At 49.0% G+C, this 133,844-nt stretch overlaps 3 protein-coding genes and 1 non-coding gene across 5 annotated transcripts; all 4 read right to left on the bottom strand.

Moving 5' to 3' along the window:
* Window positions 1-924: 924 nt before the first annotated feature.
* On the bottom strand, window positions 925-19,272 carry LOC149334991 (uncharacterized). 2 transcript variants are annotated; one of them, XM_089553715.1, is made up of 4 exons: window positions 19,135-19,238; window positions 18,679-18,881; window positions 9,065-9,198; window positions 925-1,248 (listed from the first exon to the last, which is right to left on the bottom strand). In XM_089553715.1, the coding sequence occupies exons 3-4, from the start codon at window positions 9,158-9,160 to the stop codon at window positions 952-954; spliced, it is 393 nt and encodes a 130-aa protein (XP_089409841.1). In that variant the 5' UTR covers window positions 9,161-9,198; window positions 18,679-18,881; window positions 19,135-19,238; the 3' UTR covers window positions 925-951. The 2 variants fall into 2 exon arrangements, with proteins under 2 accessions (XP_089409841.1, XP_089409839.1); XM_089553713.1 differs by lacking the exon at window positions 18,679-18,881 and having other exon boundaries at window positions 19,135-19,272.
* A 15,780-nt stretch (window positions 19,273-35,052) lies between these two features.
* On the bottom strand, window positions 35,053-93,001 carry LOC149334990 (uncharacterized). Its single transcript, XM_089551684.1, has 6 exons — window positions 92,514-93,001; window positions 58,290-58,464; window positions 49,396-49,608; window positions 47,843-48,022; window positions 44,922-45,240; window positions 35,053-35,301 (listed from the first exon to the last, which is right to left on the bottom strand). The coding sequence occupies exons 2-6, from the start codon at window positions 58,445-58,447 to the stop codon at window positions 35,203-35,205; spliced, it is 969 nt and encodes a 322-aa protein (XP_089407810.1). The 5' UTR covers window positions 58,448-58,464; window positions 92,514-93,001; the 3' UTR covers window positions 35,053-35,202.
* On the bottom strand, window positions 92,933-121,719 carry LOC149334988 (endothelin-converting enzyme 1-like). The gene is made up of 5 exons (XM_089553694.1): window positions 121,439-121,719; window positions 119,033-119,255; window positions 113,462-113,700; window positions 102,635-104,186; window positions 92,933-93,040 (listed from the first exon to the last, which is right to left on the bottom strand). The coding sequence occupies exons 1-5, from the start codon at window positions 121,717-121,719 to the stop codon at window positions 92,933-92,935; spliced, it is 2,403 nt and encodes an 800-aa protein (XP_089409820.1).
* TRNAG-GCC (transfer RNA glycine (anticodon GCC)) lies at window positions 96,381-96,451 on the bottom strand. The gene has a single exon. It is a non-coding gene; the product is annotated as a tRNA-Gly (tRNA).
* Window positions 121,720-133,844: the final 12,125 nt, after the last annotated feature.

The following is a 133,844-nucleotide window of genomic DNA, read 5'->3' as shown; positions in this document are numbered from 1 at the left end:
TACAGAACTTGTATTACTGCATGTATGTCGTCCCGCGGCTTTCCCGCCTTCCGATGGCAGTGAACGAGTGCCTTCAAGCCATTAGCCGGTCGGTTACCTCAGGGATACTGTAATCTGCACTCACCATTTGCAACGAATACAGCCAGATGACCTCGAACCTTGTTAATTGACTAGGTCGGCGCACACGCACATCAAAAGCTGATCTAAGTGCCGCCTGCTATCAGAAGAAAAAGACTCCAAAGTCACCATCAAAGATTGCTTGCGATTGGATTGATTGGAGAAACTTTACTGATCTAAAAGATCAATGGGGCGGGATGCATGGCCCCCTAACGGAGGGCGACCTTTCCAACTCAGTCCCGCAAGCTTGGCTTGCGTGTTCTTTGTCAGGCTCCCTAGGGAGCCTAAGCCAGGCCTCCCGGGAGGGAGCCGTAGAAGGTCTTTTGGAGGTGGATTTTCCTTACAGCCCCATATGATGTGTTCGTCTCTTGCTATGTTACCGCAGTGTAAGCAGTTGGGATGATGGGTTGTGTGGTAATCTTAGACAGAAGAATGGGGGTCATGACTGTCCCAGTTTGGGCCCTACGTAGGTTTCTGGCCTGTTGTCTGGTAAGGTCCGGGTTAGGTGCAGGGTAAAGTATCCGCCTCACGGAGCTGATTGGTCATTTCTCGGTAAGTGAAAGTTTCGTTGATGTGGGACTCCGAGACACTCCCCGACCCTCCCGGTTTGCTAGAGCTCGGGCATATCGGTTCGCCTTCTCGTTTCCCCTCATATCCCTCGTGTGCAGGGACCCAAACAATTTCTACGCGGCTCATTCTTTGGCTGTGTTTGATTAGTCCTGCGGCTGCAGAGCAATCAGGCCTTTGTTATAATTTTGGATTGCAATCTTAGAGTCGCTAATTGATAGGCGGGAAACAGGTTGCAACAGTGCACGATAGATGGCGCCACTACCATTAGCACGTTTCTTTTTTCTTTTTCGCGAATCTGCGAAGACTTCTACGGGTGTGCCTTACCTCCGATGCGCGCCTGAACTGCGCCAGCAGGTCCCGCATGGTCTTCTCGAGGCCTGCCCTCGCCTCGGCGTCCAGCCTGTGGCGCTGTTCGAGGGCGATGTCCATCCGGCCGGCCTGCGCCATCAGCGCGGCGGGCATCAGACCGGGCACCACCAGGTAGCCCTGCTCCTCGTACTGGCGCCGCTGCTCGGACGTCAGCAGGGTCTTGCTGGCGGCCGCCGACGAACCGCCGTCGCCCTGCGTGCGGCAGTCATGCAGACAGAGAGGCGCCTTTTCGATGACATGGGCTACTTGTTCATCCATACTGCTGCCTTAAGCAGAGACATAGTAGGAGTGATTATTAAAGATACGACAGTAAAACACTTAATACGCAGCATGGTTATGCAACTACTTCATGAGGTAGTGCACGAAGTGCTCCGTGGGAAAGAGCTCTTTGTTAACGCGTGGCAAAGTCTACTAACATAGCGGAGGGGTGTGAATAAGATGATCTTCGACTGAAGTTCGCCTGGATGAGTTTTTGAAACAAAGCTCAGCCCAAACAGGCCGACTTCCGTTGTAGATGTTTTCGTTCAAATTGCTAACATTAAGCTGATAAACTAATTTCGAATTGTGACCTTTTCAACTATTACAGTTAGACCCCTGGTTGCATTTGGAAGTTTGTAGCCAGGTGTTAGCAATAGGCGTATCACTTTTTTAGAATTTCCAAAACCTGAATTCGCTCTGCTCTGTGGCTCTAGAAATTTCGGCCGCCGTGCGCTGTTCACGAAAAGCTCGCAGCGAAGTGACGTCCATCATTACGCGAGGCCGGAATACATGGAGCGTTTTTACCGCGGCGAGTCGTCGATTTTCGCCCGACGGCGCAGATTTGACGCCCGGCGTCGAGAAAAACGCCCGCCGCCGCCGAGCAGGACCGGCTAGATTTTGACGCGCGGCGTCCGGTGAGACCGGAAGCGGCGGCTGAAGCGAGCCAATAGCAGCGCAGAAAGCCCGCTCTTCCGGTCCTCTGCCTGCCGCCGCCAACATGGCCGCCATGGCCGTCGAGCTACGCCGTGTTTTTGGCACGGAAATGTTATTGTCGTGAAAATAAACGCTTCATCAGACTTGAAATGTCGCTTTTTTTGGAGAACATGGCCGAATCTTGGATCGGAATGCCTGCGCTCCCTCCCTGAAGCGAATGTGTCGAAGAAAACCGCAGCCGCTGGTGCCCGCGGCTGAGCGGGCGTCCAAAGATACGCGACGGCATGCATTCGAGCACGCAAATCTTTATAGATACTTAAGCGCGCGTGCTAATATTTGTACAATGGTGTCGAAGTGAAACTGTCCTGATTTTAACGGAATGGTCAGTGTCGCTGTCCTCACAGACCTCCTTGCACAGTGGTGTTTGCCACTTGTTGATCACATTTGCTTTCGCGTCGAGAGATACGCGGCGCCGCGCCGCCGCTTCAACGCTCCATGTATCTCCAGCCGGGCGTCGCGCCGCCGCGACGTTTTCTGCCTCGCGAATGTCGTCGAAAAAAAACGCCCCATGTATCCCGCCTTCACTCCGTGTCGCGCCTGCCAAGTGTTGCTTTTACTGGAAAATTCCCGCACGTGCGGAAGTGCTAACCGCTGCTCGCTACTCTAGCCCACACAGGGGAAAGAAGGTCACGTGACACGTCCACCACGCAGTGAGGTGTGAATGATTGAGCGCATTCTAAAATTTCTAACTGATATGACTCTTACTAACGGCCGGCTATAAATTTCCATTTGCAACCAGGCGCCTTTTAGTTAACAAGTGACTATTAGAAACGAGTTAGCCAGCTGACTGGTTAACATTATTCACCTGTTTTCTGATGTCCGCCACCACTAGTATTAGTACGTCGCAGAGGCCAATTCGGTGTCACAAAAAGACCTAATTCTAACAATTTTTGTTCACCTTCACTAAAACAAAGGTATAATTGGACGTGTTACATTCTTGCCAAGGGTTTTATCGTGAGCAGTTTCCGTTTTTGTGGCTACTTCTTGTATCGTTTTTCAGATTCCACGAAACACAGCGCGGCAAGTGCGGTTCCGGTATAAAAACGTTATTACGCTGGACGCCGCACCCCATATATACTTTCTTAATATAACTAGAAGTAAAGTTTACAAGAAGAACAAGAAAGGAGAGAAAGAAAGTGGGCGGCACTACACCTCACCCAGCATGGAGAGACACAGGAATACCGAGAAGACGAGGTTTCTTACTTTACTTGGCTATTGTTGGGCATGAAACGTGGATTCAGCCGTAAAACTCTTCTCGATGCTAACCTCGGACTCGAAGAAGTGCTGTGAAAGTTTTCATACCAGCCTAATACTGAACTTTCACTTGCGTTAAATCTCTTGAAGAAGTGAAAAAAAAAAAAAAATTGAGGGGACACTTACGCTCCGCCTTAAGAATATGATGCGATAGCTTTTGTGAGTGACAGTCCATATATGCGGAATTGGCCATTCTGAACTTTACGTTCACAGGCTCCTGAGAGTCCTCACACCATTCCTTGCACAATGATGCAGCGGTGAAGGGATACGTCCCTCTGCCCTGCGATGGCAGGTGCTGCCACCGGTGGGGCTCATTGTGAGACCCAAATTGCTCTCCCCGAGCAACCTCTCGCTATTAATCATTACTTTAGCTGCCACCTGCCATGGTGGTCAGTTTCCTCACAATCCAGTGGCCAGGTCTCCGTGACGCCACATGGTCACGTGACCTTGGCGGCCCACCTATGTTGCTTCTGCGGCTGGTGGTCACCTGGGGTGCACCCTAGGCCACCCTATTTTTCGTTCACAACGCCGGCAACGCCGACGCCGGATTACTTGGGTAACGGGGCCTCCAAGGCTATTGCGTTAAGACGCAGCATGGGAATAACTTAATCTTAGCACAAAGGAGGTCATCGCGGCGCAGCTGCCAATTTCGAGGTGCAATCCATGTTTTCGGCCAAACACTGACCAAGCCGAAATCGAAACCTCGCCTTCCCGGCATTCCCGCAGTGGATGAAATGCTCTTGAATAAACTCGCATAGATAGCGGCGCCAGCTTTCCCTCTAGTTAACTCTGACGGACTCTATGGCTGCATCGAAGCCAGCTTATCTGATTACTAGCATCTCGCTTTTGCGGAGATAGAAACACAGGAAAAAAAGTGTGTATATGGACATGCCAACAAAATTTCATCACAAACTGCTATCTGTCAAGGCGCACTGCACGCATTTGAATATCGAAGTAATAAGTAAAGCGCTAAACGGCTAGTACAGAAATATGAGAACCAAGCCGCTTCTCCTGCCCCGTTTCAAGTGATAAATGTTCGCAACCGACAGGGCTCGTTAGCACTAATATTTCCGTAAGAACTTCCGGGCAACTCAATTCTTCACACTTTACTATAGCTTAAATTATTTTCAGTCCATTAGGGTCAGCTAAGTATGACTGACGGCCACTGAAAGCTTGAAGGAAGGGAACTTTGCGCAAAGGCTTCAGAGTAGTTCTTGTCATTCTGTTAGAGCTGGCAAACTATGATGCGAGAGATTCGAAAATATTTCATCTAGCCGGAGTCAAACGTCCCTTGACAAAGCTTCGCACTCTTCGCTGCGTAACGCTGCCGTCTCGTCTCGCACTTCCCGTTCTGTTTTTCTTTCTCGCTGGAAATGGCGAATGCAGGAAGTGACCTTGGAGCGGTTTAATTTTAACAGCCATAAAAGGCGCACGCATGTTGTTTGCGCTAACAGAACACGATATCTTTGAGTGCGCGTGCTTTCTTGAAGACGGCATTCACTACCGGTTCTCAGGGTCGTCACAACTCTTCGCAGGCCGCCATTGCTCAGAGGGAGGAGGCTTGTCGCCTCGTGTTCACGGATGCTTGAGGCCGAAAAATGACGCGTTCGGCTACCGCGGGCTTTTTGTTTTCAGCCGGCGTTGGGTATGGTACGGTATGGTATGGTGTGGTGTCCATTGGTATGGTGTGGTTAATTTATTATGTTTTGATATGGTATTATGGTATGGTATGGTATGGTATGGTATGGTATGGTATGGTATGGTATGGTATGGTATGGTATGGTATGGTATGGGGTGGTACGATATTTTAAGGCATGGTATATGGCCTGGATTTGATTCCGCGACCTTGGGTTCAGCAGTCAAACGATATAGCCGCTACGCCACTGCGGCTGGCCCCAGGCGAAGTTTCGGTGATCTCATTAAAACTTCAGTGTGAAATGTACTGCCTAACACCGTAATTCAGTCAGTGTGTCGGGATTTCTTTTTCGTCTTTTCTTGTATTATATGAACCCGCTTTTTTCTATATGTGCAGTACGCGTCATACTTAGAGGGAATACGAAAAATGATTTAATCGGCTTGTAACGGGAAAAAAATAGGCTTGACCGTGAAGTAGGTGCGCGTTTCAGGCTGCTTGCTCCCCTCGACACCTCTGCGCATTTTTTTTTTTTTTTGTACGACCTATCTGTTCTCACTACCCTAGGACCCATTATAAGGTTTGGTTTGGCTTTGGGGGACTTAACGTCCCAAAGCGACTCAGTCTGTCGGGGCCCGTAGTGGAGGGTTGCGGATAATTTTGATCACCTGGGGTTCTTGAACGTGCACTGACATCGCACAGTACACGGGACTTTATAGCATTTCGCCCACATCGAAATGCGACCACCGCGGCCAGGATCGAACCGGCGTCTTTCGGGTCCACAGTTGAGTGCTCTAACCACTGAGCTACGGCGGCGGCTGCATGTGTACGTACTGACTAGTTGATTACCTCAGTATATTATGGGACGGAACCGCCGTGGTGGCTCAGTGGTTATGGCGCCGGGCTGCTGACCCGAAAGACGCGGGTTCGATGCCGGCCGCGGCGGTCGAATTTCGATGGAGGCGAAATTCTAGAGGCCCTTGTGCTGTGCCCTGTCAGTGCACGTTAAAGGTTTGGTTGGTTTATGGGGTTTAACGTCCCAAAGCAACTAAGGCTATGAGAGACGCCGTAGTGGAGGGCTCCGGAAATTTCGACCACCTGGGGTTCTTTAACGTGCACTGACATCGCACAGTACACGGGCCTCTAGAATTTCTCCTCCAAAGAAATTCTAGCCGCCGCGGCCGGGATCGAACCCCGCGTCTTTTGGGTCAGCAGCCGAGCACCTTAACCGCTGAGCCACCGCGGCGGCGCACGTTAAAGAACCGCAGGAGGTCGAAATTTCCGGAGCCCTTCACTACGGCGTCCCTCATAGCCTGAGTCACTTTGGGACGTTAAACCCACCAAACTAAACGAAACGGACACATGTACAGGCTCACGTTCACTGCGCAGTGTGCGAATACTTGTTTTCGCTGCAGTAATCCCCGAGTGCTCTCAATAAGCAGGCTAAGGAGGGCAAAAGGAAAATTTCCGCCCACAAATGCAGCGCGAGTTGCGTAGTCAAGCTGGTTCTGCCATTGTATGTTCTCTCTGCCTGTCTGCGGGTCGCGAGAAACACAATGAAATTGTGGCTTGCGCGTCACCCGCGCTGCTTCAGACAATGGAGGACGAGGTCCCGAGCCAGCGAAGTCCGCAAACCTTGAAAGTTTGCGCAGGACGGGTTCCTTCCTTTTTTTTTTTTTGCATTCATCTGAAGTGTCTTTCCCGCTTCCCCGTTCCTGCTGCGTTTTCTTCTGCTCCAGCAATCCGTGTATACGCGTACGTATGAACAGGGCGATGTTACGGGCTACCAATCTAAGCGAATGGCAGGAGTGCTTTAATACGGACACTTTCTAGTCTACTGGTGTCTAATCGAATGTGGATCTGGCGTTCATCGTCGTCATCATCATCAGCCTTACTACGCCCGATGAGGGCAAAGGCCTTTCCCATATATCTCCAATTAAGCCCATCCTTTGCTAACTGGGCCACGTTACACATACAGACTTCTTAATCTCATACACCCACCTAACTTTCTGTCGTCCGCTGCTACGCTTGCCTTCTCTCAGAATCCAGTCCGTTGCCCTTAACGAGCATCGCATATCTTGCCTATGCATTACATGCCCTGCCCAAGCCCTTTTCTTCCTCTCGATTTCGACTAGGACGTCATTAAACCGCATTTGTTCCCTTACCCACTCTACCCGTTTCCGATCTCTTAACGTTACACCTATCATTTTTGTTTCCATAGCTCGCTGCGTTGTCCTTAGCTTAAGCTGAACCTTTTTCGTTGGCCTTCACGTTTCTGCCCCGTAAGTGAGTACCGGTAAAATACTGCTGTTTTATACTTTTCTGTGGCGCCGGTACATGACCAATTTCAGTTGTGATCGAGCTCGACACCAATAGCGTTATCGAAGCGGGATCGCAATTTTCGATCCGGATCGAGGATCCGCAGCTGCTACGTTCCCGATCTGTAAACATTTGAATTAAGACTAATAAACATCCAGACTGCTTGCTTGCACATCATTTGGTAACGAGACGGTTATGTTTTAGTCAAAAGTGATTTTTTTTTTTACTTTCACTGGAATACATGATTATGTCTTCGCTATAAGCTCTAAAGCTACACGTGCATGCATTTCCATCTGGCCCGTAGCATGCCAACTCTTCGACCACTATCAAGTAGGAACGTGCTGCAGCATTCCGTTTTGAGCGCGCTCGAAATCATAGAAAATCGGTCTGAATGGGGAAAAGAAAATGTAGCGCACTCGTTTATGGGTAGTTGTACTGTCGGCTGCGAAGACGCCGCGGCAAGGAACGTAAAGGGGAAATTTTTCAATATTTTCAGTAAGCTGACGGGCACTGAAGTCTCAGTGCACGGAGCGAGTATTTCTCACTCGGCCTTATCAAAAGAAAGTAAAGTTGCAGTAACTTTTTCTCTCCTTTTCTCTTATGACAGACACCTGAGACCACGCCTTAGAGATAAAAAAGCGGGATGAAATGACTAAAAGGTCGGAAGCCTGATTCGTACTGTTGTCTTCGTTAAAGTGAGAAGTCTGTACGGCTTGTGGCAGCGGAACTGTCATCCGTTCGCTGCAAGCGGCCGCGTAACCAGTTTGCGTCACCTTGCGCTCAGAAGCAGAACGAGGATTGTTGAGTAGATGTGCTTTTGAATACCGTCGTCGTATGCTCAATGCGATTGTATTGCAATTGGCGACCGCTGTCCAAAAATGAGTGCGAAAATGAGATGTATTTACGTAGTTACGAACTGATTAATGAGATCTCGTAGAAGAAAGGATCATTGTTATAGTTTGCTAAAGACATCGTCCTCTACCTTCTACCGGCTTATTTTACTCTATTGTAGGGGCTATACGTTTGTCAGGGGATTAATTTCGCTCGCTTAGTACACTGATCGCCCTTTTCTACCTGTCTCACTAGTCCGGCTTCTGTACAAATACGGACTGCGAATGCTTGAGAACGTTATTTATACGTGGTCTGGTGCGATTTTAAGGTTGTCACTAAACTGCTCTAACATGGTTCATTTTCCGAAGCAGACTCTAAGGAATATACGAGCTTAGCTAACCGAAGTGGTCCTTTATCCGGCACCATCGCTTTTACCTTCATGCCAGTAACAGTTTATTAGTGTTTTGGGCGAAACTAAAGCGATAAGCTTCAACTCGCGCAGCCTGTGCATATAGTGTCAACGTGTACTTGCGCTCGTGTGTGTGTACGTGTTTCTCCCTCCGTCTTGTGTCATTCTGCGCAAAGTTGTTTTGAATATGCCTTGAGGATGATGTTAGGGGTAATTGCGATCGCAAGTGGCAACAAGACATTTCTACTTAACCATAAAAATTAGTTATTGTTATTGCATGCTGAATCCGACTTAGACAATGTAAGTGTTTACTTCACGAGTTGAAGTGAAAAATCGATTGTATCACTGTGCTTCGATAATAGCAGAGTCATTGGTGACCATTTCGACATCCTGTTGTGGCGCAAGTTAGCCTCATTCTTGTTCCGAAGGCGTGCACGAATCTGCTTTTGCACACATTTCACTAAAGTGCTACTGAAGGAAACAATCTTGAGAAATTTAATGACTTTAATAGTTACTATTTACTGATCGGTGCCCCGTGAGAAGACGCACAATGGTGCCCCTGGCGATGACGGTGACTTCAGCGTACTCACATCTTTTCGGAACGAGTTCATCCAGAGGCTGGTCCCCACTCCACCGGAGAAGTTAGCCTCGACGAAGCTTCGTAGCTTGTGTCCGTTGGCGCTCATGGTGCGCCCGAGGAAGCCGGAGACGCAGAGGGAAAGGGCTGCGGAGGAGAGGGACGAGGCCTTCGTCAGTGTGCCTGGCGCAAGCTTGATTTACACGGCGAGGGCCCTTTCCCTATGGGGTGCCCATTAGAAGGGCCGGGAGCTAGACAATGAGAGTACCGAGCATTTCGTGCCGGCTTTTTTTCGCCGTCCTGTTAGCCAACTTTGTAGGTGGCGTGTATAGGCCTGTACACGAGACTACACTGGCAATATGCAGGCGACAGTGTTTGCGATCGGCTGTCTCAAACCGTCGTCGCAGTGCACGTATGAAACGATGTCCCGGCCTCTGCTATCAAGCACGCAGTAGAGCGCGCAGCTGTTCTCTAAATCTGGTGTTGCTTCTGCTTTTCGTCTTTTTATCGTTGCATCGTTCCACTCACCTACAACACCATTTATGCAACTGACATACTTATAACAATGTATCAGGGCGTAACAGGTGCGTGTACAGTCTGTGCCAAAAGTAAAAATGCGGCCGTGACAACGGAGAAAAGCGGGTCGACGGCAGATCTGCGAGGCTCTGTTCGCCAGCTCCTCGTCAGCTGTGAGGCCAAACTGGGTAGCGTGAACCTGCGCCTTTCACTCACCTTCTTTGGATGATGGAAATTTACCTGACGGCATGAGAAGCGGTAAAGCCAGTCAGGTTATGGCAAAGATGGTACGAACGGATGAATAAATGAATGGATGAACTAACAAAGAAGAAATACATAAATGGCAAACATGCCTGTCCGTTTGTCACAACCGCCTCCGATTGCGGTGTCGCGAAACTGGCATCCTGTACGGCACTTTGACCGCTCATCGGTTGTCAGTTCTGCTATTTGCTTCAACTCCGGGCGCCTGTAGTATCCACTGGCCTTGTTCACCCGCGTAGGGCACTACCCTCCATTACGACCAAGAAATAAACCTTCCTCACGACAGCATTAGAGAAACTCTCAATACACTCACTGTTCCGGACAAATATCTCACCACCACGAAACTATGCATTCTTCGACGCGTACACCTAGATGCACTCCTCACCTGTGCCCGTTCTTATCTCTACCGTACCTGACACTCCCCCGCATGCCCGAATTGCCCCGAGCCCCGTGCTAATTTAGAACATTTTCTTTTCTCCGGCGCCGTTGCTATTCAGTCCCCTCCTTTTCCATACCCTTCTCCCCAACGTGGAGGGCTTGGCTAGCCTCGGAGCAGCTGATGGACCCGGCTTTGGTGACCCTGACCCAGGACATCCTCGACGCTTAATATTGCGCGGAAATAATGTTTCCTTCCCTCTCTCTCTTTCTTCATTTTAATGCCAGCGATCTTCGATCCCGGCCGTGGCGGCCGAATTTCGATGAAGGCGAAATTCTAGAGGCCCGAGTACTGTGCGATGTCAGTGCACGTTAAAGAACCCCAGGTGGTCGAAATTTCCGGAGCCCTCCACTACGGCGTCCCGCATAGCCTGAGTTGCTTTGGGACGTTAAACCGCAATAAACCAACCAACTTAAGGGCTGCGTGAAGAAACTCGCACGATCGTCGCCGGGTCCTGATGAAAGCGACCGCACCTTGGGTGCGGACATGTGATGGTGTACAGGCATACGAATGCGTTGCCCGGTAAGCCAGCGCTTCCTCGCTGCGAGGAATCGGCACACGACGCTTGCTTAGGCCTATGCGCGACGGAGCACGAATTTCCTGCCTCCGGACACGCGATGGCACGGACGCTGTGTCTTCGATTTGAACCGCCTCATCCCCCATGCGAGGTTATGCGTCAAAATTGGCCCCGCGTTTTCATTTGAAGCTTCTCGATATTCTTGTTACTTGCTGCCTTTCTGCCATCTACTACGTGAACTGAAGCGTTTTGCCTCTCACAGGCGAAGAAAACAACAACAAATCAGACCCTTATTTTGTATACCACAGGCTTTCACAGAGAGAGAGAGAGAGAGAGAGAAAGAAAGCAACGTTTAATGGGAGGAAAGGTGGAGAAGTCGGCCGCCGGTAATGTGGCCCTGGCTTGCTACTCCACATGGAAGAAATAGAGAGAGAGAGAGAGAAACAGTTTCATTGATGAAAACAAATTGAGTGTTCAGCATATCCTGCGCTTGGCTGACCAAAGCAAGCTCGTCTTCCAGCTGCGCCGACGAGAGACAGCAACTTCAGGAGGAGGTTGAAGGGAAGGGGATGTAGTGGATAGACAAGCGACAGAACAGGAGACGAGGTAGAGCTCTAGACAAGCATATAGGCCAGGACAGTTGACGTAGGAACGGTCAGGACGACGACGGAGATGGAATAGTAGGGAAGGTGTAATAAGAGTGTTTAGATTCTGCGAAGTAAATATGTGCTTGAGCAACTCAGAGATGTCGGGACGAGGTACAGTCTTTGTCAAAAGTAACCAGGCTGCATTGTTTGCTTCTAGCCCACACAGTAGAGCCCTTACAGCTTCCCTGAAGCTGAAATGGTCGTTAAAGGTAAGGACTGGGGGTCTCCTTACCTTCCAACACGTTTTGATCTTTAGTAAAGACACAAGCTACTATACAAGCTAGAAGCAAACCCTGCATGCAGCCTGGTTACTTTTGACAAAGACTGTACGTGTAGGTATGAATTTTTCAGGTGTGTGTTGTTTCTTAATTGGGAGTTTGTAGGCCAAGGATCGACGCTTAGGTGTAAAACCACTTCAATATGTGGCGGGGTCGAAATGCTTAGTATGGTGTGTGCTATGCCCACATACGAATGTAGAAATTTCCTTAGCTAGCAAAAACAAGGGCGTAAACGAAAGCAAGACACTTCCAGGCATTAGCCTTTCATCTGGGACAGCGACATCAGTATTACCTACCCCCCGCCCTCCCCTCCGCCCACACACCCAGCTCTAGGTAAATAAACGCAAGACAGCAACACCGAAGACATCCTTTTTTTTGTTTTTGAGTAGCAGTGATTATTCGTATGTAGCCAATCCGAAAAGAACTCGTAACCGCGAAATCAAATGAAAAAACAACGGAACATCATTAATTTGAACTTACGGTTTATCTGAACTGGCGCTTGGGTCCTGTCATCATCACGTGAATTAGCGTAGCCTGATCAGGCGTTCCTCACATTCCTAGAGTCGAACTACGCGTAATGGAAAATTAGTTCGGTTCCCTACGATTTCGGGTTACCGAAATTCGGCTTCAGCTTCCCAGTAATCCAGTCTCGACTTCTTGCAGGTCCCCTGTTTATGACTTCCGCACTGCGGCCGTATCCCTTAATAAGGTACGTGAAAAGCAACAAAATCATTCGAGTTTTCCTCGTGAGATCTAAATAAAGAAACCCGGCTTAATGACGTGCCGTATTCAAGACACGACCGAGCTACCAAATCTTCATTCATATCTGAGGCTAAGTTTCATTACCGCGGCGACGCACTCTTCAAAAACTGCACGCAAAGCCCATTTAGCTGTGTTTATGCCATTTAAACTTCCTTCTGCGCATTTTCACTGCGAGGCAATTACCTTGGGTCTGTGAGCTCTCTGTCGTTCAGCCTCAATACAAACGCCCATCCTTTTTTCAATATGTTGATGAGCAGACTTGTCCGCGACGCAGCTATAGTAGTTCCTATTCTACAGTCTTGATTGCAGTTGCATGTGTCTTCACTTAAGACTCTACAAAGTGGAGATGCATGCATCTTCATTGAAGACTGCACAACCGGGGTCGCTCAAAGCTTCAAGCCCCCTGCTGGAGTCTTCGAGTCCGGCCAAGCGGTTGAAATTGGGGCATGAAAAGATAGCCCATCGACATTCATTCCCCGGTGGACTACGGCAGCCGTGGACCTGGTATATTATCGCCTGTGAAATAAAGTTGCCAGGAAACATAAAATCCTTGCAGATTGACTGATGGCAATTCACGCACTCCAAGCAACACTTTCGGCGATCAGGCACGCTGTAGCTATGAGGCAAGGATTCCGCGCAGCAGTCCTGAAGAAGCGCTGCCTGTCTCGTGTAGTGATGTGCTTGGCATAAAGGAATTTAAATAGTAAAATCAATCTATAGACTCAATCATATAAATTTCGCCCACCTGGGGTTCTTTAATACGCTTGGCATATAGGAATTTAAGTAGTAGCCTTAATCATATGGAACTAGTGAAAACTGGTTCGATAAACTAGCAGGCTATGAGACGAAAGAAACAGATGGAGGAATTCATAATTCTTAAGATATCTGGCTGCACTTCAGGATTGAAGCCGATTAAGAGTAGCTGTTCAGATTATGCACCGAAATTATTGTCGATCAATAACGACAATGTAACGAAAATAGTGCCAACTGAAACAAATAAGAAAGGGAAGTGGAGACGATTATGTCGTGAATAAAAGTGTAACTTTTGTGATGCAAGGCGACTATCCGCTGTGACTACTGGAATGGTGACTATCTGCTGCTGTTTTTAGGTTTTGCGAAAACTTTAATTCTGCATTCATGGTTGATAAATAACAACGCTGAGATAAAAAAAGAAATACGTCAACGGATGGGAACTAAGAGCCGAACACGTGCTTTGTGAGTTTCGCGTTCACAGCAAGCGTTTGATCATGATTAGTTATGGTTTGCGATGGTTTAACGTCCCAAAGCGACGCAGGCGAAGAGAGACGCCGTAGTGGAGGGCTCTGGAAATTTCGACCACCTGGGGTTCTTTAATACGCTTGGCATATAGGAATTTAAGTAGTAGCCTTAATCATATGGAACTAGTGAAAACTGGTTCGATAAACTAGCAGGCTATGCGACGAAAGAAACAGATGGAGGAATTCATAATTCTTAAGATATCTGGCTGCACTTCAGGATTGAAGCCGATTAAGAGTAGCTGTTCAGATTATGCACCGAAATTATTGTCGATCAATAACGACAATGTAACGAAAATAGTGCCAACTGAAACAAATAAGAAAGGGAAGTGGAGACGATTATGTCGTGAATAAAAGTGTAACTTTTGTGATGCAAGGCGACTATCCGCTGTGACTACTGGAATGGTGACTATCTGCTGCTGTTTTTAGGTTTTGCGAAAACTTTAATTCTGCATTCATGGTTGATAAATAACAACGCTGAGATAAAAAAAGAAATACGTCAACGGATGGGAACTAAGAGCCGAACGCGTGCTTTGTGAGTTTCGCGTTCACAGCAAGCGTTTGATCATGATTAGTTGTGGTTTGCGATGGTTTAACGGCCCAAAGTGACGCAGGCGAAGAGAGACGCCGTAGTGGAGGGCTCTGGAAATTTCGACCACCTGGGGTTCTTTAACGTGCACTAAACTACATCGCACAGTACACGGGCTTCTAGAATTTCGCCTTCATCCAAATTCGACCGCCGCGGCAGGGAGCGAACCCGCGTCTTTCGGGTCAGCAGCCGAGCGCCACTGAGCCACCGCGGCGGCTCATTATTAGCGCAAACACTGTCGAGTGAAGTGTGCTTTTATGTGGGGATAGACGTTTAAGCGTGCAGCCTGCTTGTATGCTGATTACCTATGCATGGCAAACGATTGCTAATGCTCACTCATATGTTTTCGTAATGTAACAACACTGGCTCAGAGGCCAGTATGTTGTGACTTAATACAACACTTGGCCGAAATTACGTTTGGCGGTTTAGCCTCAACTTCCTGTTCGGTCACTTTTGCTGCTATTGGAACACAGAGAATGAGGTTGAGACCACAGAAGAAAGAGGTGGCCTATAGCTTGAAGCATGTAGTTGTAATTTGGAATAGTACAGTGCAGTAGAGCAAGTAAATTTTCAATAAAATAATAAACACGTTAAACGGCTTCAGTTGCCTGAGGCATCCATTTACTCAAACCTCGTACTCTATATCGGCTAGGCTGCTATAGCTACGTCAGCAGTCTAAGTATTACCTATTCAGTGTAATTGATAAACAAACGCAACACGCAGTTCTTTACCTCTGCGGGACTGGTATGAGATAATTTTGATCTCTTATGTTCTAGCTTATAGCTTGCGATTTGTCTTGAAGAACTGTCTTTATTAGCTTCCAGTTTATTCGTAAATTTGCAAGCATGTATGTCTCCTTATTTTTATCACGGACGATATTTTTTTACTGTTTACATAGGACCACAGCTGAATTAGACGCGTGAAAGTATTAAACTATTCCGAAGCAATACAAGCCTGTCATAAAATGCCGTAGTAAGCGAAAGTTGAAGATAGCCAGTAAAGGAATACAACTAGTTACAGTAGGTGAAAGAAATGAGGGAAAAGCTAAAAAAGTCAGTACAACTGTCAGCGCACCCGAAGCAAGCGATTGAACCTAACATTTTTTTTTTTTCAAAATCTTGTTCTTACAGCTTTCGACAGAGTATGATTTAGGGGTTCTGTCATTCAGTGCGAAGGGAAAAAAATATTTCTGGCATTTTCGTTGCTCAACCGTCTTCCTCGCCTCAGTCATTTAAATTATCCCCTCGCAATCTACTTGTACGCTCGCAAGACGACACGCTTACTTCCGTAAACTAGATTCCGTACTACGATGACGCAATTCAGGGTCGGCACGCAAAAAAAAAAAAAACGTGAAAGCTCGCTGTTCTAGCGTTTAGATTCCGCGAGCCTGTTTGACCGACCGCGGCGATACGGCTGATTCCGCCGCGCGTGTGGTGTCGATCTTTATCTCGCTTCTTATCCACGCTCCCTGTCTCTTTGTCGCTCCTTCCATCCGGTCGCGTGGCTGTAGGTCAATAGCAGCACTATGTTCCAGTTAGCGCTATGTGTTTCGCGTGTCCTTCTTTTGTTTTGCTTATTAATTGTGACATTGGACATCAACACACTTCCAGTGTCATCTTTGATGAGTAGACAGCGGTTGATTAGCCGTACATAGAGCGCCGAGTCTCTGGCATTCGTGACCGCATAGTCACCTTTTCAGTGACTCTATAGGCGTCAGTTGTTTCTTGCGTCAGCTGGACAACGCTCCCTTTTTGGCCAGAAACCGAATGCGGGAGTTTTCGATTGCCACTTACTACACCATTCACTTTCGTTCAAATTTAAGCGGCGCTAACATTTAGGACGAATACAGAGAGGACATGACAGGACAGCGCCCGTCCTGTCATGGCATCTGTGTGTTCGTCCTAAAGGTTAGCGCTGCTTAAATTTGAACGAAAGAAAATGCATAACCCACTAGCCCCGCAACGTGTTTTACTAACTACACCATCCACGCCTGAGCCAATCCCTGCGTACCTATCAAATATAAAGCGCTGTAGGAGCACTTTCGCAGCTCGCATATGGTTAAGTAACCGTGCCCCGAAGCGTATGCATCCGTCGCAATAAGTTTATGGAGTTCGCCTTCGGCGAACAAACTTCTTTTTTTTTTTCTGCATTCAGTGTGCATTTCCCGTGAATTGTTCGTGCACTGTGCAGCTCACTGAGTAAGAATTCATTTCGGTGTGCCTTTTGCAGGCTGCTTGTAAAGACAGCGATGAACCTAAGATTTTTTTTCTAATGTTATATTATGTCAACTTTTAACCGCAGTTGTGCGCCGCACCACTACGCATGGTTCACCGCAAGCTACAAGCTCGCAGTTAGTGGACAATTACTGAAACAGGGGAGCTGCTTTGACACGACCGTGGGGAACAGCGCGCCGGCACAAGGACGAGGGAAGAACAATCTACACATAGCGCTTGTTCTTGTGCTGGTGTGCTGCTTCGCCTAGTTACGTCGAAAAAACTCGCCCATCAGTTTGTATTGAGCAGCTTTATTTATTGTACAAGATCCAGAGCTATGTCTGCATGGTGTGTTCTCCCTTCGTCCTCGTGCGCTGTTTCGACTAGTTGTCGCAATTACTGTGGGCCATTCGTTGGCAGCGGTGCATGTCAATGAAATTGATTCAGTTTTATGCTGGTATAGGCTGCTCCGTTTGCTGCTAGCGAACTATATTTTGTGCAGACGGGCGCTGGAAGCGCATGATGCTGTACACGGGTTGTGTTCCTGCAAAATATACTGCGTTCTAAAGAAACGAGGTTTGTGTCCAAGTGTATGACGCCGAACACAAAGCCGCCGTGAAAATATAAAGCGTACTCTGTTTAGCGATGATTATATACGATGATCTGTACATTATCTGTGCATTATCAAATGTTTAGGGGAAACCCCCAATGTGGAGTAGATTTGTAATAAGGGAGTAATTACTCACTGGCATCCACCCGAGCGCAGCCATACGGCTACAAAGGAAAGCTATACAGCTTTCTCAGAAACTTCGCAGTTAAAGAAAAATTCCTCCTGGTCCGGGATTCGAACCCGGGACCACCACTTCACCGGTGGTAGAGCGACTGCTCCGGTGAAGCGGTGGTCCTGGGTTCGAACCCCGGAGCAGGACGAATTTTTCTTTAACTGCGAGGTTTCTGAGAAAGCTGTATAGCTTTCCTTTGTAGCCGTATGGCTGCGCTCGGGTGGATGTCAATGAGTAATTACTCCCTTATTATTATCTGTGCATGTTTATCATAATCACCACGCCTTGAAAGCAAACCCTGCGGCAAGAAGAATTTTGACCAAGGCTGTGTGCGTGCGGGCTTGGGATTCAAGAAGCAACTTTTAAATGACTCTGCAGCTTAAATATAGGGAAATGTGAGTTGGTTTTCGGCGGGTTGCTAATGGTTCAGAACACTGATCCGGGCTGACTGTGGAACATGGAAGTCTCGAATTACTTTCTTTTTGTGTGTGTGTGTGTGTGTGCAGCACGCCTACTCATATAGTCAAGCGCCATTTTATTCTGGCCGCGTTCTGAATTATTACTGTCAGGCGCAGGCAGAAGGGGACAACTTTTTCAGAGGACCATACATCGGGGATTCTATCGCACATCACTGTTTAGTTCACGTGGGTGACAACTCAAAGCTCTACTTTCTCCAGCAACGCTTCCAAGGAGAATTCCTTGCCCGTTGCCCCCCCCCCCCCGGCCCCCCCAAAAAAAAACAGACGAAAAGGAAACCTAAATGATTACACTTACCAAATTTCTCTCTCCGCCTCCCTCACTGTCGTATCATGCCCGTTTTCTTTTTGAAAGAACAGTATTCATACCTTGTGCCATTAGGCTGTTGAAAGGTCGGCTAAATCAGTGCAGTACTAAATACAAGTTCACAATCCTCTAGTGAGTTCGACACAACCTTCTGCATGGGGTGCGCATACTTTAGCCTGAGTTTGCAGCCTCCTAGTCATTAAACGAGCATCGAAAGAATTAAGCCAGCGAAACTCTTTAGAAAATCCGAAATATCGCTCCTATAGGCCTCCTAGTCATTAAACGAGCATCGAAAGAATTAAGCCAGCGAAACTCTTTTATAGACATTTGCAGTAAGGGCTCCCTGGGCGCTGCCATATTGTTCACTGGACTGTCGTGAGCACCCCTCGCTAGCACGGTGGAAGCGGCGGCGGAACCGGTTTCCGACAGTCCAGAGAGGAGGCTTTTCGACAACTCCCTCGCCCGGTGCAAAGGTCTATAGGCTTTTTACAGTCCTTCGCTGACACTCTATCGAAAGTTGGCAAACATTTCAGAGTTTGTATGAAAACCGGTCGTAGAGCAGCACTCACCTGGTATCTCCGCTGTTCTCGTCCTTATCGTATGGCGTATCAGCTCCCGAGAAAAACACAAACCAATGCTTCGATATCGCCGCTCACATATCCCAGCGTTCGGCAGATGACGCAGCAGAACCAGGTGTAGGGTACAGACACGCGCTCAGGACGGAGTCCCCAGCGTCAGTGACTGACGTTAGCCTTGTCTTTCTCCTTCGCTCCTCAAGAGAGCGTTCAAGCAGAGAGAATTCCCTCTACGAGCTCATACGTACTCGGGTTCGTCGGCCCCCGCCATCTCTCTCTCTCCCCCTCCTTCGCAAGACAGGGCGAGGGAGACAACGAACACAGAAAGAGCCGAACAAGCGGCAGTGCCCAAGGGGCCCAGAAGAAAGCGAAAGCCTTCTCCTCCCACCCGGCAGAAGGAACTGGAGGGTTGCGCGGACGCTGAGAGGCGGCGAAAGGTGACCCACTTACCTGGAGCCGAATCCGGGCCGCCGCTTCCTCGGCTGCTGCGGCGCTTCCCGCTTCAGACGCCGGCCCAAAGACGACGACTACGCCGGTCTTTGATATGCGTGCGCGATCCTGAGTGTGTTTGTTTCGATTCTTTGGTAGTGGAGAGAGTGTCTGTGAGTGCGCTGTGTTAGTGAGTGAGTGAGCGTGTGGATGTATGTGTGTGAGAGAGAGAGAGGGGGGGGGAAGAGCGTGTGTACGTGTACGCGTGATTGCCGAGTGTGGATGCAAAGACGCCTTTAGCGATATCCACGTCGTCTGAAAGTGCGGACGCTCGTACTAATAATATTTACTCTCTCGACTTTCTTCTTAGTTTTTTTTTTGTACGACAACGGTCTTCCTTCTTGGAGAGAGAGACACGCCACTCGAGCGTCCTTGAAAGTTTCTGCGCTCTTTCAAGTAGAGGACGTGAATACGCGCCTCTTAAAGCGGGCGCAGGTCTTTTAAGAGCTCGGCAAAATAAGCCGCCGACTGCTTGCTGGATTGCCATAGTACGGGCTGAATGCTCATGCATTATATTCTGCATCTTGAATATTTCTTTAGAGAGATATCTGCACGAAGTACTTCGTCCGCGCTGAATGACGTCATCGGGGCTGCCGTCCAAGAGAGACGTAGCCAGAAACGATCGCATTCTCCTGCTGGTTAGTGTCTAATTATTCATTACAGCAACGTTTAGAAGGAGATAGAGAGAAGGGGAGATCCAGCACTAAGACACTTTATGCACGTACCTATATGCAAGCGCACCATGCACACACTGTATTGCTAACGGGAAGGCTCTGGCCATTTTCCTCATGCCCTGATGCGAGGAGGTATCCACAAATAGCTCGACACGTGCGCTTTGTCCGAGATAACCTCTCTTATTCCCTCCCTCTCCTTCGCACCTTTCGCGTTGTTACTAATAATGGAGGCGCCTTAACTTTTCTCTCTCAAAATGTGAGGGTAAAGAAAACAACGGCTTCCTGCATGCCGCGTGACCCTTCCACGAAGTTACTGTACGTATGTGTAGGCTGGCACAAGAACCACCGATAACATATGGCCAACGCGTCGCTACAAGAGGGCGAACACGTGAGAGAGTAACACATTTATTTATTTAGGAGCTCCAAATCCGGGGCACTGGATTACCCGCCTTGCTTGCCCTGTTCCCCGCCGCGGTGGCTTACTGGTTAGAGCGCTCGGCTACTGAGCAGAGTTCTCGGACTCGAACCCGACTGCGGCGGCCACATTTCGGTGGAGGTGAAACGAAAAGGCGCCCGTTAGCTGTGCGATGTCAGTGCACGTTAAAGATCCCCAGGTGGTCGAAATTATTGCGGAGCCCTCTACTACGGCACCTATTTCTCTCTCTCTTCTTTCACTCCCACCTTCCTCCCTTCACTTGCGGCGCGGTTCAGGTGTCCGCCGAAATGTGAGACAGATACTGTGCCATTTCTTTTCCTCGAAATCCAGTTTTCATTTTTTTTTGTACTGCTGCAGAGTAGTCTCATGTGGGATTTAGCTTCTTTCTCTATGTAGCCACCGAATGTATGTAGCGTAGGAAAATGTTTTTTTTTGTAATTTGTGGTCTCAATGTATGGGATAAAAATAGTGTAATTGCTTTATCGCTGGAAGAAAGAAATGTTTGGAAAACAGAAGAAAAAACAACCACATGCCGCCAATGGGATCTGAACTCACGGGCTCTGAATTTTGCGTTTGGTGCTCTACTAAGTGATCTACGGCGGCGGCTGTCCAATCTTCTGCTTTTGGGGCTATTTGTTTTCGTGTAACCTGACCTTGAGAGTGTTCACCAGCGCCACCCTCATCCATAGCGGCGGATGTAGTACGTCCTGTATTACTGCGACCGTCACTTGGAACGTTATCGAACGGGGAGGGCGGAAGCTGTGCGATAAACCCTCTTATGCTTACTGTGGCATCAAGTCGGCCAGAACCGAGGCCCTCGTTAAGCTATTGTGCAAGCAAACGAAGGAAAATGAGGGGATAGTTATGACATAAATAAATATATGTATTATGAACGAAGCCAACAGTCACTGAAACTAAGTAGCGTAGGGGAATGTTCCTCTCTCTATTTATAATTTATGGGCTCAGTCATTGAGATATAATACTGTACGGTTAAAACCCGATCTAACATAATGCAATTTTAAGAAGTTCCCGGTATAACGAGCAAATTTTGATTCCCTGTCAAATACCGATATGGTTTAATGTTCTCATCTACCTAAAATAAGCAACAATCTTGAAACCCGATATTACAAAGTTTTTCCGGGAAGAACTTAGTGAAAGAGTAAAAATTTCGCGATTTCTTATTTATTTTTCCCACAGCGTCTTGCAGCCTGTTGGTATATCGTGCCAGCAGTAACATCTATGCGCTCTAGCCATGGCCCTAGATTTGTTTTGAAGGGACTAGGTGATGTGCCGCTGCGCGGAACAACGGATTCGGCAGTCGGCTTCGCTTCTCACCTTGGCTTCAGCCCTTGGGCGCGGCCGGGCAGCCACCAAACCACGTGACGTGAAGTCACGTCACGTGGTGACGCGACGTCACCAAACCACGTGAAAAGAAGAAAAAAGAGAAAGAAGAAAAACAAAAAAAGAGAAAAAAAGAAAGAAAACAAAAAGAAATAAAAATAAAACAGAAAAAAAAGGTTCCGAAGGGGGCGCGCCTATCCATCCATACGTCACGGAGGAAAAGCTGCTGAGAAAATCGAGTGCCGCCAAGCAATACCTCGCGCAAAAAGACCGCGCAATATGCAACGCATTCTTCGCTTAACCAAGCTAAGCCTGGGCATCATTATTTTTTTCCTTTTGAGGTTTTTTTGGAGGGTCACATCACCGTGACCACCCGTTCTAAAGGGTTGGCAACATGGACATCATAATCATCATCATCATCAATACAAGCGATTGGAGCCGCCTTCGTTCGTGCGCGCGGGCGCTGCCTTCAAAGTGGTCTAGGAGTCCTAATATAGAGAGACGTGATAATTAACGGGACCACAGGGTGTAGCGATCTGCATGAACACTCTGTTCTTGCTCTATTGCTATTAGTACACACCTTGTACGCAAGGAAGTAAAGCTCGCGCCGCCTATCTATTACGTATCAGAGATCACAGTACATACAGAACATATTATGCGCACATGTAGTGCCACCATTTCCTTTCTCAATTTCACACTGCCTCCGCCTCTCTCCTGGATTGCTTGGCTTCGTTCGGAATCCGCTATGCCAGCGTCCCTTTCCAGGGCGCGTCAGTTTCGGGCACGGGCTCAATTTAGCACTACCCTTGCGGAAAGCAGCGTTTCCTCGTCGTTGAGACATGGCACTGTCTAGTACCGTTCTCAGACATGGAAGTCTCAATCAATGTTTAGAGGTTCTCACAGGGCGGTTCACTGCTTGAGCCCTGAAGTGGCGTCTTCCGATCGAACAGTGAGTGTCACCGCCGACGGACCAAACCGGAGGCTCGCGCTACTTCTGTCCGGGCGGCAGACAGTACGGTGTGCGGATGAGATTTGGATGTTTGCGGGGATAAGGTGGCCGCGCTGGCACAGGGCATGGTTATTTGGGAGAATAACGAAGTGTCCTTTGTGCCGCAGTGGACGCAGTTTGCCTGATGGTGATGATGAACATTGGCCTGAAATAAAGATTTCCTGCTTCTTAGAACCGAGTCTCACCAGTAAAATCTTCCTTCGTACTCCGTTAAGGCACTCTGTTTGAGCGTGATTTCTGGAATAAAAAGTGAGGGAGCCCCGCTCTACGCCAAAGTCGCCCTCTTAGCCAATGGCTCTGTCTCTTCCTGGCCGAGTAAGGCTGGCGACCACGATGGCGCCAGCGGAGGATATCGTATCTTTGGTCACGTGCCACGCGTGACCGAGCCTGCAGTGAGCCGCAGTAGTTGTTGTTGTTGGTTCTTGAGGACATGAAATGACGCAGTAGTTTTCTCACATTTCAGTGGAAACCTGAACCGCGCCATGAGGGAAGGGAGGAAGGTGGGAGTGAAAGAAATAAGAGAGGAAGAGGTCAACCGTATGCAAATTCCGATTCAAGAACAATGGAGCGACCCTGCAGACGCGTGACTTAACTGTGTCGTCACGGCGTGTTAATGGTTGCCTGATTTGGCGTCATGCGGAACGCTGGTGCCTTTCTCGGAGGCGCGCCATCTTTCGACTTTTTGAGTAGCATGTTCTAAGACGAGGGTCGTGAGAAGAGATTGGCTGCAGACGTCTGCAGCCTTCACAGTGCTTCTGGCAGAATGTGAAGCGAAGGATAGAGCGGCAGCTGCAAAGAATGAAAGACAGCGAAAAGCAAATGACAAGGTGAAGAACCATATTTAAAGCGATATCGCAAGAGTAGAACTTGCTGTCACGCTTGCGTGTTGGTGTAATTATTCAGACATGGTAAAGTCGCGCGAAACGAATATATGTATGATACGGGACAAGAGCACTCGTCTCGTATCCTGTCTTAGCAACCCTTAGAAGGGAGCCTGTGAGAGTGGGGAAAGGGGAAAGCGGGAATGTAAGAGACAGGTGGACACTCCTGGTCGGGCTTTTTGGCCAGGAGCCCGTGGACCATGGCGACCTCTGTGGGCCAGGTCACCATCCGGAGTTGAACCTTCGGCTGTGAACTGTGCAGCACGGCCTGTCCTCTCTCCTGGTCATCGAGTCTCAGAGAAAGGGGAAGTTGGACTTTTAAGGAAAGCCCTGAGGATGTGATAAACATCTGGCTTAGGGTGTTGGCATTATTTTCAGGCCGGGTGGCAGTCCCCGGGATGCATGAGGGAACGCAGGAAGGGGTTAGGAGAAGTGTCTGTTGGAATCCGTCCCCAAACGACTTGCTCGAATTTACTGAATGATTTATGGGGAGCAGTGTAAACTGTATGTGTTCTTTTCCTGCACCTTTACCATGTCTGAAGTAGTGCAATATTCGTTCGGAACACGGATAAGGAGAGCGGCGCGACATTACTGTACTAAATATGGCCAACTTTTATCAAGCCCTTCGATCACTGTGTCAACATAAGTGTACATAACTTGTTTTGCGACGTTTTCGGTTACTTATCGGATACAATGTACCGCGGGAACGCCTACATTTCGAACCCTTCGCAGTAACCCACACCGAAGTACATCTTAAAGCTGGCGTGGAAAATGAACACGAAAAAGTTCTTTGAAGGTGCACGTCTCTGCGTTTCCCGTAATCGCTAGTGTGGCTTTTGCTTGTTTTGCCATCGTCCGCGCTTTAAAAGTCCTGAAAGAAGCTGAATGGTTGACAGTAACTTCCGACAGAAGTGAATCAAAAGAGATATAATTGAGACTTTAATGGCAACGCAGAGTCACAGTGCGGACATAGAAGGATGCGAAAGAAGTTGCGTTCTTATGCAACTTCTTTAGATAGAGCAGAAATTCTTTTTCTCTGTATTCTGGCGCATGTCTGGTAAAAATCTAGAAATTTGAAAAATCATTCTTTCCAAGGAGTAAACTAGCCCAAAAGTCAACTAGTCCCTTGTCCAGATGCATAATAGACTGCATAATATGCATTATGCATAATAGATGCATAATGCATAAGATGCATAATAGACTACGCACACCCATCACTCACTGCGCTATAATGCGTTGCCTGATCATTCCGTGACTAAGGAGTTCTACGCGGCTGCTGTTATGTCTTACCTTGGAAGGGCTCCGTGAAGACGTTGTTCGCGCTTCTTAATTTTGGCTAAGTTTTTGCTTACCAGGCTTTGTGGAGGTGTAAGGCAGGCCAAATGGCTAGTTCAATACACGTGGTCTGAGTGCCGGAGCATTGCGACAGGAGGCCACGGAGATAGAAGGCAGGAGACTTTGCAAGAAAACCCGCAGAGACAAAAAACGCGGAGCTCAACTATATGCAGGTGTTGTGTCTTCCTTTCTTTTCTTCTTGGGGAACGGGGAGTGTGCGTTTTCCCCGAACGGCGCCATTTACACGCGCCTGTGTTTCTCGTCGCCCGTGTGCCCTCCTTTCCGTTTGTGTGTGTGTGTGTGTGTTTTTCCTTACGCCCGTGTGCGCGACGGGGGGCCAAAGGGGACCGGACAGTGCGGGGACGCTCCCTGTTTGAGCGCCGGTGGCTGGCCCAGGATCGGGTTTCATCGGCGGCGCCTGCGAGGCGGGTTTGGGCGCGAAACGGCCTGGCCAGGAAAGAACGGCCGGGCCCCCTCGGCAAGACAGTGGCTTCGTCGACGGCAAGAAAGACGTTTGTGTTGTGTGCTCCGTCCGACCACTCATTTGTGTATATGTCCGTAAAGTTAATTACAATTTTCCTTGTTTGTTTGCCAAAGAATTCGTCTCCGTGTCTTCACTGTCATCAATATTCACCGTCGCAACATTCGAGTCATTTCATATTTCGCAACACATGCTGCCGAAACCCGGGAACTGCGATCTCCAGGACTCGGAGAATCTCGGAAAGCTGGAACCAGGCTGCGACGGTAACGGAAAAAGTGAGTGACGCCACGGTCCCCATTCGACGCAAGCATGCAGAGGACGAAAGAAAAGAGAACTGCGCGTCGCCAGCAAAACACCAAGCTCATCAACGAGGCCAAGGCAGCTCTGGCAACGACAGACACCGGAACGCTGTGCTCCCTCATTGAACGACTTTCGGCTAACAACGACGAACTTCTGAAGTTGAACGCCGAATTGGAGGCAGCCGTTGCGGATGAAGACTTCGCTTCCGAGTTTGAGACTGTCATGCGGTACGAGGATGCAGCCAGGGGCATGCTTGGACAGCTCAAAGCCAAAGAAGCCGAACTGCTGAGAGCTCCGCGCCTATTGACAACAGCGACGGCAGAGCAACAACGGGGAAGCCAACATGGCGGCGGCGAAGCCACTCACCGCAGTGCAGTCAAGCTGCCCACCCTTCAGCTGCAGACATTCAACGGTGAGCTTCGACAGTGGCGTGGCTTTTGGGAGCAGTTCAGAGAAGCCGTTGACAAGAATGGAGACCTCACCAAAGGGGAAAAGTTTCACTACTTGAGGAGCCTTCTGAGCGGAGCGGCGGCATCATCGATAGCCGGATTACAGGCGACAGGAGAATGCTACGACGATGCAGTGACCATTCTTTCCAAGCGCTTTGACGACACCCGACAGATTATTCAGGAGCACCTCGCCCAGCTGAGATCCCTACCGTCCGTAACATCATCGGACGACGTGCGAGGCCTGCGGAAGCTCCTGGATCACGTTCAATGCCATGTGCGCGGACTGAATGGGCTTAAGGTGAGCTCAACCACCTACTCTACCATGATGGCAGACATTCTCCTGAATGCCCTACCTGCTAGCATCGTCGTTGACTATTATAAACGGCTGGCCAATACTCCGGACTTGTCACATATAGCGACGCTCAGAACGGTGAGGCTACATCTGCCACGGGCCCTACAGACGGTGAGCTGGAGAATCTTCTGAAATTTTTGACAGTCGAAGTTGAAAGCAGAGAAAAGATCGGAATTGGCAGTACTAGAGAGAACAAGCGAGACAGACAGGAACGCGAAAGGAAGCAGTTGTCTCTCCCTCCGACGTCTGCTGTACTGCACGCAACTTCGCAAGTAAGAGAACAGTGCTTTTTCTGCGGCTCACTTACTCACAACGCAGCGGATTGCGACAGTGAAATGAATCGGGAAGAAAGATTGCGAAGACTGAAAGATGACAACCGCTGCTTCCGATGTACTTTGAGAGGACATCGTTCGAAAGATTGCCGCCGCCGACTGAAATGCGGAAAGTGTAGCGGTAGACATGTGCTATCAGTATGCGACCCAAACTGGAAACCGAAAAAACTAGAAGAGACCCCAAGATTGGATATTAGCAGCTTGCATGCAAGCAGCCGTAATTCCCTCAACAATGAAATTCTTCTACAAACCTGCCGGATTTGGGCTATTGGAGAAGGGCGGCGCGGTTACATTCGAGGCATCGTGGATGGGGGCAGTAATCGCACTTTTATCCGTGAGGACATCTCTAAATTTCTAGGCCTCAAAGAAAGTGGAAAGACCGCTCTCCAGCTGAGTACGTTCGGGACAGCCACATCAGCAACAGAAAAACGGCGTCTTGTCGAAGTGCGTCTTCGCAGCCAGTACGATGACAAGGAATACATTATAGAGGCCATTGAGGTTCCTTTCATCTGCAACGACATAGTCCAGGTGCCTGTCGAAAACGACTTTGTCAGAGCAATAGAAGAGACAGGACGGCCCATAGCGGACAAGCTTTTGTTGCCAGGCGTGCCAGCGGTACCCGGAATTGGACTTCTCATTGGCGCTGAACACCTGTGGAAATTTATGACGGGCGAAATTCAACGTTCCCAGCAAAACGCTGGCTTGGTTGCCCTGGGGTCGGTCTTCGGTTGGATGTTTCAGGGTACGATATCAGTGCATACCTCAGTTGACAATTCAGCCAACCTTTGTGTCTTGAGGGTAAGCACAGTCCTTGAAAGCACTGAAAGACTTGTAAAAGGCTTCTGGGATCTGGAAAGCATTAGCATTATAGACCACTCCGGAGGGCCGAATGAGGAAGCGGAAGCGATTGTTCATCAGTTTGAAAGAAACATCAGTATGAGGAACGGCCGCTACGAAGTTGCCCTTCCTTGGAAAGAAAACAGTGGACATCTTTGTGGCAACCGCTCCCAAGCACTAAAGCGACTGAAAAGCCTGGGGAAAAGAATTCAGCGCACTCCGGAATTCGGCGTGGACTACGAAAGTACAATGCGGAGCTACATAGATATGGGCTACGCCGAGCGTGTAACACCTGACGAACAAGCCACTGATCCGGTTTATTACATGCCACACCACGCTGTTTTACGCAGCGACTCAAGAACGACCAAGCTACGCATAGTCTTTGACGCCTCCTCACATGAGAAAGGGTTTTCCTCCCTGAACGAACATTTGGAGAAAGGGCCCTGTCTTCTTGCGGATCTAGTCAAGTTGCTGATCTGTTTTCGACTGTATCCGATCGCTTTGACAGCTGACATTGAAAGGGCATTCTTGCAAATCAGTGTCCGAGAAGAGGACAGAGACTCCCTCCGTTTTCTCTGGTTTAAGGGCTTGCCGACAAACGAGGAACCTGATCCTGAAGTAGAAGAGTGGCGAATGAGGCGTGTGCCGTTCGGCACCAAGGCTAGCCCTTTCCTGCTAAATGCAACTCTGCAGTATCACCTTAAGAAAGTTGAGGAGCCAAAGCAAAAGGTAGCTGCGCTTCTGGCGGAGTCATTCTACGTCGACGATCTGTTGGTTGGGGCAGACAATGAAAAGGAGGCGGAGGAGATTTTCGCGCAGGCAAACGATGTACTTGGAGCTTGCGGAATGAGTCTGCGAAAGTGGTCGTCGAACTCTAGGCGCTTGCAAGCTCTATTTGCGTCGCAAGAGGCACTGAATGACTCATCTGGAACAGTAAAAATTCTTGGGCTTCTTTGGAATCCTGCAAACGACACAATCACTGTGGCCACCAAGTCTCTCTCAAGCGTCTTGGACAGAGAGAACAACTGCAAAAGACATGTTCTACAAACCATCGCCCGAATATTTGATCCCCTTGGGCTGCTCGTACCATTTACCATACAAGCCAAAGCACTATTTCAGGAATTGTGGCAACGACATATTGGTTGGGATGACAAATTGCCCAGTGATATAGCAAGGAAGTGGGAAGGCTGGAAGTCGGAGCTGATAGACCTTTGTTCACTGACCGTACCTCGAAGTGTTGCTCCAGTAGTTCAGCCGCAGACTGTACAGTTACACATCTTCTGCGACGCCAGTCAGCGAGCGTACGGGACCTGCGCCTACCTACGACTAGAGGACTGCAGCGGATGCGTTCACACGAAACTTCTCTTTGCGAAAGCGAGAGTTTCACCATTGAAAGCTATGACCCTTCCCCGACTTGAACTGATGGGTGCACTGCTAGGTGCTAGAATAGCAAAGTTTCTGGAAGGTTGCTTAATGATGCATGCCGGCCGGCTGAAAATGACTTTCTGGACGGACTCCAGCATAACCCTTCATTGGTTGAAAGGAAACCCTTTGCAGTGGAACCAGTTTGTGAGAAACAGAGTGACTGAGGTTCAAACCTGCACGGAAAAAGACCAATGGAGGCATTGCCCCGGTTCACAGAACCCCGCAGATCGTGTGACACGCGGAGTCACTCTACAGAGTCTTCAAGGAGACCGATTATGGTGGTTTGGACCGTCATGGCTTTCAGAGACGGAGGATTCCTGGCCAGCTCTAAATGAGATTTACGTCCCAACGGCTGAGGAAAGTTCTGAGGAAAGGAAAGAAGTAAAGGTGTTGCAAGTAAGGACATTTATGCCCATCTTAGGCTTGGCTCACCACAGTAGTTTTTTCCGAGTTTTACGGATAACTGCCTGGGTTTTCAGATTCATAAGTGCTTGCCGGAGTCCGTCAGGCAAAGTTGCTTCTTGTCTAGCCGCGGAAGAGATAGAAAGGGCCGAATCATACTGGTTGAAAGCCGTTCAGGAAGAGGCATACACAGATGACATATCCCGTCTTGGCCAAGGACTCCCAGTGAAGTCTCATTCAAGCTTACAGAAGCTACAGCCCATTTTGGACACAGAGGGAATGCTACGAGTGGGAGGTCGGCTGCAATTCTCAGATGAAAATGAAGAGGTGAAGCACCCAATGCTCCTCCCTCCCAGCCATCCGTTCACGGAGCTCGTTATTCGAGACGCTCATTTACGAACTTTACACGGTGGCGCTAGAGACACCCTCACCGAAGTGAGAGAAAGGTTTTGGATCCCACGAGGATTTCAACAAGTAAAAAGGGTTGTAAACAAATGCAACATCTGCCTAAAAGGTCGCGCAAAGCCTGGAGAGGCTCCGACAGCGCCTTTGCCACCAGAAAGAGTTTGCCGTTCTGAACCGTTCCAGGTGGTTGGCATTGACTTCGCCGGGCCTCTCTTCACTAAGGACAAGGATACGGTCTCCAAATCTTACATTGCTCTCTTCACTTGCGCAGTTACTAGAGCAGTTCATCTCGAGCTTGTCTCCAACCTATCGTCCGAAATGTTGTTGTTGGCTTTCCGACGATTTACCGCCCGACGAGGACTGCCATCAGTTATATACACTGACAACGCCAAAACCTTTCAGAGCGCCTGTAAAGAAATTGCAGCGTTGAGAGACCCCTTGTTTGACGGAACTTTCCATGAGCACTGTGCCAAGACACGCATCAAATGGAAATTCATTGTGGAAAGAGCAGCATGGTGGGGTGGATTCTGGGAGAGGATGGTGAGGACTGTGAAGGTTTATCTCCGTAAAATCCTACGCCAGGCAAGACTCACCTTCGAACAGCTTACCACCGTACTGCAGGAGGTGGAAAGCATCGTTAACTCCCGCCCCCTAACCTACATTTCTGCATCGCCAGAAGATCCTGAAATTCTAACTCCGGCGCATTTTCTAACAGGAAAGAGATTGACGTCGTTGCCGTCTCCGTGTAGTGACGTCAGTTCTTCAACGCAAGCTGTGACACGAAGATGGATGCACCATAAGCGACTGCTGGAGCAATTTTGGAGGCGATGGCGGAAGGAATATCTTTTGACGCTACGGTCGGCGCACACTTGCGACAAACAGCAGGCTCGAAAGACCTCGGTCGGAGACTTAGTTCTCATCCACGAGGAAAAGGCGCCGCGACAAATGTGGAAGATGGGGAGGATCGTTGAAGTGATCCACGGAAGAGATAACCACATTCGAGCGTGTGTTGTAAAGCAGCCCAACGGATCCACACTGCGAAGGCCGGTACAGCTTCTCTATCCCCTCGAGCTGTGTTCGTAGCGCTCCCACTGCTGGGGCCGGGAGGTTGTTGTGTCTTCCTTTTTTTTCTTCTTGGGGAACGGGGAGTGTGCGTTTTCCCCGAACGGCGCCATTTACACGCGCCTGTGTTTCTCGTCGCCCGTGTGCCCTCCTTTCCGTTTGTGTGTGTGTGTGTGTGTTTTTCCTTACGCCCGTGTGCGCGACGGGGGGCCAAAGGGGACCGGACAGTGCGGGGACGCTCCCTGTTTGAGCGCCGGTGGCTGGCCCAGGATCGGGTTTCATCGGCGGCGCCTGCGAGGCGGGTTTGGGCGCGAAACGGCCTGGCCAGGAAAGAACGGCCGGGCCCCCTCGGCAAGACAGTGGCTTCGTCGACGGCAAGAAAGAAAGACGTTTGTGTTGTGTGCTCCGTCCGACCACTCCTTTGTGTATATGTCCGTAAAGTTAATTACAGTTTTCCTTGTTTGTTTGCCAAAGAATTCGTCTCCGTGTCTTCACTGTCATAAATATTCACCGTCGCAACATTCGAGTCATTTCATATTTCGCAACAGCAGGTAACAGGCTGAACCTGGCGCGTACTGCCTTCGCTTTATACAGGGGTTTCCGCGGGAGTTAAAATGGGGGGGGGGGGGTGTCTAAATTTTTAGGGGGGAGGGAAAGGGGCTGAGGGTGGAGGAGAAGTGGCAGTCATTTTTGATAGTCTTCGGAGTAAAAAAAAACCAAGATTATTACGAATTAAGGCGGTGCCTTGCGAAAAAAAATTGGCTGTGGCTTAGCTAAGGTCAAGCCTGGATAAGCGAAAAGCTCTCGCTGCTTTTCAGCCAACTCCCAAGCTACCACTTCTGGTTCGGTGTTTCTGCGCCGTCCGACTGTTGCTTCTTCTTCCATGGCGAGTGTCTGCGCCTGTTCTATGGGCATGCACGCCTTATATACCGCTCCTTTCAAATGAGCACTGCGCACGGCTGCGGCGAAAGGTCAAACGGTGGCGAGGATGGCCGCCTCTTCTATGGCTGCCGCCGCGGCTCACGCGTTTTCGCAACGCCTTGCGAAAGAACCTTCTCCTCTTGGGACGGCGGCGGCGACCGCGCGGCAGCGGCGAAGGGTAAAACGGTGGCGAGGAGAAGAAGCGGCGACGCTCAGACGACGGAGTCAGCGCGCGGCGGTGACGACGGCTGCGGCAGCAGCGGCCACCTGCGCTCCGCGTGACGTCGCTCGGTTTCGCGCATGCGCAGCTGTGGCTAAAATTGATCACGGCGCACGCCATACCCGGTGTTGACGAGCCTGGTGAAGCTTTTCGCTTTCAAACAAGGGAGTGTTTAGGGAAATCACTGCTTTGAACATGGACTATCCGGAGGGCAGGCTGTGATGACGCCGCAGGGTCATTTGACCTTGGTGGCCCACCTGCCTCCTAGGTTTCTTTCGTTGCTCTCTGGGCACCACCTGCCAGAGCCATGCTCGAGATTTTTCGCTCACAACGCCGACGCCGGATCTTCTGGTGAATGGGCCCTTATCCCAGCTCCCTATGTCACGTGACCTTACGGCATCATCACAACCTGCGCACTGGATTGTGATCAAACTGCCCACCGTGGCAGGTGGCAGTTCAAACAATGGTTGGTCTCGAGAGGTTTTTCGGGAAGATCAACCTTGGTCGGCAAACTCCACCTGTGGCAGCACCTGCCATCACAGGGCAGTGGTACGTCCATATCAGTGGTACGTCCTCGGCAGTCCACGTACCACCGCGCCAGCAGTGGTACGTGGACACCCAGCGGTCTATGAATGTAACATAGAGAATTGCCGATTCCGTATCTATGGGCATAACCCATTAACGCTATCACATCATACTTAAGTGTCCCCTTATTTTTTTCGAATGAAAGGGTAGCTTTTTTTTTAACAGAGTGCTGAAATTCGGAGGGCCACTGTGAGGAGCAAGCATTTCGACGTACTTGCTTAAGGATTATTAAAAAAAATGATTGCCGCTGCTGATTTTCTTTCTTCAGAATGAAAAAAAAATTCTTGGACTCTTTACCTTCACGCGCAGTGAAAGAGAGACAACTAAAGCTTCACCACCCCCTCCCTATTAACCTCTTCTTCGCCCCTGCAAGGGCCTATACTCCCACTTGGGCGAATAGCAGGATCACATAACTGGTCAGCATTTTCAACGAAAAAAACATCGAAATCTTGATCAGATTCAGCAGTGAGGGGAGATGTCACTAAGCAGTTGCACTGGCACTGAAACTGAAACGCATTTTTTTTTGAAGGACACAGGTGTCATCGGAAAAATAAATGCAGCCTCCGCAAGGATTGAATCTAGAAAACAGATCTGGTGCATTCCGCTGATTCCACTCAATTATTTATCAGCGCACGCGAGCAGTAGTTTTAGCACAGCGGTGGAAAGGAGAGTGGGAGAATCAAAAATGTCCAGCTTGGAGTCACATGACTCCATACGTCGCATGCACTAGATCACGTGATCCAGGTCGGCGTGAATCAAAAGAACCGCGTGGTTTCCTGGAGTGGTAGAGCTGTGACTTCATCGCCAGAGGTGGAAAGGGCGGAGGAAGAATGCGGGAGTTTTTCATCAGAGGCAACACCTAAATAACAAAAGAACGCACAGAACGTGAAAGGATGTAAGCTTTAATGTTCAACACATATATTAATAATATTATGTTAACGATACACAACTCTTTTTCGGTATTCATAACGACACACTTTCCGGCACCAAATCCGCGTAAAAAAGACGCGAAATTAAGGCACTGAGAAGTTCTCTTGCTCCCTGAACAGTCTCGCGGATGGGTGCCCGGTCGATGTCACAAATCAGAGGCTCTCCGCACAGAGACACCTGTTTATCTGACAAGTGTTGCGTCACTCCTTGTAAAGCCAGGCGACCGCCTTGAGCAGTTGCTGTCTAACACAAGCTTCTCTCCTTTGGTCTGGCCCAAGGGATACACGGCATTCGCTTTAGCCTGACCACTTCGGAAGTGCTAAAGACGTAGTCAAGGGCTCTATGCACAATGTGGCAGCCTCTGAAAGCAGCAGGTTAACAGAGAACTGCTGATAACACCGTTAAGAGCAGTCGTCCGGAATGATAACAGTGAGGAATCTGCATATGAACCCTCTTCAGCAGTCAGGATGGACGCCATGTTCCAAACCAAAGTATGAGTTAAACATGACGCTGTGCTCTGTACATTGGTTTAAAAATGGAAAACGGGGGGGGGGGGGGGGGGGGGGGGGGGCACGGCTGGTCGGTGTCACTATGAAACAGTTTTCCGGCTTTTTTTCGGCAGCCTGCTGGAGCCTTGCGAATTATATACTGCATAGACTCCTTGGCAGATAAGGTCGACTGCATTCGTTAATGCCGGAAAGGAGAGCTCTTCGCCCTTCGGCTGTCTGCAAGCGACTTTGTCAAGATTTTTACGACATATTTGCCATGATTGTCACGTAGCATCAGCCAAACTTTCCTCTCGACAAATAACTCGTTTGCTATTGCTACCGCATCGCACTATGATGCGGGCCTATTATACTCTCAGTCAACAGCCAGCCAAGGGGAGAAAATCTGTCGTAAATGCTCGCATTAAATACTGTACAATCACTCCCATTAGCGTTCAAATAAGGTCGTGTTGATAGGCAGTATGACCTGTGGTAAAACGTACACTATCAGAAGTGACGTGTATAATAAACGGGGGAGGGTATAACCACGGAATATTCCGCAGGACCTCCATATACAAAGGGCAGTGATAATAAGAACTCTTGACCTCCAGAGGAAGCACCGAATCCGGTGTCCAACCAACTTTCAAAACCAGTTTGAGCAGCAAAACGCGCACTAACGTAGCGCACTACACAACATAGAGTTCGTGATCTGGGCATGAGCGGCCACACTTAATGACAAGGGAATGTGTAATCCTTGCGATGCCTTTTTTTTTGTCCTTACGCACAACCAGTGGCGTGACCTGCGTTGCAGCGTGCTATCATTTAGGACGCACCTATGTAATAATGTCGCAAGAAATGTCCTTTTCACGCTCAGCTGGAAAGAGAAAAAGCCGAAATGTCAAACTATCACATCGTGTACGCAAGCCGCGATTCCATCCGCGGCATCAGTGAATACGCTGCAGCCGAGAAAGTACGTCGTCAAAAGAAAACAAAAATACAGAAATATAAGGCGCGGTGCCAACCAGTCGTCGCTTTGAACTGTATACCACCACTTTGGTACGACACCGGAGGCACACTCGGTGAAGTCCGCTACACGATGAACCGGGTGTCCCTGAAATTCTTCTCCCTGTTGGCCTGCCTGCGTTGTCGTGTGCTGGAGGCTCGCGCCTAGGTGACCGTGACTCCGAGGATTATGCCCAGGATCACGCCTATCGTGACCACCGCCAAGATGATCCACAGCACAATGAGGTGACCCTTGCAGCAAACCTGGCGTAAAGGGAAAAAAAAGAAACAACACATAACAATCACTCTTTGGGGACCACTCTAAAAGTTAGGCGTCACGATTCCTTCTACTTTGGATTCCCGCAAGTGAAATGTTTCGTATGACGATTCCGCGCGTGTCAGTGCGGCTCATATAAAAGCGAAACGAAACAATCGAAGTCTGTGCGGACTATACGTACTACGCACACAGGAAAGTAAGAATTCATACGGACTCCGCATGACTTCACGCACATCATCGTATTCCGCGTGAGAAACCTCATCCAGTACACATGTATAAACCTGATTATTCTCATGCAAAGAAAGGCCATTCGTATTATTTCATCTGGAAATTACCTAGCGTACACACCGCCGATATTTATTTTACACAATGTTCCACCAGTAAGCAGTATGCGAGATTATTACATCCTACATCGTATGAAATTTGTTACCTCGCACGCTAGTAAATTTCTCCTTTAACTTGTATCGTTAAAGCGATAGGCGGACCTACCCAGATACACGCGTAAAGGCTCATAAAATAAGGGAAGCGAATTTTATCAAGTTCTGGATTCGTAATACATTGAATTCAAATCAATGGTGAAGCGAAAATACCGGTCTTAAAAGGATTGTCTTGCGATTTAAGGCATTCTATGATAACTGCATGATAATTAATGACCAATTTAGTAACAATAGTTAAGCAATTAGCATAATTTCAAACCACAGAAATAAATAACACCGAGTAGGAAATTGGTGGAGCCTGGGGAATAGAACCAGGGCAGCGCCATCTTGAATTCTGAAGTGTCTAGGTGGCTTTGACCAGGGTCTCCGGAGTGCGAGACGAGCACGCTAACCACTCTGTCATGACAGCTCGACGGTTTTAACTGAACAAAGGCGCGTCTAGTGATTGCGGTGATTTCGTTCACTCCCATCTTCCTCCCTTCCCGTTACGGCGAGGTTCAGGTGTCCACCGAGACATGCGAGACAGATGCATTTCCTTTCCTCAAAAACCATTTTACCGACGAGCAAGGCGTACAGCCGAACGGGCGATGGCGTTCTGTGGCAGCGCGGCGGAATGGTCACGTGACCAAATATGGTGGCGCCCATGCTCCCGCGCTGTAAGGCGTCTATAAATGCGCGCTTGCATGCCTGGCATGAGGTTCTGACGAAGCGCGGCTACGGCCGCTTATCTGTTTTTTCAGCCAGCGTCCGCTTCGGCGGACGCGGTTGTTGCTGCGACGCGCGTCTTTTCTTTCCTTTTGCTCTTTCCTCGATCTTTTAACTCTCCTCTATCTGCACGTGGCAGCGGTGGTGGCTCGGCTGGAGCCAGTTGGCAGGCCGTGCACTTTCCTTTTCATGATTCTTTCAGTCGCAACAACAACCTTGGCGTGAATGCTGGTGACGAATCTGTCTTTTCTCTTCTTTTTGTCTTTCTTCTGATCTTTTAACTCTCCTCTATCTGCACGTGGCAGCGGTGGTGGCTCGGCTGGAGCCAGTTGGCAGGCCCGTGCAATTTCCTTTTCGTCCTTCTCTCAGTCGCAACAACAACAGCGTGAATGCTTTGCTGTGCAGTCCTCTAAGGAGAAGTGGCAGCGACAGGAAGAAGCGAGAAAGCGACAACGTGCCCACGAGACGACAGAACGGCGTGAAGAACGTCTTGCAAAGCGTCATGCTAAGGATGCAGCTCGGCGACAACGTTCTACCTCGAAGAGTGGTTCCACGTCATCGGATAGTGATTGTGAGGGCCGGGCCCTTCAGGCACGGTCCAGGCAATACCTCTGTATATAGTACAAATAAATGTTTTACACCACCACCACCACGTCATCGGTCACAGATGAATCTCAACACCTGACTGCTCAGGAACGCCGCAATGGTACCAGGCGAAGGCAACGCACCGAAGAATCGCCAGAAGAACGTGCGCACCATTGCTAACGCAATTTAGCCGGTTTAACGAGAGCTAAACCACTGCCAATATTTTTTTTGATGAAATGATTGAGCTATATGGTGTACCTTCCACGGCACATAAAAAATCTCTGCCTCTCCCGTAACCGAGAGTAGAGTAAGCATGAAATGTTTACGGGCCTAATGTCATCTCGGTGGACACCCGAACCGCACCGTACAGGAAGGGAGGAACGCCACCACCCGTTCAGCGCGATGCCTTGCCATTTGGTTTTTTGAGGAAAGGAAATGGCGCAGTAATTCTCTGCCATCTCGGTGGACACCCGAACCGCACCGTAAAGCAAGGGAGGAACGCCACCACCCGTTCGGCGCGATGCCTTGCCCTTTGAACGCAGCGCTTCTCCCCCGGGCCCCTGTGCACCTGCGCAGCTTTGCTTCGATGCGCGAAGCCCCTAAGAGATCACGTACGACAACGAAGTGTACGTGGCATTTATGTGCTTTTTGCAGGCGTTATTAGAAATCGGAAATTATAATTCCGTGCATTATCAAACGCACAGCGCGACTGATATCTTGATAAACATTGAGAAGGCACTGGCAGCAGTTATTTTTTGTGACTCGTTTGGAGACCAACCGTTGCTTGCATGCCGGTCGCGTAGGAGGGCTTAGAGAGTCTCGTTAAATCTCGTTAAGTCTCGTACGGTGCCCGGATGTTCTCGTTTCAGAGCCCGGATGACTGGAATTCAGTGCCCGGATGACTCGATTTCAGTGCCCGGATGACTCGATTTCAGTGCCCGGATGACTCGATTTCAGTGCCCGGATGACTCGATTTCAGTGCCCGGATGACTCGATTTCAGTGCCCGGATGAGTGGATTTCAGTGCCCGGATGATGGCTCTCGGTCTCGGCGTGACGTCACCACACTGCCGACAACGGGGGCTAAAAGCATTTCATGCTTAATACCATGGTTACAAATACCCTCACCCTCCAGAAGCACCACCGACAAGCAGCCATCCCACCTCCACCCTCCGCAAGGCCTCCAGGGACTAGAAGCCCACGCAGCAGCGGAGGAACGATAAAGCGGAGGTGAAATCGCATTATAGGACGCAGCGGGAAGGCCACCAGACACCTCCCAACCTCTACCCTCACCCACAATCACCCTCGACCCACCTCCCGCCCACCGAGTAAAAGCAATTATTACTGCAAAGGCACCGAAAAAACATCGAGGGTATAAATCCAACTGTTTTCACTCATTTCTCGCATCACTTTTCATAATCGCCCCAGTCAATTTTTTATTGCGAAAGCAATACTACGCTCATGAAAGGCCTTTCGCGTAGCGGCGGCCGGTAGCCACGTTTGACCTTTAGAATGACCTCTGACGTCATACCAGGGTGAGAGATGGGCTACCAAGTCGAGTCGTCGCGTAGCGGCGGCCGGTAGCCATGCGTGACCTGTAGACGCGGCGCACTGCGTTCCTTCTTTAAACGCGGCTCGCCGCGTTCCTTCCGTTAGAGGCGCTGCGCTCGCTTTCGCAACCTACCAGGCTTAACCAAAGCGAAGCCCCCGCCAATTTTTTTTTTCTGTGAGTGAAGGAAAGGTCCAGCAATTTTCACCATCATATTCTTGGTGGACGGCTAAACTACACCGCGGGGGAAGATGTGTGCTTTAAGCCGGAGTACCCGGGTTCGAACCTGATGGCCGCAGCCGCACTTCGATGGAGGCGACCTCCACTACGGCACCTCTTCCTTCCTTTCTTCTACCAGTCCCTCGTTTATCCCTTTCCTTCCGGCGTGGTACAGGTGTCCACCGAGATATGTAACAAAAATACTGCGCCATTTTCCTTTCCCAAAAAACAATTTTAATTTTCGAGTGCAAAATGCGACCCTGTGCTGTTGTTGTTGTGACTGAGAGAATGATGAAAAGGAAATTGCACGGGCCTGCCTACTGGCTCAAGCCGAGCCACCACCGCTGCCACGTGCAGATGGAGGAGAGTTGAAAGATCAGACGAAAGAGAAAAAGGAAAGAAAAGACGCGCTTCGCAGCAACAACTGCGTCCGCCGGAACGGACGCTGCTCAAAAAACAGATAAGCGGCCGAAGCCGCGCTCGCTGAAGCGAGAATAGATACAGTGCTGCGACCCTGTGCTGTGCGGTGGCTGTGCACGTTAAAGATCCCCAGGGTGGCGAAATTATTCCGGGGCCCTCCACTATGGAACCTCTTCTCTTTCCTATTTCGCTCCATTCTTCCTCCCTTTCCTCACGGCCCGGTTGAGGTGTCCACCGAGTCGTGACACAGTTACCGAGCCTTTCATTTCCTGACAAAGAATAGTGTGTGCTGTGCCATTTCAGTGCATCTGACCTCTTTCTCACTTCCTTCTTTCCCTCCCCTTCATGCCTCCCTTCACGGCGCCGCGGCAGGGCACCACTTTGTTTCTTTTTTCACTCCTACTTTCCTCGATCCCCTCACGGCGCCGTTGAGGTGTCTACGGAGAAGTGTGAGAGTTCCTACACCATTTCCTGTTCCTCAAAACCAATTTATTTTTCAGCAGTGAATTTGGATGAGCCAGCATCTTTCCCTGTCTTCAAAGCGTTCTCCTCCGACGCTTATGTACCAAAGAGGGTGGAAACAGAGACCACGGCGCTCTTAGTCGAAGCTTTCAGCGAAAAGACCTGTCGGGAAGTACTTGGCTGTATTTTTTATTCACACTGAGCAATAAATTTATGCACGTCGTGGATAAAAACCTGAAAGTGCGGCTTTATTGCTGTCGACTCTAAACAGAAGGAACCACTGAGATGTGCAAAATACGAAGCTGATACACTTACGCGTGTTCTGCGGAATACCGTCGAGTTGCCAGAAAGGATTTGCTGCGAGTTGATACCTCTGGAAACCGGGAGTTTATGTGTTTTCATTGTTGCGAAAAGAAAAACCGTAATAATATGGGTGATCCCGTAAATGCCATTCTTGCTTAGTGACTTTATCCGGACTGTCGTCGATTCAGCTGCGGAGATTCTGCAGAGTTCGTGTCAGTACATCAGACACACAAACCTCCAGAGGCTGCTATACCCTGGGCTCCCTCGGAATCACAATACCGGCCGAATACAAACCTACCTCCCCATCCCTCGACCCCTTCACCGGGAGCTGCTGATCAAGCCGCTCCCGAGAAATATGCACCTATCCCACCATAAGCAGCGCCGCAGAGCCCATGCGAAGGCACTCCACCGATATTACGGCTCCGAGCCGGACGCCGTATGGGTCGACGCTGCTTGCACGATGAAGCGACCGCAGATCAGGCCGCCCGCGCACTCTCTCCTCGGGCTATCTCCCTGTCCTAGGAAGCTTACTCCCAATCAGACAATCTGGCGCTTACATTCAAACACATCACCGATTACTATGTACAAGGAGGAGCACCGGCGCTACCCGGCCCCTTGTAAGGAACTGGGTCACGCTGACGAGCGCCTCCTCGTCAAAATTCTCACAAACTCTGTACTGTGCCCGGCGGTGCTTAAGAATTTCAACACATCCTTTGATGGAGCACGCCAGTTCTGTGGGGAGGTTGCTGACACCTTGCACAGGATTTGGGGGTGCCAATAAAACCCATCCATCGTTCCCAACCCCAACCCCAACCCCACCAGACAGGACAGGGCAGGGAGGCGGCCCTGCTCGGCTGTCAAGACCTCAAGACCCAAAAGGCCTGGGTTCAACGGACGCGGGCGGCGTTGCTTGCCAATGGGTCCCCGGAATAGGAGCTCCACATAGTATTGTGAGGGGAAAGGGCCATTAGGACCCTACGCCAATCACCTCTCTGTAACAATTTAATATAGTCGAGAGTTCGACATAACATCGTCTGGTCATGTGGAGGTGTAAAGAAAAATATAGGGTCACTGACCAAGTCAAAGTTTAATCAAACACACTGGCGTTTCGGATGCCCTACGGCTTCCTTGTTCACAATGGGGAAACCAGGCAAAAAACATGCGTTTTTGTCTTCTTCAAAATGCGTCGTAAAGATCTTGCGCAATCAGACGGTAGATTCCCTTGCATCCGATTTAGTGTGCCGGGAGTGGACTGAATCATCAAGGACTCTAGATACAAGCGTCTAGAAGCGATACGTTCTCTGGCAAGCACACGTGCCCCGTCCCAGTTGATGACGTGTCCATTTTCTTGCACGTGTTCGGCCAGGGCGTTAGCAGCACTGCGTCCTTTCGCCACGTCACTTTTGTGCTGCTATATCCGTTTGCACCAGTTTCCGGATTCCCCGATATAATTGCCGTCGCATTCTGCGCACGGAATCTTGTACACGACCCCAGGATATCTGTCAAGGGGAAGCGGGTCTTTCACATTGACGAGCTCGTGTCTAAGCTTGCTTGTTGGAACGTGGACAACTTGCACGCCATACTTTCGAAATACCCAACCACCACCACCACCGCAGCTGTGATGGACTCCTCCTCATCCGCCTTCATCACGCTCTTTCTGCCCCTAAACGCCTCCCCAGAGGCTGCAGAGAAAGCTGCCATTGCAATTTTCATCACCTGCACGAAAGCCAGATGCATGTCACATTCTAAAACTGCGATTCTAAGTTCTGCGCGAGGCCGAGCCCTGCTTTTGGCATACTGGGCTCGCCTGTTGCACCTCCACCCCGTCAAGTGGAGCTGATATGGGTGCGTGCGCACTCCGGGAATCCCGGAGACGAGGCCGCCAACCTCTTAGATCTTTACACAGGGCTCAGGCCGCCTCAGATCGGGGATTCACGAGGGAGTGCATGCTCTCATTCAGCGAGCTGACGCGGGCCTACAGAGCCTCTACCCCTACCGCCCCACACCTCCCTAAAGATACCGAACACGCAACAATGTGGCGTAGACTACAGATGCAACGACTACCCTCACCACTTATCCTAGCCCACTGTCATCCCTCCTTCCCTACTCCTGCCTGCACCCTATGCCCAGAACCGTTCGCCTCTTCCCTCCACATCCTTTCGCTCTGCCCGGTGGACCCTCCCCCGCGGCGCCTAGAGAACCTCAAGACCTGGGAGGACTGGGGGACCCTGCTGAGGCTCGGAGGACCTGGCCATGCAGACCATCGGCGCCCGCCGTGCCTCTAGTGTTATGAACCATTGGAACAGAAACAACTGAGTGCAATGGTGTCGTATTAAAGTAATAAAGTTCTTTCTCTCTGGCACTGCAAAACGATGTTTTAAAGGCTTTGCTTTTGCCGTTAAAAATGTATTTGGTATATTCACTGAACTTCAGTCATGTTAATTATAGCGCAGGAGCTGTAATGTGGCATATGTTTCCAAGAAAACACTACCGATGACAGAACTGCTTTAATCTTGTTTGTGTGAAAATTTTCGTGATGCTTCTAACCGTTCGAAAGATTCGCATTCAGATCCAAACGCGTTTGAAGCGTGGTTTGAAAAAAAAAAACGCCGGGGAGCTTTAAAAAATTTTCTGGAAAGGTGATCCGCAGTGCTTACGTGCGGCGTAAATTTTATCGCTGCCACTGATGAGGTTTTTTAACTCGTTTCTGAGGAAAGGAGAGGGCGCAGTAACTGCTTCTCATCTCAGTGGACACTTCAACCACGTCGTGGGCGACGGGATAAACGAGGGAGTGGGGGAAAAGGTGCCCTAGTGGAGGGCTCCGGAATAATTTTGACCACCTGGGGATCTTTAACGAGATGAAAAACTGTAGCGCTCAAGAGGACACAACGAAGACGACAACACATACGCATGTGTTGTCGTCTTCGTTGTGTCCTTCTCTTGAGCGCTACAGTTTTTTCATCATGAGCAACCAACTCGGCCAAGCATCCACCCTGATCTTTAACGTGCGCCGACATCGCACAGCACACGGGCGCCTTTTGCGTTTCGCCTCCATCAAAACGAGTGCTGTGAGATGTCGGTGCACGTTCTATCGCCGCAGTACTGTTCTCGCTTCGGCGAGCGCGGCTTCCGCCGCTTATCTGTTTTTTGAGCAGCGTCCGCTCCGGCGGACGCAGTTGTTGCTGCGACGCGCGTCTTTTCTTTCCTTTTTCTCCTTCCTCTGATCTTTTAACTCTCCTCTATCTGCACGTGGCAACGGTGGTGGCTCGGCTCAAGGCAGTAGGCAGGTCCGTGCAATTTCCTTTTCATCCTTCTCTCAGTCACAACAACAACAACAACAGTAACGCGAGCTCACACAACCGAACGTGCGAGAACGAAACTAAACCGCGAGAGAGCGCACGGGCACTGCTCTACTACACCCTAAACGCGTAAGCGCCTGTATGGGAGTATAAATAGAGTAAAGTTGTCTTCTAGCGAACTCCGTTTCATAAAAGGGGAATGCCCCAGAGGACAGTCTACTCCCTTTTTGCTCCTTTCTGTTTAGCAACTGCGCGAGCCGGCTCCAAAGATTTTCTTTCCGTCTTTCACTTTTGGCTTTCTCATACAGCCTAAAGGGCCACTCTAATACACAAAAATGATGCAGTATGTAAGTGGTCGTCGTGAATGCACGGCTGGAGTGCTCGCGTGCCGCAGCTTCATCGCCCCTCTATCCTGTGAAAGCCATGTTGGAATCGAGGGGTATGGGAGTACTGCGTTTGTTCAGATTCTTCGCCAAGACTTTCAGGGCAAATTATCGGCTGAGTCGTGGTACTATAGTTGGACACAACTTAAGTGTTCAATGAACTCCACCCAAATTCAGGACCGGCACACAGAATTCCTCCACGTCAGAAAAGTAGTCCATTGTTAAAACTTCTATTGTCACCTAAACAAGAAGCTAATCACAAGAAAAGGATATAAGCTCTAGAATCTTGATACCTAGCTTGTTTAATAAAGTCGAACATTAAAAAGCCGATTTCGGCCGTGGCTACTGTTGTGATTGAATAGCGGAGTAACACAGGACGCCGAGGGCCGTGGCTCAGTGTTAGCAACTGCTGTTTTATTTTTAAGTTGTTTTCTACTGTTTCCGCAGAGTCGCGCATACTTTTGAAGCAGCGGCGCGGGAATAGAGGGGAAGGGCCTAGCGCTAAGCTACTAAGATCCGCCTTCATTGGCCACAGTTCAATAACAGACATACGTTCACACTGTCAGTTCTAGCTCTCAAGAAGACGCCAAAATTGCTGCCTTTGATGCTTCCTACAACCATGGCCAGTGACGTGTACGTAAAGCCTCATGGAAATCAATGAGGTTGTACATGACTCGCGCAGATTTTTTCTTACTTGGCGCAGAACGTTTTCATCATCGAAACTGGTGCTATATCGTTCAACTACCCTCTAGGCGTCACAGTAAAGCCTCTCTCAATACTATATGACAGCCTCAAGATGCTGCCTCTCATTCCGGATCCCGCCCAAGTGACACTGGTTGCCGGTTCGGGGGCTGGGTTGAACAGGTCAGCATCAAGAAGCCTCAGTCCGTTATAAAAACCAGCTGCCTGTTTGCAATGTCCAAGCGCATGCTAAATATTTAACACTTATAGGGACTCCTGGAGATCCATCAGTAAGGGAGACTGTAAGATAGACATCAGTGTGCAAAACGAAGTATTCTGTGGACATGTGTGCGCATTAGAAGGGAAGCCCCATGGACACCTATGTATTCTAACTATGCTATTTTGACTACTCCCTCCAGTTCCATCTCCATGACATTGTAGTTGCTTGTACTCTATCAAATGACTTTGTAGTTACCTGTACCCTATCGATACTCCGGGCATCAGGGAAGGGCTATGGGTTTGCACTATACGGGCACCACGGAGCGTATGCCCCCTGGCCCACGCACCTGGTCCACGGAGTAGTAGTCCTGCTCCATCTTGGGCGCCTGAAGGACGGGGGTCTTGGAGCGGTACGGGTCCCTGGTGGGCAGCGGCTCGGCCGGGTACACGTAGGGCCGCGGCCGCATCATGGGCGGCATGAGGTGCGGAGGCGGCAGAAACGGCGGCGGGCCCATGGGCAGCGGTGGGGGCGGGGGCCCGGGGGCCAGCATGGCTGGCGGAGGGGGAGGGGGCCCGTTCAGCACGCTCATGGAGCCGTGCACCGACTTGCGCTCCAGCGCCGTCAGCGGATAGAAGCCGGGCCTCACGTCGAACATGGAGCCGAACCTGCAGTGCCACGGCCAAGAGGGAAAGTTAGACTATCGCATTCTTCACTGGACGAACTTGCGGCAGGTATTATTTTAACAGCCAGAGACGTGCGATCACTTGGATGTACACATTGTAATATATTATCTAACGGACTTATTGATAATAGTTTGTGCTGTCAAGTTATGCTGTTAGTAGCCTTACAGTACCGCATCCCCGTTCCTTGAGTGCCACAACTTTCCAGCCGAACGGGATCATGTAGCCGCAGGTGACGTACCCTCCAATGCGTCCTCCGTTACGCAAAATCCGGTGCACAAATTTGTGCAGCAAACTGTGCTTTGATGCATCTGTTAAAAGTTATGCTTGGGTGGAAACAGCTTCAGATGCCACCCTGCCCGGCATTTCTGCTTGGAAAGTGCACACGTAAATACGGTACATACTGCCCGAATGTATAAATCGGTTGAGACATGAATGGGAGGCGGGCAGACGACATGGCGAATTTCATCCTGCTGCTTAATTACCGACCGCCACAAGAGACAGCCCCGCCGAACTCTCTCCCAGAGCGATGAGCACGAGGAGCTTCCATGTATCAGGCCGCTTGAGTGTTGCTCATTCACGTGGCGTCTGTATTAGGGATGGCTTTTCGGATCCGCATTACTTAACACGCAGCCATAACTTGGGAGAACAACAGCTGAGTATGATAGACGTTAAAATGAGGTTGAATACCGTTTAGGTTGGGCCGGTCGATAGCACTTACTATGAATTAGCGTTGCAAAAAAGTTAAATGAAAAAAAAACACATGAACTATATGAACCGTTCTTATAGGAACAGACACTGGAAAGGAAATACAGGCAAGAGCTCATGAATTGGCTCTCATGCGTCCTTTCACGTTTGCCGTTGAGTACCGGTCAGATGCAAAGCTTTAATGCCACAGTACTGCATATTGGGCGAGTTGGTTAACATACATCTTGCAAAAGTTTAGCGCGAAAAACACGGACAGAAAGAGTAGACGCTCGTGTCGTCTACTCTTTCTGTCCGTGTTTTTCGGGCTAAAATTTTGCAAGATTTAATGCCACATAGACAACGTGAAACTCGGCTAAGTGCGGCAACACTTTGAACTCTATGTGCGAAAAGTTAGCTGCACACCATTATGAAACTGAGCAGAAAAGCAGAACAGTAGCCAGCATGAGGGAAGAGTTATATAATCCAGCACAGTGCAACATGGCTTTTGGATCGACCACATTTGGAACATAAGGCACATTAACGCTTAAGACATCAACATATATCTGTATGTAGGCTTTCCTAAGGTGCACTGTTTAACTGGAGTTTAGCGCTGGTGGTGCAGAGTTCATAAATTGGGCGGTTCGACTGTTTCTCTAGAAGTCGACTCTGAGATGAAGGTTCCTTTGCTCTCATACTCAGTGTAGGAAAGGGCAAGAACGTCACTGAGATGATCCATGGACAGTTATGACTGACATCTCTGCAATTATCACACTTTGACAGACTTTCGCCAGCAGTTCAATGCAGAATATTGAAATAGCTTCATCTTCACCGTCGTCTTCACCGTAAGAAGTTTTCGCTGGGGCAATATATTGCACCTAGCTCATTTTTGTTCGTTCCTCAGTGTTATGAGGACTAAAGGCTGCAGTAAAAATTATAGAGTCAATGATTATATCTAGACGAGTTAGTGAAGCTCCAGGGGGAACGCACCTCAAGCACGACAGTGACGCAGTGTACCGCGCTTTTTCCTAGTACGCTCCTTTTCAAGGGAGGGAATAAAAGCATGAACAGAAAGCCGCAAGGCAAACATGCTCTCTCAAGCCATCATTCCTTATACGGTTCAGTTCTATTAAATCGCCTGAAGACTACTTCGGCTTCACACTCGAGCAACGTATTCGTTACAGCGGCACTGGTGCGAAAAGGCTGACTGAAAAACCGTGAGTACAGCGGCGCCACCACATATGAAGTTAGCATAGCTGGAACTTTGCTTTTTAAAAATTTTCAAGCCAATATTGCGCTACATGAACGGTAGGCAAGCCGTGTGATGAGAGCTGGTTGTGGGCATGTAGCAATCTGGACAAAAGTCAACTTCCCGTGACAACTGGCGCAAAAGTATCTCCACCGTACAGTTTGGCTACCGTTCCTGTCACTCCCGGCATTGGCCTCGGAATTTTGCTAAAGCAATGAGTTTTCGGAAAGTGAGGTAAACAAGCAAAACCGAGACGCGACTCCTGTGCCGTGCTTGAAGGTGTAATGAAAATGCAGCGACAAATGAGGACAACAGTAGAACACAAAGGAGTGGACACAGGCTCTGATCCTGTCCTGTGTGTTTTACTTTTGTCCTCGTTCGTCGCGGCGTTTTCGTTACATCTTCAAGCATGAACCAAGTAGCCCAAGCAAGAGTTTTACTTCCTGTTTCAATTCGAATGTGTCCATGGAACTCTTTCTCGCGCAACCGTTAACGCGTATAGGAAGAGCATACAGGATCGAGGCGCGCTATGTCCTTCCCGGTTGTTACCACGCGGTATCTGTTTTCTACCAGCCTCATGTTCCCCATAGTTACGCGTCCCACACCAAAATGTCCCGTACGCCTGTTTTCTAGGCGCCTTTACTCTCAACTTGCCTCCTCATGGAGGCCTGTGCCGACATGGGTGGCGGTGGCGGCATGCCCTGCTGCGGCGTGCCCGGAGGGGGTGGGTGCCCGTGCCCCGGAGGGTAGAAGGCGGCTGGGCCGTGGCCGTGGACGGGACAGGGCTCGCCGTCCCACGTGGCCAGGGCCAGGGCTGGAACACTGCGTGTTGACCTGCGAGCCCAAGCAGAAGATTTTCCATCTAATCCCTTCTTTTCTCTTTTCCAGGAAAGGATTGCAAAAGCAATGCTTCCGACCTTCTTCGAGAGCATGCACAGAACACGGCGATGATTACCGTCTCACCCAGACCGCCGCGGTGGTTCTGTGGTTATGGTGTTCGGCTGCTGACCCGAAACACGCGGGTTCGATCCCGGCCGCGGCGGTCGAATTTTAATGCAGGCGAAATTCTAGAGGCCCGAATACTGTGCGATGTCAGTGCACGTTAAATAACCCCAGGGGGTCGAAAATTCCGGAGCCCTTCACTTTGGCGTCCCTCATAGCCTGAGCCGCCTTGGAATGTTAAGCCCCCATAAACCAAACCAAACCATTTCACGCAGGTCACTCCACGTACAGACGACGCCCGTCGAACCTTGGTCGCACTCGTGGTCCGCATAGCAGCGCTGATGGACCTTGCTGCATACAGTGAGCCTCACAGTCTTAGAGCATATAAGAGAAAGCAGAGCGGTTTGTTTTACTGAAATAAAAGTGAGGAATCCTCATCGTAGGTGGCTAGCACTGTTGGGACGTGGCTGCGGTTTGTTCCAGCTTACATAGTCCAAGACGACAGAGAAAATGTCTCCAGTTTTGTAAGTAGTTATCTGTGGATTAAGCGTGCTTCAGCACCGCACTCTACTTGCTCCACTTCACTTCTGCTGCACTTTCATTGTGGGTTGTCGACAATGGTACTATCGCAGCTTGTGCGCTTACTTGCACAAAACCGGCTACAACTCTTGCCTCTGACCCGTTCTTTTACATTTTATCTTCCTCTTATTTCCTGTCCATTACGCAACTACGTATTCTTCGGCGCATGCGCCTAAAAGCGCTCCTTACTCCTGCCCGTTCTTATGCCTACCGTATCGGACACTCCCCCGCTTGCACGAATAGTCTCGAACCCTATGTTAATTCGGAACATTGCCTTTTCTCCTGCCCCGTTGCCATTCAGTCCCCTCATTTTCCATACCCTTCTCCCCCAACGTGGCGGGCTTGGCCGTCACTACTGGCTTGGCTAGCCTCGGACCAGCTGACGGACCAGTTGGCTTTTGTGACCCTGGTCCAAGGCATCCTCGACGCTTAATATTGCGTTGTAATAAAGTTTTCTGTCTCTATTTCCTGCAATTCGTTTATTATCTCTATTTACATGCTTTAAGGTCATGTCCCGTACCGCCTGAAGAGGGAAAAAGAGCTGGGTCTGCATTCCCTCGAGGCAGGTCGTTTAACTGGCACTGACTGACAATGGTGACAAACTTGTGTCGCTGGCTCGCGTTCAGTGGAACACATTTTTCAACTGGGCATGCCTAGTGATGTCCGCTGGCAAGGGGTGAACATACCTCAGAGTCCCGCGGAAGTCGTGTCCCCCGGCCGCAACCCAGTGCTTGTTGCCGTGTCCTCCGCCGGGTCTCCGCACCAGCGAGCGGGCCATCTCCTCGCGGTCGTCCGAAGAACTGCTGGTCTCCTCCGACGGCGACGACGGGCGCCGCGGGGCCTGGTGGTGGTGCTGGTGCTGCTGGTGGTGGTGGCTGTGCTGCGGCTGCTGGTGCCGGCTGGACGTAAAAGTGAACAGCGGGGCGCAAATTAGAGAAGAAAGCTGAGCTAGTCGGTGCTTAGTAAATACCTGAGACATGGTTAGTAGCGCGAAAAAAAAAAAAGTCTCAACAGACGGCGAGAAGGGCCGCCGCGGTGGCTCAGTGGTTATGGTGCTCGGCTGCTGACCCAAAAGACGCGGGTTCGATCCCGGCCGCGGCGGCTAGAATTTCTTTGGAGGAGAAATTCTAGAGGCCCGTGTACTGTGCGATGTCAGTGCACGTTAAAGAACCCCAGGTGGTCAAAATTTCCGGAGCCCTCCACTACGGCGTCTCTCATAGCTTTAGTCGCTTTGGGACGTTCAACCCCATAAACCAAACCAACCAACCAGACGGCGAGGAGCAACAGATGGGACACAGTGCTAGATATTCACACAGATATTGACTCACTGATGCTATACACTTTGAAGAATGGACACATGGGCCAGTTTGTGTGTTGAAATACATATTTGAAAAAAAAAGGTAAAGGGGCGACGAATGTCTATCATCTAGAAAGATGGATGTAATAAGGGAGTAATCACTCATTGACTTCCACCCAAGTGCAGCCATACGGCTACAAAGGAAAGCTATGCAGCTTTCTCAGAAACTTCACAGTTAAAGAAAAATTTCGTCCTGGTCCGGGGTCCGAACCCGGGACCTCCGCTTCACCGGAGCAGGACGAATTTTTCTTTAACTGCGAAGTTTCTGAGAAAGATGTATAGCTTTCCTTTGTAGCCGTAAGGCTGCGCTCGGGTGGACGTCAATGAGTAATTACTCCCTTATTACAAAGCTACTCCACCTTGGGGGATTCCCCTAAACATTTGACCAGAAAGATGGATGCCACTACGATGCCACTTGGATACCACTAGGACACTACGATGCACGTTCACGAAGTAATGTGTGTTGTAAAGAAAGTGATGTAAAACCTCACTACTGTTCATAAAATAAGACTCTAAACCCATTCGGTGAGAGCACCAAGTAACAGAGCCCCGCACTGCAATCGTTGTATCGTCAGCAGCCAGGGGTCCTGCGGGCATTTCGGCTCCTATACGTCAGCCTTAAGAACACCGGCCTTCCTAATCAACTGTGGAGCCGTTTTATCCCGACATGGCAACTATATGAGTAGTTACTACGCCTATGCTCTTTACTTCTAGCCGCCTCTTTGCGCGATGTACTTTTACGCCTCTTCAAAGGCGGGATAATTCGAAAGGCCATGAACGTTTGACGCACGATGATGATGATGTCCTCAGGTTTAATGGCACATACTCACGACGGGGGATTGGCCAGGGTGTATTTGACCTGCCTGCTTCTTCGCCTTCCTTCTACAGCCTATCCCTACTTCTCTCCGAAGCTCCCAAAAGGCACTAAGAGTCTCCCATCAATCGAAGCGGACTTGAAGCGCGAATAGGGGCTACACTCTGCCGCGAGGTAACAGGAACACTAATAAACACCTTGCACACACAATGCACATATGAGAACGGCTTGGACACCCTTTCTGCCCCATTATGAAGGCCGTCCACCGAATACACTTCTGGTGCGAAAGTGTCCAAAGACAAGACCCCTAATATGCAACATGTTTCAGCATATTCCCTTAAACACGCACCTTACCTCTTCGGAGAAATGGCCGGCACCGCCAACAGAGGAACCCCTGCACATCTTACTGCCGCTTCTAATGCAACCCACTCATGGCGTACTGGGAAAGGAGGGACAGAAACTTGCCTTGAGTGCCGGAGTGGGCGAAGGAAAGAAAATTCCTTCTTCCTCTCTAAATAAACACCTGCTCTCTAAACCTCCCCCCTAAGGAATATTCAATGGGGTGTCATGTGATGGGCCCTAGGTTTCGTGTGCACAATGACATTGTATATGCTCGTGAGGAGTGATGCGCCGTTTTCGACTCAGAAGATGCTACTGTTGCGTGTGAAAGGTACACGGAAGACTTCCGATATTAAAAATAAAAGGCCAGCACACGGCGGAACTGATCCGATCGGTTATATCCGGCTTCCGTGTTCGCCCTCCCTGAGCGCGATATCAGCTGGCGCTTTCTCCCGCTTTCACGGCGATTCTTCACCGCAGCGGCGCCCCCGTCACTGAAAGCGCATCCGCGGAGCGAGTCTTGACAAACGTGACGTCGCTTCAAAACGCACGCCACGGGCTGCCGGTCAGAGAGTATTGTTCTTTCGCTACGGCGGCCAACTTCCTTTTTCCTTCTAGTCGTAGTGTAACGACGGGAATGCTGGGAAATCACACTCTGCGTCAGGTGCATTCATTCTGCATGCCGGTCATCACAATCATCATCGTCAGCAGCAGCAGCCGGACTACGTCGCCTGCGGCACAACGGCTTCATCTCTCAACGCTTTCTGATCATCCGAGTGATCATCCAGCCGTCTTCCTAATTTAGACTCTGCGCTTCACTTTCGGTCACCTTTGAATTTTTTCTGTGATACCATCGGTTATCTGTTTCGCAGCAATAAATGACATAGCGGTACTCCTTGACCGCGAAGTTTTGTGAAAGGTAAAGCCGGGGATGTACTACCAGAATTATTTTTATCGATTCCCGCTTTAGCCTGTTTGCACTCCTCAAGACCGTAGTTGATGCCAGAAGCGGTAAATTTTACAGTCAGTCATTAGCTGAGACGTCCTCCGCTAGACATTCAGTCCTGTATTTGAACTCATCGCTGTTCCCCTCAGGTCCTCGCATTGACAGAATCGATTAGTCGGTCAAGATGTCGCACGAAGCCTTTCATGAAAACATGGCTGCAACAGCGCTTTAGTGTCGAGTCCTTTGCGTCTACCTTCGGGCCACGCGTAGCTCACATCGAGCCGGATGCAATCGCATACTTTTTCCGTACCCTTCGTTGTTCTCTGAAAGTTCAGTCAGAGTTTACAATGCTATTACAGCCTACTGATTACTTCTTTTTTTTTCTTACGGTGTAGGCATCGTCCAGGTTGTCAAATGCAATAGCGACTATTGTCACTGGGCGAAAAAAATAAATAAATCAGGTTGAAAGACTGTAAACTAATTTCTTTCTTCAGTGCTGTGTAATGTAATGAAATAATTATCTGTTTTTTTTTTTCGAATTTACTAATTATACTTTCCTGGTCTAATGATTTAGTAATGTAATGAATGTTATTTGAATGTGATGTCACTCTCAATCTCGTCAGCAGAGCAGCTACTAGGTGCGGCCACGGACATTTACGTGAAAAACACACACAATACATGGTACAGGACGAGCGCAACGCTGACAATACTGGAAAATCAATTGTGAGTGTTGCCTTCGCCCTGTGGCCTGCATCGTGTGTTTTTTCGCGCAACTTTAACACGCCTCAATCATCAATCACACCAACTAGCCCGAATACACGTCCGACACAAGAACATCTTTTCTTCAAAGCGATGATAAGTGTTCGATGCCCACACTGAAGCTGAACAGCTTCTGCGATGCAATGAATTAATGAATAGGGAATGCTTGCTTGTTTCAGCTTTCGCCAGTGTATTTATGTGTATCCGGAAACTAAAAAAATAATACTTTTCGGAAGTAACTGTAATGTAATATCTTTACAGTTTGTAAATTTGGTAACATAATCACATTTTGAGATATTTAGAGAAGTACTTAGTAATCTAATATGATAGCTTTACAAATTCCTTCTGCCATGCAGGCTTCAAAGCACCCTTACAAAACATGACCCTAGAGCTACAGGACGAATTAGCAAAGCTGTTTGGTCTTGAAAACGGTTCGCGATTTACCGGCACTTCGGCCTCTCGCGTCGTCATTGACTCTAGTCAGTCCTGAGGAAGCGCAAAGCTCAAGGGATGCTGAATCACTAATACTGATTAGGTATTGGTCGCGCGACGTTTCACGGTGTAGGCGAAACGAAAATACGATTGTTTCGCGACATGGTTCGTTAAGGATTAGCGCATTTTGCGCGCCAAAGCACTGAAGAAATGCTTTGTGCTGAAGAAATGATAATAAAAAGAATAAAAAGAATTGAATTGAATTGAATTGAATTGAACGCTGTAGAATGTATTAGTTATATGAGGCACGCTGCAGTGGACGGATGCCGTAATTTTGACCACCTGGGGTTCAGAAAGGTGCACCTAAAACGCTGCACAGAGCAACCGCTGCGACAGAGAATCGACCCCGCGACTTCGTACTTCTTCACCGAGCACTGCTGCCACAGTTACAGCGGTGGGACTTCTGTGGCGCGAAACTACATCATGCACTACTGACAAGTTCCACTCAATACATGGTTGACACTCGCTAAGGATTCAGCGCAGTGTTGTGACCTCTCTGCATACCTGCATAAGCTTCAGCTACATCGGCATTCAAAGTTATGCTGGGGGTTCCTCCCGATGCGTAACCGGAGAACTCATGCGCAGCCTTTGTGATGTGCTAACCTCTGGCTGCGCTACCGCGGCGCGCAGCGGAGTTCATGTAGCCCCGATGCACCCCTAAGCCCCTGAGGATTGAGGACGATTCCGCTCCCCCGTTGAGATAATTGGAGCGTTGGCGATGCAAAACGAGCCACATTGCTCGACCCAAAAGTAAAACCGATGGCCTGCATATTTTTTTTACAATAGCTGTGCGGTATACTTGACCTGTTTCTTATCTCAACTTGAGATTACCCCTCTTGTCTTTCTATTCATTTGGAGTCTATTACGCAGGGTTATCCTATACCGGCGTGCCCTTGCGCGCAGCCTCGACTCCCGACGCACGGATTACACGAGGCAGCTCTCTCGAGCGGTGCTCCTTCTTCGAGCCGAAGCGCACTGTTCGCGATGCCGGGAAACAATCGATGCGCGGCTTCTGATCGGATTGGGGTCTCCGCTTGGCCGCGTCTTCTTGAGCGGCCAAGGAGAGATTTCTCCTCCGCGCCGGAGAGGGCAGAAGGACCGCGGCTTCTTAGAAAGGCCGAGCCCCACGCATTGTTGGGACGCCGAAAGAGAGGACGGAGAAGAAGAGAGAGGCCGCTGTAATGACGGGGATGGCGCGGTATTGTGCCGGGGCGGCATTCCTTCGGCGTGCCACGCTGCGAACCGGTTGAAGGGGTGAAATAACCGCGAAGGCGGACGATATGTGTTCGTGCCAGAGAGCGGACACAATAGTGGCATAGAATCGCTGCTTGCTTTGAGTACAGTACACCCAGTGGTTTGGTTGCCGACAGAAACAGGTGGAGGACGTTGCCTTACATCTCTTGTATGTATGACGGCGTACTTTCACACATTCGCGAAAAAAAAAAGCGCACTGGGTTATTTTTTATATGTGTCAGGTCTCCAGCAATATTGGCGCAGTGCTGGCTAAAAAAGAAGGCAACACCTTATTTGAATTGAACTAATGTTGCACTAGCTTGACAACAGCGGTCAGCTCTCGAGGTCCACTAAGTAGTAGTTTTACAGTCGAAGACTCTGTCAACCGAGGCAGCTTTTCAGCATCGTTCCGCAGGTACCGACGGCTGTATCGGTATTGAAGGCTTTATGAATGCGGTACCTGAGTGAAGTGGGCGAATCATTCACCATTGTTTGCGCAGTCATTTCATTATCGCTCCTAGCTTCCTGTCTTCGCTAGTTGATCATGCCCACAAGGTTGGTTCTATCCACTGTTGCACAAACACCGTCTTCAATCTTTTTATCACTCAAGCGTATATTGATTAGAACCACCTTCCCGAACGCATCGCTTGCGCTCTTTTTGGCCACTTTTTTTTTTTCAGTAGCTTTAGTTGTGGAACGTGACTTGAATTTTAAAGAAATAGTTTTCCTTGTTCTTTCCATTTATATCATGTATTGTTCTACCTTCTTACTGCATTTTGTTCGGCTAGCAGTTTCTTATTGTTTCCTCATACACTTATTTTCATGCATAGTCTTTGATGTATTTAAAACTTTTTTGTTTTAACCCACTCCCCTCTTGTAAAGCAACGGCGCTTGAGAGTAGAATAAATAAACAAATAAATAAACAATTAAATTAACAATTATGGAGAGCATGGAGAGAACAAATGGATGGAGACATGATGAGTAAAATTCTGAACTAACGGGACGCTTTTATAGCTGGAAGTGGCAAGCAACTAAACAAATCGCCAACAATGGAGGCAGACTCTGGAAGCTCGAACTGTCGCGTTTGGTATCTACTACACCACATGATCTTCAGCAGTAGCTGTCCTTCCCTTCCAGGTGTTCTCATATATGACCGCACAGCCGAGCACTGAACGCATTAACCAGTGCGACGTACTTCTTACAGTAACAGCGCATATGAAGTGCCCTATCTGGCAGCAGCTCTTATGTTTGTTTGTTTTTTAATTCTATACAGGCCGGAATGAAACGTGAATAGCACCTCTGAACAAACTCGTGTACATTCAACGTCAGCATGCAACTAGCCTGATTTATGCTTCTGGGCAAATGATCGGCTAAGTACATATTCATAAACCGGTTGTAAAGGAATTATCGCTGCAAAGTATAAAAGTACGGCATATCGCTATTCATTCCGGCCTGACTGCACGTAAAGACGGCTTCTGTAAGGTGACCGAGTGCCTGAGAGGCCTGATGCAGTCGGTTCCGGAGCTCTTTTGACCATGACGGCAGACACAGCAAGTCCTATCAGGTCGCAATAGTGCATGTTCCTTTTACAAGGGTCATCCAAAAATTAAGATCTCCGCTTCTTTTATAAATCGGAAGAAACGTTTCTTTTAAGCAATTTACAAATCACTTAAAAGCCAGACCATTCTTCTACTTTTTTACGTAATCGCAGTTGCGATCTATGCATTTTTGCAGGCGCTGGGGCAGTTTTTGTATGCCCATGTCACACCAGCTCGCCGCAATGCCGTTGAGGAAGCGTTTGATCGCATTTTTCACTTCGTCGTCATCGGTGAAGCGCCTTTCAGCGAGGTGTTCTTTTAGTTTTGGAAACAAGTGGTAGTCACTTGGTGCCAAGTGCTGACTGTAGGGTAGGTGGCTGATGAGGTCCCATCCAAACTGTTGCAGGAGAGCGGCGGTTTGGCAGGCAACGTGGGGGCGAGCGTTGTTGTGGAGAAGACTCATGCCCTTGCTCAGCACCCCTCTTTTGCTATTTTGGATCGCCCGTCTGAGTTTCTTAAGGGTCTCACATTATCTTTCCGCGTTTACTGTGGTGCCAGGAGGCATGAATTCTACCAACAATACCTCTTTTCGATCCCAAAACACAGTTGCCATGACTTTGTCGGCAGACTGTGTTCGCTTGTATTTTCGCCGCTTGGGAGAAGAGGAGTGCGGCCACTCACGTGATTCTTGTGTGGTCTCAGGTGTCAAATGGAATGCCCAGGTTTCGTCACCCGTAATAATGGAATTCAAAAAGGTCTCCTTTTCACCTCCATAACGCCGAAGAAATTCGCGGGAGGAGTGAACGCGTTACCCGTGGTGGTCGTCTGTGAGCATTCGCGGAACTCACCTTGCGCACACCTTCTGATATTTAAACTTTGCTCTCAAAATCTTATGAATAGTTCCTCTAGACACGCGAGGAACCAAAATGTAGAGTTCATTGAGTGTGATCCTTCGATCTTGCCGCATCTATTCTTTGACCTTCGCGACTCTCTCATCAGAAATTGACGGTCTCCCACTTCTTTCTTCGTCGTGAATTGCCGTGAGACAAGCTGGGAACTCCCTACACCACTTGCCGGCGTTTTTAACATCGATTCACGACTCTCCGTACACATCCCTCAACTGGCGATGAATTTCGATTGGCGTAACGCCCTTTGCGTTCAAAAATCAAATAACTGCGCGATCTTCGCACTTGGCGGTAGCGACAAACGGGAGCTCCATTTCAAATGGCTGCCGTGCCAAGACTGACAATCCCTTTAACGCTGAGTCATGGCTTGTGTGGAAGACGGGGAACAATGAACACAGCAGTGTGGCGAGCAGCCACGGAAATAGTTTCCCTGCAGCCGCAGCCCTTTGGAGACCTTACTTTTGGGATTACTCTCGTATTACTGAATTACCCTGCACGTGAAATACCAGTAGCTCAACCTCTGCTGGTTTGATCGGGTACCTCTGTGACCGGCTGTAGCCGTTCCGCAAGGCGCCTTGCTGCTGCTGAGCAGCCTGACCACAGCAATTGACATGAGTCATCTTTTCTGGCCACACCGGCGACATGTTCCTTTTATTACTGTACATCGCTGTACATGCAAGAAAGGTCGTCTACCTCCGCTGCGTTTGTTGTGAAATCCGGTAAATGCTCGGCAGGCTTGTTCTAGCTCTTCTACCAGGCGGGCTACGAGCATGTAAAAAACGCGTCACACAAGACCTCGGCTGCAGTGTGTTCCCGTTAATACTGCACACCGCTGTACACACTGAACAGGAGGAGTAGTATCTCTGATTCGTTCGTTCGAATACCGGCTGCACCCGGACCGTCTGAGCTAGCCTTTCTGCCAGGCATCTTGGGACCTTATATAGAACACCCTATCAGGCCTCGGTTAATAATTCTGTTCAATGCAAAACATCGCTGTGCGATGAAAACAGAAAGTAGAACACTCTAAACATGAATACGCCTAGATGGGAGTAAAAAAGGAGAAGGCTGTCGTTCAGCGCACTCTTTTACAAAAAAAGAGTGCGCTATAGAGGGCGGATTAGTCCTTTTTTTGCTCCCTTCCGTTTAGAGTGCTCCTGGGCTCTGTCCGTTGCGGAGACCGGTAATAGTACCACGCACCTGGGCGGCCTGTTGTAGCTGTTCTGCCAGGCGGACTGCTGGTGTCCGTTGCTCAGCACTGCTCCGTTGGGCTGGCGGCGCCCGCTGGACGATGTGTGGGGGCCATCCTCGTGCGAGGAGCGCTGCTGCTGCTGCGGACGCCGCGGCTCTGACAACATCCCAGGGCCAGGGTCACCTGCGGCGGAAGGGAGGGGGGGCACGAATGAGGGCCGCTCCGGTTGTTGCTCGCAGCTCCAGCCGCGTTGTTGTGAAAGCGAAGGTTCGCGGCAGACAACGATGGCCTAAGAAATCTGCGAGCACGTACTGGACACGAAGCGTCCCACACCAGTGGAGGCAAGAACTAAACGAGAACGCTACTTTTCCCTGACTATAACTTTTGATGTACTAAAAGTTGTTGAAACGTTAATTCAATGACCGGAACAAACGTATAGCAGGCTGTTATCAAGCTCTATGTCGAGCTTGCCATAGGTGACAGTCAACAATACTGCTTGAGGTTATGAGATTAATCCTCGAAAGGGCCGCGGCGGTCGAATTTCGATGGGGGCGAAATTCTATAGGCCCGTGTACTGCGCGATGTCAGTGCACGTTAAAGAACCCCAGGTGGTCGAAATTTCCGGAGCCCTCCACTAAGGCATCTCTCATAGCCTTAGTCGCTTTGGGACGTTAAACACCCATAAACCACTAATCTTCGAAATATGTATCAGGTACCCTTATCATTAATATAAAATTATTGTTTCCATTTTTGGCTCATTATACGTTGACACCCTTTAATTTCTCTTGCAGAACTTTGAGGCGTCGTCGAAGCCACAGAGCTGGCATCAGTGAATCATATGACAACTTCATTCAGCGTTTTGCACGGGTCAGCGGCATGTGCAATGCAAGGGTTATGATATCGTTAGCCCTCAGTTCCCCTGTATACAGGGAATAAGCCATCAAAGACGCCACATTGTAAGAATCGCGAACCGATCAAAACAAGACATAGACCAATCACAGCTAATCCTATGAAAACTACAGCTAATCACAGGTCTGCTTTGTATTCCACGGAATTTTTCAGGTTCCCTGATCCAGACTGCACTGCTGCAAGATTGAAAAAGGGCAGCGCAGGAAGCACACAGACAGAGACGAGGCGACACGAGCGGCGCTGATCCGTGTCGCCTCGTCTCTGTCCCTCCTGCGCTGCTTTTTATTTTTTTTTTCAAAATTATGTACCAATACGCCCAGTTTGCCATCTTACTGCTACTACATCTGTTAACATGCAGATACGCGCCCGAGAAACAACAGCATCTCTCCACGAAGACAAGAAGAACACACCATTCACAAGCCTGAGGGCCATTTGCACACGTTGAAGCCAAACAGTGCGAACCCGTGCTGGCACATAGTTTTCTATTCGGTTATCACACCTAACTGAAAAACGGCACACTGTAACCTAACGGAAGGCTAAGAGTGGTCGTTTGGTCCGTGTTTCTTCAGTCCCGTTTATTCGGCTGATATTTAGCTGTAAAATGAACCTGCTAGTCCATAATACCGTCCTGTACATGTGCAAATGCGGACAAAAGTAAATGTGCCCTTCTAATCGCATTCACGCGTTGCCTAAAGACAGTTGAGAGGTACGGCTTATGCAGGCTGGTAGTGTTCGGTGATGTGGTTCCTCAAGGGCGCGCAACATTCCTTGACTTCCGGTAGGAAAGGCGTGGCTTCACTCTGAACAGAACGGCGTGTTCCATGAACGCATATGTGCGTACCTGTGCAGCAATGTGTACCGGTAGCTGCAGCATAAAAGGGAATGACCATGAATAAATTATTTATTTCACGGCTGAAGTTGAAAATACCTGGTGAATAATACTCGTCCAGAGGTAAAACTTGCCGCTCATACTTGCTTGCCGCTCATACTTGCGGAGCAACCATTGCTTCAATGAAAATTTTTGTCCTGTTTCATGTTTCCGTTACCTGTACCTGCATTTCGACTTCCGTACTGCCTACAGACTAGGGCTTATCAATTATGAAATACCGACCGGCCCATCGCTCTGTACTCCGCTACTGTCTCTGCATTGTCAGTAAGACCGCAAATGAAAAGGCACAGTACAGCGCTACCAAAAAACACGAGGGAAAACTCAATCAGGCGAGGGTCGGCAGGCAACCTTGCCTTCTTACCATCTCTCGTATTCTCGACGGTGCATTTATTTCATCGCTCTTAACCTCCAGTCAGATCAACTTCTCGTTCTGCTTTCAGTAGAACACCAGATTTTCATCTACTGCATAGCCTAATCAAATAAGACAAGATTTTGGTTAAGCGACCCTCCGCATGACCTCGGGAGACTTAAGGCTGGTCTAATTCGTTACAAACTCACGGATACCTTAGACTGGTATCGAAACCAACCGGCCTTGTTTGTCGCCCCACAGTTGCCAACAGTGCAAGCTTGTTTCGGGGATAGGATACTAGTATTTATTTGAATCAATTCTATGCGACCGCACTAGCGCACGCTGGCGTTCTCGCTGTATCACATCCAGCTCCACAGTAACGCTGCGAGATGTGGCACACTCTAAGCAGAAAGGATTAAAATGGGAATAAGCCGTCCTCTAACGCACTCTCTTTTACAAAAGGGGCAGCGCCATAGGACGGTTTACTCCCCGTTCACTGCCATATAGGCGTATTCGTGTTTAGAGTGTATTTCTTTGCTCCGACGTAACACCACTGACCTCACAGCAGAAGAGTGGCTTAGTACATCGAGCTTCGGCGCACAACTCCATCAGAATATGGGCGCTATAAAGCTGCCGGGGCGTTTCGCGGTCCGGAGCCCTTCGCTAGGCCGGTCTTGCAGGCGTCGCACAACCGGCATTTACGTGACAGCAGCTGTATCTATAATGCACGGCAGAGCTTCTCACCACGGGATTTCTCTTTCGTTTAGTTTTTTTCTATTCAACCCAAGCGAAGTGTCACCGTGACGAAACCAGAACAATTTCGTCAGTAGAAAGCTCGCTCGGCCGCGCCACTTCCGTGTGGCGGCGCTGTGGTGTTTCGCACTTGTAAACCGTGAGCGGTTCTTCTTTCGCAATGGGACTGCATACCCGCGCGGGGAAGAAGCGAAAGCCGCGAAGGCGACTGAGACGGTACCGCTGTGTTAGACACACGCCGCAGCGCGCGTGCGTTACGAATCTGCGCACGCTGATGCCACGGACACGTATTACGTGCATCTCTCCGCATCCGCGCGTGCCGCCAAGGGTGCTGCGGTGTCGTTGATGGTTCTCTGATGGAGAGACGCCTTAGTGAGCGCGTACTGCTCTGCTAGACTAAAGATGCGTTTCATAAAAGCTAACATTGCCTTTGTATTAATGCGAAAGCTTTACATGGCTCATCAGCAACGAAAAGCGCCGGTGCTCACCAAGACAAGTGGTACCGAAACCTCATGACGTCACCGTGGTCTCGCATGCCGTCAGCAGTGGACAGCATGATAGTGCCACGTATCATTGTAATGTCCGTTCGTTCGCGCAAGGCCGCAAAGAAAGGGGTGTTATCATTTTTGTTTGTGGCGAGAGAAGCGACCGGACTAATCTCGATTGATCACAGCCATGAAGAGCTGCATCTACGTGTTTCCAGATTAATCTAGATGATCTCGACCTGTTATCTCGAAGTTTCCTTGCCCAAGGCTTTATATTGAGCGATGCCGCGAGCGGCAGGCATTCGTAGCCCGACGACTGACGAGCACGTTTGTTGCTTACGCCGCCGCCGAGTGATTCAGTGCTTTTGCGGGCGCAAGTCAGCCCAAATAAAGAGCTTCGTTTCCAAGACTGGTTGGTGTCTGCCTGACCGCTGGACTGCCGTCACTACAACGTGACATCTGGTGGAGGTGCTGGGTAGCCTTCCAGGTACCGGACAACCCCTGCAAGTCGTGACGCCAGTCCTTTGAGTTATTCACCGGAAGACCTGACTTGAGTCTACCACGCAGCCTCTGGAGCCTCGAGCCATGACTTACGCCGCAGCAGTGCGCCGTCCTGTACCTCGACGACGGGACCCAAGCCCCTATCGCCATTAGCCAGCTGCGCTGGAGCGCCGCCCTCTCGCCCCAACTAGCCCGTCCTACGAGCGTCTCACACGGCCTAGGAAATGCGACGAGTGGAGAACTTCCGACCAGCGCCGCCCACTATGCTTCCACAGCGGAGATGCCCGTCACATTCTCCGGTACTGCCCATACAGGAGAATGGGCATCCGAGGGTTCTCTTACAACGCCCCACGACCCCGACCCGGCCAGCGACCAGCCGAAATCGAGGAGTTTTTTCGTCGGGAAGAATACCCATCGTCGACCCGCCTATCACGTTCTCTGTCCCTATCGCCACCGCGCTAAGTATCTCCTACCCGAGGCTACGCAGTGCGTGGACGCTTCCCCAGCCCCCGAAGGTTAAACTGAATAAAGCAGCCTCTGGAGGTGAGGTTGCTTCTGAGCGCAAGAACTAAGATCCTCCATCGACGAAAACAGAAGACCATGCCCCCTACGACGACGACGAACCCTACGACAACGACGAACCCTACGACAACGACGACCCCTACGACGACGACGACCCCTACGACGACGACGACCCCTACGACGACGACGACCCCTACGAAGATGACGACCCCTACGAAGATGACGACCCCTACGAAGACGACGACCCCTAAGTAAAGATCAGGTTCTTCTTCTTCTTCTTTGCACCAGGGGTGCCCGTCAGAGACGGTCTTGTGTTCAGTTGAGACGCAGGGGTAAGGCGAACACTTCAAATTTTATGTACAGTATTTACAATAGATACAACACAACAAAAAGGTGGATCTGGCTAATACTAGGGGAGACCCTTACTCGGCGTTGCCGAAGATGCGTTGCATCTCACCTTAGCCCAGAACCCCGCTTCCGGCTCCGGGGCCCAGTTTTAAAGCCCTAAAGGCCCGGCCCACATTCCGTAGCTTCCAATCATGTTGCGCTCTTAACATGATTGGTCCATCCAGGGCATGGCCAGCCCTCCAGCTTCCGTAAGGTAGAGCACTCTCTCCACCACAAAATAAAAACAAACACAAATATACAATCGTGCCAGCACGTGCGCGAATCGGTACCGCGGGGCGGGGGACACCCGTACTTCCTGGCGCGTTCGCGAGCGGCCGCGTTCCGAGAAAGGAGACGCTTCGCTTTGAGCGCTCCCAGCCGCGTTCCGATGACCCCGCGTACACTGACGATCCCTTACACCCTACGACGACGACGATCCCTACGACGACGACGATCCCTACGACGACGACGACTACTACGACGACAAATACGACGACGAAAACTACGGCAACACCGACGACGACACGGCCTGACTTGAAGCTTTTACCGCTGCCCTTAAACCTTATTATGAACGCTAAAGGACTCGAAGTTAGCATTCTACGTGTTTATTTTCATTTTAAAGCATCGAGGCGATGCTTCTTTGAGAGGGTGTAATGCCACGTATCATTGTAATGTCCGTTCGTTCGCGCAAGGCCGCAAAGAAAGGGGTGTTATCATTTTTGTTTGTGGCGAGAGAAGCGACCGGACTAATCTCGATTGATCACAGCCATGAAGAGCTGCATCTACGTGTTTCCAGATTAATCTAGATGATCTCGACCTGTTATCTCGAAGTTTCCTTGCCGGCTTTATATTGAGCGATGCCGCGAGCGGCAGGCATTCGTAGCCCGACGACTGACGAGCACGTTTGTTGCTTACGCCGCCGCCGGTGGTGGTGAAAAACATTTATGGGAAATTAAGTTTTTTACAGAAAGATGATTGGGGTAGGACCCTATTGGCCCTTTCCCCTTACAATACTGGGTGGAGCCCCTATTCCGGTGCCCCATTGGCAAGCAACGCCGCCCGCGTCCGTTGAACCAAAGCCTGTTGGCTTTTTAGGTCTTGACAGCCGAGCAGGGCCGCCTCCCAGTCCTCTCTGGTGGGGTTGAGGTTGGGGGGGATAGATGGGTTTGACTGACACGCCCAAACCATGTGGAAGGTGTCAGCCACCTCCCCACAGAACTGGCACGCGCCATCAAAGGATGTATTGAAATGTTTAAGCACCGCCGGGCACAGCACAGTGTTAGTAAGAATTTTGATGAGGAGGCGCTCGTCAGCGCGATCCAGACCCTTACAAGGGGCCGGGTAGCGCCGGTGCTCCTCCTTGTAGTAATCGCTGATTTGTTTGAATGTAAGGGCCAGATTGTCTGATTGGGAGTACCCTTCTAAGGACAGGGAGATAGCCCGGGGAGAGAGTGCGCGGGCGGCCTGATCGGCCTGTTCGTTTCCCTGGAGTCCCTGGTGACCGGGGGCCCAAATCAGGTTGCGTGGAGTTGGATCTTCGCATCGACAGCTATATTCCAGTATGCGCCAGGCAAGCGGGGGAGCCCATCCCAACTCGTAGTTCCGACAGGCCCCTCGCGAGTCGGTGATGATGTGTTTTGACTTGGGATTCGTGAGAGCCAGAGCAATGGCAATCTCCTCCGCGTGTGTTGCGTTGTAGGCTTTGAAAGTGAGCCCGTTAACTGTGTTTGTGTTGTGTACGACTGCGGCCGTGTACCACCCCCCGTGGTGTGGGCCGGTAACGTCCACGTAATACACGTGTTCTTGGTTACCATAGTATCGCGCCAACGCTTCCGCGCGCGCCTGGCGACGACCGCTATGGTCTTCTCTGGACATGTTGCGGGGAAGGGGTCGGACCCGGAGGGCGCGTCTCCAGGGTTCTGGCACTCTCTCCCTTTCCTCAATGTGGTAGTCATGTTTGATGTGTAGCCGGTCCAAGAGGCGGCGACCGGACGTGGTCTGTGAAAGACGCGTGTATTGGTTGACTAAGTGGGCTTCTCGAAGCTCCCTAAATGTGTTCACCACGCCCAAAGCCAGAAGCCTCTGGTTGGACGTGGTGACCGGGAGATCGAGAGACCGCTTGATGACTTTCCGCAGGATGACCTCTAGTTGGTCATCATCGTGTTTGCGCAGGTGCAAGTAGGGAGTTGAGTAGAGGATTCTACTCGTTACGAAAGCATGGGCAAGCCGCAGTGCATCCTTGCTTCGTAATCCGCCCCGCTTGTTGGAGACCCGGCGGACCATGCGGCCCACCTGGTCTCCCACCGTGCGAAGTTTGGCTAGGGTGGTGTCGACTCTGCGTTGGTGGTGTATGAAGAGGCCAAGGACGCGGATCTCCTTGGCCTCCCGGATCGGTCCCGAGGGGAGACTGATGCAAAGCGGAGTTGTGTCCCGAGGGGAGGGACGTAAGTGCACAAATTCTGATTTAGCTGGGGCGCACTGGAGTCCGCAGTAGGCCGCGTAGTCGTCGACTAGGGTTGCCGCTGCTTGCAGGCAGGACTCCATGTGGCCCAGGTTACCTTGCGTGGCCCAGATTGTAATGTCATCCGCATAAAGAGCGTGATGTATCCCGGGCAGAGAAGACAATTTGGAGGGAAGACGAAGCATTGCCAAATTGAAGAGCAGGGGAGACAGGACCGCGCCTTGAGGTGTTCCCCTCGAGCCGATGGTGTATGGCCCGTGTTCCGCATCTTGTATGCGTATATAGGCTTGACGGTCTGTAAGAAATTGTCTTATGTAATGGAATGTTTTTTGGCCACAGTTGGTGTTACTGAGGTGGTCCAGGATTACTTCATGTTTGACGTTGTCGAATGCGCCTTTAAGATCCAAGGCCAGGACCACCTTGTCGTTGTGGGGACATTCTACAGGATCTAAAATGTCGTGGTGGAGCTGCAGAAGTATATCCTGTGCTGACTTGCGAGGACGAAAACCGAACATAGTGTCCGCGAAAATGTGCTGTGTTTCGACGCCGCCGCCGAGTGATTCAGTGCTTTTGCGGGCGCAAGTCAGCCCAAATAAAGAGCTTCGTTTCCAAGACTGGTTGGTGTCTCCCTGACCGCTGGACTGCCGTCACTACAACGTGGCAATAGTACTTAGGGATCATAGGCAACCCGCAGAGACTTTGGAAGTAGTAGTTAGTGATAGAAATAGTTTTAGAACGACAACGGACGTTACTAAATAACGACGAGGGTCATTGATGACAATGGCAATGATAAAGGCATTTAGGGTGCAGGACTTCAAGGTCGATGTCTTCTGGGTAAGTGCCTTTAGCTCAAACGTTTTTAGAGTAAAGGCCTTACGGTAAAGGCCTTTAGGGTAAATTCCTTCCGGGTAAAGGCGCTTATGTTGAAGGTTTTAGGTGAAATGTCTCTATGGTAAAGGCTTTTAGGTCAAAAGATGTTTTCGCATTCACAGCACTTAAGAACTTAAGTGCCCTCCGTAACTATTTTTTTTTTCAAAACAAGAACATATTGGTTCAGAAAGGAATGCGTCTATCCATGTCAGCAGGCGTTCCAAAGTCTTTAGATTGCTATAACATTAGACACTTTTAGTTGGCCGTACGTAACGGGCTTACGTACGCAACGCTCACTACGTTGCGTACGGTACGAATGGCGCGTCCATCACACTTTTAGTTAGCCGTACGTTAGCGTCCTTCCGAGTGGACGTACCAAACGCATCCTAAAATTCTCCGCTGTGCTTCTCCGCGCCATCTGGCGCAAGAAATAAGAAATGATGCTTGAAAAGTTCTTGACATCAGCCAAGCCATGCCTGTCGCCAATCCTCCTCCAGCCGTTCTCGCTGTTTTGTTGGCTTCAGGTTGTGATTCTTCTGTGCTCCGCGATTACCACAGCAGCTATCGAAATGACGAGAAGCATTTAATTACTAGTAACGAAGCTGGCTGCATCGCGAGTCTTTTTTTTTTTGTTCCAAGAAAAACTATACAAGCAGAAGAAAATGAAATAATTGACTAAAAGCCAGAGAAGTGCTCCGCCAGGTGTCGTTGCTACGAGGTAAACACGGTTAGGCCTACAGCTTGAAAATTGCCAAATTATTTGAAAAACAGGGGCTAGTTATCGCTTATACTTCTGCGTGTGGGCGAGAGTGTGCAAAATAAAAGCGAACCGCTACCATTTGAGCGAGCTATCCCGTAGGAGAATGCAGCGGCGACATGTATTTATTTCGAAGCGGGCGAGCTGGGCGCCGCCATCTTGTCAACGCAACCCGTAACGTGCCCGTAGCGTACGCACGCAACGACACGATGCGTGCGTACGTACGCAAGCGGCCCGGCGGTACGGAACGTTCTGCGCATGCGCACTCGTGACCCGCAACGTTCCTGCGTACGTAACGCCGTTCCGTACGGCCAACTAAAAGTGTCTATTCATGGCAGTGCAAAACACCTGACCGCGATGGTAATGAGGAAAAAACTAACTCTGATTACAGTGCTGACTCGCACTCGTGAGTTGTACTTCCTTATAGAGAATGGCCTGCCCTTATTTTTTTCTTTTTAATAGTATTAAATACATAAAAAGTGCAATTAGGACTGATTGTCTCTGTTACACGGAGGTGGCCCTATTCATGCAAGTCTGAAGACCGACAAGCCGCGTAAAGAGGAACTGTACAGAGTCGATCACACTTGTCTAGAGCGCTCGAGCGGTGCCGTCCGGTGGAAATAATGCTAAATTCTGAAGAAGGCATTGACTTTCACTGATAATACTTGAGCTGGGCAGAAGCCTAACAGACATGTGCACCACACAAGCACCACACAGCTTACCCCCGTCAAAGCAGCTGCGATAAACTTAACTTCATTTGCTCCCCAGCACACCGCTTGAGCGCTCTAGGCAAGTACGATCGACTCTGTACGCTACAAATCAAACTTCGCAAAACCGCAATACACTTCTCCTCTCACGGCAATCACGCCGTCCTCGTGTAGAAGGGATGGCGAATCATTGATTATGACGACGATGAAAATAGATAAGATAAGGACTGAAACAGAAATGAGAAAGGTACAAAGGTGGTTCTTCATCGTCAGAGCATCGGCGCGCTGTACTTAAAGGTGCCCTGATGAGGAATCTGAACTTGTCTTTTTGCCGCGGGAACTCGATCTACGCGTTCCGAGCTTTCTTAGAAACCTCTATTTATTGCCCTGCGTGGCCGATTTCCCTAATTAAATCGAATTAACTGCCGGCTCCCGCCTTTTTTTTTAATTCTCCCCCGTACGATGGGCGGAGTCGACCAACGCGTGGAGTGACGTTCAGCCAGTCCCCTGGCGGCTTGCCGCTCTGCCATCGGCGGAGTAATACGTAGTAGTCCGTAGTAGCAAATAGTCCGCGCGTATTTTTATTTCTGCGGGCTTATTTTGTGGCTATATTATCTGCGAATCAAACTATTTATTCATGGAAACCTAAAAAGAAAATAAAGCGAAAGCAAAGCCTCCACGGAGCTGGCTGAAAGGCACTTCACGCGTTGGTCGACTCCGCCCACCATACGGGGGAGAATTCAAAAAATAAAGGCGGGAGCCGGACGTTAATTCGATTTAATTAGGGAAATCGGCCAAACAGGGCAATAAGTCGCTATTTCTGAGAATGATAGGAACTTGTAGATCGAGTTCCCGCGGCAAAAAGACAAGTTCAGAATCCTCTTCAGTGCACCTTTAAGCACTAGGACAGGCTCAAGTGCAGCGCTCCGATAATTTCAAGATTGAATAAGAGACGACTAGGAGGGGAAAGCGAAAAAAAAAAGAAACAGTTCAATCGAAATTGCACGAATTGCCAGAAACAACGTAAAAATACTGCGCCACTCAACCTCGATAATGCCAGCCTGCCAACCTATAGTTACCGCATCTCTTTCGTGTCAGTACGCGTTAGTGCGCTATGCGGAAAAAGAAAGGAAAGAATTGGGGATGGAGGGCTTTGATATCCGTTAGCTGGCAGGCGGAATAACCAGTTCCGCCCATGTACTCTAGTTGTCAAGTTTAGACCCCATTCGGTTTGCTTCTAATATGTGTAGCGAGGTTCTTGAGCATCGGTAGAAGTCCTAGCTTTTAGAGAGGTAGGGACTAAAGTTCCCCTCACCATCAGAAAATTTGGAACCCTGGCATTTTATAACAAGTCAGAGGTTCCAAAAGCAAAACCCCCTGGGTACTAAACTTTTGACAAAAGGTGTGCCTAATTGGGCACGAAGTCCCGTGCTACCAGAAAGAAAGCTCGGAAGAACATTTATTAGCTTTTATGGAATCCTCACTAAAATAGCGAGAGACTGTCTTCAACTTTTCAAAAAATTCAGGCATGCGCGGCTGGAAACAGCTTTGCTTCCTTTCGACGGCCTGATTTGTATATGCAGTAAATTTTCCTTCGCCTTGAGCGTGTGAGTAGCTTCCCAAGCGAGAGCAATGGCATGTGTAAGCTTCGAAGTCAAACCCAAGTTATCTCGTCAGCATTATTGTTAGTGGCTAGTTATTAATAAAAATAACAAAGAAAGGAAAAGATGTTGCCAGCCACGGCATCTGCCATCGAAACCTGAAGCACCTGAGCTGCGGCTAGCGGAATTAAAAGGACAGGGAGAGGGACAGAGGGAGGGAAGGAAAGGGGGAAGCGATAGGAAGAAAGGATAAGGGTATGGCGGCAATATGCACTATATACAAATAAAAAATAAGCAAAACAGCAGCTAAAACAAGGATGCAAAAATGACCTATTGTAAACTGCTTGTAAAACGCTCGAGGCGAATTTTTCCATTCGGTTAACAGATACACTAGCCTCCCAAGTCAGGAAGTTAGGCAAGCAGACTGCACGTCTTCGCTGGTCTTGAAGGCACCGCAGCAGACGTCGCAATGAGAAAATAAAAAAGCGAGACGGCGTGCCAAGTGCAAGCGAGGCGTCACGCGAAACGGTCGCGCGTGCGACAACTAGGGACCGTTATATAACAGGCGCAAAGCGGTGCGCGTGCTGTCTTCAGTGACGTCACTGCTCGTCACGCTCTCTTCACGCGCGGTTGCGGCGATCGGCGGCGGCCCCCGCGTGTCGCCCTGCTTGACTCGTGACAGAGAAGCGTGTCAAACGGCGCTCCCCTCTTGGGACATGGTGCCTTATCGTCTCCATCACGGACCTCCTGTGTGCTCTGTAATAGCTCCAACCCGGAAGCGTTTAGTGGCGCCACCACCCGCTTCGCAGGCTGCCTCTGCTCTCTTAGAGCGCTGCAATATCTCAGCTGTGGATTTGTTCTCCCAAACAAGTCACTCACCAGGGAACAAGGATCACTGCCTCTGAGGAGCGCCGATGAGAACCTTACATACAAGCAATTGGCACCACAAAATGTATCGTTACCTGCGGAGCAAACCCCCAAGATGCCAATTTTGCACTGGGGTGCCTTCTTCCTCTGATAATTTGCAGTCTGCAGTCTGACCTTGTCAAGGTATGTGCGTGGTGCGACAAATGGAAGATGACTCTCAGCACAACTAAATGTTATCGCTAAATGTTACTCACGCACAACTAAATGTTTTTTTTTCTCTTGTGAATGAACGCACAGGTCTATCTTTATGTTCAATTACATTACATTGTTTACGTTTAAAAAAGGGGAGGGAAAGGAAAAAAAGAAAAAAAAAATGTTTTCCCAGGCGTCCAAAACCAGTGCTTTATTGACTCTTATTTAGGCTTATTTTATTTTGTGATGCGATATAGTGCTGTTTTTTTGTTTTTTTCTCTATTTTTTTTCTCTTTGCAACAAAAATGCGACTGCTTATTGCCCCACTCTGCTGCTGTATATACACTGTAAGGGGGCGGAGGATTTTTCAAGCCGCAAATGTACGGCTTTTCCCTCCGCCTCCTTCCACTTCATTGTGGAGAATAAAACTTGTATGTATGTATGTATGTATCTCATGCAGTTCACAAACAAAAAAAAGAAGATATGGGGCAACTGTAATCTAAATCATTCTGTTGTACAGACGAAGGACAGCGTAAAGTATCTCGGTATCACGTTTACAGCGAGTTTGGATTGGACCGCACACGTCGACGCGATAACGCCAAAGCTTCCCGCTTTCTCAACCTTTTTCAAAGAAACTTTAAACATTCAACCCCATGCCCAAAAGAAACATTGTACATTACGAATGTCAGACCAATTCTCGAATATGAATGCGTATGTTGGGACCCGTTCACAAATATTTTAAAAGACGAGCTAGAGCGAGTTCAGATGCGGGCACCAAGGTTCGTAACTGAGAATTATAATTTTAAGGTTAGAAGTTCTAAACTTATTAAGATTAAGAAGTTTGCGGGGATACGGTGGCCACAGCTGGCAGAGGCCTTTGCCCAGCAGTGGGCGTAGTCAGGCTGATGGTGATGACGACGATGATGCGCACGATGTCACATGGAGTCCGTATGAATTTCTACTCTTCCGGAAGCGCTGCTTGCCTAGCGATTTCGCATTGAGTCCGTACTTTCTGCATCATCTCCGAATAGGTAGGTAGGTAAAAACTTTACTGATGAACCAAGTAAGGGAAGGAAGTAGGGGACGTTTGGTTGGCTTGGTTCTTAATCCCGGTTGGCGTCCATCAGTCCATGACTTCTGGCGTCCTTCTCCGCCCATTCCACCAGCGAATAAGTCATACGCAAAGCATGCGGTTTTATGGCAGTTGTCATATGGAGGACGTGAACAGTGTTCCGAGGAATGAAAAACACGTAACTGACAAACTCAGGAAAACAGAACCTCTGCCTGCCTTCGCACTTGTTTAGTTGACTGCAACAAAAACCTTAGCTGACCGGCTGATTATAATCAAACATAAAACCAACATTGCCGCTACTCATACACGAACAAAGAACCCGGGAAGTAGTATGTGGTGGTGCCTGGACTATATAAGGAAGTTATCTTATTCTGTTAAAGCTTGCTCAACTTTAACGCTCTTTACTTCGTCATGTTGCCACTATGTACCTCTGCCCCAAGGGATCAATCAAAGCTGCGCCGCAAAATTGAGCACAAATCGTTTCTTTCAGGAACAGAGAGCAAACTTTTTTCTATGTATGTATTTGAAGAAAAAGAAGAAAAAAGCTTTATAAAGAAGAGCTGTGTGAAGCTCTGCATCACGATCTCTGTCCCGCAAACAAAAGCTTTAGTGTAGCTTCATCAGTTGTTTTATGCGTGCTGTCAAGACTGACAGAGCTGCTGAAGTAGTAAGAGCCAGTCACCCAGGGCCGAGGTAAGGGTGTGTTTGTGGTCGCTGATTTTTGCGGTAAGCTTTTTGAACAATAGGCTATTCTCCAGAATATGCGTGTGATGCGAAATATCCCTAAAGAAACGCACATGTGGCAACACTACGGGGGCTGCCCAAATACGAGGAATGCCGAGGTAACGCTAAACCATTAATGCATGCAAACCTTCTTTGGTATACTTGACCGGGGCTACGGCCAGCAGCTAACCGTCATCTGCGTAGGCAGGACCGCCACCCAAGTAGTCCGATTCACATAAGCGCCTAAACGCGCAGGCTTCCTTATCGAGCCCTGCTAGAATTGATTGAGGCAAATAGCTTGCACCTTTTTCTTCAGTGACGCCAAGGAGCGAGCTTGGGCGTTAAAAAAAAAAGAAAAAAGAAAAAAGCGTAAGACGACGTGCGAGCTTCTGTCTCGTTTCCTGAATGAAAAGAATGGCTGCGTCCACGGCGATGTATTTTTAAATCATCTACTTTCAGGATTCGTTTCCTTCAAGGAGTGCGCTTCGCTAAGGGGGGAAACAAAGCGACGGCGAAGACCTCCAGGTGTGGGGCAACACAGGTTTTCGCGTTAGAGCTTTTCATGCGTTGCCTGCGGTGGGTGCTCTCCACATCTACGTCTCAGTCACGCCTTCGCAGATCACCCGAGGTGGTCACGCGGGAAAAAAGAAAGAACAAACGGAGTAACCCCGCTAGCGCGCTCGCCACACAGATGGCCGCTGGTGTTGCCTTTTCCGGGTGGAACGTGCCGAGCGGACCGCCATTAGTGGTAACAGTGGCGCCTGGCGTTGCGCGGATGTCTGAAAGTGCGAGAGAGAGAGATCAAAAGGGAACTAAAAATAACAGAGAACAAACTCACAGTGAAACCGCGACCTTCTCCACGTGCTACGCGAGGTCACGGAGTCAGCGTAGAAACCACCGTCTTCCTCGGGCAGGCCATCAGGAAACCACAGCTTCGAAGACATCTCTGCCCAGCGCACCGGTCACTTCCTGTGCTGCTGCTCTATATAGTTCACTTATCCCAGAAGAATAACGACCACCGGTTCAAGCCTGCGTACGGCGTCTCTCTTTTCGGAATGGGAGCACAGGGCTTGTATTTCAACGTAGCCCTTGTTTGAAGACGCTGCTCGTCAGGCGAAAGCTAGCAGCCTGGACACCTAGGCCAGTATGCTCTGGTTTCCGGTATCTTGGCACTGACAAATGGATTTCAAATGCGCACACCGTGGGCTGTCGCAGTGCTATGCCCGCAAGCCACTAGCACTCCGGACAGATAGATTGCGATGCTTGTTTGTAGTCGTTCCTGATTAGAGGATGCCAGCGTACAACATAATCTGAGCAAGGGCCTAGAAATTAAACAAGCAAAAATTTTGCCCGAGGAAATAATCTTGGCGTCAAAGTTTCTAAAAGCTTTCTGCCCGCGCTAATCCAAGACCGCGTGTGACTCGTCTGCGGTCTGTTCTTGAATTGCGGTCTCGATCAACAACTGCACCGAGTCTGTCACAGTCAAAGCCACACGCATCTGCAGTCAGCACCAGAGGATACGCACGCAAAACTCTCATAAGGAAGCTATGCTTCTAGGCCTCTTCTGAACAGCTCGGACTTCCCGCCGTCACTGCGCCTTCCGTCTGGCGTGCAGATCGACATGTTAGACAACGTCAAAGCGACTGGCGATTGTCCAATCTTCCAGAGCACCATGGGTTTGGGGAGAATAAATATTAGGAAAGAAAGCTCTCAGTCAGGGAACCACAGCTCTGGGACCTTATGTTCAAGGCTTTCCCACCTTCGGTTCCTTTGTCATTCGGAACATGAACCAGATTCAAAGCTGCAGCGACAAATCTTCTTTCAAGGGAAACGCTTCAAGACGAAGTCGAGCACGGGCAGCATGTTCCTTGAGGTAAACTTTGCACAGTCTCGCAGGCACTTCACGGTTCTCTTCTTCATTGTTGGTCAATTGGTTGAAAGCAACGACGCTTGAAGTGCACCAGATGTTGGTTCGACTTGCACAAGGTCCAGGAACAAAGAAGCTCGATGATGTACACACGTAAAGTTCTGTAATTACGTATACGAGGAAACGCACTTGAAAACACGAGTTACATGAACGCGCACGGGGTGTCGGGGTCACTTCCGTTCACGAATTCCGAGAGCCCTCCACCGACCTTCCTCGTCACTGCTGCCAGACACAACACTGTCACCGTCCGAGCGCGACCGCAAGCACCGGCACACCGTACGGACTCTCCTGGTCGAGGAAGGACGGTGCCCCAAGAGTGTCTTCTCGCGTGCGGAGGAGTCCGCCAACTCGTCAGAGTGCGGCCAATGCGGCGCTTAGCGGGACGCGCTCACTCGCTCGGCGCCCTTTTGAAACGGTGCCCCGCCGGACTCGAAGACAAAGCGGCGACCTTCTTTGTTTGGCGCGCGCTGTGGCGACAATGAGAGCACCCGCTTCGCGCTCCAGACAGGTCGCTGCTGTTCCGGCTCTCCTTTCAGTGCGACTCGCCCCCTGCTGAGACGCCACTGCCTCTGTCCCGGAGACGCGCCGTGCTCGTCTCGGCTCAGCAGAAGCCGCCGCAGCTTTCTTTCTTGCACGGCTTGGCTCCCTTCGGCTTTCTTCGCTGGCCCCCCTGTGGCTTGGCCTGGTCAGGAGTACGCGCTGACCATTGGACGGCACGAGTTCCGGGCGGGCAGTGACCGGGCGGCGGACGTGATACTTAGTGAGTAAAGAATCCCTTGAAGAGGCTAGGCGGGTTGACCCCGGTGCAGGAGAAAGAGGGGCTTTGAGCAGTTTGCATATGTGTGCGTGAGTAAATGTTGCGAGTGCTTTGTTTAAACGTTGAGTCTGCATCGTTGAGTCTGCATATCGCAGCTTTCTGACCAGAAAACAACAAAGCAACAAAAGGAAAGGAGATGGTAGAACACGGTGGCTGCGGCAGCTTATAATATAGTTGAAGGCGCGTCATGGCACGTCTGTTGTCTGGGTATGACTTTTTATGACGCTTCCGAGTGCGCCTCGGTGCTAGAAAGCATTTCATGAATTAGATCTACCGTGGAACGCACGCGTATGACATCAAGACATTGCTATCAGGGGCAGGAGTCACCTGCACCGCGCAAAGTGTGTTGTTGACTGCCTGCGACTACATGTGCCTCACTGCTATGTGAGCCTTCGTTATGGTTTTTTTTTTTTTTTGTAAATGCGCTATTTTCTCCTACGGATTGTTATATAACCGGACACTCCAATTCAACGTTCTTGGACCATCCAAGTGCGCAAAATCAATAAGCAGAGTTGCTTCCTTCGGCATATGTCATTCATCAATCGACACACTAAATTTGTTCGTTCCAAGCATTGCAAGCTTATGCAACAGGAGCGGCACTGGTGTTTTCGACGAGTTACTCGCACGACTCGCTTTTTAATGCGAAAGCACTACTTCACGAGGCCAAACCGGCTCACCGAGTTTGTGTGAAGCGCGACCTTGAGGGTGAACTTAGCGAAACCACATATAAATAAATGAATACTGACGCGACTGGGGTTCGAACCCGCGGCAGCGTGAACAGATCAGCTTCGCTGGCCACTGCACGAGGGCGCTATGCTACCGCCGCAGCTAAACACGCGTCGCGTTAAAATGCAACACACTCTCGCGCTGTGCATTGCACATCGTAGACTTCATCGACCAATACTACTGGAATGAGGATGATCATGCGCCGACGCCAACGACGACGAAGCGCTTAAGCAATACTTCAAAGCAATACTTCTTCAGCAATTAAAATAAAAGTTGATAGTTCAGCGCCTCATTCCGTCGTCGTATACTTCTTGTTCTTGTGCCTCGTCTTTAGTGCGCTGGTAGCATGGAAGCTCTTGAGGCGGCCGGCTGACGCTTGTGCTGAGAACTGCTCCTTGTGGCCCTCCCTCTCGCCTCGCTGCCTCGTCGATTAACAGTCATCGCCGCCAGCGCTTCCCACGTCCCAATAAGCCACACTTCACTACTATCAAACTAATATCGTCGCCAGACGTGCCGACGACCCAGGAAAGCAGGACCATGAGCCAACCAAGCTAAACACATGCTTTCGCACGTCTACTAGGTTTAGCGACGTTAAAGCGCTACCACATTTTTTTCCAGTGGGAGATTTTCCAGATCTCGCAAGGGTTTACATCAACTCTCTTATTTCATGGCTGGAAGCTTGGAATGACGAAGAAGGGCAATGCATTCGAGTGCGTAGGGATTCGCCGTCTGTGTCGTATTTACTGCAAATCGGAAGAACTGCGTCTTATTTAACGGAAGGTTCCCGGTTTGCATAGGACGAAATTAAGCAAGCGGAGCCTCGCTTGCCAAGTTTTGGCAGTAATGACTTCTAGCACCAATTAAATTCAACCTGATGACATTCGAACGCTGGTGTAATTACAACAGTTTACAACATAGTTACAACTGTGTTTACAGCAGAGTTAATCAAGAACACACGCAGAAAAGTTCGCGGCAATCTCATAGGCTCTGAGGGATACTTCCCGGGATAACTTCCAGCTCTTTCCGTTTTACCCCGATGCACGTACAAACCTTACTACTGCGCATATGGAGCTTCTTTTCAGGTCCCAAGTTTATCACGAGCGGAGGAAGTTGCAATAGCTCTCGCTGCCGCCGATCTAAAATCGAGAACGGTTATCACAGACTCTCGCCGGGCCTGTGAACGGTATCTTGCAGGCGAAATATCACCTCTTGCCTCCCAAATTCTAAGACGCGCTCCCGCCGATCCAACTCACACAAAAGTGATGTGGGCTCCTGGCCACCAGGGTCTACGAGGCAATGAGGCCGCTGATACGGCCGCCCGAGCGCTCACACACCGGGCTTCTCATCCTAGCTCTCCTGGCTCAAAAGCTCACAAACCGCTTCTGCGCTTCCGCGAAATCTTAATTCATTACTGCGACAGCCACCGCCTCTACCCGACACCTTCCAAGGGGCTAAGTAAGGCGGAGGAGCTATGCGGCGCCTGCAGACAGAAACTCTTCTCTGTACTGCCATCGCCAAACACTTTGATCCGAACATAGATGGGCCCTGCCCGTACTGTGGAGAGATCTGCGACATCTTTCACATGGTGCGGGCATGTGCTCAGAATCCTCACCTTCCCCTTCCCCCACCCCCACCCGAGAGGCATGGGAGACTGCCCTTCTCAACTGCTCCACACTGGAGTCCCAAAGGGCTTTAGTAAAGCGGGCGCGAGACGGGGCCTCGTCGCGCGGTGTCCCGGACTGAGGACACCGACCATGTAGCGTGGTTCTCTGACCCCCAAACTCTCATTGAGCATTAAAGTTTTTCACCACCACCACCTAACCCCGTCTAAATGCCTCCATAGCCGCAAGGAATGCAAGATGCGACCTCGTGCCAGCCAAGAGCGGGACCCGCCTCAGCCTCTGAGCCACCACAACGCAGGTCACAATGTGCCGAAGTTCCTGTATAATTTCACACCGACGACCTCTCATCCCGCTCTTGACTGCAGGGGCATCACAGACATCAGTTGGGAGCCGTCATTTCGAGGCGAGTGTACGGCGGAAAGTACGGGATACACAAACAACGCGCGCAGCGGTTATGATACGAAAGCTGAGTTTACGGCGCGTCCTGCGGGACCAACTGGGCGTCTCGTGGCGCGCACTTGAGAAAATCGCGCGGCGGAAGCGGGCCGGGCGGATGCGAGCGATGGCACGGTGCCGCATTTTTCCGGGTCGCCGCGCACGCGCGCGCATGCCCTCGTGAGAAACAAGGCAAGCGTGAGATGAGGAGGCTGCAGCCGGACAGAGACAAAGGCCATCATCGCACACCTCCTTCCTTCCTTTCTTCTTCTTTTCCTCTCTTCTTTCTTTTTCTTCCTTCCTTCGAGGGCGGAGGGACATGGTGCACTGCGTCTCGTGTTCCTCGCATTGTTGGCGCTCGTTCTAAGGGCCCGGATCGGGTAAGGTGTGGGAATATAGCGCGGACCACTTTGCATTCTGGGTCAATCCCTCGCTGACTCAGATTCCTCTTTTGTCTCCAATGCCGCGGTGGCTCGGGCGACCATGGACGAGGCTCTGCTTCCGGCGGTATAGCTCAGGGGCTGTGGCCTTCTTGAGCCATGCAAAAGGTCACAGACTCAATTCCCCCATCCCAGGCATCCCGCGGCCTAATTCCGATATTCAGACTAAAATCGCGAAAAGAAATCACGTGTACTGTAATTTCGGTTTCCGATTTCCTTTTAGGCCAACTATGTGCTCCGAGGTGCGCCATATGTAGGATCTTTTCCGTGGAGGGGTATGAAATATGCTTTTTAAGTGCCTAGCTAAGCGGCTAGTAAGCGCCTAGAGGCATAATTTATCCATCGACATCGACATGTACAGCAATCGAATGGACGAAACACACATCAATTATACACAAACAAAAAAAAATAAAATAATCAAGGTATTAGCTAACGACGCCCACGCATATGAGGTGCAGTGGGTGTTGTCGATTGCGTTTTGCGGCCCAACGCGGGCACCGTGGGATGCGCAGCCGTTCTGTGCGTATGGGCGTTTGCTCAAATTAGCCCCGCCCACCAGATTCAGGGCGCCTTGAACTCGTTCCTGATCTGTGTTTTCTGTTTATCATTTTCCTTTCACCCAATAGCCGCAGCCTAAACTCATGGATACCACTGCAGGCTATCAGGAGTGTAGTGGACCCAAATAAATGACCTCACCCGATTAGAGCAAGGAGGCTTTTACCGCAATTTACACTGGCGCTTACTGCAGTCGTTTGAACTTTGGTTAAATTACAGCTTGCATCAAGTGTGCTGTCCTCTCAGGGTGCACTACCACGACGTCCCCGAAACCGAAACGCGGTTTGGACTACTGATCGCTGTAATACTTCCTAGACTTCTTCCCTCGACTTCCTGACTTCCTTTGGAGCTAACAAATGACAACTAAAGCCGCCTACGCCTCCACCCTTTCCTCACCGCTGCCACAACTTCATATCGTTATGAGTGCGACTTCCAGGCCCAGCTGGACATCATGTCCTCATCGGCCTCGTGGTGAACTCGGGAGTCATCAGTGAAACAACATTCTGAAAAATTCACACTACATGTATGTCTACCTCGGAAAACCCCTCGCATACAACAATCGGTGTAAATAACTGCAAACATTTTTAATCGTAATAACTGCTCAACCATCGCTGGAAAATTGTTGAGCCCGCCGTGGCTGTCGCTCAATGGAAGCGAAGTTTGGTTACTGAGCGCTCGAGGTCGCGGGTTCGATCCCGGCCGTGGAGGGCGCATTTTGATGGAAGCGAATCACAAATGTGCCGCATACTGGGAATTTGGTGCACGATGAACTGAGTGCGGTCGAAATTGATCTAGAGCCTTCGAACCCGCAGCACCTCAGAGCTCGCATTCATGCTTTTGCAGATTAAAAAAAAAAAAGGCATATTGCAGATAAATACGCGAAACACTGAGCGCGCAGTTTCTGCTGAAATTCTTTGCCACCGGCTGTCAAGAGACGCCCTCGTTGTTGTTGTTGGCCTAGGCTCCCTTGAAACGGTGCATACCAACGACACGGGATTGGACAATGTTTAGTGAAGACCCAAGCCAGAGACGAAATACCGATGCTCAGTTAGAACTAACGGCACAGGATAGGTGGTTGAGGAAGCTGGAAAGGAGTGTAATAATGTTGCTCGTGATTTTAAATTGTTATGAATCAATGAGAATTGGGGAAATAAATAAAAAGTTTTGAAAACCACATCGAGGATATGTGCCTCTTCTTTGTCTATACTTCGTTTCTTTTTAACTTCATATTCTTTCAAACTTACAAGCTATGCTCCCACCTACGCAGCTACGTATGCATAGTACGCTTTATGTGGCCGTGTATACAACGTAGGCTTACACAGACTTAAGGGTGGTATTTGCTGGCTCACAAGGTTATCACTGCAGCGCAGAAGCAAAAATGTGCCCCACGAGGTTGGTGAGAATCCGGCTTGTGCGCCCTAGATTTCGTTTCAACATTAAAAACGATCAATCAAGCACAGGGCAGCGGCTCGCTCCAGTTTGCACGACGCTTGTTGCACTCAACTATATGTCAACTTCTGCCACTGGAGCGGAAGCTACGAAGAAACTGACCTTAATCACCTTCCAACTATGCGACTTCTTCGGTGCACCTTTACGCTGATGACTGAGCTATTTACTGGGAATGAATGAATGAATGAATGAATGAATGAATGAATGAATGAATGAATGAATGAATGAATGAATGAATGAATGAATGAATGAATGAATGAATGAATGAATGAATGAATGGAAACGTTTGAGTCGAGCGAAGCCTTCTCTGGTGATTTGGTGGAGTCCCTAGTCCAGGGCCCCTACGGAGACTTCCTGGTCCACCAGCCGCGAAGTTTTTAACCAAAATGACGCGAAAATTCTACAATCCGACACGGATAACATAGGTGCTTAATGTTGCACTGATGTAGACCGTAACCTTGTTATAACTGAATTTATAGTTGCTGAACTTTGGCCATTTATACTACTTTTTGGATGAGTCTGTAGACAACTCGCTAGTTCTCTTTTGATTTGCATTCAAATGCTCGTCGCGTATTTATTTTCTTTGCCTGTAATTACAGAGGGCAAAATGCTTGTCTATAGAACACGTTCTGGGCGTGTTTCGGGCTCTACACGCAATATCTAGCGATAAAATTTGGTTAAAAATGTAACCATGTGCAGTTAAACTCAAAGGATTTCATTGCAATCTTTTGCCTTCCTCGTCGCAGCGGCTACGGGAGCTGCGGAACACTCAGTTCGGTCGTTCTAGACATGTGGTTTGCCCTCTGTACGTTGTTCCAACCGGACTACCTTCTGCAATGCCTTAAGCGATTGAGGGTACTGTCAATAAATAAATAAACTATAGGCACCTCTAGAAGCTGTCGCCTCGCGTTCGTAGCTCGCACTGCGCTGCAACAAGTTGTGAGACGGAGCATACCGGGGCCCATTGGAAGCCGGACAACCGAACAAGCACTGCTTTGCCGGTGGGCGACGCGATCGCCCTTGGCCCGTTCGTGGTCGCCTCGGCCGCCGTCTACGCCGTGGGCGTGGCGGGGCCGTGCACGATGTTCACGCGTGTCGAGGGCGTGCCTGACTCTGCCGGACACCCGAGTCGATTGCCGAGCGCGTCTCGTCGGAGCGAAGGCACGACGGCCGAGAAGGACGGCCGAATGGGACCCGTGCATGCACCGTTGGCCGTCACAGTGGCGGGGAGCGGGCGACCTTTAAACCGGCTTCCCAGACAAGACACCTGTTCCTTCGAATGGGACTCCGCTAGGGTGATTGCAGGAAGAAAGAGAGAAAAGGAAGAGTGAGGTAAATTGCGTGTCTCGCCATCCACGATTGAGCTGCAACTCGGACAACCTGCATTCCATGGACGTGCAACAGGCAGCCTGCAACCAAGAGCTCAAAGGGCCGTGGAGAGTGAGAGAGAGATGATGGACGCCGTCTGCAGGGTTAAGAAAAAGGATTGTTCGGAGAATGCAGCTTGTTTAAAGCAATTTCTAACTCAAATAAAGAACAACAAACTGAGCTATGCAACGACACCTGGAACGAAGTGTACAAAAGAGCCACTTGTGAAAGCGCAGGTTGTTATATTCGGTCGCTGTTTTCTTTGGCCACGGTGATTGCTTCTACTCGGCGGCTCTGACTGACAAGATCTCGTTCCGTTGTCAAACACACGGCGCTGCTTGATTTCCGAAAAATTTCAGTTAGAGTTTGATCAGTAAAACTTTAGTTATAATTTAGAGGCACACAAGAAGAGAACAAAGACCATGCAGCTTAGGACAAGCAGCACGTGAGCAAAGCTGCCAGCAGACAGCATATCGAAACACGAGAGTACTTGGATTCGTAACATGAAAACTACATGCCAAAGTAAAAGCAGCAGCACCTGTTACAGGGATCAGTAAATTAGGTGGATAGGTGCGGAAAGCCCATGTAGAGGAAAAAGAGACAAATCCTGTTTCCAGCTCACACTGACGACGACCGCGGAGTTTTCGTCGCAGCGAAGCGTGTAGAGGAGACATCTCCCTTCGGGCGGAGATTCAAATCCAAGATACAAGTCGCTGCACAAGTTTCGTCCTTGGTTTCCGTAGTTACCTCGCATGACCTAGCAGCCGTCGTTTCTGTTTTACTTACCATCGCTTCCTTTCTGTTCTCTTTGTGCACGGCAGTGATTTAATCGGGTCTCCTTCGTGCCCTCAAGACAGAACTCCATCAGGTTCTCGACAACACTCCTGGAACCCGTATGTTCCCGCCTCCTCCTGTATCTGATAACCGTATGGCATTCTTCGCTTGTCCGTATCGAGTAGTGATACCTCCCCGGCACAATCCTGTTTGCTAATGCTAACGTTACCGTTTACTGCTGCATGCCAACTTGCTCAATCATCCACTCCTGCGCGTCATCCCATAGCCCAAACTACCCAGAAAAGGTACAGTCGGGGACAAAACTCCCTGAACGTCGCGTTCTGTAAGCGAAGCCCATAGCTCTATTATTATACCCCCGGCTGGAGACCAAACTTGTGGAGGTCAAAGAACAAAATTTGGACATTCACTTCCGCAAGTGTGGTCTACAATCGCCTGCTTGTAGTAGAGGTATCGGCTTCATTTGTGGAACACTGCCGCCGCGGTTGCTCAGTGGATATGGTGCTCGGCTGCTGGCCCGAAAGACGCGGGTTCGATCCCGGCCGCGGCGGCTGAATTTCTTTGGAGGAGAAATTCGAGGCCCGTGTACTGTGCGATGTCAGTGCACGTTAAAGAACCCCAGGTGGTCGAAATTTCCGGAGCCCTCCACTACGGCGTCTCTCATAGCCTTAGTCGCTTTGGGACGTTAAACCCCATAAACCAAACCAATCATTTGTGGAACACATGAGCCAGAAACATTTGTCCTCGAATGTACGTTCACATATCTTATCCAGTCCATTAAGTAGCAACCCTAAACAAGCATTAGTGCGTGTGTCTCCAAGCACAAGCCACATGGCTCTGAGTACAGCGGTTTCCCGAAGGCCAACAGCTGTAGAGAAGGTAACTGGGTTCCTTACCACTAAGGTAATCGCACGTCTTGGCCGCAAACTGGGCGTTGAATTGAAAACCAAATGCAGCGCGCTGCTTCGTAAAAGTAGTGCTGGTCTGTAAAACAGATGGTTGCGCATTCTGGTCACCGTGACAATGCAAGTTGACGGACGAGTTTGTCTCGTATTCTGATCGAACAGCGCAGAAGAAGGACACATACGAAGGGAGAAAGAAAGGACACAACACTGCGTCGTGTCTCTCTGCCTTCGTCTGTGCTCTGCTTCCACGCTGTCCAGTCACAGTCGTCAACGGTGCCTGCAAAGGCCAATTTTTCTTCAATACTACACGCGCCAGCAGACCCGCGCGCCCAGCCTGCAATGCTCGCAGTGACAATCACCAAGCCCCACTGAGGCACGCGCAATCGCTCGGAATTATCGAGTCATTACGCGGAAAAGTTCACCGCGCTCGCACCACGATTAACGCCTGTAATTGAAGGGCGTCGCCACTCAGCTGGGCGGACGCGGCGAAAGGCGCCGTTGGAGGCTATTATTCCGCCCTTCAATGGGTGCACTGGCTTGGAGAGAATACCGTGCACGAACTAACCCCTGCACACTCACGTCTGTGCGTCGGCGCTTTCGTTGAGCGTGTGGAAGGTAATCTCGTAATCTGACAACCGTTACCAGGGGATAGTTAAACTTGAAAGCTGAAACACGCTTAAGTGCTTCCCGGTTGCAGTGGCTCAGTGCTTTGGCGTTCAGCTGCTGATCCCAAGGTCGCCGGTTCGATCCCGGCAGCAGTGACCCTATTTCAATGTAGGCGAAATAAGCCCGTGTGCTGTGCAATATCAACTCACGTAATTAAGCCCTTAGCTAGCGGTCGGGTTGAGGGGAGCCGCCTCAATACGCTAGCCAACGTTTCGGCAAGAAGACTTTTCGTCTGGGGCAGTTTGCAAGCCCTCTTGTCGAAACGTCAGCTAGAGGACTGGGGCTTCTCCTCCCGACCTTTGTTCATTTTGCGATAATGTGTTAGGAATCCCATCTTCCTGCCCTGTCTCTAAAAAAAAAAAAACAAAGAAAACTTTCATAAATACGCGCAAGCAGAAATTTGGGACTACGTCGGAGAAGCTCTGAAAAGTTCGAGCTTCTTCTTCATCATCATCATCAGCCTGACTACACCCACTGCAGGGTGAAGGCCTCTCCCATGTCTCTCCCACTAACCCTGTCCTTTGTCAGTTGCCGCCACTGTATCCCCGCAAACTTCTTAATCTCATCCGCCCACCTAGCTTTCTGCCGTCCCCTGCTACGCTTGCCTTCTCTTGGAATCCACTCCGTTACCCTTAAGGACCAGCGGTTATCTTGCCTTCGCATTACATGCCCTGCCCACTTCTTCCTCTTGATTTCAACTAAGATGTCATTAACCCGCGTTTGTTCCCATTGACCCGCATTTGTTCCCCCGCCCCCACTGCCCGCTTCCGGTCCCTCCTATCATTTTTCTTTCCATTGCTCGCGGCGTTGTCCTTAAGCTAAACCCTTTTCGTTAGCCTCCGGCTTCGCGCACATATGCATAAATGCACTAGTGGTCAGTAATTATCTGCAATACTTCAGTATCTCGGGGGCACTGACCTCGGACACTACTGCTTTGCATGTACTACAGGTACCCGGAATCAGCAGGCCTGCTCGGCCAATTATGGCTGCCTAATTAAAACATTTCTGAGTTCCTCATGTATTTGAATAGGAAAAAGTGTTTCTCTTATCAGATGACCTCGATGCTTCAAGCAAATACGCTGGATGCGGATAAAGAGCGGAGAAAACAAAGGAAGCGTCTGAGGAGAAAAAAAAATGGAATCTCGGACGACCGCGTGCATGGCTGTCAGACGGTGAGGCGAAATATGCTCTGGCGGAGCTGCCGCGAATATCAAAGGAGAGCGGGCACGCTATGTGAAGTAGGGCGTAGGTATTTATTAACCAGGAAAAAAAAAAACTTGGGCGCCAGTTCAGTTGTGGAGCGTAATTGGGGCGAAGAAGACGATCGCAGGCGAAATCTCGCCCGCTGCTAGATGCGTTGATAGCCGCGGGGCACAATGACTGCCCCCCGCAACGCCCACTCAACCTACCCGCCGCCATGGCTGGGTTAATTGCGTCGCAAACGTGGGCGGTCTCGTTCACTTTTCTTCACTGGCATTCTGTCGTGGCGGCTGCAGGACACTCGAAAACAAACATCTAAAAGTCGATGATATCGGCCCAATTTCAGTGACGCGTATACTGTGTAGCTCATTCTGTCTTCTTGAAACAAGAACAAAACAACTGGGGGCGCCTTTCTGGAAAGAGTCGGCGTCAAGCGTAGCGAAAAACATGATCGAGAGCAAACCTTACATTGCATTTAGTTTGGCTAATAGGCGTGTCGACATCTAAAGCACAATAATTGGTTACGTTCAGAACGCGCCAGTGGAGCTATTTTCCTGCACTCATTGCGGAGTATTCAGATGAAAAATTCTTTCATGAATGATTAATACAGCGAACGCTGTGACCCTATCCTGCTTGGGTAGCGCTGCTGCCTGCAGTATTTGTAAAATAATAAAAAAAAATACACATAGCGGTGCACGGAGAACTAGCGTATCTCCTGTCCGCCTGCCTTTTCGCACTCCGGACCTTTTTTTATCACCCGGTAGCATAACTGAAATTATAATCAGTCACGCCACTAGAGGTTGGAGAAGTAAATAAAGCATTAACAAACAGGACCTTTGGTTACCTGAGTGACTACAGGTGGCGACAACAAACGCATACTGTGGGTGGTTATAGGCTCTTGTGGAGTCGGTTGTTGTTGTTGTTGTTGTCCTCAAGAAGACAATGACACGTACCCACTGAGGGGGATTGGCCAAAACAGGCGGCGACTGACAGGTGATCAAAACGTTAAGGGTGACGATGATGATGGTGGTCATCATCATAGTGTGCAATATTGTAATCATGGGAATTGACGCATAATACGAAATGTTAGATTTAACTTCTCGAGAGTGCACGTGAGCTGTGAGGGACGCCGTGTGGAGGGCTGTGAATTAATTTCGGGCGTTTTAATTGCCTTAACGTGCACTGCCATCGCCTACATAACAGGCATGTTAGCATTTCGCCTCCGCCTAAAGGCGTCCGCCGCTACTGGGATTCGTTCCCGCGTACTTTCAGATTTTGCTTTTCATATTGTTCGTGCACGTACATTGCTCACAGACTAAGAGCTATTTTTGGTCACCGATTGTTTTTTTCTCGAACGAAATTATGAGCGAAACGAAATTGCCACGGATTACTTTTCTTTGCGCCCCCTTTTGTATATTATAGCTGTTTGTGAAATAAACCTCAGTTGAAGTCCGGCGTTCGTCCTGTCTCGTCTGCCTTCGTCCCTGTCTTTTTAGCCACTGGAATGTCTCACAATAGAAATTATGAGCAAGCGAGAGTTCCCACTGTTTTTTTTTTTTTTGACGAAACTAAAATGATGCATGAAACTTCACAGGGAAGCTGGAACGGCTACATGACAAGCTCCAGTGATTCTAAATAGAGCACGTGCAGGAAAACCAGACAAGTATAGACAAGGAAAGACGTGTACATAGTAACAGGACAAGCGCTTGTCCTGTTCAACGCATGCATATTTCTGTGCGTCCGTCTAGTTACCCTGTAGCTATTCCTTCTCGAATGCGAAGCAAGTGACCCGCATCGGCAGTAAATATAGCGTATCAAACTAGGCTGCGCTAAGTTATGCCGGGTTAACGACTCGCCTCGCTGAAGCTAAACTGGTAATTAACTTCAATTGTTTTTTGTTTCCTACATGAGAACAGTAGATACTCGTTTCGGTTTAACTGGGCCCTACAGCTGCGCAGAAAAATGTGCGAATCTTATCGTGCTGATCACTTCATCCTGATTGAACCGATCACTGTAATCGCTAGCCGGGTGCGAGAAACACGATTTGTCTCTCTAGCTTCCGCATACAAATCAGAACCCAAATTGCTTATAGAACCTCGAACAAGATACAGCAGTCACTTTCCTTGGCTTATATTCATTTCTTTGCAACATACGCGATGCGACTACTAGAATATCCCAGCGATAGCAAGGGCGTGGTGTCGGCTGAGCAACAGACGAAACAAGGAACAAAAGCAATAAAACGGAGTAAATATAAAATGAATACATTAGCCCGGCCTAGATTCCAGACGTTAACTGTGACAAATTGCAGTGGCATATCCGGCCAGACAGAATTGTTAGGCATGCATGTCCCTGAATGGTCGCAACAGATGGATTCCGCCCGTACGAGGCGTGGTCCATGCGAAGCCTGCCAAAGCCTTCCCAGTGCATGAGTTTTCTTTTTGATTCAACAGGAATATTACGCCCTCTTTAGCTGTCTATGGCGCTCCCTTAGTTGGAAGTGATGAATCGGACGGTTTCCCTATTCGCCCAAACACCTGCCGAGACGCGAAGACAGCTTAGCTAAACATGAAGCTGCTGGAAAGGGCATTAGCAAAGGCCTCGAATGCGTTGAGCTGGTAGAAGTGTTAATTAAAGTTACGTCACTGCATGCTACGTTGTGCTGAAAAGGCATGGGCGTGTAATGGAGGCTTATCACTTGCAAAACGACGTCGCCCAACACGCGAGTTTCTATTCGGTGTTCTTTATTAAGAATGATTAAAGAAATAAGCCTGGACGAATAAATACGCTGAAGTGCTTTAGAGAATCATGGGAGTTCCAATCAGTGAGACGAAAGCAGACACTTTATGACAAAAGGAATAACTTGGTGGTAGGGAGACAGGGCAGGCGGACGTGTTTCTTGCAAACACGAAGTGAACAGGGGAGGGAAGACTCAAGGAGCTGGCCAACGTTTCGATAAGAGGACTTGTCTTCTTGTCGAAACGTTGGCAAGCTCGCTGAGGTTCCCCCCTCCCCTGTTCACTTTGTTTTTGAATAGCTAGGACATACACGGGTCGCCTCTTTGCGGCGTCACAGCAGCCATCATGGCACGTTCCTTGCCCGAAGAGCAAGGACGACATACCGCATTCGCAGTGCAGGCACCAACTGCCGACAAACGACACAACGCACAGACCGAGGAAGCCAGCACTTTTGAGAACATCTGCCGCGTCGGAGGAACTTCTGTGACAGTTGCGCGGCGGAAAATTTATCGCCTCTGCCAGTACATGTCAATACAATGGCCGCTACTTAGTGGTGAGTGTAAGGTCTCCCCAATATATACGGTTCTAAAACGAAGAAATTTGATGCAGCGTCACTTAGACGGAATACACTATTGTCGCACATACCGACTTTGTTAAAAGTAACCAGGCTTGTCTCTCAATCGTTTATTGGAGCAGTTATGCCACCCCTCAAGATATAAATCTCAGTAAGGAAACGAGAGCCCTTGTCATCTGTCGAGACCTTTTAATCCTTAGGGCCATAAGGGTTTCACTATACGAGTGAAAAGCAAACCATGAATCCTGGTTACTTATAGTAAAAATAGTGCCCTCATTCGACTGAGCACGTTTATATTAATGAACGAAGACTGCTTGTGACGTCCAAAACAAGCTAAAAGTGAACACATTGGCCTTCAATGGTAGAACAGAGCGCAAGTCATATTCAAGACATATGGGCAAAGAGTGTTACAAGGTCTCGGCAATTCTATTAACAAGAGCGGCCGCACCAATCCTCCAGAAGCTGGAAACAAACGAACGGAATGACGTGGTATGAAGAGGCAAACACGCTACCTGTTGATTCTTTTGTAGTCGTCGTATATCTGAGACAGTGCGAGCAAGGCCACTTCGAACAGCTGCTCTTAGCGCACGCACATGTAAGACACACTGGGCCATTGGAAACCACTGAACGACAAGATGCTCTACGAAACTGCCCTTGTGCATAGCGACAAACCCCACACTCGGCAGATCCGGCGAATTTCCTTAACCTTCGCCTGTTGGCATTGAGGAAAGTAGCACATAGAACGCTCACTATGCAGATGTCGACAAAGAGGACTTCCTTGTGCATAAGTGCCAACCTTTGGAACCTCCTGTAGAGCTGCTTGCTGCTACGGTCATTACGACTTTGGAGTCAATGGCTTTCCTACGAAGGATCTATGCAGTGTCGCATGGCTCCCTGGAAGCGAGGCGCTTGGTGTATTACCAAGAGGAAATAATTCTCGGTCGCGGCGAAGCCTGGAAATGGTAGCCGCTTAGCATTCATTCTGAAATTGGCAGCGCTGCGGCCGTGTCCTGGAATGACCCATTCGGTGACCACTCCGGGACTTTGGCAATGGCCCCGCAAAATGGACGTGCATCTGCTATCTGCATGCATAACAGATTCCTTCCTAGAAGCATCCAGTTGGCAGCGCTTAGTTCAGACCACGCGCAGTGTCGTATCTTTGCAGCGGTGATACAGATGTAGCCTTGAAGTATTACGAGTACAGCCTATGATAGATTTACTTTAAATGCAACCAACTAAAGCGGTTTTTGCTTACCCCGTGGACAGAGACCGAGTCTTCTTTTAGCGCGCGGTAGTATGCACGTTATAATCGGGTTAATACTGATTCGTTCTAATACGTCGTATTTGCCCTTGTTCAATATAGCTAAAGACAGTTACGGGCGCATCATTTGGTTAGGTGTGAACTCGTCTGTGCATCAGCTGCAATTTTACTGCTTGTCACATACAAAGCACACGAGGGCAGAAAGCAGAGCAGACGGATGTTGCTTGTGCTTTGCAAGGATAACCCGTCCTCTGGTGTCACTCTCCCACGTCAGGGCTGTTTCGTTTGGAGGAGAATCTAGGCAATGTTCTTGCAAAAATCAAACTCTAAGACCGCACATTTATTATATGAACAGCGACGGACATCTCCCTGAAGGTTTTTTTTTTTTTTTTCAGAATGACAAGACATAGGGCGTACCAGCAGATTCAACAAGGTGTCGATTTCGGCTAGTTCGGTATGATCGATTAATGTGAACTCGCTTTTAGCAGACTAGCTTATCCGACGATCTCGTCTTGTTTACAACGCGAATATTCTATGCCTATCAGTTCGGACCAATCAAGGCTCATGAAATGACCGGATGTGGAGCCGCAAACCAACAATCTGAAGTCACTGTCCCCGTGAGAACACTTAACAAGAGCCCCGGGATGTACATTGTTATCGGTTAAAACAGAAGGCACCTATAGCCGTGTCCGCCAGTGAAAACGAAAGAAAACATATTACTCTCGGGGCTGTCTGACAGCGTTGAGAGTCTCGCTACAGCTTTGGGCGTATCCCAGGTTCGTGGCGTCTCAACTGAAGACCTTTTTCCTCGAAGTTATTCTTATTACTCCTTTGTTGAATTAGGAGGAAACTCTGGACACTTATCCGAGCGGCGAAACAACGGCGCACATTTGCGCAGTGTGAAATTACGTCGGGAATACCGAACGTGGCTTCGGTGTTGATATGATCGAATTGATGGTCTCCTAATCCAGAGCACGTGGAAAGCGATTGCTCACGAATTACTGTGAGCTCTCCGCGAATCCGGTTGCGGCGTGATGTTATCTCGTTGGCAGTCGGAGTCGTAAACGCCGGCCGTCGCAGCAGCTAAGCGTCGCTTGAATAATTCAAATGGCAAGGCTACGCGCAAAGACCTCAGCGGGTCATGTTCCGAGCGTTTTAAGAAGCTACTTAAGATCGCCTCATGTTGAGACGCACCAGATATCTTTTTAGCATGTTGTAACCCTTTCCTTAACTTATAAATACCGTCTCTACAACTATAGTCAGAAGCGCGAAGTGATGATTTCGAGCGCTTTGACTTCACAGGTGCTCGCTTAAAACCGAGCTGAACAATATCATAGAATTTACCAGCGGCTCCTGAGAGTACATTGTTACTGGGAAATTCCCAAGCTAAACTTTAGTTCTGCCGCTTACTGCCCTTACACCCCATACTAATAACGGACGCCAATTGATGAAATGCTATATTTCAGCCGCCGCGGTGGCTCATTGGTTATGGTTCTCGGCGGTTGAATTTCTTTGGAGGAGAAATTCTAGAGGTCCGTGTACTGTGCGATGTCAGTGCACGGTAAAGAACCCCAGTTGGTCGAAATTTCCGGAGCCCTCCACTACGGCGTCTCTCATAGCGTTAGTCGCTTTTCGACGTTAAAACCCTTAAACCAAACCAAACAGAAATACTATATTTCATCGCCTCTGAACTCATCTTACAAAGCGTTTAACCCGTATATACGCTCTTGTCATCTTTAAAATATCATCATCCGTTACTTGAATGCACGTTTACAAGCATACGTTTTCAGTGCCTCACCGGGCTTCCAGTACGCCACGATGATTCAAGTCTCACAGCACTGCTTGAACGCAGTTGCGGCCGGACGCGAAATGGTCAGGAAATAAAAGAAGAAAGCACTGTTGAGTCTCGTTAGAGTCGTACTGTCAAGCATCGCATTGACTAACATTGGAATCGCATACAGAATAAATGATAGATCACCATTCGAATGCAAGTTTTTCAGAGAAGTGAATCGATGCGGTAGAAATTACTGGAACATTGCAGTGTTTTTTTAAGAGCCTTTAATTACCCATTTGTGCATTTTTCCGCAAGGAGTAATTACTTCGCTAGTGATGCCTAAACGCTAAACAAACTTGTATGTCTCGTGCACTTCACGTGAACTGTCCGGACCACTCCAGGCTTGCCAAATACTAAGTGTTACCATAACTTTCTTATTTTTGTCTAACACATTTCACTCTTGCAAGATCGCTCAGCATTATAGTAGAAATCACCAATTCTTGCCCGTTCCGTCACCGTGTTTCTATTCCGTTTCTTCCTAACCGCTTTCTTCTCTGCACATTTATTCCGTTTACCCCGCCCAACGAAACTTTCCTTCTTTTAGCGTCTCCATTTCTCTCCTACCTTCCTCGTAACACCGCGACGCCACTCCTCGTCCGACCGGCAACATGGCTGACGGCATCGCTAACTACGTAAACAGGTATGCTCGCGACAGCTGCCGCGACCTCGCGGCATTCTAGAACAGGCCCCAAACAGAGCGTGGTACGCGGGCCTCGCCTTGCGTCACTGCGGGGGGACGAAAGCGAGGACGACGCTGCGGGAGCCGCAACCAACTTCCGTGCAGGGAAGAAAAAAGAAACCAAAACAGAGAGCCACAAGCTGTCTAGTCCGCTCCGCACTTCCTTCCGGACCACCCACGGGGAAGAAGATTCGTTCCTCACCTGCGTTCTCCGGTCCTCTTCACGAAAGAAGCAAAACGAACACGCCGCACTGTCCAAGGACCGATGACGGCAGCACCGGGTCCGGCCTCCTGAGATTGAATCCAAGCCTGTCCGGATACCGTTCGACCGTCTCACAGCGGAGGAGCACTCGTTGGAGCCGGCGGGGAGCACATTCCACGGGACGAAAGCACCGGCGGGAGCGCCCGCCGAACACCGGATGGATGTCTTTAGTAATCCGCTGACGACGCTCTTCCCCGCAATCCTCTGGTGACCGCGGTGGCCCCGACGGCGGCTGACACTACTCGTCGCCCTCGCTGCTGCTGGCTTCGTGGACGGCGACACCTGAGCCAACAACGGATCCGACGCACCACGAATCCGCAACGCACGCACGCACGCACACACGCACTGCGACGCGAGCGCTAGACGCAGCAGCGCGCCAGGTCCAGCGTGGCGCTGCGGCTGGTTTGTCGGTCGGCCTCTCTCCGCGCCTTCTTCGGCGCTCCTTGTTGCACCGTGCGACGCGGCGTCTGCGGGCACGTACGAGGGAGAGGGAGAGAGAAAAACCGGGCAACTAGCGAGAAGGTTCTCTACGACCAGAAGAATGACGTCTTCTCTCCTCCTTACCTGCTCACTCACCACTACCTTGCCTTCTTGTGTGGAATCGGCAGTGCGTGCAAGGAGTCCTGCCTCCGGCGCATGCGCCGTTACGTCTCTCCCAGAAGGCAGGTATTGCGGGAGAGTATCCCTGCTTCTTCTTCTTCTGGTCAAGCCGGTGTGGCAGCGGCGATGCTGCTGACTCGACGCCGACGTACACGCCAAGGCGCGCCGAACGTACGCACACCCATCCCCTCCGCTTGCCCTCCCCACCCAGTGCCAACTCCCGCTTCGCCTTGGGTGAAACAAGTTCAACGACTTTTTTGTCTCTTTGCTTCGTTCCGCCGCGCAGAGATTCTTCTTCGCTCCGTGGGTCCGACGGACGGGGGCGGCGGCTTTTGTGTTGCCCACCCTCCTCCACCGCGTCCACAGCGCGAGGCTTCGTTCGCCCTTGTCTGCTGCTGAGGACCTGCGTGCGGGACTTGTGTGCGTCTTCTCTATGGACGTGGACGGCAGCTGCCCCGTCCACTTGCGTGCACTGGCGGAGGGCTTCCGTGGATAGCGGACGTCTTCGTGGTGGGGAGCACTTTCTTGTCCGGTTGCCGGCGCCTTTGAACCCGGCCTTCGCTCTTTCCTTCTTTTACGGGCCCTTTCGTGCGGCGTGACGGAGGTCCGTCTAGCCACGCGCGCTGAGCAGCGGCCCCCGGACGCTGCTTTCCTGGTTCCCACCGCGCTCCAGCGTAGTGGGATGTCGTGTAGCAGTAGTAGTAGTAGTACCATTGCCCTGTGACTGTCTACATCTCCGTCCGTTGACCCGTCTTGATCCTCTTCCTAACGGCGAATTCCGCTGGTTGATTAGTCGCGGAGAAACCTTTCGATCCACCGATAAGCATAATGCTTCTCTGAGCCGGGCCGGGCAAGTCAATGGCAATGGTCTATCAGAGCGTGGGATCCTGGACAGAATTGAGGAAGCAGCACTTGTGTCCTCTATTGTGGAGCTAGGAAACGTTGCTCCCAGCCTGCTTGCGGAATTCGTCGGGTATGAGGAATATGCAGCTTACGATATACCGCCACTCCTGCTCCCATGTGCTCTTCCACGTTCAGGCCTATACGCTAACAGCACGCGCTCTGTCGGACCTGTCCTGCAGTGCAGCCCCAATAATCACGCCTACTCTCGTCCTTCCCTTCTCACTCAGACCACACCTGGGTCACAATTGGACCACCGCGCTCCTGAAGCTGTCCAACTGCCTCGCAGCCGCACACTCCGAATGCTGCTTGTTCAACACGTCGAACGAGTGGATTCATCTTTTAAGGGCGGGCTTGTCATCGTCATGTCGTCTTCAACTGAACGCAGGCCTCTGCAGGACACAAGACTCTCCGGAGACGAACTCTTGTAATTCCTGTATCGAGCTAGTGGCGATAACACATGATCTGTCATGAGCATTCTCTTATCCACTGATGTTTTCTTTTTTTTTTCTCAGTATTGCCATTTCGTCTCATTTTTGGCCTCTGCCGATTGCGTTGCCCATGTCTCGGTGTCCACTCTATCAATCCAATATACAATCGGTTAACAGGTCTTCGCCTTACTTTCCCTTTTCATGGCCATTTCTTTTTTGTAACCTGCTTTCTTTCCATCTCTTAATGTTTTACCTCTAGTCGTTCGCCCTTTCATTTCACGATGCACTGTTCTTGGTCTGATTTCGAGTTCTTTTGGTAGCCTTAAAGTTTGGCCGCTATGCTGGCAACATACATTGCTAATACGTATAGACACGCTTCACTTCTGGAAAGTGTGGTAAGTTGCTGGTCATATTTTGGAGTCAAACCCAAATGCACTCGTATTCGTTTTTATTTATAGGGCCTGAAATCTTGCTCCAAGAACACATCCGATGGGAACAAAGCTCTGTACCAAACAGAAAAATTAAATCAGAACCGTGGTGGGCAACATAACAAAAACACGTTAAAGTTCTCTTCGAGTAAAAAAAAAATTATGCGCCATAGCATTGAAAGTGAGATCGATCTAATTGATATGGTTCTTAGAAAAAGAAGAAAAATAAGATTGTTTAGGGCGATTAACCAGCGAGTTTTGTGAAGGCAATTAACCCCCGGTTTTAGTCCTGTTATTGTAAGGAAACGGATGTTTTTTACTGCGTACCGTTTCTTTTTTTAGTGACAATACTCAGTGTGTAATCTCCACAACAAAACATGCACAGCACGCATACATTTCTGCAGTGGGATAATACGGGCGTAGCACTGATTAGACAGTGGTTTGTTTTGTAAATACTTATTTTTATTCGCCTGCTAATTTCTATGCCGCGATCCTGATTTCTAGAGATTAGCAAACAAAAAAACTCTCTCTCTCGCTTGAAGCCTTTCACTTTAAAAAGATCGCCTTGCCAGCCAGATCGCCGCACTCCAGCAGGAAATGGCTGCTGGAAAAGGAATGTACGCGGTTCTACCCGCTGTCTCCATGACTGTCACGCGCACGTAGCACGGTTGGTATTCAAGTTCACACGACTGTCGCGAGCATCTGAGCCGTGATTATATCATGCACCATCGCAGTGACGTAATCTCGGCGGTGTTTTGGTCGCAAGATTTGCTGGTTCAACGTCCCATTACATTGGCAGCCGCAATCCGCTGCAAGGACTATAGGTCAGTACACTTCCAACATTGGTGAACGGTAAATTGAGCCTGGTCCTTTGTGTTAAATCTTAACGCGATGACTTTACTCTGTTAGATGCAATAAGTAGCTTCTTATTCGTGCTTTGCTCGGATACTAGTGAATGAGTAATGCCTAAAGCAATTGATTTGAATGGTGACCCTCGACGAGATGAGCCGCCGCGGTGGCTCAGTGGCTATGGTGCTCGGCTGCTGGCCCGAAAGACGCGGGTTCGATCCCGGCCGCGGTGGCTGAATTTCTTTGGAGGAGAAATTCGAGGCCCGTGTACTGTGCGATGTCAGTGCACGTTAAAGAACCCCAGGTGGTCGAAATTTCCGGAGCCCTCCACTACGGCGTCTCTCGTAGCCTTAGTCGCTTTGGGACGTTAAACCCTATAAACCAAACCAAACCATCGACGAGATGACAATATTTTCTTTAACATTAAGCAAACGCCTACATTGTATTTGAAAGTTGGTAAGCGTTAGTGTAGGGGTGTCCAGATATGCCTTTGCAAGGGAGGATTTATTAATGCGGTACCATCATATGGCTCATCGACAATGGTGCTACAGTTTACAGGTGCTACTGTTTACTGCTGGCCTGGGAATAAATAAAAAAATTGCGTCGGCCGGGAATCGAACCCGGGCCACCCGCGTGGCAGGCGAGTATTCTACCACTGAACCACCGACGCGAACGGCCGAGTGCTGCACTGACTGTTTATTAATACGAACGCATTATGTGGGTCATCGGCAATGAAACCCGGCGTCGTTCGGAAAATGGCGTTGAAAACCCGTAGCCGCCATCAGTACTCAAAAGATAGTGAGTTGGTAATCGTTAACAACAGTGAATAATAATGGCCATTAATGGAATAATGGAAAGAATTATAAATAATGATGAGGGTCGTTAATGACAATGATTAAGTCCTTTAGGGTGCTTTCGCATCCACACCACGTAAGCAGTCTTATGTGCCCTGCGTAACTTTTGATTAACTTTTATTATTTCGTTATTTTTTATTTGGTTGATTTGTTGTTGCGCGAAACTTCTAATCTTGGAGTGAAAGCAATGACAAATCTTATTGCATTTCCAGGAGGGACATTCCATTTTAAGCGCCGAGAATTAAAAATCACTCATTTCCTGCCACCCTGTTTTCAATGTTAAAATTCTCAGCTTCGCAAGGGCCTCTAATTTCTGTCTTATCGTGACCACATCCGGTGTAACTAGCTACGAGCATGCGCATTTTAGCAGTAAGCGTGCATTCGTAAGAAGTGTTCTCCTCACTAAGCCTGTACTCGCAATAAGCGTGCGCACAAAATGGCGGCTTAGAATTAAACATCAGTCCATTACTTTCACGAAACATCGCTCCTGCAGAAGCATGCGGCAACTTCCAAGAAATTTTAAGTATAAAGTAAAAGCTTTGGGGTGTCGGTTTTATTGCCTTGAAAGAGGCCTATGGGTTTAGTAAGCCTGAAAATGAGCTCTAAACAGCAGTGGCCACTGAGAATAATTAATTACAAACTATTTGGTACCGGTAGTTACGGTCTCGGTCTTCGCCAGCGCTGATGTGCACACTGATGTCAGGGTCGACCGGCTGATCTGTTCTACCACAATACCGATATGACGTCGCCGTCGCCAGCATGCACTGGTTGTTCCTGAAAACAACCACTGGGTTCAGTAACGTCGAAATAATGGGGGGAATTTCACTTTGACGTCATTCGATGTGGGTGTATATGCCGAGCCGCTCTTCGGACAACATTCAAAATCTCGTTTGGTTTGGTTTATTGGGGTTTAACGTCCCGAAGCAACTCAGGCTATGAGGGACGCCGTAGTGAAGGGCGCCTTCATCGAAATTCGGCCGCCGCGGCCGGGATCGAACCCGCGTCTTTCGGGTCAGCAGCCGAGCGCCGTAACCACTTAGTCACCGCGGCGGGGCATTCAAAATCTCATCAAATTATGTTCACTCAATGCCTGCTTCTGAAACTTGCTAGAAGGCACTTCCCTAAGCAAATGAAACAAACCATATCGATTGTTCGCGTTCCAAAATTTGTGTCTGCGCGTCTTTCAACTTCCACATGAACCTTGGCGCACGTCGATGTAAAGTACAGCGATATTTCGCGTCCATGAACGCGGCCTAGCCTTCCCTAGTCTATTATTAACGGCGGGCTTCCCGACCTATGCGAGCACAGCTCCGCTACCAGTATTTTCTCCTTCGCAACTTCGGCAACGGTCGCAGAAAGTAGCGGCCCAGTTTCGCTCTCTTTTCAATGGCATTCAACCGTAGCTGAAACATCACTCAACCGTTACGTCAGAATCTTGAAGACGTGCGGTTTACTTGTGCCTACCTCGTCTTGACATCTCATTAAGTAATAACATGGCCTTCACGGAATAACAGTGGCGGTAGATGAAGCTAGAGACAGGGTGGCGTGTACCGCCGTATACAGTCCGGTTCATCATGAATGACACCCGAACGTATGAGTGCAAATCATACGCTTTGGTATTTTCCGAACAGTATTCTTTTCAACGAATAAGCCTCGTTTAGTGGCATTCCTCCAGTTTCAACGAGAAAAAAAGCAGCAAGAGTTTCGTTCTTTCCAGTCATCTCTAGCTCTTCCCTTTAATGTGCACAGAATTTTTTTTTTAGCGCAAACAAACAATGTGCTTTGTTTTATGGGTGCAGGGAGATGCATTCTATCCAGTTTCAGCATTAGGTGTTGAGTGCAACATAATGTAATATGACTTTGAATGTTGTACGAAGAGCCGCTTGGCATTTACCCACATCGAGTGACGGCAAGGTGCACTTATCCCAGTTATTTCGACGTCATCGAACCCAGCTGTTGTTCCGACGAAACAACCAGTGCTTAGTGGCGACGCCGACGTCATCAGTATTGTGGTAGTCCAGGCTGGCCTGTCGACCGTGATGTCAATGTGACTTTAGTGCTAGCGAAAAATCGTTTATTAATTCAGCGCACTGGTGCTTTGAGATCATTTTCATAATTACTAAGCAAGGTCTCTTTGAAGGCAAAAAGACACACACACACACACACACACACACACCCCAAAACTTAGTGTATGTATATTCGGGGACAAAAGTCTGTGGACCACGTGTTCCTCAAATCACATTTGTCGATCACATTTGTGGAGTTGGAAGTCGGAATTTTGTTCTTTCATCTCCGAAAGTGTGGTCTCCAGCCGCAGGCTAACAATAGAGCTATCGGCTTCGTTTTAGGAGCAGGCGATCCACAGACTTTTGACCCTGACTGTACCCATTTTATATTGACGCAATTTGTATCTGGATCACTGAAGCGTTCCTCCTCAGTGCCAAGAATCTAAGAGGTATACGACAACTCGAAAAACGATTTGGAGGGAACGGTTAGCAAACCGACAAATTCCTGGCGTGGCTTCTCTAGCGAGAAAGAGAGAGAGAGAGAGAGATTTTTCACGGGGCGCTGGCTCGAGGAAAATGCCCTTTCTCTCTTTCCACGTGTGGAGAAAGCCCGATTCCACCCGCGGCGGAGAATTCGATAAAAACAGATTCTTCTTTTCTCGGCGCCAGCGTGTCGTTGGGAGAAAGCCGGTCGGTCCAAAACGTTCCCGCGGTTTTCTTTTTCCTCTTGTTTCTTTTTTTTTTCGCTCGAATGCTTTCACCCCTTTCCCTTTCCCCCTTCATCGGCGCAGGGGAGCAGCGCTGTATCTGGGTCGCCATTATTAAAAGCGCTTTTGCGGTGGCGTCAAAAACCGGCCGGACTGGCATCTGTGCGCTGCCCCGCGACTCGGCACGTGACGTCAACCGCTGTCATCGTCTCGGCCCGCGGCGAACATACGACGACGACGCGCATTTTTGTCGCCCACGCGAAAGAGGAAAAGAGGCGAGAGGCGCATTCCGAACGCGACAGCGCGTTTTTCCCCCATCCTGTCCGTCGTTTGCCCAGTTCTGAAAATGATTGCTTTGGGTGTTAACGTAAACAAAAAGAAGGCAAAGCTAAGGGAGGAGCAAAACAGTGCCTTCAGAGTGGGAGAGAGTGAGAGATACAGAAGGCTGGACATTGAGAGAGAGAAGGGTGTTTTATAAAATGACAGATTTTAGGCAGTATGCAAAAACTGCCGACATTCCAAAGAGGGGCTTAAATATAGTAGGATACAACTAAAAAAAAAAACAGCAGTTGCTAACACTAGGCCACGGTCCGCGTCGTCCTGTATTACTCCGCTGGCCAATCGCAACAGTAAACGAAATCAGCTTTTTAATGTCAGTTGGACTATATCAAACAAATCGCGTATCAACATTCTAGAGCTCATAATTTTTTTCTTCTGATAAGCTTCTTGTTTAGATAACAAGAAGCATTTAGGCAGCGGACTACTTTTTGGTCGTGGAGGAATTCTGTGCTCGGAGGCTCAATGTGGGCGGAGCCTTATTGCAGTATCCAACTATAGAGAAATGCGACAGAAGAAGAAAGCTATATATGTTCAGAAAGAGAAAGAAATGCGTACAATTATTGTGGAATGAAAGTGAGTATATTTCAGGGCGTATGCAAAATGATCTTCGAGTTTAAGAGAGAAAAGGCTTTATCGAAGGGAAGCGCAAAGATTTTAGCCAGCGCGTAAAAACCTCTGACACGCTACTTTCTTAGGGAGAGAGTATCTCGTGGGGAAATTGCTAGCAGGGGAGAGCAGGAAATTGATTCAAAAATCGTGTAAGAAATTATGTCTATACAGAATTAAGGTAATTAAATTTCGATGCAGGTGTCATTAAAAAACGTTTTACATTTTCCAGAACTTCGATAACCACTAGACAGGCCGTCACAAAGTTATATGCATGGCGCTGCAGCGAAGAGGAGCGAATCAGGCCTATGATGGATTTCATTGTCAATGCCAATGTGTGCAAGGATCTCCTTTTCAAACTCGTCACATGCCGGCGCATCTATATTTTGGTGCTGCATGCTCCAAGACACACCAGGATCAGCTCGAACTCGTCCGATTACTACAAGAATCCGCGACATGCAACATTGCGCTATTCGGCTAAACACTAGACAGAGGCTAGACTGCCTAGTGTTACTGTCTAGTGCCTAGACGTCTGCCATTGCCACCACCACGACGGCTTGTTTGACCAGTAGATGCGATAGATATAGCACTAAAATTTGTTTTTTTTTTAATTTTTGGTATCTGAGTTGCATTCACAAACAGTGCGGACAAAGCTGCGCAGCACTCATTCTAACGCCATGGCCGCTCTGGCTGGCCCGTTTCAAACACGTGCTGCGCAACCATCATGCCTTCCCAACTCCAGCTTGAACTCATCCCTTTAAACCGGCGACCCGGGCTTTTAATCGTTTGAAGGCATAAGGATACAAACACCGCCTTGAGAAGTGGAATTGATTTAACAGAAACGCCACCATTAATATCGCCGCAAGGTGGAAAGTTGTGTCAATCAATCGCGATGGTAGCTTGCTCTACTCCTCGTCAACAAGTACGCTGCTGTACACGCGCTTCAAGCTAGGGAAGTACACAGCACACACCGCAAGGGTTTACATCACGCTAAAATCAATGAATGTGCACCTCAGACTTTCCATTTCACCGATGTAGACAGAGCGTCCTGCGGTAATGCTGTCCTTGGATATGTTACTCCAGCCTACACTCACTGCGCGTGCAGTAATCCGATGGTTAAAATTAAAATGCTTTGTTTAAGCAGATTATTGACAAACTTCTGCTTGAAAAGACTGAAGTTGAAATTGAAAGTTTATTTCGCTAACACACATTACAGTAAGAGGACTCTTCTCTTCTTAACTGCTTAGTACAGCTTGAAGTAGCACCCTGCGCCCCAGGTATTATATCCGAGTACAACAGGCATGAGTACAACATAATATCCCCTCAAACAAGAAGAAAAAAAGGAAAAAAGAGAAAAACAGTCTAACGCTCAACGCGCACATAACAAAAGTGGACGTACATAAAAATAAAAAAAGTACATTACAATACACCACACTTATCTACAATGATACCACAAATGATTCGAAAACGCACATGACAGACGGTAATTGACCGCGCGAGATTTCTTTAAATGTTATTTTGTCCCAGCATGTTAGCGTATTGTGCTATGTTATAGGATAGACTTTTTACCTTATGAGGTGCGCCAAAGAGGTATAAAAGCCAGGCCAAGTGGCATCGTTTATTGTATACACTGGTGTGTACTGATGAATATTAAAGGCTGCCAGCATGAGTTCATTATTTCTTTTAACTGCGTTTTTGTACGCACATAGTAATTTGAACGGGTGCAAAATATCAGTACATAAAATTCCACATTTCTTAAAGTACGGAAACGTATGTTAATGCCCTGGTATGTTTTCAATCAGACTACACGTTTCTATGCAGCCAATAACTTCTGCTTGTTGTGGGAAGCTGCAAGAAAACAGTAGGAGCCCAATGCAATGTTCTTGCATGTGTGCCATTTTAAAGTGTAAATCAGTAACGACAGCTATTTATAAAATCGCTTAAATGCATGACTGCTTCTGTGCAAACGAAATAGGAGAACCAATGGTTAGAAAGTTCGCGAATAGAAAGCAACAAAGCAAGCCACGCATCAAGTCTGAGCAAAGTATGAGCACTTGTGCCGAGGATTCATAGGAGAGCCGCTTTCGCATCGGAATACTTCGGAGAATCGGTGAGAATGCTGCAGGAGTTCTTTGCAGTGGAAAGTCGGCAACGAGGGGTCACTTATCGCGCAACTGTGCAGGCAGAGTGTCTTGAAGAATTTCTCCTTCTCGGCTTCCCGCAGGCTGACTTCGGAAATCGTGGGATGCGTTGCCTCGAGACTCCGTGAAAAGAGCGCATAGACCACTTCGAACGCAGCGATCTCGGTCAAGCTGAGCAGCGTTCCTCTTAGGCAATTTACCTTTTCCTTGTAGGCGCTTGTCGCATTGTTCGATAGCCATGACCATCGTCCAGCTTCCACAAGGCTGTGGTCCGCAAGGACCTTGAGACCAGTCGCGTCCTGGATCTTCATCATGGCCAGAGCGAAAACAAAGCCTAGCCCCCCGTAAAACGCTACCAGACTTCCACGAGGGTAGTACAAGGGCTTGGCCAGGGCACTCACGGCTATCTCGACGTTGTTCAACAGATAATCATACCCAGCGAGTATAGGGAACAGCATGGACCTCATGTTCACCGTGATGTCGTGAAACGGTGTTCCTGCTTGGCTTCTCATGACTTCCTGAGCGTTCACCCAATTCTGCGCCCACGAACCGCCGGCCATCGCGTTGGCCGAGAACTGGCCGTACATCGACGCGAGCTCGCGGTCGTCGAAGAATGGTTCGGGGGGCCACAGGTTCACGGTCATGGTGCGAAGCTTGTCGACAGCCATGCTCTTGCTCTGATCGTCCAGCCACTCAGAAGCGGCGAACATGTTTGCTGCCTCGTCCACGAGTTGGCTGAAATTGGTAGCCATAATTTGGAGCTGCTGTGGCGTTAAGTGATGTCGCGCAGAGATAACCGCTAGGAGTGGCCGATAGATGGCTTCCACTTCCCTACAGCACCACAGGTTACCGTAAACGGGCGCTAACTCCTGTGGCCAGGGATGCTCTGTGATGTTATCGACTACCCATGCGTACAGTTGCACGAACTGCCAGGATAGATGGTCGACTAGCTGGGGCTCGGTGTAACGACTGAACAGGTCGTTGAGACAGCGGAGCACCGACACGTCGCTGACGACCAGCTTATCTTGAGGGGTAAATGCGGCGTGCTGGTCACTAGCAACGTGCTTGTTGATTTGGGCTAGCCACTTGGCCGAAGATATCCGCTTGGTGTAATCCTCAATGTCCGCAAGCGTAAGGGAGAGCGGCACTTTCGGTTGGATGAAGGAGAGCTCCGCGAGTTTCGTTGTGATGTACACCTCGTCCACGGCCACCTCGTGAATCTGGCTGAGGTGGCGGGACAGTGTCTTGCTTCCGGTCAGCACCTCGTGGTGGCTCGCCCAGTAGTCCAAGTACCTCTGCTTGTTTGTCTGTTGTTTGTTGTGCCAAGTAAAGAACTTCAAGCGGCCGAGGCAGCAAGGTTTTATATGTATTCTGCGGTCCCCTCTACCCGTCGCGTTATGGACGACTCGTATGCTGAGCCATATGGGCAGAGCAAACTTGTAGTTAAGCTCTAGTATTACGCCAAGCGCGTTGGTGCTGTTGGGAGGCATTTGAGGCCAGGTGAGACCGAGTCTTCGGAGGAACGCCACAAAGACTTCGGCGTCTTCCCTGCGGCTGCTTCTGGATCCTCTATTCATGCAGCTCTCGTAGTAGGTAAAAGGCTTCTTGGCAACACCAGAGGTGTCGCTCGCGGCCGCTGCCTGCAACATGGTACCAAGGCCGTCCATCCAGACTTTTACCAGATCGCTCTGCGCTGAAAGGCCCAGCTCGGGAATTGCATCCTGGGGTTTCCAGGACGAGCACATGTAGGCCCTGCAAAGACGTCGCTGGCATCAGTGCAAGGTTTGTTAAATTCTAGCGACAGTATTACATTATTTTGGTGAACACACGCGAATGTTGCGGTTGACGCATACGGGTTTAATGTTTTTTTTTTAACATCAACAAACAAACAAACATTACAAACAACTGAGGCAGTATTCAACTACACTAATAGGTCCCAGAGAACGTCTACTGTAGGGGGACCTTTATTGTAAAATGGACAAATTAATATTTGTTAGAAACAACATTAACAAGTAAAACAGCACAACGTGAACAGAACCATCATATTAATATTTGACCAAACATTGCAAAATCATAATATAGCAAAAGCAATGCAACAGATGCAGGATCAGTTGGCCCGTGACATTGCGGACATTAAGCAATCTTTTGCCAGTCGCTTTGATGCTTTGGAGTCGCGTGTGGCTGCATTAGAATCTTCACCCACGCCCGAAAATACCAATCTAATTTGAGTGGGCTAGGCTGCAGCGGCACTGGCATCATGTTTAACCGCTGCTTGCTCTTCATACAGTTCATCGCTTGTTTTGCTGACAACGGCCCTGCGGAATCGTCTCGTCGGGTTTGGTTTCTTCGCTTCTGAATGGGCACGTGGATACCACCGTGTGCTTGCCCTTGGACTTGCCAGCTGATACCCTGCGTGATAGCGTCGGGCTTCCCGCTTTCTTCAAATGTCTGCAATCCAGTCACCTCGCCAACTTCTCGTTGGACCAGCCAATCTCGCTGCACTGCTGGTCTATGACGTCCCCTGCCAAGGAAATAAAAGCCATGTGCATGGACCGACTCTTCAGTGGGCTAGGCTGCAGCGGCACCGGCATCATGTTTAACCGCTGCTTGCTCTTCATGCAGGTATGTTACTATTCTGGCGCTGAGTGTATCCGATCTGATGATCGATATTTGCTGCTGTACCCTTGCCCACGTACTCTTGTATCCTGGTGCATACACGCGTTTTATTGTGCAAGTCATCTCCTCCTGAGTGGTGACGTGGAACTCAATCCAGGCCCCCCATCAAAGCCAGCGAGCTCCAGTAAAAACAGTCAATCTGGTAGCAGACCTTTAACCCGGTCTGTGAGTGGTTCCAGTCTCACTCTCGGGGAGGTTGACGATACGAGTGCTTCCACTGTAAATCTTGACAGTGAAATCTCCTCAAATTCCTCAGTGTTTGACATGTTCTCTAGAATACTGGCAGGGCAGGATCAGTTGGCCCGTGACATTGCGGACATTAAGCAATCTTTTGCCAGTCGCTTTGATGCTTTGGAGTCGCGTGTGGCTGCATTAGAATCTTCACCCACGCCCGAAAATACCAATGTAATTTGTGATTTACAGGCTGAAATTAACTCTTTAAATTCCAAAGTAACACAGCTGGTGCAAAAAAACGATGACCTAGAAAATCGCTCTCGGAGAAATAACATTATCATACACGGCATATCAGAAGATCCGAACGAAACCGCTAACACATTGTTGACTAGCATCTCATCTGTATTTACTGATAAGTTGAAGATTAGCTGCCCCAGTATTGAGCGCTTCCACAGGCTCGGTGTAGCTCGCAAGGGTTATATTCGTCCAGTTATTCTAAATCTTTCTAGCTTCACCGACAGAAGTGTGGTTTTCAAAAACGTGTCTAAACTCAAGGGCTCTGCCTTCTTCATTACAGAGGATTTTTCTGCAAGGGTTAGGTCCATTCGGAAAAAGATATGGGACGCATCAGTGTCTTTTCGTGACAACGGTTCTGTCGTGAAGTTAAGTTTCGATCATGCCTTCATTGACAAGGTTCGTTATAATTGGGATGAAAGTTCTAATTCATTGGTAAAAGCGTATCATGATCCTCTTTGTTCTGGGCCTGCGTCCTTGACTGCCGCATCATCGTCTCCCTGACTTAGCTCTGGCCGTCCTGATAAGCTTGTCGTCTTAAATATTAACGCTCGCAGCATTGTTAAAAAATTTCCTGATTTACTTTCCCTTATCTCTATTCACTCTCCCCATATTATTGGCACAACGGAGACCTGGCTGCATAGTGGAATTTACGACTCCGAATTCACTCCACCAGGATTTGTTGCCGTGCGCTTAGACAGAAGTTGCAGTACTGGTGGAGGTGTGGCATTGCTGATCAGATCGAATTTGCGATTCTCAGTGTTACCTTCTCCCCCTGACACAGAATCCTTGTGGTGTAAAGTTTATCTAAACAATTATAGTATTATAATCAGTGTTATTTATCGTCCACCTGGCTCTTCCGTTCATATCCTGCATGCTGTCGCAAATTTCATGAGCAAGATCGACATTGCTTCATCAAGATTTATCTGCATGGGAGACTTCAACACTACTGGCATCCACTGGCCTTCGTTGTCTGCATTTGGTCGTGACATTGCAATTTGTAGAGAACTAATAAACATCTCCTTATTGTTTGGACTAACTCAGGTTTTACCTAGTGCTACTAGGCTGAATTCAATTCTCGACTTAGTTTTTCTAAGCGCTTCTTTGGCCCATAATTCCTTCTCTTGCGAAGTAATTGATGGGGTCTCAGACCAAAGGCGTGTTAGTTTCACTCTCTTGTCCAGTCTCCAAATCACCCTATTTGTTTACCACTTTTCCTGACTTCACTCGTGCTGACGACAATTCCATCATTGATGTTTTAGCTGATCATTTCGATACGTTCTTTGCTTTCTCAGCAAGCTAAGACGTAAATTTTCTTGTTAATTACTTTGAATGTCTTGTCAAAGATTGTGTCCAACGCTTTGTTCCTTTTAAAACTAAGAAAAAAAATACTAATGTTCCTTGGATGACTCGAGACATCTTGCATTTATCTCGTCGCGTTCGTAGGCTAAGGCGTTCTAGAAGAAGCAACGATCCCATAACCTTGGACAGATTTCACAAGGCGAAAGAAGAATTTGATCTTAAGTTGCATACGGCCAAAGATTTCTTTTTTCGTGTCCACCTGCGCGATCTGTTAAGAACTAACCCCCGAAAATTTTGGTCATCCATCTTACCTCACGATACTTCATCCACTTCGTTCAGATTAGATAATGACGTCATCAGTGAGCCGGCAGTAATATCAGATGCTTTCAACAAATATTTTCACTCAGTGTTCGTTCCCGATAACAATGTCATTCCACCGCTCACCAATATAATTTCTTCTTCAGCAATCAGTGATGTTGTGGTAAACCCTGATGGCATCCTAAATCTTGTACTAAACCTCGATGTTAAGAAATGTACCGGTCCAGATGGAATATACAATGCGTTCCTGGTTCGTTACTCCATGTGGTCATCGAAATACCTGTCCATCATATTCAATAAGTCCTTATCATCTGCTACTGTCCCTTCTTCATGGAAATTAGCCAAAGTGCTCCCTCTTTATAAATCCGGTGATAGGCAGTGCTTGTCTAACTATAGACCGATTTCTTTGACATCACAATCATGCAAAATGTTGGAACACGTCATTCATAAACACATCATGCTTTTTCTTGAATCCAGTAATTTGCTATCTAACTTTCAGCATGGGTTTAGGCGCAGTTTTAGTACGGTAACACAATTAACAGAATTCACTCATGATATATTACTTAACCTCGATATCGGCAACCAAGTTGATGCCATTTTTATAGATTTCTCGAAAGCGTTCGATACTGTTCTACATTCCAAACTTCTTGCTAAACTAAATGCTGTACTAAACAATCCTCACTTGGTTGATTGGATTTCTAGCTTTCTCTCATCCCGTTCCCAGTTCGTATCTTATAATTCTTCTCATTCCGCTGCTGTTGATGTGACGTCAGGAGTGCCTCAGGGTTCCGTCCTTGGACCGCTACTCTTTTTAATATATATAAATCACTTGCCACATAACATTTCTTCTAACATTCGTCTTTACGATGATGACTGCGTTTTATACGAAGTAATTAATGGCCCTAATGATCATCGTCACCTCCAAGAGTCATTTGCTATGTTTTGTAGTTGGTATAGTACCTGGCAAATGAGAATTAATTGCGACAAAACCGTCCTCATGTCTTTTTGTAACAAATCTTCCATTTCCAATTTTAGTTACTCGTTCAATGGCCGTGTGGTAGATAGGGTCTCTCAGTATAAATATCTTGGTGTCATATTCACGCATAACATCTCTTGGTCTAAACACATTGATTACGTATGTAATAAAGCACTAAAAAAACTAGGTTATCTACGACGCACACTACCCAATTCACCAAAAGACACAAAACTACTGTTGTATAAATCTCTAATCCGCCCTGTTCTTGATTACGCAGCTGTAGTGTGGAACCCGTACAAGCAGTTTGAAATTAACATGTTAGAAGCAGTCCAGAAAAAAGCTGTGCGTTTTATATGTCATCGTTATGATCGCGATTTCTCACCCTCTTCTACACTTCTCTCATTGAATTTAACCACGCTCTCCGCCCGTCGCCACACTGAATCACTAAAATTCTTACATTGTATCGTCAATTCCTCGGTAAGGCTCTCAGTGAACCACTACATTAACTTTGCACCTTTATCATCTACAAGAAGTCATCACGAGCTAAATTTAATACCGTATTTTGCACGTACTAATTTGTTCAAATTCAGTTTTTTTCCCCGTTCAATAGAAGCCTGGAATTCTCTACCTGGATCCATTCGTTCATCTCCAGTTCAAAGTTTTATAACTGCCATGGAAGACACATAATACCTGAATATTCCTACTGTGCCATTAACAGTTCCTTTTTTGTTTGTTACTTTTTGTGTGTTTTGAACTTCATTGTGTTCACTTTGTACATTTTGTTGTATTTTGTTACCTTTAGTATTTTGCTTTTTGTTTTTTTTTTCCACTCCTGCCATAGCGCATATAGACCAGATTTTTTTACCCTCGCACGCAGGCTGCGGACGCGCGCCTACTCTCGACACCAGTCGCCATCTGTCGGCGCGCGCGGCCCGAGGGACTGCGGGTCGCGCCGGCGCCGCGCATAGAACGCATGTTTACGTGTTCGCTTCTGCCGTTTTGTGCTCCATCAGCTAACGTATGAGGGTGTGTGCTGTGCGTCACTACTCACATTTGCCCTCTTCCAGACAGTGCTGCGGCTATCTTGTGCGCAGTTACTCGTTAACGTGACATCCGAGGGTAGTCGACCAGGTAGTGTACGGACTGGAAACCGGCACTTAGAAGCAGATTTCTGCGCTGTCGTGTCGTTTGTTGTCGCCTTTTACGTGCGATATCATCTATGATAATATTATGCATCAGAATGTAGATCTATTGACTTGACTCAGTGGAGTAGTAACTGGATAGGCGAGCTGCAGGTTGTCCCGACGGAGCGCGTGTTTTCGATCACCAGTACGTGTTCAGCATCCTTGCGCTGAGCTTGCTCTTGTTCCCATTAAGAACATTTCATGCACAGGATTGTAAGCACGACCGCTACCGATTTCAGCTGCTTTTTCCGCACGCATGTCAGAGGTATCTGGGGGGTAAAGGTTTATCTATAGTATCTTTCTGCTGTTGGTATCTACCTTAGCTTGGTTTGGTTTATTAAGGTTTTACGTCCCAAAGCGACTCAGGCTATGAGGGACGCCGTAGTGAAGGGCTCCGGAAATTTCGACCACCTGGGGTTCTTTAACGTGCACTGACATCGCACAGTACACGGGCCTCTAGAATTTCGCCTCCTTCGAAATTCGGCCGCCGCGGCCGGGATCGAACCCGCGTCTTTTGGGCCAGAGAAGAGAGCCGTAACCACTGAGCCACCGCAGCGGTGCGGTATCTACATTATTCATAGGAAAATATGCGCGATTTCATTACATTTTCCACACTTAGCCAAACGCCTACGCAACGCTCTAACACGCGGCGAGAGCTCCTGAATAAAATAACGCGACTTCGGACCTCAGAATTAGTGAAAGCTGGATTAGCTGCTCATATCTATTCAAGCTTTGATAAATTAAGCGAAAGTACGTTTTTATGCACCAGGTTGCATAAACCATGACAAAATTTCTTTTCTGTAGGCGCTGCGACTCAGTGGGCTCACAGCGGTAATTTGTTGATAAACTGGCGCGGCGACAAGAAAGCCCTGTTTGTGGAAGGGGTGGGGGGGGGGGGGCTTTATGTCCGGCCGGCAGGAAGGAATAAGAGTGCATGGGAATTGGAACTGCATGCTAGGCGCACACCTAATGCTTGATATTGAACAAAAGTTTCTTTGCGGTGGAGCACCAAGACGGAATTCAATATCAGCACGAGCGCGTGCTAAGCGCCGGCACAATTAACCTGAATGTCAAACTAAATGTCATTAAAACGCGTCAATGTTATCGCTTTGATAACGTAAATACTTCCTGCAACACAGCCACGCAGCGGAAGTATGCTCGACAAGCGCGGCTATATGCAGGCGCGGCCGCGGAACTGCCGCAGCCCCGCAGTCCCCAAAGAAACGCCCGCACCGCGGCGCGCCAGTCGGTGCAAAATGGCCGCGCCCAGGAGAGGCTCAAAAATCTGGTCTATAATTGCGCTGCAGTATGTATAAATAAATAAATAGACAATGTGTACTATTCAGTTTAGTTTAAGCTTAACAGTAATTGGGCCCAGGTTACAACTTTCGGCTAACTTCGTAGAAATTTTCTGTTCTCAATGAAGGTGCCACTGTGCGCAAATCCATAAACTTGCAGAAGCGTAATTTTGAGGCGTCGAATAAATCCTGCTGAGGCAAAAGCTTCCTACTTCAAAAGGGCTCACTCTCGACAGTTAAGCCTATCTATAGTGGGCACTGGGCACAGAAGCCGGTCTGTAGCTCACACATGAAAAAGGCAGCTCATCCTATATACTAGCCAAACGCAAGCGCTACTGTCAACGAGGAATAGGTTTTATAAGTAATTTGGTGTCTCAGCAACACGTAGTACGTGCCACCAGGCTACTATGGTATTCATAATGTGGGCAAACTGAACAATGCTGCAGGCACGCTTTCTTCGGCACCCGTATTCTTGCCTTCAGGCCTGAAGCTCTTTCTAGGTTTGTCTGAACTCCCACGGGGCTGGCTAATCTTAGATACCGAAAATTCCATTATTGTGATAGGACTTAACAGGAAGCAGAAAACTCGTGCAAACATATTTCATAATGTCCCATTCGAAAGACACTTTTCACTTGATACAAAACATCACTGCTATGTATCATGTTCATCAGAAAGAAATAAAGATCCCTTCTATTCTAATCTTGCCAGCAAACCTTCACAAACGAAGCATAACATGCACGGGCAAGGGAGTTTTGGAACACACAGTGCTACCGTACTAACGGCCGATCCAATTGCTGGTAGTTAGGTTACTGTACAAGCCCAATATCGACTCTTGCACGATTTGATATCGTTAAAATCACACCCTCACACTATTTCTTTTCTTTTTCACTTCTGCGGAGATGTGAAGCTGTGTATCCCCCCCTCTCACAAGGTCTTCGCCTCCAAGTATCCTCTCTGCACCCGAAGCTATGGTTCTCATTTTCAAAGGACTTCAAAACGAAACGAGCTTTATGGGGAAGCTGTGGTTGTAATTTCTGGAGATAACTGGAGGGTAAAAAAAAATGTTGCGTTCGCAAGAGAAGGTACAATACATACAAGTACGATTTTGTGTCATATGTTGTTCGGTGAACAACGTTTCTAAAGCAGAATTCATTAAAGGTTGCTTCCCGAGATCCCCACACTTTTCAAGGCAAAAATTTTCAAAAAGTGGCCTTACTTTAAGCCCTAAAGAACGGATAGAATGAGCCTATGGTGGTTACCTTCGCGAAGATGAAATCTTATCGCTTCCTAATCTACGATTTGGAAATCGGTTATTACACTTTTGTTACTTTGACAACCTAATGGAGACGTGGAGTAAATGGATAAAATGCGTGTTTCGAAACCCCTTAGGCAGTGACTCATAACCATCACACCCACCGTCAGCATCCCCGTCACCGTTGGCGGCTGGAGTCAACAAAATGCACTAATCTGCATGTTTAGCTGGACTGAATTCGACTGTGAAGTTTTTTTTTTTTACTTTGCACTTTAGTCCGATCTGATGGTCATTATTAATTTCTGTGGCGCAAGGGTATCTGTGCCCAAAGAGCGCTAAGGCACAAGGTATCTTCGTCTACTCAACCTGGGGTCAGAGACCGATCTCCCAAGAAATTGGCCCCAAAGAAGCCGTGCATAAGACCAAGGGAAAACTTATACCCATTGCATCAGCGGCGAGTACCCGGCGATACTAGGGATCGAACCACGCACCTCCCGTATGCGAGGCGGATGCCGCCACTAGGCCACCACTGCGGTCACTTATGTCCGATGTGAGCCATGGAAATGAAAACATGCAGGATAAAGTAAAGACGCAGGAAGAGCATAGTGGATGCGAGAACGAACACAGGCTAATGACATCCTGACTGAAGTCATAAAGAAGAGATGGAGATGGACAGGGCGTGCAATACGCGAGAAAAGACGAGACTAACTGAATAGATTCCAAGAGATTATTTGGTTTGGTTTATGGGGGGTTTAACGTCCCAAAGCGACTGAGGCTATGAGAGACGCCGTAGTGAAGGGCTCCGGAAATATCGACCACCTGGGGTTATTTAACGTGCACTGACATCGCACAGATGGGTAAATGTATGAGGGCACGGGAAAGCAGGTCAGCCGCCGCGGTGGCTTAGTGGCTATGGTGCTCGGCTGCTGACCCAAAAGACGCGGGTTCGATCCCGGCCGCGGCGGCTGGAATTTCTTTGGAGGAGAAATTCTAGAGGCCCGTGTACTGTGCGATGTCAGTGCACGTTAAAGAACCCCAGGTGGTCGAAATTTCCGGAGCCCTCCACTACGGCGTCTCTCATAGCCTTAGTCGCTTTGGGACGTTAAACCACATAAACCAACCAACCAAAGCAGGTCAAGTTAGGAAGCCTGCGGGGACAAGTGGCTGGCGCAGTAAAGGCCTAAATGGTCATTAGGAGAACATTTGTTCTATAGTGGACGTAGTTTGATATATCCGAAGATTAATGACGATGATGATGACGATGATGATGATGTATTTTTATGGCGCAAGGGCATCTGCGGCCAAAGAGCGCCTTGGCACAAGGTATTTCCGTTTGATCAAGATGGGGTCAAAGACCCACCATTTCCCAAGCATTTCCACTCCAGAGAGGCCCAGCACCAGGCCAGGGGAAGCTTGTACCCATTGTATCACCGGTGGGTACCCGGAGGCACTGGGGATCGAACACCGCACCTACCGCATGCGAGGCGGGTGCTCGAACGACTAGGCCACCGCTGCGGTCCCGAAGACTAAACAGAGCAAGAGGTGAGGCCCACCCGAAGTCCTGGCAGGGATCTACGCTACCGCTCGTCCGGTTGGCGAGCAGGTCGTCGTGCGAGGCGCAGTCGTCGTCGTCCGGACAGAGCGGCCCGGCGGGCTGGTGGTTGCCGCCCGCTCGGCTTCCCGGCAGCACGGCACGCACCAGAAAGGCCACCGACACCACGACGACCAGGAAGCCGAGCAGCACCGCCGTGCGCCGACCGTCGGACTCCGTCGAGCTGGAACTGCCGTCCATCTGTATACGGGGACCAAACACACCTCGTTGACCCCTTTTCGAACTATCCTTACAAGGTAACTCCGATGGTTTCTCCGACACTTTGAGCTAATGAAGAAAAGAGACAGAAGACTCTATCCCTTAGAGTCATCTACCTCCAGCACAATAAACCATTTAAACCCTTTTTTAAAAAATACCAAACACAACTATTTTCAAACTTTTAAAACTCCAACAACATAAAAATGAAACCATAGCTCGGTTAATAGCTGGGGACGATTGCCCCAGTTAGTGGAGCGATCACTTCATATGCATTATTGGAAAAACGATCATGCGCGGTTTGAATGTCTGAAGTAGCGACTGGAAATAACGACTGAGTTCATAAAGTGCTTGAGACGGCCTGATACAAGCCTCGAAATTTGTTGTTCTCAACGTGCGATTGATGTTTGTGACGTCGTAAACGCAGTGTTGCCCGCAGAAATCGACTGAACTGAGGCCACACAAACAGCAAACTTTAATATAGATTTGTCTAGAAATGAAATGCCGCATGGCTGCGAAACTTAGTGGACATGACGAGGTCAGAGAAGAAACTACAGTAAAAGTTTCGAATATGTGAATCTCTAAAAACTCTCGGAATTAACCTTTAAATGGATTCTGAGGTCAAACACAACACAGTCTGTATCGGTTCCGCGTTCTGCTTTAACGGAAAACGGAGCTATTACAAGCTGTAGTAAATATAAGATGGAAATTAAATCCATGTATCGCCCCTATCGATGGTTTTCGAACGTAAATTGTGATGCCGTGAGGACCGTTTTCAGTTCGCGGATCCCTGAGTGTAAGCTACGCTGCCATTCACTTCAAAACGTTCAGAACGGTGATCAAGGGGCCCTTTTCGGAATTTATGTCATCAGTTTGAATCAAGTGGAGGGCAAATATTTGAAATATTTTTTGCTGAAAAAAATGCTTTTTTTTTGTGGTCGGACAAATCCACCATAACCAAAAGAAACATAAGGTCAAAGTTTATGAAAGACAAAACTTAGCTGGATATTCACTTATTCTTTGACCCTTTGGTACACCCCTCTCAATTTATATTCGGAAAGATTTTCCCGTTTAAATGCCGTCTGAACAGTGCCGTCATTTTTTTTTCTTGGGGGGGTGGGGGGGGGGGTGGGGGGGTTGTAGGCGGGGTGCGGTCCTTACATGAAATCGGCAGGTTTGATTTCAATTTGTCAATTGTTACGGCGAAACTGCATTATTGAACCGTAGAAGCGGATACTTCCTATGGTGCCTCGTTCCTGATACCTTTATGCTCTACAACGCTGTCGCTGTCGCCGCAGCACCCACCAGGCTCCTCGGCACTCTCGTAAAGGAAGTCGCGTTCGGTTGCATCTATAACATTCCGAATGCTCGTGACTTTAAAACATTTGAATGGATTCAAAATCGAAGAGCAGACGAGCTCTTCTTCACAGTTCTGCCGGCGACACTTAGGGCTCGTCCGTTGATATTCAAGGCGTCTGAATGCTGCTTCAAGTGGCACACAACTACACAGCGATGCATGCTGGAAGGTGAAAATAATGATAGCCGCAAGCAGCTGTCGTCTATTGGTTTATTGGGGTTTAATATCTCAAAGCAACTCAGGCTATTAGGGACGCCGTAGTGAAGGGCTCCGGAAACTTCGGCCACCTGGGGTTCTTTAGCGTGCACTGACATCGCACAGCACACGGGCCTCTAATATTTCGCCTCAATCGAAATTCGGCCGCCGCGGCTGGGATCGAACCCGGGTCTTTCGGGTCAGCAGCCGAGCGCCGTAACTACTGAGCCATCGCGGCGGGGCAGCTGTCGTGTCATAGCAGCTCTCCGGGGAGCATGCCGCGCAAAGATAAGTATGAAGTTTTTTTTTTTTTTAGACGCTGCAAAACGTTTTTTTTTTTAAGTTTCACTTGTTGATTTTAGCCCTGCGGCTATACTGGGTTCTACGGTAGCCGCCAGGTAAGATATGCAGATTGTTTTAATTAGTTCGATAATTCACTAAATAATTTAAATTTTCAAACTTTCATTTTAGGGGTCAAGTTGTATTTGCGAAATTGGAGATCGTCTTCCAAACAGCCTAATCAAGAAAAAGAATCAAGAAATTTTTATCGCGCTTTGCGAGGCGAAAAAAAGTCGCCTTGATAGGGGACTACACACCGGGACACCGCGACAACGAGCTCATCTGATGTAGATCGCCTCGCGATTTGCGTCGCACTGCTAATGTCACCTGAGGCCCAGACGGGCGGGCCGCCGCTATCGTCGCTGCAAGTTTCGCTTCGCTACGCGGCTTCGCAGATTTCTGCCTCGTCAGAACCCAATGCGTGCCCTCACTGCGCTTGCAAACCGGCCTCAAAGTGATAGCGTGGCCGCCATTGTCGTGCCATTCTCGCTTCTGGCGTGTGACAGCATCAGCCTCGGAGCAGCGTCGCGGAGTGAAGGAGGATTATCCATCGAAGAAACAGTGGACATGAATGTCGTGCAGATGTATCCATAGTGAAGAACAAGTGTCTGACAGTGAAGTTCTACGCTTCCTAGCACCCGGGCCGTCGGCTTCCAGTGGAGACGAGGTTTGTGCGATTTCTTAACAAACTTTCTCCTAGAGATTCTGTGGCGTAAACAATACGGATTAACGCGCATGTTCTGGACGAAGAGTTTGAAACCGGAGTGCTTGCCTTCGTATAAGAGCGAAGCCAGCGTTTGGCAAATATCGCAGTGTGCTTGTGCAAGCAGAACGTCACTGTGGAGAGTCACTCTCAACCACTGCATGCCCCCTTTTCATGTCGTCTGTTCAGCAGCTGAGTGCGACAAACCATGAACGGAGGCCGCATTTTCGTAACTTTGCCCTGATTAAGTTAAATAAAGATGACAGAAGGGGATTTGGACGCATGAAGCACAGTTCTGCCCTCATCCTTCTGTAAACCTTCACAACGCCCATTACTGGAATGATGTGACCCCCTACTGGCTTCGAGCGTCAAACACCTACATAAGTGCTCAATCGACGTTTTGTGCGCCGCTTCCATTGACCGAATACCGAATTGTGGGCTCCTGTTTTTTAGTGCGAAAGCAGTACTTCACGGTGTTAAACCCAGCCATGAATCTTGTGGCGTCCTGATCTTGAGGGTGCACAAATCTTAACCGAATCCAAACTAGGTGCGAACGTTGGTTAATGTCTCTTAATATTTCCAAAACTTGTTTGATTTCGTTCCATCGTCGGCAGATGCATACTCCTTCTAAATACACTCTTTTCGGTTCAGAAGTGTCGTCCGTCTCTTCCTGTAAGTACTTGGGTATTACTGTAACGCAAAACCTAACATGGTCATCTCGTATCACGAACATCACTAAAGATGCTAATCGTACCCTTGGTTTCATACGGCGTAATCTACGATTTGCCACTCCATCCATCAAATCATTAGCATACATAACTTTTGTCCGTCCTAAACTAGGATATGCTTCAGCAATATGGGATCCTCACCAGTATAACCTCTCTTTAACCTCAGAAAAAATACAAAATCGAGCTATCCGCTTCATTTATTCTGATTATTCGTACTACACTAGTGTGTCTGCTTTAAAATCTAGAGCTAACTTACCAAGCCTTGAAACGCGACGAAAAATTTCTCGATTGTGCCTCTTTCATATGTTTTATCATTCATCTTTAGGAGCATCGGTCATATCACCTGCTTGTCGCCTCTCAAGCCGTATTAACCACCATAAGTCCGTCTACGCCCCCACCGCAAGAACCACCGCTCATTCTCGATCTTTTTTCGTCACGTCATCCCGAGACTGGAATGATATATACCACAGGACGCCGTTCATCACATCAACGCCATCCATTTTAAGAACGCCATCAAGACCATTATTGTTTAACTGTCATGCCCATCCCTCATGTAATGCCCCATACCAGGGGACTTTGAGGTATCAAATAAAAAAAAATACTGCAGCGACTGGATTTTGAACCCGAGGCGGTGCGAACAGACCAGCTTCGCTGTACACTGCACGATGTTAGCACCGGAGCTGCTGATGCCTCTAATGATGATGATAATGTCCTCAGGCTTAATGGTACATACCCACGGTGGGAGACTGACCAGGGTGCATAGCGGATACACCTCTATTAAACTGCAACACACACTCTTCCTGTGCATTGCACACCGTCGTCTTCATCAACTTCTATCTGCAGCGCGAACAGATCGCATCAGCTTAACGTCAGTCAGAGCTTAACCTGAGTGTAATAGCGTCGTCAGAGTGGCCGACGACCCATCAAAGCAAAATCATGAGCCAACCAGGCTAAATACATGCTTTCGCAGGTCTGCTCGATTTAACCATATGTTGAAACCCTACCACTGTTTTGAATAGTCACACACCGGGAGAAGGTAATGCGCAGCAATGCGAGAAAGAAAAGGAATTCATTGAAGACCTGTCTGTCAAAGTGCTAAGGGAAGCATGATACCAGCACGATAGAGTGCCAGAGCATCCTTCTAGACGTACTGTGCAAGATGTGTGGTGCAAGATTTGCACTCAATGAATGAGGGGCAGCGGCCCCGTTCCATTGCCCCCAAGGTCTCTAATCCTGACCCATTTAGACTTCTTTGGTTGAGGGTAGACAAGAAATCAGGTTTTAGCAGACGAGCATGCCAGTGTATAGGACCTGGATATGAAGACCACCACAGAATGTTCTGCAGATGGGGCTGCAATGCGGCTGTGGTGCTTCGTTTCGTGGGCGAGCGATACATGAAGTGTGTTGCAGTGGAGACAGCACTTCGAATATTTCTTGTAAAAGTTCTGTGCACTACCTGCACCTCTTCCCAGTTTGCAGTTGAGTCCATAAATTGTAATTTTGCCACTAAACCAACAATGCAGTAAGTGTTCCTCGTAATTGCATTCAACGCACTTTTTGTAAATTATGTTCAAAGCGGCACAAACAAGCTCAAGGGTAGCCAATCTTTTGCTTTGGTTCACGCAATTATGGTACATAAGAACGGAAGCTCTACTGTATGCGACGGGTCAGTGTCACATACGGTCTGGTGCCATTTAGCGTAGCTATATATCCTGCTAGCGATATCTTGTGGGAGCAAAATTAATGATTCTCGCTCGTATCGCGTCAGTGGTATTACGAGTTATCAGTTAACCTTTGAAGCAAGCTTCAAGACTCTTCAGAGAGCTGCAGACGGCTCTTTTCAATCATTGCACCAGAAACACGCAATGCGGAAGGCTTGTATTTCGCGCTATTGGGTGCGTTCCTTGCTTGATACAATATCTACGGTTCTTCTTTGGTGTTAGCTGGTCGTCTGCTGGGGACCCCCATCAACCACCATTTCGAGCCAGCACTTACCATGTTGGGCTCTGGCATTCCAATGCTCGCAGGCCATGCTTTGTAGAGTGACAATCCTCGCCTCCTGCGTTTGGCGCCCTCCTCCAGGGTAGAGGAAGTGTTATTCTGTTCGTCGCTGTGGGGCGCTGTCGTAGCTGCCGGGTTTTGGGGAGCTGCTCCTCCTGTAGAGCCGGGACTCGCGGTAGATCGTGACGAGTGACTCTGCCGCTTACCGTTCATCAAACTGTGGATGCCAACGAACATGAAGATATAAATTTTTCCTCCTATCCCATAGTGGAAGGAATGATAACGACAGCAGAATCCCCTCACGTTCATTCAGTGAGAAAGCCCACTGTCTGCCTCATTTAGGCCATCATGTGCACTATACCGAGGACAGGAATTAAAAAAAAAAAAACGTCTTTAGCGCACTCGGATAGGGCAAAGAAAAAGAATGGAAGCTCAAGTGCCGCTACCAACTGCATTAACTCTTTACTGTCTAGTGTCGTGGATTCTTGACAGCGTTTGCACACCCCGTGTTCATTACTGCATGGAGGTTCTATAAAAATCTCGATGCCAACATGTTCTCAGTAGCCAGCGCTTTCTGGGTAAATTGTTCGGGGTCACTTTCAGCAAACTGTGCGAAGAAAAAGGAGGTGCGAATGTGCAATTTCCAGTCGGGGTCCATTAGTTGCTCTTCTCGCATTTTCTGACAAATGTTTCGGAGAAAGTACGAAGATATTTGTTGCATACAAGAATTGTTTACTGCCTTGGAGTTCGTTCGAGGTCTTCGATTTGGTCTTTCACGCAATTCGGACAAGCTTAACAAAGTTGGTCAAGTGCAAATTGTTGATAATTGTCGACGCGCCGATTTCCCTGGGGTTCAGCACGGCTAATAAAATTGTTGTTGGGTTTTAAATGTTGGTACATTAACTACGATAATCTGAAGGCAACAGTTTTTTTTTTCTGTGATGTTTTCACAAACCGCCGCGGTGGCTGAGTGGTTATGGCGCTCGGCTACTGACCCGAAAGACGCGGGTTCGATCCCGGCTGCTGCGGTCGTACTTCGATAGAGGCGAAATTGTAGAGGCTCGTGTAGCGTGCGATAACAGTGCACGTTACAGAACTCCAGGTGTTCGAAATTTCCGGAGCTCTTCACTACGGCGTGCCTCAGCCTGAGTCGCTTTAGGGACGTTGAACCCCCCTAGACCATGTGATGTCTTCACATTGTGGGCATTAAAGGGTAAGTTAGGTCGACAAAATACGTGCATTCACATTGAAAGACATTATATAACAACAGTGACAAGTGCGTGCGTCACTCATCACATAACATCCGAGGGCATTCAGAATGCCAATCTGTGCCGTATACAGGTTTAGCTATTTGTTCCTTATTGAGTGGAAGGTTTCTTTTAGTGCGAAAGCGCTACTTCTTTAGGAAAACTGAAAAATCCGAGGTATCTGTGAAGCCTCAACCTTTGACGCCCCCCACCCGGGGGCGGCTGCTGATAGCGGCGGACGATAAGATCTTGCATGCGGTTGCCTTTGAGGCGGCGTTGCCTCAGGTGCTTCGCACGTCCTACTCGGTTTAATTACATTAAGAACCTACCATCTTTTTTTTATGTGGAAAGCTTCTTAGTAGGGCCTGGCTTTATCGTTAGCGCTCTTCCTTATCCAGGGCAGAAATCCTCAGGACAAGTGAATTTAAACTGCGGCATGTAACTTTTCTAATCGCGTATCAGCTGAAGAAAGACAGTAGAATTGGAATTCGGTTCAGGTGCTCTCACGTGGGGTGGCGAGACACGAGCATCGTCGACAGATTGGTTAGATCTCCGTTCACGCGTCCTAGAGACTTGTGTCCCCGTTAGTACATCACGAGAATAGAGCTGGCGCACTATCACTGGAGTTAACACAGGCATGGTGGCGTCATGCAGTCTACAATTCTGCAATACTACAACGGTGATGGTTTGGTTGGTTTATGGGGTTTAACGTCCCAAAGCGACTAAGGCTATGAGAGACGCCGTAGTGGAGGGCTCCGGAAATTTCGACCACCTGGGGTTCTTTAACGTGCACTGACATCGCACAGTACACGGGCCTCTAGAATTTCTCCTCCAAAGAAATTCCAGCCGCCGCGGCCGGGATCGAACCCACGTCTTTCGGGTCAGTAGCCGAGCACCATAGCCACTGAGCCACCGCGGCGGCTACAACGGTGATACGCCGTAACCGCATGGAAACATCCCTGACAAGGCAGGAGGCTGGCCACATGCTGAGATTAGGATGCATGTTAAGGGGCTCCAGGATGTTCGAGCGCCTTCAGTAGTGGCACTCGTCACCGCTTTTCAAAGCAGCAGAATGCATTACGATTGCAAACTGTCGCCAAGCGAGTTACCATGTTGAGCCGTTTGAACGGGTGAGGAGGTCTTTTCCACTCACCTAAGAGATCCACGTGGTGGAGCGGCCTGCTCGGCGTTCCCCCTGCTCGATGCCTGGTTTTCGGGAAAACCAGTTGAGGATCCTTTTGGACCGATCTCCCGACGCCAAGGCCTTGCACTTCCCGGCGACCGCAGGCGCTTAGGCCTCGGGCCCTCGTAGTTGCGTTTAGAGGCAGTGCAGCTTCTCTTCAACGCGACCTCGTCCATGGCGGCCTCTCTTCTTCCTCTCAGCACGCGATGGCCGGTGATGATGATGATGAAGATGTCCTCGTAGACCCGCATTTAGGCTTCCTCCTCCTCTGCTCTTGTGAAAGAGCGGTATTTTACTGAAGAACAGAAAATGATGATGACGCCCTCTGTAGAAGACCTTCCTAGTCCAGGAGCCCTCTGAAGGCAGCCCCGGACCCGTGCCAGAGAACCAGGTTTGATCTGGCTCTCAACGTCTGCAGCTCGCAGGGCCTCCTTCCAAGAGCATTGGATAGAGGAGGGAATGGGGATATCTTCCCAGGAATTAAATGCTCCACATGCAAAGTTAACCAGCTGTATTTTAATACAAAATTCTACTTTAAGGGGCTTTTCAGTAAGCGTGCTTAGTTGGGCGAGTTAGTTTCGCCTGTCGGAAAAAAAAACTGCAAAAAGAGGACAAGAAAGTAGAAAAGGCCCATTTTGTATGGCCGTAGTGTGCTGCTCAATGCGGGAAGGGGCAAGATGGAGACAAAGGCGTGCTTTACTTTAACAACGCATGGACTAAACTGGTAGCAACACGCACGCTAGGCGATACAGATACAACAACGTAACGCAGTTGTCTCCTGTTTGGTTCTTGTTCCCGCTGCGCTGCACTGTACAGTCATGTAGAACGAAACAGTCCGCATGTCTGCTATGTGAACGCATTCACAGGAAACCTAATCGAACAGGAAACAGGAAATCTAATCGCTTCATCCGCTTGTATATGTGTGCAGCCTCTAATGTATTTGTCTCGTCGTCTCTTTGTGGAGTGAATTTGCTGTTAGCGCTTGAGAATTCACGTTGTGGTGCGGCTCATGCTGCGGCCTTAATTCGCACTGATGTTTGCCTGTATCGATACCCGAACTGTATGTGTGTTGATAGAGTGCGGCACTCTAACGACAAAGAGAACACTCTCATTGCCAATGGCTCTTTTAAAAGCTGGAACAGACAAAAAAAATTCCAAATACAGATGTCGCCACCAGCGGCCGATTTCTCAAGTAAAATGCGGTGCGTCGACACTGATTGTGGAAGTGGATACCAGAGACTGCGCTACACGCCACTGACTACAGAAATCGTGCGTTTTTATTTTGAGCATCACTACATGAATGACACAGTTCATGGCGATGTGCGAAGAACACCGAATAGATCTTAATGCACCCACACACACAAAAAAAAAAATTAGACGCAAAGGCAACACCTGACTGAGAGACTAAACTGCATTTTGCCGATGCATTCAAGTACGCTTCCTCTTTCTTGGATAGCGTATTACTTAAGGCGTATACTGACGCAAGAATCACTTAGTTGTGAAATTCAGCTGTCTTCCATAATTTCTCGCCTGAACCGGCTTTGCACTTCTTATGAACATGCTATTCTTTGAAACAAGGGTTCGACTCTGCGGTCTCAACAATCGGCGTTTCTCTGTCCAAACTCTCTTTGTAACACTCCCATATCCCCTTCTAGAGAGGTTTCTTATAACAATAAACAAAGGGGACAAGAGTTGAGGGAGAGCCTGAGTCCGCTAGACTGCGTTTCGACAAAGGACGTCTCTTCGTCTAGACGATGACAAGTTCTGTTATCGAAAAGTTCGCTAGCGAACTCCTGCTCCCCTCCCGACCATTTTCCTCTTTCCTTTATTTGTATCCAATAACATGCTTGAAGTAAAAGCAAAAATTTGTAGTTCAGTACCCAGTTTGTCTATTTCTGCCCGTCTGTCGTCTTAACTATTCAGTTCAGTGAACTAGCTTACATCGCAACCTTTGTTACTATTTCAGAAAGCTGCGGCAGTGAGAACCTAGTCTAATCTGTTCTGCTGTTCAGGCGTTGCAATGCCATGGCGGGCGTGTTTACACGTTGCAAGCGATTTGTGCCAAGTTCAAGAGTCAGGCACAATCGTCACGCCTTGCGAGTTTGAAACGCCAAAAGTGGGAACGTCACGCTCTGGTTTGTTCACCGAGAGCGAGTTACGCGTCATGGCTGGGGTGAGCAGTTTAAAATCGGTGGAGCTGCGTGTGTGGTTTGGCTTTCTACAAATAGCCAGAAGAAGCGAAACTGCAAAGGGCCTTGACCGTGTGATTTTTATTGTTTTTAAACCAGCCACTGAAGCGCTCGAAGCCGCGCCCTCAAAGAAACCGCCTATTTCTATTTCTTTTTTTTTTCTCTCCAAAGACAATCGCCAATGGTTACGCGACCTGTTTGTTCCACTTTCCTTTAGAATAGTGGGTGGCAGAATAAAATAGAAGAACACAAATACATTTCACGCATAGTCCATTATTCATATGGACACTACACATCTATTGTGGCTTCCTGTTTGCAATGAAGGCATATATGTCTCTTAATGTTGGGTTCTCTGCTAAAAGCGAACGCCTTCTATAACTGTTCCCGCACCATTACCGCAGGCCGTGCTAAAATAGACTTAGTAATTCCAACTTGCTGTTTCTTTTTTCCGCTTTGAAGGGGACATCCGCTGATATCGTCCGCACAGCTCCGCGAGCTACCGGCGGCCCGACGCGATGGAAAAAACTAGCGCTGGGTAGCGTCACAGCGTGATGCGTTTTGATCACAAGCCGGCTGCTCCTACGAGCGCCTTCGGGTCCCGTTAAACACCCCCTTTCGCTGTTATCTCAGCGTCGCGTACCTCCTCTTCCTTCAGATCGAGTGGCTCGGCTCAAAAACAGCGCCCCCTATACATTGACACCCTGCGCACGAACGCCAGCGGTGGAGAAAAAGATAACCATGCTCTTGGATAAATCGGTTCGCCGCTTGTGTATCCCCTTCTTTCTCTTATTTCCCGCTTCCTCGACTCGCCGTAGTCTTTGCTGTGCGCCGTCTTGTCTTCTGCTTATATCATACTCCTTCCGTCCCCAGGCAACAGATTTCGCTCGCACGTAGCCGCCGTTTCCTGCAGAAAGCGTCTCCCGGGGATACGGAGATAATTAGACGAGACGAGGATAGGGACAAACACGTACACGCCATCGAGACCGTGGGCCGACCGCGTCGGTGTCTGGAGGGCGTTCGCGACGAGTGTATTTCGAGAAGCGTGCTCCAGGTTGGAGGAAACGCGCCTGCAGAGGAAGTGGAACTGTTTGGTCGGCGTATATAACGGCGACGTATACAGACAAGCCCACTTATAACGAACCTGACGGTCGCGCGAATTGTGTTCGTTGTATCCGAGGCTCGCTGTAAGTGGACTTCCCGTGCGTCAGCCCAAAACATGAAGTCACACAGCGTAAGCCCATTATGCGTGTCTATTTATTCAAACTAGAACTTATTACGGTGCTTTCTATATTCTCCAAAGCACTAGCATGCCCCTCGCCGATAGCGTTGTGCCCACGCGCTGCTTTGGGACACTGTCACGTGGTGGTGACTGCAGTCCGGAGAGCAGGAAGGGGGCGAAAATGGTTTCTAAACAATACTCCTTATTTGGACTGACTGGCGCCCGCAAAAGACTGAATGAGTCATGCTTAATTTAAAGCCGATAGCGAACTTTCGAGATAAAGAGTTCAAAGTTACCAGAACATTCTGGAACAACGTAGAATCGGCTCCGCCTGGATCGATCAATCTAGATAAACCTGGTCGCTTCTTGCATCACAAACAAAGTGATAAAGCGACGCGCCGGCGGCTTTGAAGAATGAACAAACAAAAACTACAAAGATTCGCGGCAATACGATATAACTGATCGCGGTGGAAGCCTCTACGCCAGCTTGTCACAGGTCGGTCTCTCATCACCGTCTGCATGGACAGAGTTCGTACTTCGCGTAGTAATATTTTCACCAGTGTATTGCCCTCCAAAGTTGGCGTCATCATCCGCACCAACGAAGTCATCCCATGAGACAGAAGGGCTAGCTGCGCATCGACGACGCGTTGCCACTAATCTGCGTGCGTCCGATAACGGGGGTCGTCGACTGCAGCGTCCATCGTTTGACGATTATGAACTCTGCCTTATACAAAAGCAATTCTTGGCGCACTCCGCAGAGTTACCCAGACAAGGATGTCGGCACCTGGTCAGTCGATTGTCATGAGTACTATATGCGCGAAAATTACCTCGTTGTCAGTGACAGGTTTGGCTCTTCGCGTTCGGTGAGTGATGAGCGTGGTTACCGCAGTCATAGAAGGTGGTGCGCCGCACGGTTGTTGAGCACCAACACGAGCTTCATATTTTTTGTTAATTTTTTTAAAGCCATTCGGCGAACAAATCACCTCGCATCCCCATACCCCCTATATATTTATGCCTAGTGGCACACTCGTCGAAAAAAAAAAAAAAAACGTTCCGCACCGTCCAGACCTTTGTGTCATGCTTGTAGCGCACGAGAACGTAGCTTCCAAAACACCGCGCCTTGCGAGTCTTCCCGATAACACACGGCGATCGGCGGTCGCTACCGTCTGCAAAGGCGCGTGTTTGATCACCACATACGACGAAAACTATCGTCGCCATTGCATACATCAGGCAATTTTTTTTTTTTTTTTCAAGTGGTCGAGTTCTTTTCTTAGAAAGGGGGGGGGGGGGGGGGGAGAGGCTGTCGAAAAGGCTTGCAGGCAGTCGTCGCTCTCCGCTCCAGCGTCAACAAAGGTTGTCAACTGGTGGGGGTGGCGGGCGCGGGTGGGGGGGGGGGGAGGGGTGAGGAGGAAGAGTATTCACGGCGCCTGCTCGTCCTCTGTAACCGAGCTGCGCGACCATGCTTGCCTCGTTCATTGCCGCAATAGATATTTTGACCGTAGCACCGGCCTCGTTCGTAATAAGCGAGCGTTCATTGTAACTGCTGCCGTTATAAGTGGGCGCGACTGCCGAGCCCACTTATACGAAACCTCACGGTCGTGCGGATTGCGTTCGTTGTTTCCGAAGTTCGTAGTACGTGGACTTCCAATGTACGAGAAAAAGTACAAAGTCAGACCGTTTAAGTCCATTATTCGCGTCCGTTTATTCAGACTAGACCTTACTCGGCGCTTTCCAAGCTCTCCAGAGCAGTCGCGTACCCCTCGCCGATAGCGCTGCTGCCCACAAACTGCAACTCATCGCGGCGGAAGCATGCATGGCAGCTGGTGGTCGGTTTGCCTCCTCGTCATCGCCTTCATCATTTTCCTGGCATCATTTTGAAGGCATGCGTTATGAACGGCTTCATCTGTCAAAGAGTTTCGTCGGCATTCTATACGTCCCATTTTTTTTTTAATGGGTCGCATTATTGTTTTCTTAGAAAGGAGGGGAGGGAGTGTCACAGAGGCCCGGAGACGTAACACTGCTCATGAGAGAGGCGGGGGTTTCCGACTCTGGGGGTGATCAGAGCCTCCTCGTTCGCTGTAACCTAGTTGTGCGGCCACACTTGTTCGCTCTATCTGAGATACGATGTCTCCGGAAATTTCGACCACCTCGTGTTCTATTAACGTCCACTGACACCGCACAGCACACGAGCCTCTAGAATTTCGCCTCCATCGAAATTCGACGGCCGTGGTTCAATCCCGGCCGTGGCGGTCGAATTTCGATGGAGGCGAAATTCTAGAGGCCCGTGTGCTGTGCGATGTCAGTGGGCGTTGGAGAACCACAGGTGGTCGAAATTTCCGGGGACCTTCACTACGGCGTCCCTCATAGCCTGAGTCACTTTGGGACGTTAAACCCTATAAACCAAACCAAGCCACAACCATAATACATATTTTGACGGTGACACCCAAGGGCGTCCGCAGAATTTTTTGCAGGGGGGGGCCCCATTGGTTGTTGGCGCCGGAGGGGGGGGGGGGGGGGGGTATGTTCGTAGCAAAAAGGCACTATTTGCGGAGTAAATTTATTTATTTATATACAAATAAAATAAATAAGTAAAATACACACATGAAAGAAAAATTACAAACAGCAAATTAAAGCGAGGCTAGGAGAGATACATTGGAGTTTATCAACGAAGAAACAATTAAAATTAATAAAAATGCAAAAAGATACTATCACTTCGTGGAGAAGAGTGCTCAGTATTGCTGCATACGGGTTCTCGACACACCCGGATTGATGACCAGCACACAGCACAATATGTTCACAAACACGCAACGACAGTCACTCAGTCAGTCTTCCTTGAACAGAAACTGTAGACGCCTCGGATTTTTCTGGGCGAATTGCGTGATGACACTGGTGATAAATTCATTTCTGTGCTTCATTACACGCTCTCGGTGCACACTCATCATACAAAGGCCGTCCAGTCTGTCGTTTGTCATCGTTGAGCGTAGCCACGTTTTCACTCTCCTCATTGTACTGAAGGAGCGTTCGACCGTACAGGTAGTAACTGGCAAAGCCAGAGCCACCTCAATGGCTTTTGCAACACCAGGGAAAAATGTCTTGGCCTGATGTAGAAGCTCGCAGTAAGTTATTTCTGATGGGTCCCCAGTTTTGTTGCACCACATCTCGTACCAAGAGATGGCCTCTTCCTTGAAGTTGTCGATGCCGTAAAAGCACTGGAGTTCTTCGGCGAGAACAGCGAACTCAACACGGCTCAAGTGCTTCATTTTTGATGGATGCAGCTGGAGAAGTTTGAAGCTCCTCTCATTGCTTTCAGAAAAGCGCCGAGCTAAAGAAGCAGTGAGGGAGTCCAAGTACGGCACATATATTGCCACACGGCAGTATTCCTCTGGCGACTGAATCCCGTAGTTGTCTCGGTGGGCCTGACGAGAGACTTGTCTTGGTACAGATATCACCACATTTAAGTGATTGGCTGCCTCCCTTGCTGCATTCATGATGTTAGAGAACTCCTCTACAGCGTTTGTCCGGTGGCCGCGAAAAATACGTTGTAGCTCAGTGATGTGGCCATGCACAGAATGGAAGTCCATGGATACACCTTGCAGAATGTTCGTAGCTGGTTCGAGCCGAGCGCTGTACTTCGCTACAATATGCAAGCAGACGATGAAAGATGAGCTTGTTGTTGCGCAGTAGAGGATGTGAGCTCGTTGTCTAGTTGCAGCGTTCGAGCATGATTCCGTGGACGCGAGCTGCTCGAGTGCTTCGACTATGGCCACGTAATGCTGAGAGAAGATCCTAATAGACTTGTACTTTGCAGACCATCTTGTCTCACACAGCATCGGAATGTTGGGCACCAATTTTCTCCGGAGCACGCTCTCGCGGAAGAAGTTTATGGTTTGTTTGATTATCCCAATTGTGTTTCGAATTTCAGAGACGTCGTTCAAATCGTTGATGACGAGATTTAGTTTGTGACTTGCACAGTGGAAAAATAGTGCCTTCGGGAACTGTTTTTGTATAATTTTGTTCACTCCAGCTTCTTTTCCAGCCATTGTAGAGCATCCATCGTACCCCTGTCCAACGAGGTTCGAAAGAATCAGTCCGACATTCGTCAAAAGCTTCAAGATTGCCGCGGCGATGCAAGCGGAGTTTAATTGCTCCAGCTCTACAAATCCCAAAAACTGCTCTCGAACGCACACTTCGACTTCCGCCTTGTCAATAAAGTGAACGCCTATAGACATCTGCTCTTTTCCTGAAATATCTGCAGTTTCGTCAGCAAGAACGGAAAAAGCAAACGCTTTGTTAGTTTCGGTAACTATCTGCTCTCTCAGGATGTCGCCACAGATTGTGATGATCTCGTTCTGGACGCGGACAGAAGTGTACTTGGCATTGCCAGCAGAAGAAGCGAAGTGCTCCTGAAGTAGAGTATCTCCAGCTTCTACACGAAAGTCAAGCAGATCATTGAAGACTCCACTATCGGACTGCTTGCCGCGAATCGGCAAGTCATGCGTCGCGCAAAAGACAATGGTGGAAACTATTGGAAATAGTTTCTCACGGTTCCTTTCAACTTGCGCGTGCAGTGCTCTGTTCAGCTGCTGTACAACGGGTAGCTGCTTGCCTTTCATCACATCCATAAAGTTCTGTGAGGCCGTCATTGCCTCCTGGTGCCATTGGGATTTTACGTGATCCCTGCACGCCTCGTGCATTTTTCTGTAGTTACTGAAAGCGCGCACGGTAAAACTACCTTGAGTACCCCGGTGAACACGCGGAGGAAAAATGACGCAAAAACGACAAAAGGCGCCTTTCGCTGTCGCTGAGTACGCAAGCCAGGGGGCGTAATCTGCCAGCCACTGATGTCGAAAAGGCCTCTTTCCAGGTGTTACATCCTTCTTAAAATCATATGTGACATTTGGCGACCATGGCTTAGTAAGAAGACGTAACTTCAAAAAGTCCGGTATGCCAGTGAGTTTAGCTTTGCCTAGAAACTCTCCTAAGTCATATTCTTGAGGCAAGTTATTTGTTCTCTTGATGTTGTCTCCGGACTCCGATCCCAAGCAAGGAGAAAGGGAATCGTTTCGGCTTACTGCGTGACCGGAGCTCGCTGGTGGAGTTCCTTCCATGGAGACGACGACGCCGGCTACTGTCCGGTGATGAAAGGTTGCATCGCTCTGGTCAAATCCGGACTTGAATCCCAAGAAAGGAGAAATGGAATCATCTCGGCCTGCTGCATCACCTGAACTCACTGTTGACAGAGTCCCTTCCATGGAGTCGACGACATCAGCTACTGTCCGGTGATAAAAGCTTGCATCACTCTGTTCAAATGCTACACCGTTGTCACATGTCACACCAGAATCTGCAGGAGCGCATTTGGATAATGCTTCGTCAGACAACCGCTGACGCTTGAAGAAGCGTCGAATATCCATCATTCGGGACCGCGCGAGACAAAGCTGGCTATGGAGTTCCTCGGGGTTGGTAGTGTTAAAAATATATACACATTGATTGGAAAAACGGTTGAATGCGTACGTTGAAAACAAAAAATGACTATGTATGCAGCGAAAACTTATTTACAAGATAAATGCACGCTCGCAGCTTCATACACCTCGCTCCATCTTGCTCGCGCAACCGCACAGTCGAGTATTTGCACACACACTACTCGCCGCTCGTCGTTTTCTCGTCCGCTGTCTTGGTTGTTCTCAGCTTCGTTGACAACCGGCCACTAAAAGCACCGAAGCACAAACAAAGAGGCGCGCACACGCAAGGAACGCCGCGCGACTTCCGAGGGGAAGGGACACTCGCCACTCCGGTCGGAAAATTTGTTTTGTGTGTTTTTATGAGGTTCAGAGCCCCAAAACGACTCAGGCTATGAGGGACGGACGGTCTCTTTACCATGCACTGACATCGCACAGTACATGGGCGCTGTTGGGATTTGAGGCCCAGCCAGAGGTGACAGGCGAGCCAGGCAGGCGCCATCGGGCTGCCTTGACCAAAGGCGCTGGTTTCCGGAGAAGACGCAAGGAACGCTGGTGTGGGGGCGCCTCTGGAGACTGCGTCGCCGTGAACAAAAGCAGCTAATCCCCTTTGCCGAAAATTCTGAAAGCGGCTCTTGTACCGAACTGCGCTCTCCCGTGGATCGGAGGAGACAGCGAGCGGCGGCGGCGCCAACTCATCGCCCGCTTGCCCCTGAGCAGTCCGACAAAGCGGGGATGGACACGGCTGATTTGTCCCTCCCTCCTGAAGAATTCATCGGTGGCCGGGGTGTGCACTGTCTGCCTCCGTGTCGCTATCTCTCTAGAGATCAAAGAAACAGGCACACATCTCAAGACGGCTCGAAACACATGCTCGCCGGTGCCGCTGTATGTCTGCAACGACGCGTCCCCGGACGCGGCACTTTGCAGATGTGACCCAAAGCGTGGAAGCAGGGCCGCTTTTACTCTTTTGGCTGAGCGCACCGCCGCCCCTGACGTGCGGCCATCACTCACGGTTCGAGTGAGTGATTTTCCAGGGGGGTGCAGCCGCCCCCCCTTGCCCCCCCCCCCCCCCTCCGGACGCCCATGGTGACACCCGCCCCGTTCGTAATAAGCGAGCGTTCGTTATAACTGCGGCCGTTATAAGTGGGCTCGACTTAGTACAATTCGTTCGCATACATAAAACCGCGGTCATTTCCGCCTGAGCTGTAAGAGAGATCATAACTTAGATTACTCTCTTGTAGCCTTCTTTCTCTATTTATCATTTAAAGCATGAAGAGCAGCGGTGAAAGAGTACAACGCTGCCTCAACCATTTGCGTACCTCGACAGTTGTCCTACTTCGTACGACAGATTGTCAAGCGCGCTAAAGCAGCGCGCTGGCATGGAGCGGCATCTGGCGCCCTCACGGCGATTGTGGTTGGTCTTGACGTGGCCGCCGAGATCTGCTCCGGCGGGCATTAATCGCAGAGGCCACGTTCTTGACGCGGCAGGGGTCGACGAACTACTTTACCGAACTAGGGCACGTGGCGCCATCTGGGGCCTACATGACGGATTTCGGAGGCCGCGCCGCCTCCGCTTGATTTCGGTCGTGGTTTATGGTGTTTCAGTACAACAATCGTATTTTCTTATGCCGTGCGTATTTGCTTTCACAACATTGTTATTGTAGGTAATAGTTTGAAACTCTACGTAGTTAGGTGAGCTCAAATTGACCCTATCGCTGACTAATACTTCAACAAGAAATGAGATTTTTCGGACCCCGTTCATGAAGCGCCTTGCGCACTTATGCAGGTCCTAGACTCTAGGACCTGCATACTCTAGGACATACTCTAGGACCTAGAGTATGGAAGGCGGGCAATGCAGCTGTAAAATGCATTCCTGTTCTGTTTGCCTGCGGACAGTGGGCTGATAGGTCTTAATTTTTTTTTTATTCCGTGGAAACTCCATTCTTAGAGATAAAGCTAATGTTAGCTTTCTTCTGAAAATCAGGTAAGGTTGATGTCATAAAAGCTTTTCTGGTATAACATCCCCACCATCCATCAACTGATCTGCTTCGATTCTCAACAGCTGTTTCCTCCTCTTTTGCATAGCTCCCAAGGCTTTCCTCACTCCTTCTCTCTTACTTACGACATAGGTGAAACAGCGCGAAAGAAGCCCGAAGGCGAAATGAAAGAAAAAAATTTGGCTGGCGATTACGCTTCTCACCAATGCGATTTTTCAGCGCGCATCTGTGACGGTATTTCAACCATGGGGGACATCACACAGAACACGCGGTGCAGAACGGAGGCGTATTTGGCGTTGGCAGCTTACTCTGCGATCCGCCGCCGCCGATCTCATTAGCTGAGCCTCTTCTCGGGGATCATCACTGGAAGCGTTTGCAAATGACACTGCAGCTGTAGTCGCGTGAAAACGACGCAAGCAAGGATGCCAACTTAAGGGAATGTCATTCTTCGGAAATTGCATTAAATTTGTCGCTTCGCAGGGGGGCTATTGCAGTTACAGTCGAGCCCACTTATAACAGCCGCAGTTATAACGAACGCTCGCTTAGTACGAACGAGGGCGGTGCTACCGTCAAAATATATATTGGGGCAATGGCACAGTGTCTCACATAGAACGAACTGCTGTGGCCTCAACACTCGGTTAGAGCGAACGCGAAGCTGTCGGGCCCCGTAGTTGACCGAGCCGGCGGTGTTTGGCGCGGTTTCGCTCGACTGCTAACCCACGGCAGGCGAATTTCGCGCACTTTGTGTTCCCCTGACACGACACGAACACAGAGCGCCTGGGACGATTTAGTTTCTGCTGATGACGACACCGACATTGCGGAGCCATGCACTGACGAAGCTATTGTGCGTGAAGTGCGAGCCCTTCCTGACTGCCCAGAGACCGACGAGGACGATGACGAGGATGCTGCTCTACCGCCGGTTGCTGTGAACGCTTCAACCGCGATCGGTTACATCGCGTCGCTTAAGGAACTCGTGTGCAGCAGAGGCCTTGGCGATGAACATATTACCGCGCTGGAAAAATTAGAAACGGCAGTGATGCGATCAGCTTTGAAGAAGCAGACATGCATCACGGACTTTCTTCAAAAATAAAGTTAACTTTCGTCTCGCTTGCTCTTTTTGCCCGTATTATAGGTGGTCCACTTACTACGAACTTTGGATACAACGAACAAATGCCGCGTGACGATCAAGTTCGTTATAAGTGGGCTCAACTGTACTTGGAATTCAGTGAGTTGTAGCGCAATTCAGTTCGTTGCTCGCAGTCTCCGCGCGTCTCAACATTGCGTAAACCTCGAACGATTGATCATCAATCGCGCACATATCTGCTCGCGTAACGCACCGTATAATTAGGGCTGTGCTAATATTGAAATTTTCCTGTACAAATCGAATACGAATATGAAGAAAAAATGCCTTCGAATATCGAATCGAATATGAGTTCTGTACAAATGAAGGTCGGTTTTTGATGAAAGAAAATGACGCAGTATCTGTCTGAGGTGCCGTAGTGGAGGGCTCCGGAT

The sequence above is a fragment of the Amblyomma mixtum genome, chromosome 7 (genome assembly GCF_055824585.1).
Source record: "Amblyomma mixtum isolate Tamu chromosome 7, ASM5582458v1, whole genome shotgun sequence".
Classification (NCBI taxonomy): domain Eukaryota; kingdom Metazoa; phylum Arthropoda; class Arachnida; order Ixodida; family Ixodidae; genus Amblyomma; species Amblyomma mixtum.
This window is presented reverse-complemented; position numbering and strand designations above follow the sequence as displayed.

Excerpts from the sequence above, each read along its gene's own strand:
- LOC149334991 (XM_089553713.1), bottom strand. The coding sequence starts at position 9,160 with ATGAGCGCCAACGGACACAAGCTACGAAGCTTCGTCGAGGCTAACTTC. Across the intron at positions 1,249-9,064 it reads TGAACTCGTTCCGAAAAGAT|GGCGACGGCGGTTCGTCGGC; the intron begins GTGAGTACGCTG and ends TGCCGCACGCAG.
- LOC149334990 (XM_089551684.1), bottom strand. The coding sequence starts at position 58,447 with ATGTTGTCAGAGCCGCGGCGTCCGCAGCAGCAGCAGCGCTCCTCGCAC. Across the intron at positions 49,609-58,289 it reads AGCTACAACAGGCCGCCCAG|CCGGCACCAGCAGCCGCAGC; the intron begins GTGCGTGGTACT and ends TTTTACGTCCAG. Across the intron at positions 48,023-49,395 it reads GACTTCCGCGGGACTCTGAG|GTCAACACGCAGTGTTCCAG; the intron begins GTATGTTCACCC and ends TTGGGCTCGCAG.
- LOC149334988 (XM_089553694.1), bottom strand. The coding sequence starts at position 121,719 with ATGCGGGTCTACGAGGACATCTTCATCATCATCATCACCGGCCATCGC. Across the intron at positions 113,701-119,032 it reads GAATGCCAGAGCCCAACATG|ATGGACGGCAGTTCCAGCTC; the intron begins GTAAGTGCTGGC and ends CCCCGTATACAG. Across the intron at positions 104,187-113,461 it reads GATCCCTGCCAGGACTTCGG|GGCCTACATGTGCTCGTCCT; the intron begins GTGGGCCTCACC and ends ACGTCTTTGCAG.